Source organism: Coregonus lavaretus, assembly GCF_964263955.1.
Source record: "Coregonus lavaretus genome assembly, chromosome: 6".
Lineage (NCBI taxonomy): Eukaryota > Metazoa > Chordata > Actinopteri > Salmoniformes > Salmonidae > Coregonus > Coregonus lavaretus.
In genome coordinates this window covers 62,790,201-62,900,955 of record NC_139993.1, presented here as the reverse complement: position 1 = coordinate 62,900,955, position 110,755 = coordinate 62,790,201, and the positions used below count along the sequence as shown (strand labels likewise).

The 110,755-nt window shown below is 45.1% G+C and overlaps 2 protein-coding genes across 8 annotated transcripts in view; one reads left to right on the top strand and one right to left on the bottom strand.

Annotated features, from left to right (window-relative positions):
• Window positions 1-17,730: 17,730 nt before the first annotated feature.
• On the bottom strand, window positions 17,731-86,340 carry rxrgb (retinoid X receptor, gamma b). 7 transcript variants are annotated; one of them, XM_084164238.1, is made up of 9 exons: window positions 86,034-86,340; window positions 40,734-40,963; window positions 30,994-31,129; window positions 30,522-30,707; window positions 27,829-27,989; window positions 26,800-26,929; window positions 19,773-19,997; window positions 18,711-18,816; window positions 17,731-18,253 (listed from the first exon to the last, which is right to left on the bottom strand). In XM_084164238.1, the coding sequence occupies exons 1-9, from the start codon at window positions 86,227-86,229 to the stop codon at window positions 18,106-18,108; spliced, it is 1,518 nt and encodes a 505-aa protein (XP_084020364.1). In that variant the 5' UTR covers window positions 86,230-86,340; the 3' UTR covers window positions 17,731-18,105. The 7 variants fall into 7 exon arrangements, with proteins under 7 accessions (XP_084020364.1, XP_084020365.1, XP_084020366.1 ...); XM_084164239.1 differs by having other exon boundaries at window positions 30,528-30,707; window positions 86,034-86,339; XM_084164240.1 differs by lacking the exon at window positions 86,034-86,340 and adding an exon at window positions 67,940-68,120.
• A 5,720-nt stretch (window positions 86,341-92,060) lies between these two features.
• The window catches only part of atf6 (activating transcription factor 6), a 71,429-nt gene continuing 52,734 nt past the window's right edge, over window positions 92,061-110,755 (top strand). The window contains exons 1-6 of the mRNA XM_084163916.1: window positions 92,061-92,290; window positions 95,602-95,678; window positions 100,881-100,947; window positions 101,099-101,196; window positions 101,938-102,070; window positions 102,273-102,482. Of these exons, the coding sequence (XP_084020042.1) occupies window positions 92,194-92,290; window positions 95,602-95,678; window positions 100,881-100,947; window positions 101,099-101,196; window positions 101,938-102,070; window positions 102,273-102,482 (682 nt within the window). The 5' untranslated portion in view covers window positions 92,061-92,193. The remainder of the gene's footprint in view (window positions 92,291-95,601; window positions 95,679-100,880; window positions 100,948-101,098; window positions 101,197-101,937; window positions 102,071-102,272; window positions 102,483-110,755) is intronic.

The window sequence follows — 110,755 nt, the reverse complement described above, 5'->3', positions numbered from 1 at the left end:
CAAGCGCTGTGAAATGGTTATATTTCCAGCTTCAACAATGCAGCAATATCTAGCAATACAATACACACATAATCCAAACGTTATGAACAAGAAATTAAGACATATCAGAAGGAGCAATGTCAGAGTCCGAAATATAAATATATATGTAAACCTATGTGAACGGTGTGTATCGACAGCATATGAATACTGGAATACACCCGCAGAAATAGAAATCAAATAGGTTAAATTAAAAAACATTTAAAAAACATTTGACATTACCAGGATGTTCTTATATTCTTGTCGATATTTTAGAATCTATTTCCTGATATTTTCCATTCTAATCTCTTCTGGATTTATGGAAATAATGCCCTGGTCGAGTGGGACGAAGAAGACCGGAGAAAACTTTCCCAGCCTACTCGAGCGTTTCCAATTCCTCTTCTTAGTGCTGCTCCTCGTTATTGAGCATTTATCTATCAATTCACCTATTAGTCCGAGACAGAGAGAAATAGAGAGAAATAGAGAGAGAGAGAGAGAGAGAGAGAGAGAGAGAGAGAGAGAGAGAGAGAGAGAGAGAGAGAGAGAGAGAGAGAGAGAGAGAGAGAGAGAGAGAGACAGAGAGACAGAGAGAGAGACAGAGCGAGAGATGTGTCCAAGCAAGCACCTGCACATTGTTAGTGTTCGCTCTCTCTCCATCACTTTTCCTTCTACCCCCATCTCCGTCTCCATGGGCACCCTGGCAAGTTCCTCACGGTATGTTATTTGAAGTTAATACCAGCACACCTCATATAGCTTAAAGGGTATACATTACTTACTTTCATTAATAATAAAACGCCTAATGCTTATGTGAAACTAGAATTTAAGGATACTTTTGCAAAACGGAATATAAAATAACAACTATTTAATTATAACCTCACCTATGTATTAAGCTTATTCAGGACATTGTATTCATTACGGTAACACAATTGTTATCTATAATTCTATTTGATAATGAACATTGAACCTATAAGCCTAAAGCTGTTCAATATTGTCCTTTCAGGCCTACTTTTCCATATGAAAATATTTCTCAAAACATGGTGGCACGTATGTCTTGCATTTTGCCTCTTGTTTAAGGCTACTGAATAATTTAAATATAGCGTAGGCTAAAACTTGTCTTAAGAAGTTAGGATACTATTGGATTATTTTGATGCAGCCTACAAACATTATTTATGGACTAATTTACATTATTAAGCAGGTTATTTTTATTTTCATTCCATGTAATCGCTATTCTCGGGAAAAGAAAACGAAACAATAATGGTAAAAAATAATAACTACATTTGTTACTTGGGCCAAAGGGGTCACATGGAAACTATCGCATATTTCCATTCTACTACAATGTGAGTATCCGATACTCAGTGTCGACAATAAAATCGTCCAAAAACGAAGCTGGAGAAATGTAGAGAAATGCCTGAATTCGATAGTTAGCCTAGAGGCAACGCTCACCGGTGGCCCGGCCGGGTGTATCACCTGCCAGCCATCCCAGAGTCCCACGGGTGGAGGTGGGACCAGGACCACGGAATCGTTCCCAGTCACATCTCACCCACGTTCATCTTAATTAGGATGATTCTGTTCTTTATACTTTCCTCTGCTCTTTGCACTGGATATTAGTTTATATTGGACGCCTTCCTCCATCATTGAAATACAACACAGCTTCTCCATCTGAGAACTCTCGTGGGGCATTTAAGCCCTGAACAGTGCCTGACAGGCAGCCCCGTCTCCCAGGACGCGTTCAGCCCCCAAGACCAGAGACAATCGCATGCAAGGAACAACGAGCCGTCGAGACACATTCAAACAGAGCCAGAAAGCTGAAGCCTAGAGGAAACAAGGTAATATAGCTAGCATCTTTCAAAATTAAGGCAACTTTATGCTGCTATATCACTGATATTATATCAGACTGATTTGTTGTAGATAATACATATTTTTCTGTTTGTTAGCTAGCTTGCTAGCAGGGCTGCTTGGCAAGCTCACTTGGCTAGCTAGTCTTGTGATCTAGTTAGCTAGGTCGTCTTGTTAGCTAGTAAGTTAGCTAGTTATATATGCTAGTTGTTAGCTTGCATAACTGATATGTGTATAATTATAAGGGACACTTCATGTTTTGTGGATAATATTTAAATTTATAATAATAATAAATAATAATATGCCATTTAGCAGACGCTTTTATCCAAAGCGACTTACAGTCATGCGTGCATACATTTTTTTTTTTTTTTGTGTGTATGGGTGGTCCCGGGGATCGAACCCACTACCTTGGCGTTACAAGCGCCGTGCTCTACCAGCTGAGCTACTGAGCTACTGACAGGCTGATCAGATTAGCTTTCAGCCTCAGAGGCTGATAAGTCAAGATGCTGCCTTGTAGGCTGTTTCATGAGAAAAGCTCCTTGCAGGCATATTAGCAGTCAACGTGCCTTATAGGCTGATGCATATGATCCAGTGGGTGAGCTCTATTCCTGCCTGGCTGATCAGATTCAATAGCAGCCTCAGAAGGTGATAAGTCAGCATGCTGCCTTGTAGGCTGTTTCATTAGCACATATTTTGTCTCTCTATATGAATGGAGTCAAGACTGTTACCTGACCTTAAATGTAGCAATTCTTCAATCAATGATTGGATGTACTACTTTGTTTCACTGATGTTTCTGTCTTTGTCTTATAGATGTGTGACGGTTGACTGTGACATTAAAGAAAAGAAGGTAATCAAATCAGTCTTCAAACAGTGTTGCTTTGCTGGTTCCATGTAGCCTACTACAAGTAAGTACCATGAAACTAACAGCCTCCTTTCAAAATTAAGCATCACAATGATTAGTTTAAATATTTACATATGAACATGCTTGCCAGGCTAATCTCCAGGCTAATTGGTTTACATAAGACTACAGTGGTTGCAATTTGGAAGCAATTGAAAAAGTCATTTATAAAAAATAAAGTAGGCATAACAAGAAATAGTAAGAAGCAGCGGAAGGCTGCTGAGGGGAGGACGGCTCATGATAATGGCTGGAATGGAGTCAATGGTATCAAACACATGAACACCATATGTGTTTGATGCCATTCCACTGACTCCATTCCAGACATTATCATGACCCGTCCTCACCTCAGCAGCCTCCGCTGGTAGGAAGGGTATAAGATCCTAACTGAAATGTCATTTTCACTCAAAGGCTGTACACTGTTGGCTAATAAGACAAGACCGGGTCAATCTTAGGGATCCATCAGCAGGGAATGCTGTGGTAAGAGGAATGGTGTCTCTGAGGCATAACAATACAGTAAGTCACGCATCTGATATTGTGTAACATAATATTGTTTCAACTTAACTCCTTAGTCCTAATGGAAACATATGGGAGCCCTGCCACATAATGCTGATTTTATGAGGTCGGAGAAATGTTTACCTCTCTCAAATTCACAGTCAAAGTAGCCTCGCGTGACCCGTCCTGCACTCAGGTAATTTCAGGATGGTCTTATGAGGCTTTAGTCATAGGTCTAGACTGGAGAAATTCCCCAATGAGGAAACAGATACAGATGTGATTGTGACAAGCATGACTAATTCAGCAGAGGACCATATGTCAAAGTGGTGCATAAAATACACGATAAGTGATTTGAGCAGTTTATTTGATAGTGCTGATTAAAAGCCCTCATTGGAAGTTTATTCAGCTGTTAAACATGTGCACCAACTTGTCTAAGGAAGTTACATAGCAGTATGTATAAAGGAGAACATTAAGAGGCTCCAGAACTACAGGAAATGTATTGAGTTGTCCAGCATTCAGTCGTATTGAGTTGTCCAGCATTCAGTCGTATTGAGTTGTCCAGCATTCAGTCGTATTGAGTTGTCCAGCATTCAGTCGTATTGAGTTGTCCAGCATTCAGTCGTATTGAGTTGTCCAGCATTCAGTCGTATTGAGTTGTCAAGCATTCAGTCCATTTAGGCTTTGTCAGTGCTGTGCTGATGCTCCAATGTCAATCAGCATGAGGGACAGATCACATGGGTGGATGTTTCAGTAGACCGTCGATTTCCCCCAAGTAATACAATGTTATTGTCCAACAATACAATGTTATTATCCAGAGAAGGCACATTTACCTGTAGATGGACAACAAGTTATTAAACTCTATTCCATATCACTCTCCATGTTTTCTAGGTGGTAAACGTTCTGCCTGAGGGGGAGTGTCATAAGCGTCAGTGAATGCGGTGGGCGAAGTCAAACGCAGGACACAGAGCTTACTGGAAACGTACTTTACTCGAAAGTAACCAGAGTACAAACAACCTCCAAAACAGGGAGGAAAATAACCCGCACCATAAACTACTGCCGATGACGAAAACAATCACACACAACACACAATGAAAGACAGAGGGTTATATAGGGAATACAATGCAACACAATAGGGAACAGGTGTACACAATTAAGACCAAACAAGTCAAACACAGAAACATAGATCGGTAGCAGCTAGTACTCCGGGGACGACGAACGCCGAAGCCTGCCCGAGCAAGGAGGAGAGGCAGCCTCGGCTGAATCCGTGACAGTACCCACCCCCATGACGTGCGGCACCAGCCGTGCGCCGACCCCGGCCTCGGGGACGGCCAGGAGGACGCGGAGCAGGGTGAGTCAGATGATTCTGATGGAACTCCCTCAACATGGAGGGATCTAGGATGTCCCTCCTAGGGACCCAGCACCGTTCCTCCGGACCGTACCCCTCCCACTCCACGAGATACTGCAGGCCCCCCACCCGACGCCTTGAATCCAAGATGGAACGGACTGAGTACGCCGGAGCCCCCTCGATGTCCAGTGGGGGCGGAGGAACCTCTCGTACCTCAGACTCCTGGAGTGGACCAGCTACTACCGGCCTGAGGAGAGACACATGGAACGAGGGGTTAATATGGTAATTAATGGGAAGTTGTAACCTATAACAAACCTTGTTCAATCTCCTCAGGACTTTAAATGGCCCCACAAACCTCCGACCCAGCTTCCGGCAGGGCAGGCGAAGGGGCAGGTTTCGGGTCGAGAGCCGGACCCGATCTCCCGGTGCATACACCGGAGCCTCACTGTGGTGGCGATCGGCGCTCGCCTTTTGTCGCCTGATAGCTCGCTGCAGGTGGACATGCGCAGCGTTCCAGGTCTCTTCCGAGCGCCGAAACCACTCGTCCACCGCAGGAGCTTCGATCTGGCTCTGATGCCAAGGTGCCAGGACCGGCTGATAACCTAACACACACTGAAAAGGCGTAAGGTTAGTTGAGGAGTGGCGAAGTGAGTTTTGGGCTATCTCTGCCCAGGGGATATATCCCGACCACTCCCCCTGCTGGTCCTGGCAATAGGACCTCAGAAACCTACCCACATCCTGGTTCACTCTCTCCACCTGCCCATTACTCTCGGGGTGAAACCCTGAGGTAAGGCTAATCGAGACCCCCAGACGTTCCATAAACACCCTCCAGACTCTAGAGGTGAACTGGGGACCCCGATCAGACAGTATATCCTCAGGTACCCCGTAGTGCCGGAAGACGTGTGTAAACAGGGCATCAGCAGTTTGTAGGGCTGTAGGGAGACCTGGCATAGGAATGAGACGGCAGGCCTTCGAAAACCGATCCACAACGACCAAGATCGTAGTGTTCCCCTGTGAGGGGGGAAGGTCCGTGACAAAGTTCACCGATAGATGAGACCACGGCCGTTGTGGAACGGGTAGGGGTTGTAATTTCCCTCTGGGCAGGTGTCTAGGCGCCTTACACTGGGCACACACCGAGCAGGAGGAAACATAAACCCTCACGTCCTTAGCTAAAGTGGGCCACCAGTACTTCCCACTAAGGCAGTGCACTGTCCGACCGATACCAGGATGACCAGAGGAGGGTGACGTGTGAGCCCAATATATCAATCGATCACGAACCTCGAGCGGCACGTACTTCCGACCCTCTGGACACTGGGGGGGGGGAGTAGGATCGGTACGTAACGCCCGCTCAATGTCCGCATCAACTTCCCACACCACCGGTGCCACCAGACAAGACTCCGGAAGTATGGGAGTGGGCTCAATGGACCTCTCCTCTGTGTCATATAGTCGGGACAGGGCGTCTGCCTTAGCGTTCTGGGAACCTGGTCTGTAGGTGAGCGTAAACACAAATCGAGTGAAAAACATAGCCCACCTTGCCTGACGAGGGTTCAGCCTCCTTGCCGCCCGGATGTACTCCAGGTTACGATGGTCAGTCAAAATGAGAAAAGGGTGTTTAGCCCCCTCAAGCCAATGCCTCCACACCTTCAGGGCTTGAACCACAGCTAACAGCTCCCTGTTCCCCACATCATAATTGTGCTGGGATGAAAGCACAGGGACAGAGTTTTGGTGGCATACCCGAGCGCTGAGACAGTACAGCACCGATCCCAGCCTCGGACGCATCCACCTCAACCTGGAATGCCAAAGAGGGATCCGGATGTGCCAGCACCGGAGCCGAGGTAAACAGGTCCTTCAGATGCCTAAAAGCCCTGTCCGCCTCAGCCGACCACTGCAGACGCACCGGCCCTACCTTTAGCAGGGAGGTAATGGGAGCTGCTACCTGCCCAAAGCCCCGGATAAACCTCCGGTAGTAATTGGCAAAACCCAAGAACCGCTGCACCTCCTTCACCGTGGTTGGAGTCTGCCAATTGCGCACGGCCGAAACGTGGTCAATCTCCATCTCCACACCTGACGCGGACAACCGGTGTCCCAGGAAGGAGATGGACTCTTGGAAGAACAGACATTTCTCGGCCTTCACATACAGGTCATGCTCCAACAGTCTACCAAGCACCCGACGAACCAGGGACACATGCTCGGCTCGTGTAGCGGAGTATATTAGAATGTCATCAATATACACCACTACCCCCTGTCCATGCAAATCCCGGAAAATCTCATCCACAAACGATTGGAAGACTGAAGGAGCATTCATCAAACCGTATGGCATGACGAGGTACTCATAGTGGCCCGAGGTGGTACTAAATGCTGTCTTCCACTCATCTCCCTCCCTAATACGCACCAGGTTGTACGCGCTCCTGAGATCCAATTTTGTGAAGAATCACGCCCCGTGTAATGACTCCGTCATACTAGCAATCAGAGGGAGTGAATAGCTGTATTTGATTGTGATCTGATTGAGACCACGGTAGTCAATGCACAGGCGTAAACCACCATCCTTCTTCTTCACAAAAAAGAAACTCGATGACGCAGGGGAAGTGGACGGCCGTATGTATCCCTGTCTCAGAGATTCGGTGACATATGTCTCCATAGCCGCCGTTTCCTCCTGAGACAGAGGATACACATGACTTTGAGGAAGTGCAGCGCCTACTTGGAGGTTTATCGCACAATCCCCCTGTCGATGGGGTGGTAATTGAGTCGCCTTCTTTTTACAGAAGGCGAGAGCCAAATCGGCATATTCAGGCAGAATGTGCATGGTGGGAACTTGGTTCGGACTTTCCACCGTCGTTGCCCCTACAGAAACACCTACACACCTCCCCAAGCACTGATCAGACCATCCCTCGAGAGCCCTCTGTTGCCATGAAATGTTGGGGTCATGAGAAGTTAACCAGGGAAGCCCCAACACCACGGGAAACGCAGGAGACAATCTAATCTAATTACAGTGGGGAAAAAAAGTATTTAGTCAGCCACCAATTGTGCAAGTTCTCCCACTTAAAAATATGAGAGGCCTGTAATTTTCATCATAGGTACACGTCAACTATGACAGACAAATTGAGAAAAAAAATCCAGAAAATCACATTGTAGGATTTTTAATGAATTTATTTGCAAATTATGGTGGAAAATAAGTATTTGGTCACCTACAAACAAGCAAGATTTCTGGCTCTCACAGACCTGTAACTTCTTCTTTAAGAGGCTCCTCTGTCCTCCACTCGTTACCTGTATTAATGGCACCTGTTTGAACTTGTTATCAGTATAAAATACACCTGTCCACAACCTCAAACAGTCACACTCCAAACTCCACTATGGCCAAGACCAAACAGCCGTCAAAGGACACCAGAAACAAAATTGTAGACCTGCACCAGGCTGGGAAGACTGAATCTGCAATAGGTAAGCAGCTTGGTTTGAAGAAATCAACTGTGGGAGCAATTATTAGGAAATGGAAGACATACAAGACCACTGATAATCTCCCTCGATCTGGGGCTCCACGTAAGATCTCACCCCGTGGGGTCAAAATGATCACAAGAACGGTGAGCAAAAATCCCAGAACCACACAGGGGGACCTAGTGAATGACCTGTAGAGAGCTGGGACCAAAGTAACAAAGCCTACCATCAGTAACACACTACGCCGCCAGGGACTCAAATCCTGCAGTGCCAGACGTGTCCCCCTGCTTAAGCCAGTACATGTCCAGGCCCGTCTGAAGTTTGCTAGAGTGCATTTGGATGATCCAGAAGAGGATTGGGAGAATGTCAGATGAAACCAAAATATAACTTTTTGGTAAAAACTCAACTCGTCGTGTTTGGAGGACAAAGAATGCTGAGTTGCATCCAAAGAACACCATACCTACTGTGAAGCATGGGGGTGGAAACATCATGCTTTGGTGCTGTTTTTCTGCAAAGGGACCAGGACGACTGATCCGTGTAAAGGAAAGAATGAATGGGGCCATGTATCGTGGGATTTTGAGTGTAAACCTCATTCCATCAGCAAGGGCATTGAAGATGAAACGTGGCTGGGTCTTTCAGCATGACAATGATCCCAAACACACCGCCCGGGCAACGAAGGAGTGGCTTCGTAAGAAGCATTTCAAGGTCCTGGAGTGGCCTAGCCAGTCTCCAGATCTCAACCCCATAGAACATCTTTGGAGGGAGTTGAAAGTCTGTGTTGCCCAGCAACAGCCCCAAAACATCACTGATCTAGAGGAGATCTGTATGGAGGAATGGGCCAAAATACCAGCAACAGTGTGTGAAAACCTTGTGAAGACTTACAGAAAACGTTTGACCTGTGTCATTGCCAACAAAGGGTATATAACAAAGTATTGAGAAACTTTTGTTATTGACCAAATACTTATTTTCCACCATAATTTGCAAATAAATTCATTCAAAATCCTACAATGTGATTTTCTGGATATTTTTTCCTCATTTTGTCTGTCATAGTTGACGTGTACCTATGATGAAAATTACAGGCCTCTCTCATCTTTTTACGTGGGAGAACTTGCACAATTGGTGGCTGACTAAATACTTTTTCCCCCCACTGTATCTCCTCATGGCCCTCCTGCGTTTTCATCCTGAGAGGCGCTGTGACCTCCCTAATCAACCCTGACCCCAAGGGGCGACTATCTAGGGCATGGATAGGGAAGGGCACATCAACTGGAACAATAGGAATCCCTAACTTATAGGTAAACTGACGATCGATAAAATTCCCAGATGCGCCTCAATCGACTAGCGCCTTATGCTGGGAATGAGGAGAAACCTCGGGAAACACAACATTAATACACATTTGCGCAACAGGGAGCTCTGGGTGAGTTGGGTGCCTACTCACCTGGAATGGCTCATCAGTGCGTCGCCCACTGCCTCGATTCCTAGGAGACCCTCCCCAGCACCGACCAGCAGTGTGTCCTCTGCGGCCACAGTTGGTGCAGGGGACGGCCCCTCTCCTGGTCTCCCTCATACCAGCACCTCCAAGCTCCATAGGGGTCGGCTCGGAAGTACTGGGGGTTGGAATGGACGGCCCCGGATCCGGACGTCCGCGGGTAGCCAACAGGGTATCCAGGCGAATCGACATGTCCACCAGTTGGTCCAGGCTTAGGTTGGTGTCCCTGCAGGCCAATTCCCGACGCACGTCCTCCCTCAAGCTACATCGGTAGTGGTCGATGAGGGCCCTCTCATTCCATCCCGCGTTGGCAGCCAGCATCCGGAAGTCCAGTGCGAACTCCTGCGCGCTCCTCCTCCCCTGTCTGAGGTGGAATAGACGCTCACCCGCCACTTCTGGTGGATGATCGAATACCGCCCTAAAGCGGCGGGTGAACTCCGCATAGTTGACAGTAGCGGCGTCTATTCCCCCCCCCACTCGGCGTTGGCCCACTCCAGCGCCTTGCCGGACAGACAGGAGATGAGGGCGGACACGCTCTCGTATCCCGAGGGTACCGGGTCGATGGTTGCCAGGTAGAGTTCGACCTGGAGCAGGAAACCCTGACACCCGGCAGCTGTGCCATCATAAGCGCTCGGGAGCGAGAGCCGAGTCCCACTGGACCCCGGAGGTGAAACGATGGGTATCGATGATGGTGGTGGTGTTATCGGAGGAGGTGTAGGCAGACCTCCTCTCTCCCATCGCTCCATGGTGCTCACTACACGGTCCATGGCGGTGCCGAGAGCCTGGATCATATTTTTACATTTTTACATTTTAGTAATTTAGCAGACGCTCTTATCCAGAGCGACTTACAGTTAGTGAATACATATTTATTTTTATTTTTATACTGGCCCCCCCGTGGGAATCGAACCCACAACCCTGGCGTTGCAAACGCCATGCTCTATCAACTGAGCTACATCCCTGCCGGCCATTCCCTCCCCTACCCTGGACGACGCTGGGCCAATTGTGCGCCGCCCATGAGTCTCCCGGTCGCGGCCGGCTGCGACAGAGCCTGGATTCGAACCAGGATCTCTAGTGGCACAGTTAGCACTGCGATGCGGCGCCTTAGACCACTGCGCCACTCAGGAGGCAAGGCCGCTTGTTGTTGCACGCGTTCTTCCATTGATCCTGCTGGCACCGCTGCTCCTGCTGACTCCATGTTACTGGTGTGTGATTCTGTCATAAGCGTCAGTGAATTGCGGTGGGCGAAGTCAAACGCAGGACACAGAGCTTACTGGAAACGTACTTTACTCGAAAGTAACCAGAGTACAAACAACCTCCAAAACAGGGAGGAAAATAACCCGCACCATAAACTACTGCCGATGACAAAAACAATCACACACAACACACAATGAAAGACAGAGGGTTATATAGGGAATACAATGCAACATAATAGGGAACAGGTGTACACAATTAAGACCAAACAAGTCAAACACAGAAACATAGATCGGTAGCAGCTAGTACTCCGGGGACGACGAACCCCCGAATCATGCCCGAGCAAGGAGGAGGGGCAGCCTCGGCTGAATCCGTGACAGGGAGGGGCCTGAGGGGGAGCAGAGGGGTGAGAGGTAAACGTTCTGCCTTTTGGGGGAGGGGTCCAGAATGAGAGCAGAGGGGTAAACGTTCTGCCCTTTGGGGGAGGGGTCCAGAATGGGAGCAGAGGGGTAAACGTTCTGCCTTTTGGGGGAGGGGTCCAGAATGAGAGCAGAGGGGTAAACGTTCTGCCCTTTGGGGGAGGGGTCCAGAATGGGAGCAGAGGGGTAAACGTTCTGCCTTTTGGGGGAGGGGTCCAGAATGGGAGCAGAGGGGTAAACGTTCTGCCTTTTGGGGGAGGGGTCCAGAATGAGAGCAGAGGGGTAAACGTTCTGCCCTTTGGGGGAGGGGTCCAGAATGAGAGCAGAGGGGTAAACGTTCTGCCCTTTGGGGGAGGGGTCCAGAATGGGAGCAGAGGGGTAAACGTTCTGCCCTTTGGGGGAGGGGTCCAGAATGGGAGCAGAGGGGTAAACGTTCTGCCCTTTGGGGGAGGGGTCCAGAATGAGAGCAGAGGGGTAAACGTTCTGCCCTTTGGGGGAGGGGTCCAGAATGAGAGCAGAGGGGTGAGTGACCCCTTCAGACTAGCGGAACTTGACTTTTGGCAGGACCCATAAATGGATAAACAATTTGACATTTATTTGTGTTAAAGTTGATGTGTTTCCATTCTTGTTCATATTTGGCATTTCATCCACTAGAACGCGAAGGCGGAGTCTGTGGAGGAAGAGGAAGAGGAAGAGGAAAGCCACTTCTCCAGTCTGCACAGGTCTGCCAATGACATTACTTCCCGTCTGGCACCCTGCAGCGCCCCAGTCGAGGGGGGGGGAGGGGACAAGGCAGGCGGTAGAGAAGGGGGAACGACTAGTCACCCTGAGAGAGCAGAGAAGACTCAGAGGGTAGGTATCCGCTTCTTTAGACAAGATGCTGGAAAACAACTGCATTAGGGCAGAGGGTTTTTATATCCGTTTTATACAGAGCAGAGCAGTTGTATTTTTAAGTGAACATGGCCGGCAATGGTTTTTGACCATTTATTTTCCATTAAACGAAATACAGATAATAAGGACAATGACGAGACAACCATAAAAAAAAACGGACCATTTTGTGAGGTGAAGAAACCTCTCTTTCTAGAAGCATGAAAACAATCTATTAGAATCCTATCCTATCCCGTAACACCCCTTATGTCCTGTTGTGCTTCTCTTCAGGTTTATGTCCTAGCCCCAAACCAGACACCTTGAGGACTTCCTGCTTTAGCTGTGGGGAGATCAATGTCCTAGCCCCAAACCCAGACCACCCTGAGGACTTCCTGCTTTAGCTGTGGGGAGATCAATGTCCTAGCCCCAAACCAGACACCTTGAGGACTTCCTGCTTTAGCTGTGGGGAGATCAATGTCCTAGCCCCAAACCCAGACCACCCTGAGGACTTCCTGCTTTAGCTGTGGGGAGATCAATGTCCTAGCCCCAAACCCAGACCACCCTGAGGACTTCCTGCTTTAGCTGTGGGGAGATCAATGTCCTAGTCCCAAACCAGACCACCCTGAGGACTTCCTGCTTTAGCTGTGTGGAGATCAATGTCCTAGTCCCAAACCAGACCACCCTGAGGACTTCCTGCTTTAGCTGTGTGGAGATCAATGTCCTAGTCCCAAACCGGACCACCCTGAGGACTTCCTGCTTTAGCTGTGGGGAGATCAATGTCCTAGTCCCAAACCAGACCACCCTGAGGACTTCCTGCTTTAGCTGTGGGGAGATCAATGTCCTAGCCCCAAACCAGACCACCCTGAGGACTTCCTGCTTTAGCTGTGGGGAGATCAATGTCCTAGCCCCAAACCACACCACCCTGAGGACTTCCTGCTTTAGCTGTGGGGAGATCAATGTCCTAGCCCCAAACCAGACCACCCTGAGGACTTCCTGCTTTAGCTGTGGGGAGATCAGTTCTCTTACCAAGACTACAAAGGATTCCCCCTGTTTACATTTGTCTCCTGGTGAACTGGGTTGCACTTTATTATTATTATTTAAGCACTGTTGTTTGTTTTTTGCTATTCCAACACACTGGTTCTTGTGTACACGTTGGTGTTATTTCTCCTACCGGCTTGTGTTCTGATAGAAGCACTGTGGAGGCAACGTTGAATTAGACCTGTGACAATAAATGCACTGTTGAAGATTATGGCTCGTCTCGTCTTACTATGTTCTCCTATTAAGGACACGACAGACCAACACCAACGTCGACCTTGCACAGCGGTTACACAGCCTCAGACCACAGAACATTGGCAGTCATTTTCTGTTAATTTCCCAACGATTCTACATGTTGAATGGCCACAGTTCGTCGACACCCAGCAGGTGATCTACTGCACACGGCTGACGTTCCTGTTTGTCTGTGGTCCTCTGTAGCTCAGCTGGTAGAGCACGGCGCTTGTAACGCCAAGGTAGTGGGTTCGATCCCCGGGACCACCCCATACACAAAAAAAATGTATGCACGCATGACTGTAAGTCGCTTTGGATAAAAGCGTCTGCTAAATGGCATATTATTATTATTATTATTACACACCAGTTATAGTTAGATGTGTTCTATATGATGTCCCACGGTGGTGACTTCATAGATGTACAGCTGCAGACTCTGAACATTCAGGTCACTCACCACAGCACACAATAGGGCTGTGTTTACACAGGCAGCCTAATTCTGATCTTTTGCCCACTTTTTGGTCTTTTGACCAATCAGATCTTTTGCCAATAATTGGGCAAAAAATATATATTGGGCTGCCTGTGTAAACACTGCCTAAGTACATGAAAAATGTACACTAATCCGGCACAATGAAGGGTACAATAAAAGGGTGCTAGCGAAGGGTGCTAGCGAAGGGTGTCCATGAACAGAACATTCAGTTGTTTTTTTTGTATAGCACACGTGCGGGACGTCGCCATGCCTCTATAAATGACATGTCTGAATCTGGTCCCAAGTAAATAACTGTCAAAGACAATGGTGAGTATAAGTGGGGGTATTTCCATGTGCTCTGAGCAGATATTTAGCGCATGATAATCATGAATGAGATGAGGCCCCTTTAGGACCATCTTGTATGTGAGGCTGATTACTATCTGATTCATCAAAACAAGAGCAACAATATTTGCAAAGTACAAATTAATTGTTTTCAGTAATATCAAATTACTTATTTCCAGTTGAAGTACAGCAGCTCAACGAAAAAAAGACAGTGGACTAGAAGCTTCACAGGAGACTGAAAGAAAGCTGGGGTATGTTAAAGTGAAACAACATGCAGAATAGAATGAGAATGTACAACGTGGACAAACCATCTATTATTCAATAGGGTGGCATCATATAAGTTACTCTATGCATTACATTTCTATCTGCAACATTCTGAAAGATGCTTGAAGAAGAGCATACTCCCTACAGTAGTACATTGTGCTTGTTCTATAATAATAATAATAATAATAATAATATGCCATTTAGCAGACGCTTTTATCCAAAGCGACTTACAGTCATGAGGGACGACTTAAGCTAGGCTTTTCACAAATGATTTAATCTACAAAACACCTCAACTCCCAAACACCTGGGCAAGAACTGATCCATGTCATACAAAGGTTAAGACATCTGAGAGGTGCCTAGCTCAGAAGGAGCACCATCAACACGCAGATTTACATTTTAGTATTACGGTTCAGGATCAGTATGGGTTGCTATGGCATCCTTCTACTAGTACGTAAACAATCAGGCAATGAGTATGTCCATCTGAAACGACACTCTATTCCCACTACTTCTGGCCAGGACTAGCAGTGTACTATAGAGGGAATAGAGTCATTTTAAGACACACACCCTTTATGTGATACGTTTGTTCCATGATATAAACAGTGAAATATAAAAAAGAAGTGTCTTGTGATAGAAAGGGTTGGCAAATTAATTCCAAACGAACCGATAACTCGTCCTTCCCATTCACAATTGGAGACATCAGATTTCTTCATCAACATCATCCCTTAATCAACAATGGACTGGACTGGACTGGACTGATTCAAGTAAAATAAACCAGTCCTTCTTAAGAAATTAAGACAAAATCTAAATTTGCAGGAGCTGAAAGAAATCTGAACCCCAGGTTGAGCACTGTAGATGAGCTCTGGCTTTGGGTATGGAGTGACTGAAGGGACAAAATGCACACAGTTACACCCAGGAAGAGAGATATGGGACATACAGATCATACACTGCAAAACCTCAATAATACTACACTATCTTCTTTTCATTAAAGACCCTATAGAGGGATTAAGAATGACACAGTATGCAATAGTTTAATATGCATGCAGTCTGTCCATTCTAATCTTCATAAAGGACGTGGGAAACCAATCTCGCACACAAACGCAACAGCGTAGAACAGAGCAGTGAGACATACAATGAAAGGGAGAAGGGAAATAGATACCATAGTCTCGTAAAGTGTATTGATTGTAAAGAACATCGAGGTTTCCATCCTCTGGACACAGTGCGTCTGTTAGGAGAAACATTCAAATAAAAAAGGAAAAGGGTTAGGTTGAGCCCAGAGAGAGGTTGAGCCCAGAGAGAGGTTGAGCCCAGAGAGAGGTTGAGCCCAGAGAAAGGGGTTGAGGAGGGGCTATAGGTGGGCTTTCCTTCTGAGGGGCCTGCAGCATGTTTAGGTTGGGCAGGTTGCCTGTGCAGACTGGGCTGCCTGCGTTGTCTGTGTTGTTGTCTGTGCCTCTATGGCAGCCGCTGGGCTCACAGCACACTGGCTGTCTGTTGCTGGCCACTACAGTCATGCTGCCTAGAGACCTGGCTAGTCTGGAGTGGCAAAGGGAGCTGGCAGAGAGGAGGGAAGGGGTTAATTGTCAACAAGGAACCATGAATGGTAGAATCCTGATTTATGAGCGTCTGAGGCTGCTATTGAATCTGATCAGCCAGGCAGGAATAGAGCTCACCCACTGGATCATATGCATCAGCCTATAAGGCACTTTGACTGCAAGGAGATTTGCTCATGAAACAGCCTACAAGGCAGCATCTAAACATATCAGCTTCTGAGGCTGCTACTGAATCTGATCAAGCTCTGAGGCTGAAAGCTAATCTGATCAGCCTGTCAGGAATGGAGCTCTGTACATTTAAATATTATCCACAAAACATGAAGTGTCCCTTATAATTATAAGCATATCAGTTACGCAAGATAACAACTATCATAGATAACTAGCTAGCTTGCTAGCTAACAAGACTGCCTAGCTAACTAACCAGCTAGCTCACAAGACTACCTAGCTAGCTAGCTCACAAGACCAGCTAGCCAAGTGAGCTTGTTGGCAGCCCTGGCAGCAAGCTAGCTAACAAACACAAAAAGATTGCTCATCTACAACAAATCAGTCTGATATAATATCAGTGATTTATCAGTATAAAGTTGCCTTAATTTTGAAAGATGCTAGCTATATTACCTTGTTTCCTCTAGGCTTCAGCTTTCTGGCTCTGTTTGAATGTGGCTCGACGGCTCGTTGTTCCTTGCATGCGATTGTCTCTGGTCTTGGGGGCTGAACGCGTCCTGGGAGACGGGGCTGCCTGTCAGGCGCTGTTCAGGGCTTAAATGCCCCACGAGCGCTGAGAACTCCATAGAGTAGAGCTACTCACCACCTCTAGTGGCTCATTGAGGAAACAAGACATTCAGGCGCAGTAGTGTACTCCCGATGGTCCATGAAAGGTATCACCTGGATAGGCTATTAGCCTACCTGGGTAAACCTACATTTATTGATCTAAAAACACATAGTCAGATCCAAAATTATTAGTACCCTTGATAAAGATTAGCAAAAAAAAACTGGTATAAAATAAATACAAAGCTAATTGACCACAAAATCAATATTTTGCAATGGCCATCTCAGTCTCTGGACTTGAGCCCCATTGAAAACCTGTGGTTTGAATTGAAGAGGGCAGTCAATAAGCGCAGGCTAAGGATATCAATGATCTGGACAGATTCTGTATGGAGGAATGGTCTAAGATCCCTCCCAATGTGTTCTCCAATCTCATAAAACATTTTAGAAAAAGGCTCAGTGCCGTTATCCTCGTAAGGGTAGGGTGCTGGAGTATTGAAAACAGGGGTGCCAATAATTTTGACCCCCGTCTTTTATAGATTTTTTTGTATTACTTGTTAAACAAAATCTATTTTGCTGAGAAATTGTATCAGTATAAAATAATATATTATATAAACAGGTGCAGTTAATACAGGTAATGAGTGGAGAACAGGAGGGCTTCTTAAAGAAAAACTAACAGGTCTGTGAGAGCCGGAATTCTTACTGGTTGGTAGGTGATCAAATACTTATGTCATGCAATAAAATGCAAATTAATTACTTAAAAATCATACAATGTGATTTTCTGGATTTTTGTTTTAGATTCCGTCTCTCACAGTTGAAGTGTACCTATGATAAAAATTACAGACCTCTACATGCTTTGTAAGTAGGAAAACCTGCAAAATCGGCAGTGTATCAAATACTTGTTCTCCCCACTGTATATATTTTTTGCATACAATATGGCTCAGTATGAGTGTTATCTATTTGATAGTCTTTTTTGCTCATCTTTATCAAGGGTGCCAATAATGTTGGACCTGACTCTACATGAATATGTGATATACAACACCGCTAAGTCTGTTTAATCATTAAGGCATGAGAAACATCATAAACAAAACTATTCAAAAAATCATAATTTTAAATAATTTTATTCTGGAAGAATTCTAAAATGCATTTGGGATGGTTTCGGTTTTATACAATTCATCTTTGAATAAAATATTATTTTCAATATTGCTTTGGGTTGCTTTTAAAATGGATACCTGAAATTATATATTTAGAAAAAAAATATTTTAACAATTTTATTATAATGTGTTTTAACCGTGTATTTTTTACACCCCACTCCACTCCCTTAAACCGGCCCTCCTCATACCCCCAAAAAATACAAATTGTTGACATTAATAATAATTTGTGCTTTGTACAAAATATGTCTGTTTTACAACTTGAATCAAGTTTCATCTTCATATCAATTACATTGTGGGAGTATATACAGAGGGAAGTGGGACTCGTGTCATGTGATTTGGTGTGGCGCTTCGAGCATCTCCATGAGGAAGGTGTCTATGGGTGTGTCTCCTATCAGCTTGAAGAAGAACAGGTGCTCCAGACACTTGAGGCCTATGGAGCGCAGGGCGGGGAGACGCAGCAACAGTTTAGCAAACCTAGGAGGAGGGAGGGTCACAAGAAACAAAAGATTAAACCTGGCTATGACCATGTCATAATACTCGTTCATTGTTCATTGTCCTCTTCTCAAGGAATGTCTCACTTTCCTGTGAGAGTGCCCAATAGGTGTTCACAATATTAAAGGAAAACAATTTATTTAAAAGAAATGGTCAATTCCAATAGGAGACTAAGGCAGTGATCAGATTGTATTGGGATGTGTCTGGTCTGTAGCAGCGTTGGGGTCAATTCTAATTGAAGTCAGTAAATTTAGGAAGTGATTTGAATTTGAAAAAGTTTGACATAAATAGCTTCTCCTTTTACAGCTTATTGAGAAGTCATTGAAAATAGATGCCCCCTTTTTAATTATTTAATTAGAATGTCAGTTTACTTCTTGAATTGACTGACTTCAATTCGAATTGACCCCAACCCTGTCTGTATGAGCTGTGAATACTGTACCTGCCGGGCTGGTCTGGGTACTTGGCTTTGGTGTAGGACTCCAGCGAGGCGTAGACCTTCTCCCTCAGCCCTTCTACCTCTGGTGGATTCGACAGGCCTTTTGCATCTGCAACAACAGAACATTTACAGTCAGTCTGATGCCTTTATAAATTCACCTTCGCCCAGAAACGGACTGGCCATAGGGCAGTTCGGGCAAATGCCAGATGGGCTGGTCCATGTTTAGACCAATGGGCCGGTCTAAATTTTGATTTTTTGCACAGAATTATCATTATTTGGCTAATAATGAGGGCCTCTAGTAAAAACGGACTAGTTACACAAAGTCCTAGTCACTCACACCAGAACATTAAGATACAGTCATGCTGCCCGATGACCCATCACACCGACACCAACATTCCAATGACCCATAGTAATCTATTGTGGCCTCCTTTATCATGGTCACGTCCGCTAACATGAAGACTGCCCGGCAACAGGCCACAAGGTCATGTCCAACCATCTCTGACTGCAACAATACATCAACAACCACATTCCTTCCCTCATACGCCACACAGAGAACACAGAAAAAGGAAGTCATTTAAATAACAAACCAGTATCATAACTGTTGGTGTAATTAATCAGACAGAGGCGTAATGCCTATAGGTGGCACAGGGGCACGTGCCCCCTCACATTATAAAAATATATATTTTATTTCGTTTTTCCGTTTTTTTTCTCTGCAATACTACTAGCGACTTAGAAGTGTTATGAAGTTGGCTTTAGCCCAGATAGGGTCCTAACCTCCCAACCTCATCACTAGCTACCAAGACGCCATTTCAGGCTATCAGTCAAGTTAGAGTAACTTGTCTAACTATCTTTGCTGACATGCCTAATGGGTATAGATATGCAGAAAAATAGACATATTTCTGACATAGAATTAATTATATCGATGGCTCTATATTGCAGGAAAAAGCTGTATCAGGCGTTTGAAAAAATTCTAAATTCTCCAACTTAGCCATCCTCACGTACTTTGTGCCCCCTCAGATTTCTTGGGGTGCTTGATGCCCCTGCAAGCAGGTATGACCCACTGACCTGGGTTGAAGAGGACGATGGCTCGAAGGCAGCCCAGCTCTGTCTTGTCCATCTTCATGTCTTTCATCTTTGACACCAACTCTGTCAAGACTCTGTCAAAGATGGAGCCCACTCCGGCACTGTGGGCACTGCTTCTCTGGACGTGGAGGCCCGTGGCCAATAGGATTCCGTCTTTTACCGTGACAGAGCGGTGTGAGAAAGACGCGATGAGGAGCTCGTTCCAGCCTGAACATAGACAGATAAACACACAGGGATCGTTACTTGGCAACCAACGTCACTGCATGAATGCTAGTGTTTATCTACTGTTCTCTCTTTATTTCTCTATCTCATCTCACCCTCTAGCTTCATATCGCTCTTTCTCTATCCCTCCCACTTCTCTATCCCTCCCACTTCTCTATCCCTCCGACTCTATCTTCAAATATCTCCTTTTCTCTTCATGTATCTTTCTCTCTCTCTCTTTTGGTTTCCTATCAGGCTATTAAAACCTCTTCAGCTCATTAGTGATGCGGTGTGATATTTCCTCTCCCACGTTTAGGGTCAGTGTTTGAAATATCCCACCAGCAGAGGTCAGAGTTGGGGTGTTTTTGAAAGAGTCATTGCTGGGAATCTGTTCATTGCAGATATGGCTCTGGAAACTGGGAAACTGGTTTATGCAACGACCAGGTCAGGTTGAATTTGGTTCTAGGATGCAACATCAATATGAGAGAAAAATACGAGGCAGAATCCTGATGAGACTACGTTGGCGAGCAAATAAACTGCCTCTACCCTCTGTTCTGTTGGTGAACATGTACATATTACCTCAACTACCTCAACTAGCCGGTGCCCCCGCACATTGACTCTGCAACGGTACCCCCCTGTATATATAGCCTCCCTACTGTCACTTTATTTTACTTCTGCTCTTTTTTTTCTCAACACTTTTTTTGTTGTTGTTTTATTTTTACTTTTTTTGTTTAAAATAAATGCACTGTTGGTTAAGGGCTGTAAGTAAGCATTTCACTGTAATGTCTGCACCTATTGTATTCGGCGCATGTGACCAATACAATTTGATTTGATGATTTGATTTGAACGTACAGTCACTAGAGAACAAACTGGATGAGCTCCGTTGGAGACTATCCTATCAACGGGACCTGAAGAACTGTAAAATTCTATGTTTCATGGAGTCGTGGCTGAACAATGACATGGATAATAAACATCTCGCTGGTTTTTCCATGCATTGTCAAGACCGGTCGGCAGCCTCGGGTAAGATGAGGGGAGGAGGGGTGCGTCTCTTTGTTAACAACAGCTGGTGTGCAATCTCTAATGTTACGGAAGTCTCAAGTTTTTGCTCGCTTGAGTTCGAATACCTCATGATAAGCTGCAGACCATACTATTTACCAAGAGAGTTTTCATCTATATTTTTCGTAGCTGTCTATTTACCAGCACAAACCGATGCTGGCACTAAGACCACATTTTAATGCAGGGAAACTGAAATCTGTTTTACCTCATTTTTACAAGCATGTCACCTGTGCAACTAGAGGCGACAAAACTCTAGAAAACCTTTACTCCACACACAGAAAACCTTTACTCCACACACAGAAAACCTTTACTCCACACACAGAAAACCTTTAATCCACACACAGAAAACCTTTACTCCACACACAGAAAACCTTTACTCCACACACAGAAAACCTTTACTCCACACACAGAAAACCTTTACTCCACACACAGAAAACCTTTGGCAAATCTGACCATAACTCTATCCTCCTGATTTCTGCTTACAAGCAAAAACTGAAACAGGAAGTGGCCCGACGAAGCGGATGCTAAGCTACAAGACTGTTTTGCTAGCACAGACTGGAATATGTTCCGGGATTCATCCGATAGCATTGAGGAGTTTACCCCATCAGTCACCGGCTTCATTAATAAGTGCATCGACAACTTCGTCCCCACAGTGACCGTACGTACATATCCCAACCCAGAAGCCATGGATTACAAGCAACATCTGCACTGAGCTAAAGGCTAGAGCTGCCGCATTCAAGGAGCGGGACACTAATCGAGACGCTTATAAGAAATCCCGCTACGACCTCCGACGAGCCATCAAACAGGACAAGGATCGAATCCTACTATGACGGCTCTGATGCTCGTCGGATGTGGCAGGGCTTGCAAACTCAGCTGCGAACTGTCCAGTGACGCGAGCCTACCAGATGAGCAAAATGCCTTCTATACTCGCTTCGAGGCAAGCAACACTGAACCATGCATGAGAGCACCAGCTGTTCCAGACGACTGTGTGATCTCGATCTCCGTAGCCGATGTGAGTAAGATCTTTAAACAGGTCAACATTCACAAGGCCGCAGGGCCAGACGGATTACCAGGATACATACTCAGAGCATGGGAAGTGTCTTCACTGACATGTTCAACCTCTCCTTGACCCTGTCTGTAATACCTACATGTTTCAAGCAGACCAACATAGTCCCTGTGCCCAAGAACACCAAGGTAACCTGTCTAAATGACTACCACCCAGTAGCACTCATATCTGTAGCCATGAAAGGCTTTAAAAAGCTGGTCATGGCTAAAATCAATACTATCATCCCAGACACCCTGGACTCACTCCAATTCGCATACCGCCCCAACAGATCCACAGATGACGCAATCTCTATTGCACTCCACACTGCCCTCTCCCACCTGAACAAGAGGAACACCTATATGAGAATGGTGTTCATCGACTACAGCTCAGCATTCCACACCATACTCTTCGACTCTTCCCCCTCAGGAGGCTGAAAAGATTTGGTATGCGCCCACAGATCCTCAAGAAGTTCCACAGCTGCACCATTGAGAGCATATTGATTGGCTACATCACCGCTTGGTACGGCAACTGCTTGGCATCTGACCGCAAGGCGCTACAGAGGGTAGTGCGTACGGCCCAGTACATCACTGGGGCAGAGCTCCCTGCCATCCAGGACCTATATACAAGGCGGTGTCAGAGGAAGGCCCTAAAGATTGTCAAATACTTCAGTACATCACTGGGGCCGAGCTCCCTGCCATCCAGGACCTATATACAAGGCGGTGTCAGAGGAAGGCCCTAAAGATTGTCAAATACTTCAGTACATCACTGGGGCCGAGCTCCCTGCCATCCAGGACCTATATACAAGGCGGTGTCAGAGGAAGGCCCTAAAGATTGTCAAAGACTCCAGCCACCCAAGTCATGGACTGTTCTCTCTGCTACCGCATGGCAAGCAGTACCGATGCACCAACTCTGAAACCAACAGGACCCTGAACAGCTTCTACCCCCAAGCCATAATACTGCTAAATACACTTAACACAAATATAAACGCAACATGCAACAACTTCAAAGATTTTATGAGTTACAGTTCATATAAGGAAATCAGTCAATTGAAATAAATTAATTAGGCCCTAATCTATGGATCTCACATGACTGGGAATACAGATATGCATCTGTTGGTCACAGATACCTTTTTTAAAAAAGGTAGGGGTGTGGATCAGAAAACTAGTCAAAACTAGTTGTTCCCAGCACAAGGTGCACCTGTGTAATGTCATACTGTTTAATCAGCTTCTTGATATGCCACACCTGTCAGGTGGATGGATTATCTTGGCAAAGGAGAAATGCTCACTAACAGGGATGTAAACAAATTTGTGCAAATATTTAAGAGAAATAAGCTGTTTGTGCATATGGAACATTTCTGGGATATTTTGTTTCAGCTCATGAAACATGGGACCAACACTTTACATGTTGTGTTTTATATTTTTGTTCAGTGTATAAAGATTAGCTGGCTAATCACTAGCACGTGGGCTTGAGAGGTTGTTGATGAGACCTGTGTTAATTTCCTATAGCCTAATAAGAAGTTAGTCATTATTAGTGAATGTGCATGTTGCGTTTGTACTTTTGTTCAGTATGGTTAACCAAATAGCTACCTGGACTATCTGCATTGACCCTTTTTCACTAACTCTATTGACTCATCACATATGCTGCTGCTACTGTTTATTATCTATCCTGTTGCCTAGTCACTTTACCCCTACCTATACAGTGCCTTGCAAAGGTATTCATCCCCCTTGGCATTTTTCCTATTTTGTTGCATTACAACCTGTAATTTAAATGGATTTTTATTTGGATTTAATGTAATGGACATACACAAAATAGTCCAAATTGGTGAAGTGAAATGAAAAAAATAACTTGTTTCAAAAAATTCTAAAAAATAAATAACTGAAAAGTGGTGCGTGCATATGTATTCACCCCCTTCGCTATGAAGCCCCTAAATAAGATCTGGTGCAACCAATTACCTTCATAAGTCACATAATTAGTTAAATAAAGTCCACCTGTGTAAAATCTAAGTGTCACATGATCTCAGTATATATACACCTGTTCTGAAAGGCCCCAGAGTCTGCAACATCACTAAGCAAGGGACACCACCAAGCAATGAAGACCATGAAGACCAAGGAGCTCTCCAAACTGGTCAGGGACAAAGTTGTGGAGAAGTACAGATCAGAGTTGGGTTATTTAAAAATATCAGAAACTTTGAACATCCCACGGAGCACCATTAAATCCATTATTTAAAAAATTGAAAGAATATGGCACCACTACAAACCTGCCAAGAGAGGGCTGCCCACCAAAACTCACGGACCAGGCAAGGAGGGCATCAATCAGAGAGGCAACAAAGAGATCAAAGATAAATCTGAAGGAGCTGCAGAGCTCCACAGCGGAGATTGGAGTATCTGTCCATAGGACCACTTTAAGCCGTACACTCCACAGAGCTGGGCTTTACAGAAGAGTGGCCAGAAAAAAGCCATTGCTTAAAGAAAAAAATAAGCAAACACATGTGGTGTTCGCCAAAAAGCATGTGGGAGACTCCCCAAACATATGGAAGAAGGTACTCTGGTCAGATGAGACTAAAATTGAGTTTTTTGGCCATCAAGGAAAACGCTATGTCTGGCGCAAACCCAACACCTCTCATCACCGCGAGAACACCATCCCCACAGTGAAGCATGGTGGTGGCAGCATCATGCTGTGGGGATGTTTTTCATCGGCAGGGACTGGGAAACTGGTCAGAATTGAAGGAATGATGGATGGTGCTAAATACAGGGAAATTCTTGAGGGAAACCTGTTTCAGTCTTCCAGAGATTTGAGACTGGGATGGAGGTTCACCTTCCAGCAGGACAATGACCCTAAGCATACTGCTAAAGCAACACTCAAGTGGTTTAAGGGGAAACATTGAAATGTCTTGGAATAGCCTAGTCAAAGCCCAGACCTCAATCCGATTGAGAATCTGTGGTATGACTTAAAGATTGCTGTACACCAGCGGAACCCATCCAACTTGAAGGATGGGCAAAAATCCCAGTGGCTAGATGTGCCAAGCTTATAGAGACATACCCCAAGAGACTTGCATCTGTAATTGCTGCAAAAGGTGGCTCTACAAAGTATTGACTTTGGGGGGGTGAATAGTTATGCACACTCAAGTTTTCTGTTTTTTTGTCTTATTTCTTGTTTGTTTCACAAAAAATGTTGTTGCATCTTCAAAGTGGTAGGCATGTTGTGTAAATCAAATGATACAAACCCCCCCAAAATAAATTTTAATTCCAGGTTGTAAGGCAACAAAATAGGAAAAATGCCAAGGGGGTGAATACTTTCGCAAGCCACTGTATGTACATACACTATATATACAAATGTATGTGGACACGCCTTCAAATGAATGGATTCTGCTATTTCAGCCACACCCGTTGCTGACAGGTGTGTAAAATCGAGCACACAGCCATGCAATCTCCATAGACAAACATTGGCAGTAGAATGGCCTTACTGAAGAGCTCAGTGACTTTCAACGTGGCACCGTCATAGGATGCCACCTTTCCAACAAGTCAGTTTGTCAAATTACTGCCATGCTAAAGCTGCCCCGGTCAACTGTAAGTGCTGTTATTGTGAAGTGGAAATGTCAAGCTCACAGAACGGGAACGCAGAGTGCTAAAAATCGTCTGTCCTGAGTTCCAAACTGCCTCTGGAAGCAACGTCAGCACAAGAACTGTTCATCGGGAGCTTCATGAAATGTGTTTCCATGGCTGAGCAGCCGCACACAAGCCTAAGATCACCATGCGCAATGCCAAGCGTTGGCTGGAGTGGTGTAAAGCTCGCCGCCATTGGACTCTGGAGCAGTGGAAACGCGTTCTCTGGAGTGATGAATCACACTTTACCAGTTTGGGGAAGGCCCTTTCCTGTTTCAGCATGACAATGCCCCTGTGCACAAAGCGAGGTCCATACAGAAATGGTTTGTCGAGATCGGTGTGGAAGAACTTGACTGGCCTGTACAGAGCCCTGACCTCAACCCCATCTAACACCTTTGGGATGAATTAGAATGCCGACTGCGAGCAAGGCCTAATCGCCAAACATCAGTGCCCGACCTCACTAATGCGCTCGTGGCTGAATGGAAGCAAGTCCCTGCAGCAATGTTCCAACATCTAGTGGAAAGCCTTCCCAGAAGAGTGGAGGCTGTTATAGCAGCAAAGGGGGGACCAACTTCATATTAATGCCCATGATTTTGGAATGAGATGTTCGACGAGCACTTGTCCACATACTTTTGATCATGTAGTGTATCTACCTCAATTACCTCGTACCACTGCACATCGACTCAGTACTAGTATCCCGTGGTCCTCTGTAGCTCAATTGGTAGAGCATGGCGCTTGTAACGCCAGGGTAGTGGGTTCGATCCCCGGGACCACCCATATGTAAAAATGTATGCAGCTTTATGCGCACATGACTGTAAGTCGCTTTGGATAAAAGCGTCTGCTAAATGGCATATTATTATATATAGCCAAGTTATCGTTTATTCCTCGTGTTATGATTTTTTCTATAATTTTTCAATTTTTCTCTCTGCATTATAAGTAAGCATTTCACTGTTAGTTGTTTACAATGCATGTGACAAATAAAACTGGATTTGATTCGATGATTTAGCTATGACCAGAGCGAAACAAACGGTCCGATTTTCTACCCCTCTAACCAAAATGTGCACTCAGGCTTCTGTCTGAGTCCTTATAAGTAGATGTGCTGTACCTGCCCGTAGTAGAATAACCTGGTCGTCTAAGGGCAGCTCTGAGAAGTGAGGGATCCTCTTAGCCCACTCCACCAGGGTGAACAGCTGTTTGTCTGCTGCCTGGCAGATGTTGGTGACCGGGTCGTTTGTCTGGACAGAAGATACAGACAGAGAGTGTAAGATAAGATAAGATAAGATAAGTAAGATACAACATATCTGAATCATATTCCAGCTTATCCATTAACATTAAATGGATATCGTTTACAGGAGGGAGATGCTCTCTCGTTTACAGGAGGGAGATGCTCTCTCGTTTACAGGAGGGAGATGCTCTCTCGTTTACAGGAGGGAGATGCTCTCTCGTTTACAGGAGGGAGATGCTCTCTCATTTACAGGTGCTCTTTCCATGTTCAATAGCTCTGTGTCTATGCTTTATGTCAGTGGTTCTTCATCCTGGTCCTGGGACCCAAAGGGATGCACATTGTAGTTGTTGCCCTAGCACTACACACCCGATTCCACTAGTCAAATGTTTGATGATGAGTTGATTAGTGGTATCAGAAAAACTAAAATGTGTCCCCAGGACCAGGATTAAAGGCCCAGTGCGGTATATATATCTCCACACTATAAGGTTGGACTAATACTATGAAATGGTGAAAATTGTGATAATGCCCTTTTAGTGTAAGAGCTGTTTGAAAAGACCGGCTTAAATTTCCGGCTGTTTTGGTGAGATGGAGTTTTGGCCTGCCTGGTGACATCACCAGGCGGTAAATTAGTTAATAGACCAATAAGAAAGCGAGTTCCAAACCTCTCTGCCAATAACAGCTAGTTTTCAGTTTTCCTCTCCCCGCTTAGACCACTCCCAGAGAGTCCTAGCAAAATTCTTGCTTGAGAAATAGCTCTTTGCTAAGAAGGTTTTTTTTGTTGCTTTTTGACCATTTTAATTTAAAACAATCACAGTAAAGGTACTTAATTGTTACCCAGAAATGATTTGATAATGAGATAAAAACACCTGCATTGGACCTTTAAGAAACACTGCCCTATGTCATCCTTACCGAGTTGCCAGGGCCTTCGTCTGAAGATGTCTCTGTCTTGGGTTCCACGGCAAGCTCTGCGTCCAGAATCTTATCGACGGGCATCTCCTCATTAAAACTACTGGTGGACTCCACCTCATTCTCCCCCGGCTCCCTCCCCCGCTGCCTCTCCTCCTGCACCGCTGCATGGGGTCACAGGGCAAAGGTTAGAGGTTTCTGTATATGAACTTCACAGATCACACACATCCACAAAGCATGACACACGTGGTGCCAAAACACACCAGGCAATCCACAACAATCTACCAGACGTTCCACAACCATTCCAAATGGACACAGAAAATTGAAACATATTGAACACATTTGCCACATATGCACTTACAGCACAACACACAGTAGACAGTAGATACTCAGCCTATTGAGTCCACTGGTCCCACTCACACAGAACTACCCTACGCCTTGATCTCTTTCTCACCTCTCTCTCCAGATGAAATCCTGCGACTAGTGAGGTCTGGCCGCCCGACAAGTTACCCGCTCAACCACATCCCCTCCTCCCTTCTCCAGACCATCTCTGGAGACCTTCTCCCATTCCTCACTTCCCTCATCAACTCATCACTGACCACTGGCTGTGTCCCCTCTAACTTCAAAATGGCAGAGTCACTTCCCTCCTCAAGAGAACCAACACTTGACTCATCTGATGTCAAAAACTATAGACCTGTATCCCTTCTTTATTTTCTTTCCAAAACACTTGAACACTCTGATTAACTTTTTCATTATCTCTCTCAGAACGATTTTCTTGACCCTAACCAGTCAGGCTTCAAGATGGGTCACTCAACTGAGACTGCTCTTCTCTGTGTTTCAGAGGCTCTCCGCACCGCCAAAGCTGACTCTCTCTCCTCTGTTCTCATTTGGTTTTTCGCCCCCTCAGGCTCGTGCGGTGGACGAGATCTTCGTGGGCTATACTCAGCCTTGTCTCAGGGTAGTAAGTTGGTGGTCTGTTGATATCCCTCTAGTGGTGTTGGGGCTGTGCTTTGGCAAAGTGGGTGGGGTTATATCCTGCCTGGTTGGCCCTGTCCGGGGGTATCATCGGACGGGGCCACAGTGTCTCCCGACCCACCCCTGTCTCAGCCAGCAGTATCTATGCTGCAATAGTCTGTGCCGGGGGGCTAGGGTCAGTCTGTCTTATCTGGTGTCCTGTGTGAATTTAAGTATGTTCCCTCTAATTCTCTCTCTCTCCCTCTCTCCCTCCCCTCCCGGAGGACCTGAGCCCTAGGATCATGCCTCAGGACTACCTGGCCTGATGACTCCTTGCTGTCCCCAGTCCACCTGGTCATGTTGCTGCTCCAGTTTAAACTTTTCTGCCTGCGGCTATGGAACCCTGACCTGTTCACCGGACGTGCTACCTTGTCCCGGACCTGCTGTTTTCGACTCTCTCTCTCTACCGCACCTGCTGTCTCGACCTCTGAATGCTCGGCTATGAAAAACCAACTGACATTTACTCCTGAGGTACTGACCTGTTGCACCCTCTACAACCACTTTGATTATTATTTGACCCTGCTTGTCATCTATGAAAGTTTGAACATCTTCAAGAACAATCTGGCCTTAATGGCCATGTACTCTTATAATCTCCACCCGGCACAGCCAGAAAAGGACTGGCCACCCCTCAGAGCCTGGTTCCTCTCTAGGTTTCTTCCTTGGTTCCTGCCTTTCTAGGGTGTTTTTCCTAGCCCCCGTGCTTCTATATCTGCATTGCTTGCTGTTTGAGGTTTTAGGCTGGGTTTCTGTATAGCACTATGTGACATCTGCTGACGTAAAAAGGTCTTTATAAATACATTTGATTGATTGATCCTCCTATATCTATCCGCTGCCTTCGACCCCGTGAACCATCAGATCCTCCTCTCCACCCTCTTAGGACTGGGCGTCTCAGGCTCTGCACATTCTTGGATTGCATCCTACCTGGCAGGTCGCTCCTACCAGGTGACGTGGAGAGGATCTGTGTCTGCACCACGTACTCTCACTACTGGTGTCCCCCAGGGCTCGGTTCTAGTCCCTCTCCTCGGCTCCGTCATATCCTCACATGGTCTCTCCTATCATTGCTATGCGGACGACACTCAACTACTTTTCTCCTTGCCCCCTTCTGACACCCAGGTGGCGACACACATCTCTGCGTGCCTGGCAGATATCTCAACTTGGATGTCGGCCCACCACCTCAACCTCGACAAGACTGAGCTGCTCTTCCTCCCGGGAAAGGCCTGCCCACTCAAAGACCTCTCCATCACGGTTGACAACTCCACATAGTCCCACCTAGCTATCTTAAGATTAATGTAGTAACTGTAAGTCGCTCTGGATAAGAGCGTCTGCTAAATGACTAACATCTTAAATGTAGACATACCACACATACCACACATACCAATGAATACCCATGCGTTACAGATCCGCCCCCGACACACTCAGAAGAGCACACAACCTCCCTCCTTCCTTCTCTCTACACGCACCCCAGTGGAGGCTGCTGAGGGGAGGACAGCTCATAATAATGTCTGGAACGGAGTCAGTGGAATGGCATCAAACACATGGAAACCATGTTTTTTGATGTGTTTGATACCATTCCATTGACTCCGTTCCAGACATTATTACGAGCCGTCCTCCCCGCAGCAGCCTCCACTGATACACACAAAACCTCCTTCCTTCTCCTCCCCTCTCTACACGCACACACTTACACACACCTTCTCTCTTCATGCCCATGGCTAGGCATTTCTGGTAGCGGCAGTACTGGCAGCGGTTGCGCTGTCGTTTGTCTATCAAGCACTCCTTGCTGTCTCGACACGTATAGGTGAGGTCTTTCCGGATGGTTCTCTTGAAGAAGCCTTTGCAGCCTTCACAACTGTACACGCCATAGTGCTTCCCTGGGTAAACAACATCCAAAACATCAACTCCACTGCTTTACCTGAGAAACTGCGCCATTAAACGTAATACCTTTCCCCCTTAATCTATGTCATAGTCCATGGTTATTGGATGATGACTGGAAAAAAAATCAGCAATGAGGTAATTCACTAAATCTAAAATAAATTGGAATAAACCTTTACAATAGTAGCAACAACAGTGAGTTGCTGCCGCCTGTATAGGGGGCCCTATTGCTGCTATAGGGGACTGGACTAGGGCACAGTGGGGAGGTGTGGCCCTATTTCTTACCTGATGATCGGTCTCCACAGATGGCACAGATGTGTTTGGACATGCCTCCAGGGCTGGTGCAGTTGTAGTTGATGTTCCCTAGATTCTGGAGACCCGGAGGAGGCTTGATGTCCTCCGAACTACTGACACTGTTCATCTGGAGCGAGGGAGGAAAGAGGAGGAGGAGCAGGGAGAGAAAGCGATGGATGGGAGAGATGGGGGAGTGGAGTGGAGGAGAAGTTGGGAAAACGTGAATGAGTCGGTTCGTCAGTCGGTCCTGTTCCTCCTTCTTTTACTTCTCTAAAATCTTCCTCTCTCCCCCTCTTCCCCTCTTCCTCTCTTCCCCTCTTCCTCTCTTCCCCTCTTCCTCTCTTTACCTCTTCAACTCTTCCCCTCTCCCTCTCTTCACCTCTTCCTCTATTCCCCTCTTCCTCTCTCCCCCTCTTCCTCTCTTCCCCTCTTCCTCTCTTCCTCTCTCCCCTCTTCCTCTCTTCACCTCTTCCCCACTTCCCCTTTTCCTTTCTTCCTCTCTTCTCTCTTCCCCTCTACCACTCTTCCCCTCTCCCTCTCTTCCTCTCTTCCCATCTTCTCCTCTTCCCCTCTTCCTCTCTTCCCCTCTTCCCCTTTTCCTCTCTTCCGCTCTTCCTCTCTTCACCTCTTCCTCTCTCCCTTTCTTCCTCTCTTCCCCTCTCCCCCTCTTCCTCTCTCCCTCTCTACCCCTCTTCCTCTCTTCACCTCTTCCTCTCTTCACCTCTTCCTCTCTTCCCCCCTTCCTCTCTTCCCCTCTTCCTCTCTTCCTCTCTTCCCCTCTTCCCCTCTTCCCCTCTTCCTATCTTCACCTTTTCCTCTCTTCTCTCTTCCCCTCTACCACTCTTCCCCTCTCCCTCTCTTCCTCTCTTCCCATCTTCTCCTCTTCCCCTCTTCCTCTCTTCCCCTCTTCCCCTCTTCCTCTCTTCACCTCTTCCCCTCTTCCCCTTTTCCTCTCTTCCTCTCTTCCCATCTTCTCCTCTTCCCCTCTTCCCCTCTTCCCCTTTTCCTCTCTTCCTCTCTTCCTCTCTTCACCTCTTCCTCTCTCCCTTTCTTCCTCTCTTCCCCTCTCCCCCTCTTCCTCTCTCCCTCTCTACCCCTCTTCCTCTCTTCCCATCTTCCTATCTTCACCTTTTCCTCTCTTCTCTCTTCCCCTCTACCACTCTTCCCCTCTCCCTCTCTTACTCTCTTCCCATCTTCTCCTCTTCCTATCTTCCTCTCTTCCCCACTTCTCCTTTTCCTCTCTTCCTCTCTTCCTCTCTTCACCTCTTCTTCTCTCCCTCTCTTCCTCTATTCCCCTCTTCCTCTCTTCCTCTCTTCCCCTCTTCCCCTCTCCCTCTCTTCCCCTCTTCCTCTCTTCCTCTCTTCACCTCTTCCTCTCTCCCCCTCTTCCTATCTTCCCCTCTTCCTCTCTTCCTCTCTTCCCCTCTCCCCCTCTACCCCTCTTCCTCTCTTCCTCTCTTCCCCTCTTCTCCTCTTCCTCTCTTCCCCTCTCCCCCTCTTCCTCTCTTCCGCTCTCCCTCTCTTCCCCTCTCCCTCTCTTCCCCTCTTCACCTCTTCCTCTCTTCACCTCTTCCCATCTTCCTCTCTTCCCCTCTCCCTCTCTTCCCCTCTTCCTCTCTTCATATCTTCACCTCTTCCTGTCTTCACCTCTTCTTCTCTTCCCCTCTTCCTATCTTCCTCTCTTCCCCTCTTCCCCTATTCCTCTCTTCCCCTCTTCCCATCTTCCCCTCTTCCTATCTTCACCTCTTCCTCTCTCCCTCTCTTCCTCTCTTCCTCTCTTCCCCTCTTCCTCTCTCCCTCTCTCCCTCTCTTCCTCTCTTCCCCTCTTCTCCTCTTCCTCTCTTCCACTCTTCCTATCTTCACCTCTTCCTCTCTCCCTCTCTTCCCCTCTTCTTCTCTTCCCCTCTCCCTCTTCCCCTCTCCCTCTCTTCCCCTCTTCACCTCTTCCTCTCTTCACCTCTTCCCATCTTCCTCTCTTCCCCTCTCCCTCTCTTCCCCTCTCCCTCTCTTCTCCTCTTCCTCTCTTCCCCTCTTCCTATCTTCACCTCTTCCTATCTCCCTCTCTTCCCCTCTTCCCCTCTTCCTCTCTTCCCCTCTTCCTCTCTTCATCTCTTCCTATCGTCACCTCTTCCTCTCTTCCCCTCTTCCCCTCTTCCTCTCTTCACCTCTTCCCCTCTTCCCATCTTCCCCTCTTCCTCTCTTCCCATCTTCCCCTCTTCACCTCTTCCTCTCTTCACCTCTTCCTCTCTTCCCATCTTCTCCTCTTCCCCTCTTCCTCTCTTCCCCTCTTCCTCTCTTCACCTCTTCCCCTCTTCCCCTTTTCCTCTCTTCCGCTCTTCCTCTCTCCCTCTCTTCCCCTCTTCCTCTCTTCCCCTCTTCCCCTCTTCCTCTCTTCCCCTCTTCCTCTCTTCACCTCTTCCTCTCTTCCCCTCTTCCTAGCTTCACCTCTTCCTCTCTCCCTCTCTTTCCCTCTTCCTCTCTTCCCCTCTTCCTATCTTCACCTCTTCCTCTCTCCCTATTTTCCCCTCTTCCTCTCTTCCCCTCTCCCTCTCTTCCCCTCTCCCTCTCTTCCCCTCTCCCTCTCTTCCCCTCTTCCCCTCTTCACCTTTTCCTCTCTTCACCTCTTCCCATCTTCCTCTCTTCCCCTCTCCCTCTCTTCCCCTCTTCATATCTTCACCTCTTCCTGTCTTCACCTCTTCTTCTCTTCCCCTCTTCCTATCTTCCTCTCTTCCCCTCTTCCCCTATTCCTCTCTTCCCCTCTTCCCATCTTCCCCTCTTCCTATCTTCACCTCTTCCTCTCTCCCTCTCTTCCCCTCTTCCTCTCTCCCTCTCTTCCTCTCTTCCCCTCTTCTCCTCTTCCTCTCTTCCCCTCTTCCTATCTTCACCTCTTCCTCTCTCCCTCTCTTCCCCTCTTCTTCTCTTCCCCTCTCCCTCTCTTCCCCTCTCCCTCTCTTCCCCTCTTCACCTCTTCCTCTCTTCACCTCTTCCCATCTTCCTCTCTTCCCCTCTCCCTCTCTTCCCCTCTCCCTCTCTTCCCCTCTCCCTCTCTTCCCCTCTTCCTCTCTTCCCCTCTTCCTCTCTTCCCCTCTTCCTCTCTTCATCTCTTCCTATCGTCACCTCTTCCTGTCTTCACCTCTTCCTCTCTTCCCCTCTTCCTATCTTCCTCTCTTCCCCTCTTCCTCTCTTCCCCTCTTCCCCTACTCCTCTCTTCCCCTCTTCCCATCTTCCCCTCTTCCCCTCTTCACCTCTTCCTCTCTTCACCTCTTCCTCTCTTCCCATCTTCTCCTCTTCCCCTCTTCCTCTCTTCCCCTCTTCCTCTCTTCACCTCTTCCCCTCTTCCCCTTTTCCTCTCTTCCGCTCTTCCTCTCTTCCTCTCTCCCTCTCTTCACCTCTTCCTCTCTCCCTCTCTTTCCCTCTTCCTCTCTTCCCCTCTTCCTATCTTCACCTCTTCCTCTCTCCCTATTTTCCCCTCTTCCTCTCTTCCCCTCTCCCTCTCTTCCCCTCTCCCTCTCTTCCCCTCTTCCCCTCTTCACCTTTTCCTCTCTTCACCTCTTCCCATCTTCCTCTCTTCCCCTCTCCCTCTCTTCCCCTCTCCCTCTCTTCCCCTCTCCCTCTCTTCCCCTCTTCCTCTCTTCATATCTTCACCTCTTCCTGTCTTCACCTCTTCTTCTCTTCCCCTCTTCCTATCTTCCTCTCTTCCCCTCTTCCCCTATTCCTCTCTCTCTCTCTTCCTCTCTTCCCCTCTTCCTCTCTTCCCCTCTCCCTCTCTTCCCCTCTTCCTCTCTTCCTCTCTTCCTCTCTTCACCTCTTCCTCTCTCCCCCTCTTCCTATCTTCACCTCTTCCTCTCTCCCTCTCTTCCCCTCTCCCTCTCTACCCCTCTCTCTCTCTTCCTCTCTTCCCCTCTTCCTCTCTTCCCCTCTTCCCCTCTCCCTCTCTTCCCCTCTTCCTCTCTTCCTCTCTTCCTCTCTTCACCTCTTCCTCTCTACCCCTCTTCCTCTCTTCCCCTCTTCCTCTCTTCCCCTCTTCCCCTCTTCCTCTCTTCACCTCTTCTCTCTTCCCCTCTTCCCATCTTCCCCTCTTCCTCTCTTCCCATCTTCCCCTCTTCACCTCTTCCTCTCTTCCCATCTTCTCCTCTTCCTCTCTTCCCCTCTTCCTCTCTTCACCTCTTCCCCTCTTCCCCTTTTCCTCTCTTCCGCTCTTCCTCTCTCCCTCTCTTCCTCTCTTCCCCTCTTCCCCTCTTCCTCTCTTCACCTCTTCCTCTCTTCACCTCTTCCTCTCTTCCCCTCTTCCTCTCTTCCCCTCTTCCCCTCTTCCTCTCTTCCTCTCTTCCCCTCTTCCTCTCTTCACCTCTTCCTCTCTTCCCCTCTTCCTAGCTTCACCTCTTCCTCTCTCCCTCTCTTTCCCTCTTCCTCTCTTCCCCTCTTCCTATCTTCACCTCTTCCTCTCTCCCTATTTTCCCCTCTTCCTCTCTTCCCCTCTCCCTCTCTTCCCCTCTCCCTCTCTTCCCCTCTCCCTCTCTTCCCCTCTTCCCCTCTTCACCTTTTCCTCTCTTCACCTCTTCCCATCTTCCTCTCTTCCCCTCTCCCTCTCTTCCCCTCTCCCTCTCTTCCCCTCTCCCTCTCTTCATATCTTCACCTCTTCCTGTCTTCACCTCTTCTTTTCTTCCCCTCTTCCTATCTTCCTCTCTTCCCCTCTTCTCCTCTTCCCATCTTCCCCTCTTCCTATCTTCACCTCTTCCTCTCTCCCTCTCTTCCTCTCTTCCCCTCTTCCTCTCTCCCTCTCTTCCTCTCTTCCCCTCTTCTCCTCTTCCTCTCTTCCCCTCTTCACCTCTTCCTCTCTCCCTCTCTTCCCCTCTTCTTCTCTTCCCCTCTCCCTCTCTTCCCCTCTCCCTCTCTTCCCCTCTTCACCTCTTCCTCTCTTCACCTCTTCCCATCTTCCTCTCTTCCCCTCTCCCTCTCTTCCCCTCTCCCTCTCTTCTCCTCTTCCTCTCTTCCCCTCTCCCTCTCTTCTCCTCTTCCTCTCTTCCCCTCTTCCTATCTTCACCTCTTCCTATCTCCCTCTCTTCCCCTCTTCCCCTCTTCCCCTCTTCCTCTCTTCCTCTCTTCCCATCTTCTCCTCTTCCCCTCTTCCTCTCTTCCCCTCTTCCTCTCTTCACCTCTTCCCCTCTTCCCCTTTTCCTCTCTTCCGCTCTTCCTCTCTTCCTCTCTCCCTCTCTTCCCCTCTTCCTCTCTTCCCCTCTTCCCCTCTTCCTCTCTTCCCCTCTTCCTCTCTTCACCTCTTCCTCTCTTCCCCTCTTCCTAGCTTCACCTCTTCCTCTCTCCCTCTCTTTCCCTCTTCCTCTCTTCCCCTCTTCCTATCTTCACCTCTTCCTCCCTCCCTATTTTCCCCTCTTCCTCTCTTCCCCTCTCCCTCTCTTCCCCTCTCCCTCTCTTCCCCTCTCCCTCTCTTCCCCTCTTCCCCTCTTCACCTTTTCCTCTCTTCACCTCTTCCCATCTTCCTCTCTTCCCCTCTCCCTCTCTTCCCCTCTCCCTCTCTTCCCCTCTCCCTCTCTTCCCCTCTTCCTCTCTTCATATCTTCACCTCTTCCTGTCTTCACCTCTTCTTCTCTTCCCCTCTTCTTATCTTCCTCTCTTCCCCTCTTCCTCTCTCCCCCTCTTCCCATCTTCACCTCTTCCTCTCTCCCTCTCTTCCTCTCTTCCCCTCTTCCTCTCTCCCTCTCTTCCTCTCTTCCACTCTTCTCCTCTTCCTCTCTTCCTTTCTTCCTATCTTCACCTCTTCCTCTCTCCCTCTCTTCCCCTCTTCTTCTCTTCCCCTCTCCCTCTCTTCCCCTCTCCCTCTCTTCCCCTCTTCACCTCTTCCTCTCTTCACCTCTTCCCATCTTCCTCTCTTCCCCTCTCCCTCTCTTCCCCTCTCCCTCTCTTCTCCTCTTCCTCTCTTCCCCTCTTCCTATCTTCACCTCTTCCTATCTCTCTCTCTTCCCCTCTTCCTATTTTCCTCTCTTCCACTCTTCTCCTCTTCCTCTCTTCCTTTCTTCCTATCTTCACCTCTTCCTCTCTCCCTCTCTTCCCCTCTTCTTCTCTTCCCCTCTCCCTCTCTTCCCCTCTCCCTCTCTTCCCCTCTTCACCTCTTCCTCTCTTCACCTCTTCCCATCTTCCTCTCTTCCCCTCTCCCTCTCTTCCCCTCTCCCTCTCTTCCCCTCTTCCCCTCTTCACCTTTTCCTCTCTTCACCTCTTCCCATCTTCCTCTCTTCCCCTCTCCCTCTCTTCCCCTCTCCCTCTCTTCCCCTCTCCCTCTCTTCCCCTCTTCCTCTCTTCATATCTTCACCTCTTCCTGTCTTCACCTCTTCTTCTCTTCCCCTCTTCCTATCTTCCTCTCTTCCCCTCTTCCTCTCTTCCCCTCTTCCCATCTTCACCTCTTCCTATCTTCACCTCTTCCTCTCTCCCTCTCTTCCTCTCTTCCCCTCTTCCTCTCTCCCTCTCTTCCTCTCTTCCCCTCTTCTCCTCTTCCTCTCTTCCCCTCTTCCTATCTTCACCTCTTCCTCTTTCCCTCTCTTCCCCTCTTCTTCTCTTCCCCTCTCCCTCTCTTCCCCTCTCCCTCTCTTCCCCTCTTCACCTCTTCCTCTCTTCACCTCTTCCCATATTCCTCTCTTCCCCTCTCCCTCTCTTCCCCTCTCCCTCTCTTCTCCTCTTCCTCTCTTCCCCTCTTCCTATCTTCACCTCTTCCTATCTCCCTCTCTTCCCCTCTTCCTCTCTTCCCCTCTTCCCCTCTTCCTCTCTTCCCCTCTTCCTCTCTTCATCTCTTCCTATCGTCACCTCTTCCTGTCTTCACCTCTTCCTCTCTTCCCCTCTTCCTATCTTCCTCTCTTCCCCTCTTCCTCTCTTCCCCTCTTCCCCTACTCCTCTCTTCCCCTCTTCCCATCTTCCCCTCTTCCTATCTTCACCTCTTCCTCTCTCCCTCTCTTCCTATCTTCCTCTCTTCCTCTCTTCCTCTCTTCCCCTCTTCCTATCTTCACCTCTTCCTCTCTCCCCCTCTTCACCTCTTCCTCTCTTCACCTCTTCCCATCTTCCTCTCTTCCCCTCTCCCTCTCTTCCCCTCTCCCTCTCTTCTCCTCTTCCTCTCTTCCCCTCTTCCTATCTTCACCTCTTCCTATCTCCCTCTCTTCCCCTCTTCCTCTCTTCCCCTCTTCCTCTCTTCCCCTCTTCCTCTCTTCATCTCTTCCTATCGTCACCTCTTCCTGTCTTCCCCTCTTCCCCTCTTCCTCTCTCCCCCTCTTCCTCTCTTCCTATCTTCCTCTCTTCCTCTCTCCCTCTCTTCCTCTCTTCCCCTCTTCCCCTCTTCCCCTCTCCCTCTCTTCTCCTCTTACTCTGTTTTACACCCACATGTGTGATATGAAAGTGGCTGAGGCTGCGATCACATGATCACATGGCTGGTCAAAGGGAGTGTCTGTGTTTCCTATGTGAGTTTTTGCCATGCAGGCTTCTAATGTTTGTTGACTGTGTGAGCGTGGGAGGAGAGCTGAGCTTTTGCGTTCACCAATCTGCACTTCTCACTTCTCACCAGCAGAGAGAAGCGTAGGGTCACACCAGCTTTAGGGCAGGCTGGGATTTTATGGGTTCAATATATTAGTTTGTCAAGACAGTTCAGTGTAAATGCTGATTAGAAGGAAATATATATACTGGTTTTAGCAAAGGTGTGTTGTAAATCCTTTCCCACAGAGTTCCTAATTACTGAACAAACGTTGTCAAAATTATATTTTTATGGGTTCCTTATCATCTTTCCGCACTTTGCACCTCTTGTCTCCTGTCGACCACTGAGTTGGCTAAAATAGATACGATAACATGTGGATTGGAAATTTGTGCGTGTATTTGAGTGAGCATATGCTTCATACATTCTTGATACAGTACATGATATACATAGATAGGGTTCAGACATGCTTTACAACTATTACTACTTGATATAAAGTATTAGTACTAGCTATAAACAGGCTAAACGCATACTTAGCTCATGCTTTGATTGGGACCTTCACCTTACATACCATATGTAATATACAGTTGAAGTCGGAAGTTTACATACACTTAGGTTGGAGTCATTAAAACTCGTTTTTCAACCACTCCACACATTTCTTGTTAACAAACTATAGTTTTGTCAAGTCGGTTAGGACATCTACTTTGTGCATGACACAAGTAATTTTTCCAACAATTGTTTACAGACAGATTATTTCACTTATAATTCACTGTATCACAATTCCAGTGGGTCAGACGTTTACATACACTAAGTTGACAGTGCCTATAAACAGCTTGGAAAATTCCAGAAAATTATGTCATGGCTTTAGAAGCTTCTGATAGGCTAATTGACATCATTTGAGTCAATTGGAGGTGTACCTGTGGATGTATTTCAAGGCCTACCTTCAAACTCAGTGCCTCTTTGCTTGACATCATGGGAAAATCAAAAGAAATCAGCCAAGACCTCAGAAAAACAATTGTAGACCTCCACAAGTCTGGTTCATCCTTGGGAGCAATTTCCAAACGCCTGAAGGTACCACGTTCATCTGTACAAACAATAGTACGCAAGTATAATCACCATGGGACCACACAGCCGTCATACCGCTCAGGAAGGAGACGCGTTCTGTCTCCTAGAGATGAATATACTTTGGTGCGAAAAGTGCAAATCAATCCCAGAACAACAGCAAAGGACCTTGTGAAGATGCTGGAGGAAACAGGTACAAAAGTATCTATATCCACAGTAAAACGAGTCCTATATCGACATAACCTGAAAGGCCGCTCAGCAAGGAAGAAGCCACTGTTCCAAAACCGCCATAAAAAAGCCAGACTACGGTTTGCAACTGCACATGGGGACAAAGATCTTACTTTTTGGAGAAATGTCCTCTGGTCTGATGAAACAAAAATAGAACTGTTTGGCCATAATGACCATCGTTATGTTTGGAGGGAAAAGGGGGTTGCTTGCAAGCCAAAGAACACCATCCCAACCATGAAGCACAGGGGGTGGCAGCATCATTCTGTGGGTACTGGTGCACTTCACAAAATAGATGGCTTCATGGGGAAGGAAAATGATGTGGATATATTGAAGCAACATCTCAAGACAGTCAGGAAGTTAAAGCTTGGTCGCAAATGGGTCTTCCAAATGGACAATGACCCCAAGCATACTTCCAAAGTTGTGGCAAAATGGCTTAAGGACAACAAAGTCAAGGTATTGGAGTGGCCATCACAAAGCCCTGACCTCAACCCTATAGAAAGTTTGTGGGCAGAACTGAAAAAGCGTGTGCGAGCAAGGAGGCCTACAAACCTGACTCAGTTACACCAGCTCTGTCAGGAGGAATGGGCCAAAATTCACCCAACTTATTGTGGGAAGCTTGTGGAAGGCTACCCGAAACGTTTGACCCAAGTAAAAACAATTTAAAGGCACTGGGAATGTGATGAAAGAAATCAAAGCTGAAATAAATAATTCTCTCTACTATTATTCTGACATTTCACGTTCTTAATTTTTACGAGGATTAAATGTCAGGAATTGTGAAAAACTGAGTTTAAATGTATTTGGCTAAGGTGTATGTAAACTTCCGACTTCAACTGTGCCTTCGGAAAGTATTCAGACCCCATGAATTTTTCCACATTTTGTTACATTACAGCCTTATTCTAAAATGGATAAAATAACAAACATTCCTCATCAATCTACACACAATACCCCATAATGACACAGCGAGATCAGGCACACACCTCTCTCATCTGTGGACTGTGGAGCGATCCGAAGTTGATCCCTGGCGTGGAGGGCGAGCCCAGGGAAGACGTGATGACGGAGTAGGGCGACGCCAGGCCATTCATGGGCGAGCCCAGGGTGCTCATTGGGGATGGGAGGGGCCTGGAGGTGCTGCTGACGGAGGGGTGTCCCACCATGCCCCCCATTGGAGGGCCATGGGAGTGGGGCATGCTCATTGGCCCTTGGGAATCTGTGGGGATGAGTCAAAGAGACAGGGTTAGAGACGGACAGAGCTGAATGCAACAATATCAAACACATTACATGCTGTAGTACCACAGCTGTTTGCCTGCTAATCCTGCTTCTGTATGCCAGAGAACAGATGTTGTGCAACTTCCTCTTTAGCCAGAAAACTATAATGGACTACAGCCCCCCCCCCCCCCTCTCCCCCAGTAATGGACTACAGCCCCCACCCCTCTCCCCGAGTAATGGACTACAGCCCCCACCCCTCTCCTTCTGTAATGGACTACAGCCCCCCCCCAGTAATGGACTACAGCCCCCACCCCTCTCCCCCAGTAATGGACTACAGCCCCCACCGCTCTCCCCCAGTAATGGACTACAGCCCCCACCCCCTCTCCCCCAGTAATGGACTACAGCCCCCACCCCCTCTCCCCCAGTAATGGACTACAGCCCCCACCCCATCTCCCCCAGTAATGGACTACAGCCCCCACCCCATCTCCCCCAGTAATGGACTACAGCCCCCACCCCATCTCCCCCAGTAATGGACTACAGCCCCCACCCCTCTCCCCCAGTAATGGACTACAGCCCCCACCCCTCTCCTTCTGTAATGTTTGGGCTCTCCCAGGAAGACAGACAGACAGACACATACTGAGGCATCTTTCCAGCTGGCCTGGCTGGATATTGTCTAAACAAAAGACTCCACTTTACAAGAGAATGATCACATGACTCATCCAGTTAGCCAGGTGTGTCTGGGAGTGATTACGGCCATCTATTGTATTTCATGAACATGTGTCCATGTCTAGACGATAGTGACCCACTCACTAGATGTGGCTCGGGGGGTGGTTATAGCATTTCTTTCACATTACCCATCACTTTAGAGTGTCTGGGTAAGCATCATCTAATAATTATAAAATATTTATAAAATATTTTTATCAGGACACTTTCATAGTCAGATTAGGATATAGGCCAAGGACTAGATAAAGTGTATTTTTACCTGGAGTTTTTCCTTATTGTAGGCTACTACCTAAACCACTTTTAGTATTGAAATCTTTGGTTGTTTACTACACTACCGTACTCACTCTGTTTAGCACATGGCCTCACATGTGAATCCTTAAAGAGATGAGTGGGGCTAAGGCTGAAGAGGGTGTGAACGATGTTGAATAGGTGTAGATAAAGAAGAACTCTCCAGTAGGTGTGTCAAAACATTCAAGGACACTTTTCTCAAAAGTGGGGTTACAAGTTTATGAACTTTTAAAGCAGAATTACATTCCCATTGTTCCTCAACTGCAGTGTATGATGTAGCATTTTGTAGCTTTGAGTCTATACTTTTATCCAATGTAAATAACACTATTTCAAATGATGCAACATAAGACCGAAACGAGGCGGTCGGTCATATATGCAGTATAACTCAGCGGCTCTCAATGGCCCCTGTGGCCCAAAACTAGCCAACTATCTCTCCAGTCTTGGGAAGATACAATATCTGGCTAGTTTTGAGCAGCAGGGACTTCCTGGGCAGGATACATCAAGCATAGCCAGCCTACCCCCGACCAAGCACAAAACTATCACTTCTTATTTGACACACAGTCAGCTAGTGAGATTCCTAAAAGAAAAGGGGTGGCCGAGGTTAGCGTGCTCTGAGGGAGGAATGTTGTGTGTGTGTGGCAAGAAGCCAGCATGGCCACCAGAGGAAGCGTAAATGGAAAGGGCTGTCTGTGGTGGTTAACGGGGCAACACTGCCTGACCTGACCCAACTCCACCGGCTGTCCCATGCAACGCTATTCTATGTAAATCACTCCACAAACGCAACGCAATTCTATGTAAATCAATCCACAAAAACGTAACGCTATTCTATGTAAATCACTCCACAAACGCGCCGGAATGTATGTTTGTGTACTTTTCACACTCACCTTCCTTAAATGAGGAACAGAACTTGTGAAAAATCATTGCAGACTGTAGTATGTTGTAGACTGACTCCAATACACAGTGAAAACAGACAGAGGAGCTCTGTTCACCTTTGACCCCTGCTGTTGCGACTCAAAGGTCACCTGTTGCCAAATCCCTCCCGACCAAGTTCAAAAGAGATCATATCAGTATCCCAGGGTTACAGAGATTATTCTGAGAAAACGCTAGCAGACAGGTACAGTTAGTGTGCTGCTGCTGCTGCCTCCCATGAATCTCAGACTGGAAAGACTACACCAGTGTATGGTGGTCTGTAATACATAACATCACAATAACCATCATTCTGAGGTGACAATGTTGTCCAGAGCTACATAATTATACAGTATAACACGTGCCTAGCTATGATCAAGTCATTTACATTTCGCATTTCTATTCCCATTACTCTATTACCTCCAAACAGAATGGATACAAACAAAATGGTGATATTTACTATGACTTGATGAGAACCGATACATGGGGAAAAAGAGATGGCTACATTCACAGAGCTACAGTAAGAACAGACAGAGATGGCTACATTCAGAGACAGCTACAGTAAGGACAGACAGAGATGGCTACATTCAGAGACAGCTACAGTAAGGACAGACAGAGATGGCTACATTCAGAGACAGCTACAGTAAGGATGGCTACATTCAGAGACAGCTACAGTAAGAACAGACAGAGATGGCTACATTCAGAGACAGCTACAGTAAGAACAGACAGAGATGGCTACATTCAGAGACAGCTACAGTAAGGATGGCTACACTCAGAGACAGCTACAGTAAGAACAGACAGAGATGGCTACATTCAGAGACAGCTACAGTAAGAACAGACAGAGATGGCTACACTCAGAGACAGCTACAGTAAGAACAGACAGAGATGGCTACATTCAGAGACAGCTACAGTAAGAACAGACAGAGATGGCTACATTCAGAGACAGCTACAGTAAGAACAGACAGAGATGGCTACATTCAGAGACAGCTACAGTAAGGACAGACAGAGATGGCTACATTCAGAGACAGCTACAGTAAGGACAGACAGAGATGGCTACATTCAGAGACAGCTACAGTAAGGACAGACAGAGATGGCTACATTCAGAGACAGCTACAGTAAGGACAGACAGAGATGGCTACATTCAGAGACAGCTACAGTAAGGATGGCTACATTCAGAGACAGCTACAGTAAGAACAGACAGAGATGGCTACATTCAGAGACAGCTACAGTAAGAACAGACAGAGATGGCTACATTCAGAGACAGCTACAGTAAGGACAGACAGAGATGGCTACATTCAGAGACAGCTACAGTAAGGACAGACAGAGATGGCTACATTCAGAGACAGCTACAGTAAGGACAGAAAGATATGGCTACATTCAGAGACAGCTACAGTAAGGATGGCTACATTCAGAGACAGCTACAGTAAGAACAGACAGATATGGCTACATTCAGAGACAGCTACAGTGAGAACATACAGATATGACTACATTCAGAGACAGCTACAGTAAGGATGGCTACATTCAGAGACAGCTACAGTAAGAACAGACAGAGATGGCTACATTCAGAGACAGCTATAGTAAGAACAGACGGAGATGGCTACATTCAGAGACAGCTACAGTAAGAACAGACAGAGATGGCTACATTCAGAGACAGCTACAGTAAGGACAGACAGAGATGGCTACATTCAGAGACAGCTACAGTAAGAACAGACAGATATGGCTACATTCAGAGACAGCTACAGTAAGGACAGACAGATATGGCTACATTCAGAGACAGCTACAGTAAGGACAGACAGATATGGATACATTCAGAGACAGCTACAGTAAGGACAGACAGATATGGCTACATTCAGAGACAGCTACAGTAAGAACAGACAGATATGGCTACATTCAGAGACAGCTACAGTAAGAACAGAGAGATGGCTACATTCAGAGACAGTTACAGTAAGAACAGACAGATATGGCTACATTCAGAGACAGCTACAGTAAGAACATACAGAGATGGCTACATTCAGAGACAGCTACAGTAAGGATGGCTACATTCATAGACAGCTACAGTAAGAACAGACAGATATGGCTACATTCAGAGACAGCTACAGTAAGAACATACAGAGATGGCTACATTCAGAGACAGCTACAGTAAGGGCAGACAGAGATGGCTACATTCAGAGACAGCTACAGTAAGAACATACAGAGATGGCTACATTCAGAGACAGCTACAGTAAGGATGGCTACATTCAGAGACAGCTACAGTAAGGACAGACGGAGATGGCTACATTCAGAGACAGCTACAGTAAGAACAGACAGAGATGGCTACATTCACTGAGCTACAGTAAGGACAGACAGAGATGGCTACATTCAGAGACAGCTACAGTAAGAACAGAGAGAGATGGCTACATTCAGAGACAGCTACAGTAAGAACAGACAGAGATGGCTACATTCAGAGTCAGCTACAGTAAGAACATATAGAGATGGCTACATTCAGAGACAGCTACAGTAAGGATGGCTACATTCAGAGACAGCTACAGTAAGAACAGACAGATATGGCTACATTCAGAGACAGCTACAGTAAGAACAGACAGAGATGGCTACATTCAGAGACAGCTACAGTAAGAACAGACAGAGATGGCTACATTCAGAGACAGCTACAGTAAGGACAGACAGAGATGGCTCCATTCAGAGACAGCTACAGTAAGGACAGACAGAGATGGCTACATTCAGAGACAGCTACAGTAAGAACAGACAGATATGGCTACATTCAGAGACAGCTACAGTAAGGACAGACAGATATGGCTACATTCAGAGACAGCTACAGTAAGGACAGACAGATATGGCTACATTCAGAGACAGCTACAGAAAGGACAGACAGATATGGCTACATTCAGAGACAGCTACAGTAAGAACAGAGAGATGGCTACATTCAGAGACAGCTACAGTAAGAACATAGAGATGGCTACATTCAGAGACAGCTACAGTAAGGATGGCTACATTCAGAGACAGCTACAGTAAGAACAGACAGATATGGCTACATTCAGAGACAGCTACAGTAAGAACATACAGAGATGGCTACATTCAGAGACAGCTACAGTAAGGACAGACAGAGATGGCTATATTCAGAGACAGCTACAGTAAGAACATACAGAGATGGCTACATTCAGAGACAGCTACAGTAAGGATGGCTACATTCAGAGACAGCTACAGTAAGGACAGACAGAGATGGCTACATTCAGAGACAGCTACAGTAAGGACAGACAGAGATGGCTACATTCAGAGACAGCTACAGTAAGGAGAGACAGAGATGGCTACATTCAGAGACAGCTACAGAAAGAACAGACAGAGATGGCTACATTCAGAGACAGCTACAGTAAAAACATACAGATATGGCTACATTCAGAGACAGCTACAGTGAGAACAGACAGAGATGGCTACATTCAGAGACAGCTACAGTAAGGACAGACAGATATGGCTACATTCAGAGACAGCTACAGTAAGGATGGCTACATTCAGAGACAGCTACAATAAGGACAGACAGATATGGCTACATTCAGAGACAGCTACAGTAAGGACAGACAGAGATGGCTACATTCAGAGACAGCTACAGTAAGAACATACAGATATGGCTACATTCAGAGACAGCTACAGTAAGGACAGACAGATATGGCTACATTCAGAGACAGCTACAGTAAGGACAGACAGAGATGGCTACATTCAGAGACAGCTACAGTAAGAACAGACAGAGATGGCTACATTCAGAGACAGCTACAGTAAGGATGGCTACATTCAGAGACAGCTACAGTAAGGACAGACAGAGATGGCTACATTCAGAGACAGCTACAGTAAGAACAGACAGATATGGCTACATTCAGATACAGCTACAGTAAGGACAGACAGAGATGGCTACATTCAGAGACAGCTACAGTAAGGACAGACAGATATGGCTACATTCAGAGACAGCTACAGTAAGTACAGACATATATGGCTACATTCAGAGACAGCTACAGTAAGAACAGACAGATATGGCTACATTCAGAGACAGCTACAGTAAGGACAGACAGATATGGCTACATTCAGAGACAGCTACAGTAAGGACAGACAGAGATGGCTACATTCAGAGACAGCTACAGTAAGGACAGACAGATATGGCTACATTCAGAGACAGCTACAGTAAGAACAGAGAGATGGCTACATTCAGAGACAGCTACAGTAAGGACAGACAGAGATGGCTACATTCAGAGACAGCTACAGTAAGGATGGCTACATTCAGAGACAGCTACATTAAGGACAGACAGAGATGGCTACATTCAGAGACAGCTACAGTAAGGACAGACAGAGATGGCTACATTCAGAGACAGCTACAGTAAGGACAGGCAGAGATGGCTACATTCAGAGACAGCTACAGAAAGAACAGACAGAGATGGCTACATTCAGAGACAGCTACAGTAAGAACAGACAGAGATGGCTACATTCAGAGACAGCTACAGTGAGAACAGACAGATATGGCTACATTCAGAGACAGCTACAGTAAGGATGGCTACATTCAGAGACAGCTACAATAAGGACAGACAGATATGACTACATTCAGAGACAGCTACAGTAAGGACAGACAGAGATGGCTACATTCAGAGACAGCTACAGTAAGAACATACAGATATGGCTACATTCAGAGACAGCTACAGTAAGAACAGACAGAGATGGCTACATTCAGAGACAGCTACAGTAAGGATGGCTACATTCAGAGACAGCTACAGTAAGGACAGACAGAGATGGCTACATTCAGAGACAGCTACAGTAAGAACAGACAGATATGGCTACATTCAGAGACAGCTACAGTAAGGACAGACAGAGATGGCTACATTCAGAGACAGCTACAGTAAGGACAGACAGATATGGCTACATTCAGAGACAGCTACAGTAAGGACAGACATATATGGCTACATTCAGAGACAGCTACAGTAAGAACAGACAGATATGGCTACATTCAGAGACAGCTACAGTAAGGACAGACAGAGATGGCTACATTCAGAGACAGCTACAGTAAGGACAGACAGATATGGCTACATTCAGAGACAGCTACAGTAAGGATGGCTACATTCAGAGACAGCTACAATAAGGACAGACAGATATGGCTACATTCAGAGACAGCTACAGTAAGGACAGACAGAGATGGTTACATTCAGAGACAGCTACAGTAAGGATGGCTACATTCAGAGACAGCTACAGTAAGGACAGACAGAGCCCCGTCTTTGCTCTCTCATAGCACACAAAATATCATGCTGGAAGTCAACATAGCATAAACCCAAACCACAAACCATTTAAATCTGTGGTAGTTAATTACAGGCTAGTGGATACACACACTAACAAACACACACATATACTAAACACTAAGAACACCTCCCCCCTCCCCTTTTGCCCTCGGAACAGCCTCAATTCGTCAGGGCATGGACTCTACAAGGTTTCGAAAGCGTTGGCTGGATGTCCTTTGAGTGGTGGACCATTCTTGATGCACAGGAAACGGTTGAGCGTGAAAAACCCAGCAGCGTTGCAGATCTTGACACAAACCGGTGCACCTGGCACCTACTACCATACCCCGTTCAAAGGCACTTACATCTTTTGTCTTGCCCATTCAACCTCTGAATGGCACACATACACAATCCATGTCTCAATTGTCTCAAGGCTTAAACATCCTTCTTTAACCTGTCTCCTCCCCTTCATCTACACTGACTGAAGTTGATTTAACAAGTGACATCAAAAAGGGATCATAGCTTTCACCTGGTCAGTCTATGTCATGGAACGAGCTGGTGTTCATAATATTTTGTCCACTCAGTGTAGACGGAGCCCTCCAGTGTGTGGTAATTCAATAAGCCAGTGGTCCACTAACTAATAATATCTACGGTCTGGAGAGCAGGCTACTGGGAGTGGGGGCATGTGTGTGTGTGTGTGTGTGTCTGTGTGTGTGTGTGTGTGCGAGTCTGTGTGTGTGTGTGTGTTGCACTGTGACAGAGTGATACAAAACATAATGCCTACTAAAGTAATCAGGAGAGCAGACTGCGAGAGTCATTAGATACTGCCAACATGTAATTAAGAAGTGGTTCACCGCTCTACTGCCAAACAACTCACTAGAACCTGGTTCACCGCCCTGAGACTCTACTGCCAAACAACTCACTAGAACCTGGTTCACCGCCCTGAGACTCTACTGCCAAACAACTCACTAGAACCTGGTTCACCGCCCTGAGACTCTACTGCCAAACAACTCACTAGAACCTGGTTCACCGCCCTGAGACTCTACTGCCAAACAACTCACTAGAACCTGGTTCACCGCCCTGAGACTCTACTGCCAAACAACTCACTAGAACCTGGTTCACCGCCCTGAGACTCTACTGCCAAACAACTCACTAGAACCTGGTTCACCGCCCTGAGACTCTACTGCCAAACAACTCACTAGAACCTGGTTCACCGCCCTGAGACTCTACTGCCAAACAACTCACTAGAACCTGGTTCACCGCCCTGAGACTCTACTGCCAAACAACTCACTAGAACCTGGTTCACCGCCCTGAGACTCTACTGCCAAACAACTCACTAGAACCACACACACACACACACACACACATAGTCAAATAACAAACAAAATCACACAGAAACATTCATATTCATTTCTTTGCTAAATTAGGTTGACGTCTGATCAATTGTGTCAGTAAATCTGAGGGGGAGGGCAGAGGGGAGGAGACAGGGTATTGTCACAGCTTCCCTCCCTATACTCACATGATTAGACACACACACACACACACAAACTAATCTCTCCCACAGGCTGAGAATATTGGATCATATAAACTCAGAAAATCCTCTGCTGTCCCGTGTCTGAGACTTAAATCAATACAGTGATGATGAGAAGCCAAAAGAGAGATATCATCATCATGTCATACTAACAATCCACATGCTACTGATGGGTTTCTAGATTACTTCCCAGTTCCAAGTTCCCCGTTTTTCTCAATAAATCTTAGCAGAATTTCCTGTGTGAGCTCAGAGACCAAATGGTTTTTAAAAAACATAATTATACATAAAAACATAGGCCTATCAGCCAGCATTCACTTTGAAAGTTGACGTCCATCCATGTCCCGAGGATGTCGGGAGATGCCTTCATAACACGCCACTAGAGGACAACGATGAGCGCTATTGCCGTCAAGTAGGCTTGGGCGTTGCTAGGGCGTTGTGGATGGTGATGGCGGGTGGGGCGTAAGCCGCGAGCTCTGGCTCCCAAGGGTCACGTGTTTCGATTCCAGAAAGTGGACGAAACATCTGAATCTGAAGTCAAAACCGTGAGATCTTGTTGGGACTATCCCTTTCTTTTCTGAACACACAATACAGATGGAGCTGGAGAGAATGAACCCTGTTGACCCCTAAACTCTGTCCTGTGGTAAACTCTCACTGGCTCACACTGTGAAAAGTTAACTCTTCACCCTCTCACTTTCCTTTTTTTTTCCTCTCTTTCTCTGTCAGGAACAGAGATTTCCCCTAACGCAGAAACTTTCAATCCAAAAGGGGGAAGTACGCAAGTTCCCCTCATCAATCTATGGACAACAAAAAATCCCACTGGACACAAACTGGCTGAATCAATGTTGTTTCAACGTAATTTGTCAACGTATTGTGACATGGAATCATATCTACATGGAAAATACATACACTGGATTTGAAAAAAAGTCATAAACTATTGTTTTGAGGGTGACATTTCAACCACAGGATTATGTCATCATTGTAAACAATTTTAAACAGACAAACCTTCTATAAAATATGTAAAACATGTACCTTTGAAACAACGTCTGATCAACGTTACTGTATATCCACTATCAGAAAAAAACCAATAGGCTGGGCAGCATCTCTGAAGAGTTGATCTATCTACAATTATTCATTTGGTTTCACATCCACGGTATTAACAAAGCCCAGCACGGCTTAACTTTGATATTTGTCACTGACTAATACCAATGTGCTATCATGAGAATCATTATTGAAAGATCTCTTAATAAACTAAATATATTTGCGAAGTCATTCCAAAAGGTAGGTTTAACAGACCAAATGAAATATACGGACTCCTAACCAACTGTGCTATTTTGTGTGTTTTTTTTGCATTGTTTGTAACTTATTTTGTACGTAATGTTGCTGCTACTGTCTCTTACGACCGAAAAGAGCTTCTGGACATCAGAACAGCGATTACTCACCTCGAACTGGACGAAGATTTTTTCTTTAATGAGTCCGACGCGAATGTGACAAATAAAATGTTATTTGATATATCATCAATGATACTATTTAGGCCTATATAGCGTTTGCAAAGTCATCAACAGCTATTGTTTCAATTCAACCCAGGGTTCAACTAAAATAAACAGGCAGGTAGCCTGGCAGTTATGAGCGTTGGGACAGTAACTGAAAGGTTACTGGTTCAAATCCCTGAGCCGACTAGGTGAAAAATCTGTCAATGTGCCCTTGAGCAAGGCACTTAACCCCAGTTTTGCTCCTGTAAATCGCTCTGGATAAGAGTGTCTACTAAATGACGTAAATATACAGTTGAAGTAGGAAGTTAACATACAGCTTGGCCAAATACATTTAAACTCAGTTTTTCACAATTCCTGACATTTAATCCTAGTAAAAAAATTCCCTGTCTTAGGTCAGTTAGGATCACCACTTTATTTTAAGAATGTGAAATGTCATTGTCCATTTGGAAGACCCATTTGCGACCAAGCTTTAACTTCCTGACTGATGTCTTGAGATGTTGCTTCAATATATCCGCATAATCTTCCTCCCTCATGATGCCATCTATTTTGTGAAGTGCACCAGTCCCTCCTGCAGCAAAGCACCCCCACAGCATGATGCTGCCACCCCCGTGCTTCACGGTTGGGATGGTGTTCTTCGGCTTGCAAGCGTTCCCCTTTTTCCTCCAAACATAACGATGGTCATTATGGCCAAACAGTTCTATTTTTGTTTCATCAGACCAGAGGACATTTCTCCAACAAGTAAGATCTTTGTCCCCATGTGCAGTTGCAAACCGTAGTCTGGCTTTTTTATGGCGGTTTTGGAGCAGTGGCTTCTTCCTTGCTGAGCGGCCTTTCAGGTTATGTCGATATAGGACTCGTTTTACTGTGGATATAGATACTTTTGTACCTGTTTCCTCCAGCATCTTCACAAGGTCCTTTGCTGTTGCTCTAGGATTGATTTGCACTTTTCGCACCAAAGTACGTTCATCTCTAGGAGACAGAACGCGTCTCCTTCCTGAGCGGTATGATGGCTGCATGGTCCTATGGTGTTTATACTTGCGTACTATTGTTTGTAAAGATGACCGTGATACCTTCAAGCGTTTGGAAATTGTTCCCAAGGATGAACCAGACTTGGAGGTCTACAATTTTTTGCTGATTTCTTTTCATTTTCCCATGATGTTAAGCAAAGAGGCACTGAGTTTGAAGGTAGGCTTTGAAATACATCCACAGGTACACCTCCAATTGACTCAAATGATGTCAATTTGTCACGACTTCCGCCGAGGCTGCCCCCCCTCCTGGTTCGGGCAGGCTTCAGCGTTCGTCGTCACCTGAATACTAGCTACTGCCGATCCCATTCTCATCACTCCACTTGTCATGTCTTGTCAATCACACACACCTGGTGCTCATTCCCCTAATTAGTATGTGTATAAGTGTTCCCTCTGTTCCCCTTGTCTTTGTGAGTGATTGTTTGTTGTGAGAGCGTGTAGCTCGGTTGAGCTATTCTTCACTGTGTTTATGCCAAGGTGGATGTTTTCCCTTGTAATAGTTTCGTTTGACGCTTGGGGCGTTTGATTTATGTAAACGGAATAAACTCTGGACTTCGGTATTTTACCTACTGCGCCTGACTCCTTCATTCACACCTTGTCACACAATTAGCCTATCAGAAGCTTCTAAAGCCATGACATAATTTTCTGGAATTTTCCATCTGTTTAAAGGCACAGTCAACTTAGTGTATGTATACTTCTGACCCACTGGAATTGTGATACGGTGAATTATAAGTGAAATAATCTGTCTGTAAACAATTGTTGGAAAAATTACTTGTGTCATGCACAAAGTAGATGCCCTAACCGACTCGCCAAAACTATAGTTTGTTAACAAGAAATGTGTGCAGTGGTTGAAAAACAAGTTTTAATGACTCCAACCTAAGTGTATGTAAACTTCCGACTTCAACTGTAGGTCTAGGATTTCAAGCTTTGGTGGATTTCAAATTTTATCATCAAGTTAATCATTAATATGTTGGATTCACGTCTCCATCTCAACCAAACACCAAAAAGTTAAAGAATAGGACTAAATCAAATCAAACTTGATTTAAAGTGCATTTAAAGTTTGATTTGATTTAGCCCCTTTCTTTAACTGTAAATTTTGGTTGAGATGGAGACATGAGTACAACCTATCAATTATTAATTTGTAGACAAACTGGATATTGAATTGTGTTTGGTTGTCAACGCAACCAAATATAAACATTTGAAGGAAATGTATCTTCTGCTTTGATAGTTCCATCTGTGCCACTGACTTAGTCTGGCTTTAATTCCAGTTTGTCTACAAATTAATAATTGATATGTTGGATTCACGTGTCAAACAATAATTGAGTCCATGCAACTTATTATGTGACTTGTTAAGCACATTTTTACTCCTGAACTTATTTAGGCTTGCCATAAGAAAGGGGTTGAAAGTATTCACACCCCTTGACTTTTTCCACATGTTGTTGTGTTACAGCCTGAATTTAAAATGGATTCAATTGAGATTTTGTGTCACTGGCCTACACACAATAACCCATAATGTCAAAGTGGAATTATGATTAAAGAAATGTTTACAAATTAATAAAAAATGAAAAGCTGAAATGTTTTGAGTCAATAAGTATTCAACCCCTTTGTTATGGCCTAAATAAGTTCAGGAGTAAAAAAATAATAATAATAAGTTACATGGACTCAATATAATAGTATTTAACGTGTTAAACAGGTAGCTTAGTGGTTAAGAGCGTTGTGCCAGTAACCGAAAGGTCGCTGGTTCTAATCCCCGAGCCGACTAGGTGAAAAATCTGTTGATGTGCCCTTAAGCAAGGCACTAAACCCTGATTGCTCCTGTAAGTGGCTCTGGATAAGAGCGTCTGCTAAAATGACAACAACAAAAAAATAATTTAACATTATTTTTTTAATGACTACCTCATCTCTGTATCCCACACATACAATTATCTGTAAGGTCCCTGAGTCGAGCAGTGAATTTCAAACGCAGATTTAACCACAAAGACCAGGAAGGTTTTCCAATGCCTCGCAAAGAAGGGCATATATTGATAGGTGGGTGAAAAATTTAAAAAAACAGACACCGAGGGCTCTATTTTGAGCTGGCGTTAAGGCGGTGCTAATGTCAAATGCACGTTAGTTTGCAATTTCGTCATGTAAAAACTGGCACACTGGTATTTCCCAGCCCTAGCGCCAGGTTCGGCAATTATATCAGCTCGCTTTCGCTCAGATGGGGGGTGGAAATATTTGAGGTGTGTCCTTAAAAACATGATCCAAAGTGCTAATTTCAGGCAGCGCTGATGGGGATATTTAAGACCAACCGAAAGCTGGTTTTAGCGGTAACGCAGTTGGTTATGGCATGAATTTTGACAGCGGAAACGCAGCCTATCCAGCCGTGACGCACACTGCCCATATGTGCATGGAACAAGACTAGCCCAATGATTTGGTGCCTGTCTACTTCATTTTTAGAAACATTTCGTTTTCTTTTATTAGAAACCAAGCATAGCCTCCCCTCCTCTCAATTAAGGCTTTTTTTGTCTGCCCAATGCATTCGCGAAGTAGTCAAGACTATCGATATAGGGTTTGGCTCCTGAGCTCTTGGAAATAAATATCACGTTTGAGAGGAGTAAAACAGTGAGCTGACATTCTCTTTTTATCTATGTATTGTAGGCAGGCCCACATTATTTTAGCCATGCATGTCCCGTTTTGGACGTGCGTAAAACCCCCTCCATGATGTAGGCTACGTGTCCATGCCCATCATGAAACGAGAGATGAGTACCTCGATGAATACCGGTAAACCTTGTATTTAGAAGTTATCTGTAACCTGTAACAATGGCTTGTTTTCCATTTCATACAGTGCATTCGGAAAGAATTCAGACCCTTTGACTTTTTCCACATTTTGTTACGTTACAGCCTTCGAACAGCCGATCGAACATCTCTGGAGAGTCCTGAAAATAGCTGTGCAGCGACGCTCCCCATCCAACCTGACAGAGCTTGAGAGGATCTGCACAGGAGAATGGGAGAAACTCCCCAAATACAGGTGTGCCAAGCTTGTAGCGTCATACCCAAGAAGACTCGAGGCTGTAATCGCTGCCAAAGGTACTTCAACAAAGTACTGAGTAAAGGGTCTGAATACTTATGTAAATGTACTATTTCCGTTTTTTATTTGTAATACATTTGCAAAAATGTGTAAAAACCTGTTTTTGCTTTGTCATTATGGGGTATTGTGTGTAGATTGATGAGGGGAAAAAATGATTTATTCAATTTTAGAATAAGGCTGTAACGTAACAAAATGTGGAAAAAGTCTAGGGGTCTGAATACTTTCCGAATGCACTGTATGTTCCAAACCCTTAGGCCTACTATAACAACAGCTTGTTCAGCAATTACTTTTTTTATCCTTTTATTGTGTATTTTTTTAAAACTTGTTATCGTTAAATTTTATTACAACCAAACTTATTAGAATGATTCACCTTCCTGGTTTTATGGTGACAACGTCCGTGGCGCGCTTGCAATGCAACGTCTGGAGATGTGTGAATGGGATCTGATCTGTAAGATGGTTCCGTTTATGTTCATAAAACATAGGCCTATTTAGGAGCAGGATAACAGTGAGTGGACATACTCCCTTCCATTTCTTTTGGGGATGTATGTAAAACTCTCCATAGTCTTGCGTTGTTTTAATATTACATGCCCACAGGGAGACATTATGGTGCATGTAGTGTGACATAGCCTATTGAGTTGTTGTTTTCTTCATAATTTGATTTGAATTATTCGTTCTCTTTTTAGGCCTTATCAATAATTAATTTAATCTTGCTTATTGACAATGTTTGGCATTCCCATGCTCAGCCATAATGCAATTTACAGTAGGCATAGCCCCTAGGCCTACCGAGTGGCACAGCGGTCTAAGGCACTGCTTCGCAGTGCTAGAGGCGTCACTACAGACCCTGGTTTGATCCCGGGCTGTATCACAACCGGCCATGATTGGGAGTCCCATAGGGCGGCGCACATTTGGCCCAGCGTCGTCCGAGTTAGGGGAGGGATTGGCCGCGGAGCTGTGCAAGTAGGCCGTCATTGTAAATAAGAATTTGCTCTTAACTGACTTGCCTAGTTAAATAAATATATCAGTGTGAATGCTATTGAAGCCATGCAATTACTTAGAACAATGTGGACTGCAAATGGGTTCAAGTTAACTTATTTAGCAAAGATAAGTCTACATTTTGTTATTTTGTTTCTGTAAGCCATTTAACAAACTATAACAGACTAATATTGGAATTGGAGTTGATTCCAAGGCAATACATAAAAGACCGTAAATACACAACTTGAAGCAACCACATATTTCACCATGGAGCACGTTCTGATTGGCCAGTGAGGTGCCAAGCCTTGACACACCCACAACTTATTTATTCATCAAAACCCAGCCCCTTCGTGCCAATGCCAGCAAATGCGCCGATAAATGTGATGTGAAAATAGCAAAAATATTTCTGACACACCCCTGAACCTATAGCGCTACCTCTTAGATTTACTATTGCCTTAGGTTAGTTAAAATAGAGCCCTGAATATCCCCTTGAGCATGGTGAAGAATATTAATTACACTTTGGATGGTGTATCAATATGCCCAGTCACAACAAATATAAAGGCGTCCTTCCTAACTCAGTTGCCGGAGAGGAAGGAAACCGCTCAGGGATTTCACCATGAGGCCAATGGTGACTTTACAACATTTACATTTTGACATTTTAGTCATTTAGCAGACACTTATCCAGAGCGACTTACAGTTAGTGAGTGCATACATTTTCATTTGTACTGGTCCCCTGGGAGAATCGAACCCACAACCCTGGCGTTGCAAGTGCCATGCTCTACCGACGGAGACAAAACAGTTACAGAGTTTAATGGCTTTGATAGGAGAAAACTGAGGATAGATCAACAACATTGTAGTTACTCCACAATACTAACCTAAATGACAGAGTGAAAAGAAGGAAGCCTGTACAGAATAACAGTATTCAAAAACATGCATCATGTTTGCAATAAGGCACTAAAGTAATACTTCAAAAAATGTGGTAAAGAAATTAACTTTATCTCCTGAATACAAAGCGTTATGTTTGGGGAAAAACCAACACACCACATCACTGAGTACCACTCTTCATATTTTCAAGCATGGTGGTGGCTGCATCATGTTATGGGTATGCTTGTCATCAGCAAGGACTAGGGAGTTTTTTAGGATAAAAAATAAACGGAATAGAGCTAAGCACAGGCAAAATCCTAAAGGAAAACCTGGTTCAGTCTGCTTTCCAACAGACACTGGGAGACAAACTCACCTTTCAGCAGGACAATAACCTAAAACACAAGGCCAAATATACACTGGAGTTACTTACCAAGGCGACATTGAATGTTCCTGAGTGGCTTAGTTACAGTTTTGACTTAAATTGGCTTGAAAATCTATGGCAAGAATTGAAAATGTCTGTCTAGCAATGATCTTTTTTACGCTGCTGCTACTTGCTGTTTATTATCTATGCATAGTCACTTTACCCCTACCTACATGTACAAATTACCTCAATTACCTCGACTAACCTGTACCCCCCGAACATTGACTCAGTACCGGTACCCCTTGTATATAGCCTCGTTATTGTTATTCTATTGTGTTACTTTTTGTAAGTAAGCATTTCACGGTAAGGTTGTATTCGGCACGTGACAAATAAAATTTGATTTGATTTGATCAAGAACCAACTTAACAGAGCTTGAATAATTTTTTAAAGAATTATGTGTAAATATTTTACAATCCAAGTGTGAAAAGCTCTTAGAGACTTACCCATAAAGACTCACAGCTGTAATCGCTGCCAAAGGTGCTTTTAAAATGTATTGACTCAGGGGTGTGAATACTTATGTAAATGAGATATTTCTGTATTTCATTTTCAATAAATTTGCAAACATTTCTAAAAACATGTTTTCACTTTGTCATTATGGGGTATCTTGTGTAGATGGGTGAGAAAAATATATATTTAATCCATTTTGAATTCAGGCTGTAACACAACAACATGTGGAATAAGTCAAGGGGTAGGAATACTACCAAAAATCAGACATATTTGGTTGTGCTTTTAGATGGTTGAATGTATAGTGATAACACATTGGGAATTAAACAACCTTCTTGCAGTCTTTTTGAGTGGGTGAATAAATGTTGAAATCTCATTGATCAACGTCCCAACCAAGTATGACCTACATTCTCCTGTTGAAATGACATGGTGTGCCCAGTGGGATGTTTCCAAAAGCATGACAAAACGAATGGGTACATATCATCATGCTCCAAATAGAGACATTGACACATTGACACTAGAACATTTCAAAAGAGGAAGAGGATCGATGGTTGGGCTGGTGCTGAGACAGACATAAAGAGAGACAGACAGAAAGAGACAGACAGACAGAAAGAGACAGACAGACAGAAAGAGACAGACATACAGAAAGAGACAGACATACAGAACGAGACAGACATACAGAAAGAGATACAGACAGACAGAGACAGACAGACAGACAGAAAGAGACAGACAGACAGAAAGAGACAGACATACAGACAGAAAGAGACAGACAGAAAGAAAGAGACAGACAGACAGAAAGAAAGAGACAGACAGAAAGAGACAGACAGAAAGAAAGAGACAGACAGACAGAAAGAAAGAGACAGAAAGAAAGAGACAGACAGACAGAAAGAAAGAGACAGACAGAAAGAGACAGACAGAAAGAAAGAGACAGACAGACAGAAAGAAAGAGACAGACAGAAAGAGACAGACAGACAGAAAGAAAGAGACAGACAGAGACAGACAGACAGAAAGAAAGAGACAGACAGAAAGAGACAGACAGAAAGAAAGAGACAGACAGATAGAAAGAGACAGACAGACAGAAAGAGAGACAGAGACAGACAGGCAGAAAGAGACAGACATACAGAAAGAGACAGACATACAGAACGAGACAGACATACAGAAAGAGATACAGACAGACAGAGACAGACAGACAGAAAGAGACAGACAGACAGAAAGAGACAGACATACAGACAGAAAGAGACAGACAGAAAGAAAGAGACAGACAGACAGAAAGAAAGAGACAGACAGATAGAAAGAGACAGACAGACAGAAAGAGAGACAGAGACAGACAGAAAGAGAGTCAGAGACAGACAGACAGAAAGAGACAGACAGACAGACAGAAAGAGAGACAGAGACAGACAGGCAGAAAGAGACAGACAGACAGACAGAAAGAGAGACAGAGACAGAAAGAGAGACAGAGACAGAAAGAGAGTCAGACAGAAAGAGACAGACAGACAGAAAGAGAGAGTCAGACAGAAAGAGACAGACAGACAGAAAGAGACAGTCAGACAAAGAGACAGTCAGACAGAAAGTGACAGACAGACAGACAGAAAGAGACAGACAGACAGAAAGAGATAACAGACAGACAGAAAGAGATAACAGATGTTTTGGTTCAGAGATAATGAAGCTCAACTCAAACAACAGGACAGGGCCAGCCAGACTCAGCCTAACGATCCCCGATCAGGCATGGAGGGGACAGACTGACCAAATGTTCGCCGCACAACAAACAAACAACAGCGGGAGAAGTAACCAGCTGACCAGTCCCCGTTCCAAACTAACATTCTCATGTGGTTACTGGTGGTGGTGAGGCAACTCCCTCTGTGGTTCATAGAAGTACTGAGTCCAGGGTATGGGGAGAAGGGGGGAGGAGGGAGATAGGAGGGGAGAGGGGTAGGAGAGGAGGGGGGAGGGGAGGGGAGGAGGGAGAAGAGGGGATGGGGAGAGGAAGAGGCAAGAGGAGGAGGAGAGGAGGAGGAGGGGAGGAGGGGTGAGGAGTAGGAGAGGAGGGGGGAGGGGAGGAGGGAGGAGGGAGAAGAGGGGATGGGGAGAGGAGTAGGCAAGAGGAGGAGGAGAGGAAGGGGGAGGGGAGGAGAGGAGAGGAGGAAAGAGGAGGAGGAGAGGAGGGAGGAGAGTAGAGGAGGGAAGAGGAGTAGGAGAGGAGGGGGGAGGGGAGGAGAGGAGAAAAGGGAAGAGGAGGAGGAGAGGAGAGGAGTGGGGAGGAGGAGAGGAGAGGAGAGGTGGGGAGAGGAGTAGGAGAGGAGGGGGGAGGGTAGGAGAGGAGAGGTGGGGAGAGGAGTAGGAGAGGAGGGGGGAGGGGAGGAGAGGAGGGGAAGAAGGGTAAGAAATCAGGCTGGCTGCATGTGCTGTTGCTGGCAAGGGAACGCCCCTGTTCTCTCTGACTTCACTGGTACGCTTCTCATTCCCATCCAACCTGCTCACATCCAGTGACCCCTTGACCTGGGTAGGATGCCCTGACCAGACCGCCCCAGTCTCAGCGTAATACACAGAGACCATTTGAATGATCATCATGATCATGGCCCAATCAGCACACTGCAGACAGCAGAGATAAGGAGAGAGAAAAACACCCAGACAGACTGACTGTTTGTGTTTACTAGTCAGATTTCTGTTTCTCATTGACTAGACATATTCACCTAAGAGCATGGGGCTTATGAAAACGGCGGTCAGAAGTATTCATCTGTCATCACAGTCATCTCATCATCTCTCAGGGTTAGTAGGATTCAGCTGTCATCACAGTCATCTCGTCATTTCTCAGGGTTAGTAGGATTCATCTGTCATCACAGTCATCTCATCATCTCTCAGGGTCAGTAGTATTCATCTGTCATCACAGTCATCTCGTCATCTCTCAGGGTTAGTAGGATTAATCTGTCACCACAGTCATCTCGTCATCTCTCAGGGTCAGTAGTATTCATCTGTCATCACAGTCATCTCGTCATCTCTCAGGGTTAGTAGGATTCATCTGTCATCACAGTCATCTCGTCATCTCTCAGGGTCAGTAGTATTCATCTGTCATCACAGTCATCTCGTCATCTCTCAGGGTTAGTAGGATTCATCTGTCATCACAGTCATCTCGTCATCTCTCAGGGTTAGTAGTATTCATCTGTCATCACAGTCATCTCGTCATCTCTCAGGGTTAGTAGGATTCATCTGTCATCACAGTCATCTCGTCATCTCTCAGGGTTAGTAGTATTCATCTGTCATCACAGTCATCTCGTCATCTCTCAGGGTTAGTAGGATTCATCTGTCATCACAGTCATCTCGTCATCTCTCAGGGTTAGTAGGATTCATCTGTCATCACAGTCATCTCGTCATCTCTCAGGGTTAGTAGGATTCATCTGTCATCACAGTCATCTCGTCATCTCTCAGGGTCAGTAGTATTCATCTGTCATCACAGTCATCTCGTCATCTCTCAGGGTTAGTAGGATTCATCTGTCATCACAGTCATCTCGTCATCTCTCAGGGTCAGTAGTATTCATCTGTCATCACAGTCATCTCGTCATCTCTCAGGGTCAGTAGTATTCATCTGTCATCACAGTCATCTCATCATCTCTCAGGGTTAGTAGGATTCATCTGTCATCACAGTCATCTCGTCATCTCTCAGGGTTAGTAGGATTCATCTGTCATCACAGTCATCTCGTCATCTCTCAGGGTTAGTAGGATTCATCTGTCAACACAGTCATCTCGTCATCTCTCAGGGTTAGTAGGATTCATCTGTCATCACAGTCATCTCGTCATCTCTCAGACTCTCAGAGTATTATAGATTTAATCACAGCAATATTAAAACAAGTTTCTAAGAGAATCCTTACTTGATATACAAACTAGATCAATGAGAGACAATCTGGTTCTTACCGGTATCCAAGAGAGAATCTGGTGCTTTTTTCTCTCCAAATCAAATCAAATCAAATGTTATTTGTCACATACACGTGTTTAGAAGATGTTATTGTGGGTGTAGCGAAATGCTTGTGCTTCTAACTCCGACAGTGCAGTAATATCTAACAAGTAATATGTAACAAGTTCACAACATAAACCCAATACACACAAATCTAAGTAAGGAATGGACAAACAATGACAGAGCGGCATGGACTAAGATACAGTATATACATATGAGATGAGTAGTGCAAGATATGTAAACATTATTAAAGTGACTAGTGTTCCATTTCTTAAAGTGGCCAGCGATTTCAGTAGGCAGCAGCAGCCTCTAATGTGCTAGTGACGGCTATTTAACAAACTGATGGCCTTGAGATAGAAGCTGTTTTTCATTCTCTTGGTCCCAGCTTTGATGCACCTGTACTGACCTCGCCTTCTGGATGATAGCAGGGTGAACAGGCAGTGGTTCGGGTGGTTGATGTCCTTGATGATCTTTTTGACCTTCCTGTGACATCGGGTGCTGTAGGTGTCCTGGAGGGCGGGTAGTTTGCCCCCGGTAATGCGTTCGGCAGACCGCACCACCCTCTGGGGGCAGCCCGTCAGGAAGTCCAGGACCCAGTTGCACAGGGCGGGGTTCAGACCCAGGGCCTCGAGCTTAATGATGATCTTGGAGGGTACTATGGTGTTGAATGCTGAGCTATAGTCAATGAACAGCATTCTTACATAGGTATTCCTCTTGTCCAGATGGGATAGGGCAGTGTGCAGTTTGATGGTGATTGCATCGTCTGTGGATCTATTGGGGCGGTAAGCAAATTGAAGTGGGTCTAGGGTGACAGGTAAGGTAGAGGTGATATGATCCTTGACTAGTCTCTCAAAGCACTTCATGATGACAGAGGTGAGTGCTACGGGGCGATAATCATTTAGTTCAGTTACCTTTGCTTTCTTGGGTACAGGAACAATGATGGCCATTTTGAAGCATGTGGGGACAGCAGACTGGGATAGGGAGAGATTGAAAATGTCCGTAAACACACCAGCCAGCTGGTCTGCGCATGCTCTGAGGACGCGGCTAGGGATGCCGTCTGGGCCAGCAGCCTTGCGGGGGTTAACATGCTTAAATGTCTTACTCACGTCGGCCACGGAGAAAGAGAGCCCACAGTCCTTGGTAGTGGGCCGCATCAGTGGCACTGTGTTATCCTCAAAGCGGGCAAAGAAGGTGTTTAGGTTGTCTTGCGGCGAGACGTCAGTGTCGGCGATGTGGCTGGTTTTGCTTTTGTAGTCCGTGATTGTCTGTAGAGCCTACCACATACGTCTCGTGTCTGAGCCGTTGAATTGCAACTCCACTTTGTCTCTATACTGATGTTTTGCCAGTTTAATTGCCTTGCGGAGTGAGTAGCTACACTGTTTGTATTCTGCCATATTCCCAGTCACCTTCCCATGGTTAAATGCGGTGGTTCGCGCTTTCAGTTTTGCGCGAATGCTGCCATCTATCCACGGTTTCTGATTAGGGTAGGTTTTAATAGTCACAGTGGGCACAACATCTCCTATACACTTCCTGATAAACTCAGTCCCTGTTTCAGTGTATTCGTCTAAATTATTTTTGCAAGCTACCCGGAACATATCCCAGTCCGCGTGATCAAAACAATCTTGAAGCGTGGATTCCGATTGGTCAGATCCAAGAGAGAATCTGGTGCTTACCGGTATCCAAGAGAGAATCTGATGCTTACCGGTATCCAAGAGAGAATCTGGTGCTTACCGGTATCCAAGAGAGAATCTGATGCTTACCGGTATTCAAGAGAGAATCTGGTGCTTACCGGTATCCAAGAGAGAATCTGATGCTTACCGGTATCCAAGAGAGAATCTGATGCTTACCGGTATCCAAGAGAGAATCTGATGCTTACCGGTATCCAAGAGAGAATCTGATGCTTACCGGTATCCTAGAGAGAATCTGACGCTTACCGGTATCCAGGGGGCCGCACTCTGACAATCAGAGAGGGGGCAGAATTCTGTGGCCCTGGCGGCACAGCATAATCCTAATGGTTTGACTGCGCAGAGGTGCCAGGGAAGAAGGGTCTCCACGGGGGGACCAGCATGTGCAAGCTAGTCGGATTGATTATTTTCTGGTATCCTTTTTTATGGTGCCAAAAGTGAAAAAAGTATTTGATTGAGGATCAAATGTGATCAGATCATCAACTTATATCCCTCCATGTAACTATGACAGACTTTCCTCGAGGACGGAATATTGGAACTTTAACCAGGGTTTATTGATTGACACTCCTTTCTTAACAATAACGAACAAATTCATAACATACTTTTTCCTTTAGAGGCCATTCAATTACATTTTCATCCCCAAAACAAAAACGTATCAGTCAACGGAGAAAAAGACTTAAGACAGAAATAAGAAAATCTAACATTACATATCAATGGAGTTGATCAACGTACAACAGAAGCAACTGAATAATCTAGACGCAAAATAAAAGGAGTTTGAGGAACTTATTCAGGAATGATCAGGTTTCATTTATCAAAAAAAAAACAGAGCAAATTGGAGGGAGAACAGCGAAAAATGTTTTTCCTAAGCGACCGAAAATAACCTACAGAAAATAGCTACAAACGATGGAGAAATCCTCATCTCACCAAAGGACATTTTGAAAATATTTAAAACAAAATGTTCTCTTGTCAAGTTCCTCCAACCTCACTTGTCGATGAGTTTTGTGATATCTTGTGAAGGCCTAATTACACAGGACGAACTATGGTTGGCAATTGATTCGTTTCAGACGGGGGAAAACACCTATCCTCGGTGGCATTCCAATAGAGATATATCAAACTTTTTATGAACTACTGAAAGATCCATTACTATCATGTTTTAATTACTCATATATAAATGGCAAATATGACACACAAAAAGAGGGACTGATCCCTCTCCTACTGAAGCAGGAACCAGGGGGGGGCAGAACAAAGACTCTGTCTCTTTAAAAAATGTGAGTCCCCTCACCCTTCAATGTTAAAGATGCAAAAATATTGGCAAAATGTATTGCTCATAGAATTAAAAAGCTCCTATCAGACATTATTCATCACGATCAGACGGGATTCTTAAAAGGAAGATATACTGGAGTAACTACTATAAATAATTGAAAACTTTTGAGAACGCAGGGAAACCAGGTATCATCTTTATAGCAGATTTTGAGAAACGTCTAGAATCTATTTATAAGTGCCTGGATTTTTTTTTTTTACTTTGGAGAATCTCTCAAAAAATGGCTAAAAGTAATGTACAACAATCCTTCTAAGAAATTTGAATTGTCAAGAGGCGTAAAACAAGGTTGCCTTCTGTCACCATACTTATTAGGGCCATTGAACTGTTAGCTATAAAAATGTTATGCTTGAGAGGGACGAGGCAAAAGGAAAGGCAATTAAGTCTAATGATAACATTAAGGGGCTAAAAATGTATGGAGACAAAAGTATCAATGTATGCCGACGATTCAAGTTTTCTCAAGTCCTCAATCTTTAACCTTGAAGGGCCTTATTGAGGACATGGATAATTTTTCCAGTTTCTCTGCACTAAAACCCAATTATGATAAGTGTACTATATTACAGATTGGGTATCTAAAAGATACACATTTTAAACTGCTATGTGGTCTCCCGATTAAATGGGCAGATGCTGAAGTTGATGCGTTTGGTGTACATATCCCGGAAAAGTTGAGTGATAGCAAAATAGATAGGATCTTGAAACCATGGAGAGGGAAATACCTGTCCATCTTTGGAAAAATTACCCTGATTAATTCTCTAGTGATGTCGCAGTTAACATATTTATTCATGGTTCTACTGACTCCAGGACAATCCTTTGTCAAATCATGTGAGAAAAAATATTTCATTTTATTTGGATTGGGCAAACCAGATAAAGTTAAAACGGGCATATTTATATAATGAACATGAGTTTCTAGGGTTAAAGGCATTAAACTTCTCTCTTGAGGCCTACTGAAATTATATCTAAATCCAACTGGTTTTCCAGCAGGATACTAAGGGGGCTTTTTGCTGTTATACAAATTAAAACCAACCATTTCCGGTGAATTGACAATTGATCCCTGTTTGAAGCCACACAGAGTTGGTTAAAATTCAAATTTCATCCTCCAGAAGAGGCAGAACAAATATTACAGCAAATAATATGGCTAAACTGATAGAGGAAAGACCAATTTTCTTGGAGAAAAAAATTACAAGGAAGGTATCGTGTTTATGAATTACATTGTAAATAAGGACGGTAAAATTACGCCACACAAGCAATTAACAAAGGTGTATGGAGATATATACTCAATACAAAAATATAACCAACTCGTCGCAGCTCTGCCACAGAAATGCACACGCACACATCCGCGCACACACTGTGTCGGTCCTCTCGGCTGAAAAATGGCTACTGACAGGACCCTGTCTCTGTCTCGCTTCTGTCTGTGTGTAAGTGGATCACGTCAACACCTCCAACACCTCGCCAACCAGAGGAAGGGAAAAACACAGAGGAAGAGGGGTGATGGAGAGATCAGAGTGACGGGCAACAGAGACAGAGAGAGAGAGGGAGAGAGATTGGAGGAGAGGAAAGAGAGGAAGAAAGAGGTGTTGAGAGATAGATGGATATGTTGAAGGGAATACTAGAAAGCGTGCAGCCGCAGAGAATGAGAGAGTTGTTACGGTGATAGCTTGGTGGTGACATCGCCTCAACTACAACCTTTGAACCCTGAACTGAGTGGGCTAGGCTTCCATACTCAGATCACAATATTTCTCTCTCTCTCTCTCTCTCTCTCTCTCTCTCTCTCTCTCTCTCTCTCTCTCTCTCTCTCTCTCTCTCTCTCTCTCTCTCTCTCTCTCTCTCTCTCTCTATCTCTCTCTCTCTCTCTCTCTCTCTCTCTCTGTGTGTGTGTGTGTGTACCTGTTTCACACATGGAATCATTTTATGACCTCTTCTTATACCATGCGCAATCATTCACGACACCATATGACTAAGAGATCACCAAAGAAGAGGTAGGCAACATCCTCCATCAATCTAAACCAAGACACAGAACAGGCCCATTCTATTCCCCCTTATAGGAGCCCCCTGGCCAAACTCGCTCTGCTTTGTAAGACTTACAGACCTCATTCTGACTTACAGTAACGGCTGTCTATAAACAATCCCCACATACCATAAAGCAATAATAATAATATTACACAATAACCACACAACATACTGCAGTACAGGAACTCATCAAATGAAAACAAAGCTCAGAACAGAAGAAAGCTTAAAGGGATGGACAGAGACATACTAATATCCATGACTTCATCTGACTCTGGGTAAGTAGAAAAAGGGCTTGATTCCCAAAACCTTTTTAAGATCATACTTTAAAGAAAAAAACAACAGCCCATAAAACAAACCTAAATACTAAAAGACAGTTTAAAGACAGTGTCTTTAACCCCTTTCGAAAAACAAACATTTCAGGACTTTGCAGTGTTGCAAACGTGTTACCACACACACCCACACACACCACACACACACACACCACACACACACCACACACACACACACCACACACACACACACACACACACACACACACACCACACACACACACACCACACACACACACACACACACCACACACACACACACACCACACACACACTCATCTAGTTTCCCTTTGCACTGCCACTGACCATCTGCCTGAATAAATTCACCTCCCTGATCCATGGTCTTTCCTATTCAGCTCCCTGATCCATGATCTTTCCTATTCAGCTCCCTGATCCATGGTCTTTACTCTTGGGAGCCTGTCTGTCAGTGTCCCAGTCCTGCGGTACTCACAGTGCACTCTTTAAAATAAAAGTGCTATCTAGAACCTAAAAGGGTTCTTTGGCTGTCCCCACTGGAGAACTCGTTCCACAGAGGGTTCTGCATGGAACCCAAAAGGGTTTTACCTGGAACCAAAAAGGGTTCTCCTATGGGGACAGCTGAAGAACCCTTTATTCTAAGAGTGTGCCTTTAACCCAGCTCCCTGCTGTCCCAGTCCTGCGGTACTCACAGTGCATATAACCCAGCTCCCTGCTGTCCCAGTCCTGCGGTACTCACAGTGCATATAACCCAGCTCCCTTCTGGGGCTTCCAGATGAGGCTGATGCCATAGGGTGCCACATGGCTCCAGAGGTGGTGGAGAGGGGTGCCAGCCGAACCACCTTGCCAAACAACAGAGCCTCCCTAGCAGCTGGAGAGAAGGACGTACTCTGACTCCTGCTCCCGCTCCGACAGGAGAGAGAGACGAGCGAACAGAGAGGGAGGGACGGAGGAAAGAGAGGGAGGGAGGGAGGGAGGGAGGGAGGGAGGGAGGGAGGGAGGGAGGCAGAGTCCACCCGCGTCGTTTATGGGATTAACCAGATTATTCTCTGATCAGTCCCAGAGGAACCGTTTCTGCCGTGGATCAACTCCTTTAGCCCCAGAGCTCTTCCCCTCTATATCTCTCTTTTCTCTTTTCTCTCTCCTCTCTTCTTTAGGCACATCCCTAAATTCCCAGGATGCTTTTTTGTAATTAGGGCAGCAGACATGCCTGTTAGCGCTGTGGTGACACACTGCACGTCGCCTGTGTGTGTGTCCCTGTCACTCCATGCCTTAGAGACAAAACAGTCCAGCATGGTGTGTGTGTGTGTGTGCATTTGTGCAGCGTGCATGTGTGTGCGTATGTATGTGTCGTCTGACAAGCCTTGCACTCCTGGAACTGTCTGTTCCTATGTATGTGCCTCAGTGCAGAAAACAGTACGGACCCAGAGCAAAATGTGTGCCCTCAAAAACAAGAACCAAGACCAAGACATTTAAAGGAACACACACTGAAAATCAACTAACAATGAATTTATCCATTAAGAAGTCTACAGTAGGGAGGTAGTTGTCACTGACAGTGACGTTAAGCTAGCATGCCTGTAGGCTCTGCTCCCTGTGGAGTAGAGGCAGGAACAGATATCATCCCACTCTATTACACCCAACAAGCCTTCAGGGAGCAGCTAAAATAACACAGACCTCTTCAAATTCATGTCGAGTTGTAAGAATAAGCGATGGCCCACATAAAGCACATCGCCCTGAAAGACATCATTAGCATTGATAAAGACGTTTTGCACATTGAGGGGTTGAGCTCCTTTAATGTGTGGTAGGGCTCGCTAAAATGTTACCTCGTTGGAGAAATGAAACCTTGAATTGAAAACAAAGCTTTCAGGGTAGTAATGATGTTTGCGAGCGTGTGTGTGTTTCCCTAAGCACTGACAGAAGAAGCTGACTCAAGTTGATCTGAGGAGGTATGAGGGGGTGGTAGTTTAGTTTTCATACCTCCCTCCATCCCTCAGGTATGAGGGGGAGGTAGTTTAGTTTTCATACCTCCCTCCATCCCTGAGGTATGAGGGGGAGGTAGTTTAGTTTTCATACCTCCCTCCATCCCTTTTCTCTAATACCGCTGGCTGGACACTGTGGACACTGTGTATTTTGGCAGGGAGGAGGACTCAAACATGTGACATATTTTGTACCCCTGTGTGTTTTCAAGGAAAATAACTGACAGACAGGGATAATAGATACCAGAGAATTTTTTTTTTTTAAGAGAGAAAAGGGACCATCAGCTGTAAAGCAATCAGTACGGTGTGTGTGTGTGTGTGTGTGTGTGTGTGTGTGTGTGTGTGTGTGTGTCTGTGTGTGAGTGTGAGTGTGAGTGTGAGTGTGAGTGTGAGTGTGAGTGTGTGTGTGTGTGTGTGTGTGTGTGTGTGTGTGTGTGTGTGTGTGTGTGTGTGTGTGTGTGTGTGTGTGTGTGTGTGTGTGTGTGTGTGAGTCTGTGTGAGTGTGTGTGTGTGTGAGTGTGATGGTGCGTGTGATGGGTGGGACTGACATGGCACTCAGAGCCCTCAAAATAGATATGTGGAGCTGCGTTCTATTCTGTGTAGAGCAGAGACGCAGAGAGGAGGGGCAGAGAGGAGGGGCAGAGAGGAGGGAAAGAGAGGAGGGGCAGAGAGGAGGGGCAGAGGCGAGAGGAGGGGCAGAGGAGAGAGGAGGGGCAGAGAGGAGGGGCAGAGAGGATGAGAGGAGGGGCAGAGAGGAGGGGCAGAGGAGAGAGGAGGGGCAGAGGAGAGAGGAGGGGCAGAGAGGAGGGGCAGAGAGGATGAGAGGAGGGGCAGAGAGGAGGGGCAGAGAGGAGGGGCAGAGGAGAGAGGAGAGGCAGAGGAGAGGGGCAGAGAGGAGGGGCAGAGGAGAGAGGAGGGGCAGAGAGGAGGGACAGAGAGGAGGGGCAGAGGAGAGAGGAGGGGCAGAGAGGAGGGGCAGAGAGGATGAGAGGAGGGGCAGAGACGAGGGGCAGAGGAGAGGGGCAGAGAGGAGGGGCAGAGGGGAGGGGCAGAGAGGAGGGGCAGAGAGGAGGGGCAGAGGAGAGAGGAGGGGCAGAGAGGAGGGGCAGAGAGGAGGGGCAGAGGAGAGAGGAGGGGCAGAGAGGAGGGGCAGAGAGGAGGGGCAGAGGAGAGAGGAGGGGCAGAGGAGAGAGGAGGGGCAGAGGAGAGAGGAGGGGCAGAGAGGAGGGGCAGAGGAGAGAGGAGGGGCAGAGAGGAGGGGCAGAGAGGAGGGGCAGAGGAGAGAGGAGGGACAGAGGAGAGAGGAGGGGCAGAGGAGAGAGGAGGGACAGAGAGGAGGGGCAGAGAGGAGGGGCAGAGGAGAGAGGAGGGGCAGAGAGGAGGGGCAGAGAGGAGGGGCAGAGAGGAGGGGCAGAGGAGAGAGGAGGGGCAGAGCAGAGAGGAGGGGCAGAGGAGAGAGGAGGGGCAGAGAGGAGGGGCAGAGAGGAGGGGCAGAGAGGAGGGGCAGAGAGGAGGGGAGGGACAGAGGAAAGAGGAGGGGCAGAGAGGAGGGGCAGAGCAGAGAGGAGGGGCAGAGCAGAGGGGAGGGGCAGAGCAGAGGGGAGGGGCAGAGCAGAGGGGAGGGGCAGAGCAGAGGGGAGGGGCAGAGGAGAGAGGCAGAGAGGAGGGGCAGAGAGGAGGGGCAGAGCAGAGAGGAGGGACAGAGGAGAGAGGAGGGGCAGAGCAGAGAGGAGGGGCAGAGCAGAGGGGAGGGGCAGAGCAGAGGGGAGGGGCAGAGCAGAGGGGAGGGGCAGAGAGGAGGGGCAGAGGAGAGAGGAGGGGCAGAGAGGAGGGGAGGGGCAGAGAGGAGGGGCAGAGCAGAGAGGAGGGGCAGAGAGGAGGGGCAGAGCAGAGAGGAGGGGCAGAGAGGAGGGGCAGAGCAGAGAGGAGGGGCAGAGCAGAGAGAAGGGGCAGAGCAGAGAGGAGGGGCAGAGGAGAGAGGAGCAGATTGGAGGGGCAGAGAAGAGGGGAGGGCAGAGAGGAGGGGAGGGGCAGAGGAGAGGGGAGGGGCAGAGAGGAGGGGAGGGGCAGAGAGGAGGGAAGGGGCAGAGGAGAGGAGAGGGGCAGAGGAGAGGGGAGGGGCAGAGAGGAGGGGAGGGGCGGAGGAGAGGGGAGGGGCAGAGGAGAGGGGAGGGGCGGAGTAGAGGGAAGGGGCAGAGGAGAGAGGAGGGGCAGAGAGGAGGGGAGGGGCAGAGAAGAGGGGAGGGGCAGAGGAGAGGGGAGGGGCAGAGAGGAGGGCAGGGGCAGAGAGGAGGGGAGGGGAAGAGGAGAGGGGAGGGTGTGTGTGTGTGTGTGTGTGTGTGTGTGCATGTGCAAAGCGTGAAAAATTTGCGGCCGTAAGCATTCACGCATGACATGTATGAGACATACATCTGTGTGTAATGTGTAATGTGTATGTTAGTGTGTAATGTGTAATGTGCATGTTAATATGTAATGTGTAATATGTATGTTAGTGTGTAATGTGTATGTTAGTATGTAATGTGTAATGTGTATGTTCGTGTGTAATGTGTAATGTGTATGTTAGTATGTAATGTGTAATATGTATGTTAGTGTGTAATGTGTAATGTGTATGTTAGTGTGTAATGTGTATGTAGTACATAATGTGTATGTTAGTGTGTAATGTGTAATGTGTATGTTAGTGTGTAATGTGTAAGTTAGTATGTAATGTGTATGTTAGTGTGTAATGTGTATGTTAGTATATATTGTGTATGTTAGTGTGTAATGTGTATGTTAGTGTGTAATGTGTATGTTAGTATGTAATGTGTATGTTAGTGTGTAATGTGTATGTTAGTGTGTAATATGTATGTTAGTATGTAATGTGTATGTTAGTGTGTAATGTGTATGTTAGTATGTAATATGTATGTTAGTATGTAATGTGTATGTTAGTGTGTAATGTGTATGTTAGTATGTAATGTGTAATGTGTATGTTAGTGTGTAATATGTATGTTAATATGTAATGTGTATGTTAGTGTGTAATGTGTATGTTAGTATGTAATGTGTAATGTGTATGTTAGTGTGTAATGTGTATGTTAGTGTGTAATGTGTATGTTAGTGTGTAATGTGTATGTTAGTATGTAATGTGTATGTTAGTGTGTAATGTGTATGTTAGTGTGTAGTGTGTATGTTAGTGTGTAGTGCGTATGTTAGTGTGTAGTGTGTATGTTAGTGTGTAGTGTGTATGTTAGTGTGTAGTGCGTATGTTAGTGTGTAGTGCGTATGTTAGTGTGTAGTGTGTATGTTAGTGTGTAGTGTGTATGTTAGTGTGTAGTGTGTATGTTAGTGTGTAGTGTGTATGTTAGTGTGTAGTGTGTATGTTAGTGTGTATGTTAGTGTGTAGTGTGTATGTTAGTGTGTAGTGCGTATGTTAGTGTGTAGTGTGTATGTTAGTGTGTAGTGTGTATGTTAGTGTGTAGTGTGTATGTTAGTGTGTAGTGTGTATGTTAGTGTGTAGTGTGTATGTTAGTGTGTAGTGTGTATGTTAGTGTGTAGTGTGTATGTTAGTGTGTAGTGTGTATGTTAGTGTGCAGTGTGTATGTTAGTGTGTAGTGTGTATGTTAGTGTGTAGTGTGTATGTTAGTGTGTAGTGTGTATGTTAGTGTGTAGTGTGTATGTTAGTGTGTAGTGTGTATGTTAGTGTGTAGTGTGTATGTTAGTTTGTAGTGTGTATGTTAGTGTGTAGTGTGTATGTTAGTGTGTAGTGTGTATGTTAGTATGTTATTCTAAGAGAAGCAAAGTCTATCTCCCACAGTAGCTGCAGCCCCAGGACTGTGAGGCTGTGATGCTGCTTGACTAAAGCAATAATTCAATCATCAACACTTTGACCTTCTTCACTAATGAGTAATTACTGACAATTAGCTGAAATAACACTCCCCTCCCACTTACCCCCACACCTCCCCCTTAAGACTCCTCTAAACACATACACAGGGTTTCCGTAGGCTTTTAGCCGATAAATAAAACTGTTGCCGGCCAAAATGACAGGGGGAAAAAAAATTCCCATTGCAAAATAATGCTTTTTACTCATTGATGGAAATATCAGTCGATGTAAATACATTTGACCATCATGCTTATTGGTCTATAGGTTAATTTGTATAATTTAGTGGAATTAAGTTGGCATGTATCTTATTTATCCAACACAACTAATCACACGCGCACAGCATACAGAGATTATTCTGAGAGGGATTTGTCCTGCTGCTCCTCAACTGGTTGCTGCTGGAGTAAAACCTGCTTTCACGGCGTAACAATTATAAATGCAATCGCGTGTTAAAAACAGTTTTGGTGCGTGATTAAAAGAAGCTACTATTTTATTTCTCAACTTGTAATTGAAGCAGGTCTCCCATTCACCATTAAAGTGCAGGCAACAGGCTATCAGCGCGTCACCCACCACTTTACAATGTGAGCTGGAGGCAGTATGCATTTTGAAAACCTGAACGTTTTATTTCAGATTATGAGGCTTGTTTTACCTTGTTTCAAAGCAGCCTTCAAGGCAAAATCCCACCATGGAAACGTGGAGGCAATTATTTTATAAAGACTTCATAGGCGGCGCGTGAGTTTCAGGCATACAATTTATCCAACCATTTCTACCGTTCTGCGCGCCATTTATGATTTTCATATGCGCATTATCATGGAACAGTTTAATTTCAATAACAACGGTTTCGTTTCTCAAAATCATCGTCACGTGGTTAGTCATAAAAATTAGAATTAAAATTATACAAATCTAAAAGTTCAAAGTCAATTAATGCGAGATCACTAGCCTCGTCATATGGACACATTGATACACCACCGGGAGACCCATGGGGCGGTGCACAATTGGCCCAGCGTCGTCCAGGGTAGCGGAGGGAATGGCCGGCAGGGATGTAGCTCAGTTGGTAGAGCATGGCGTTTGCAACGCCAGGGTTGTGGGTTCGTTTCCCACGGGGGGCCAGTATGAATAAAATAATAATAATAATAATAATAATGTATGCACTCACTAACTGTAAGTCGCTCTGGATAAGAGCGTCTGCTAAATGACTAAAATGTAAATGTGATCCATTGGCAGCTAAAGAAATGAGCACATGGAACTCACAGCCTATAGGCCAATGCAGCAGTAGGCCTATAACTACCATTGCTCTTTCACACCGAGGATTGGTGATTATTGAGGGGGAGATTGTTGGAAAGATTTTCCAAATAGCTTACTGTGAGGAACTATAGTTTGAATAAATTATCATTCGCAATGGATGTTAAAAAAACACTTTCCTACATTTCCGAACAGCAGGCCAGGTACTTCTATGCGTGCTCAGGCGCGCACGCTCCCTCGACATTATCAGAACAGAGAAAGCAGACACACGCTCCCACAACATTATCAGAACAGAGAAAGCAGACACACGCTCCCACAACATTATCAGAACAGAGAAACCAGACACAGGCTCCCTCAACATTATCAGAACAGAGAAAGCAGACACAGGCTCCCTCAACATTATCAGAACAGAGAAAGCAGACACAGGCTCCCTCAACATTATCAGAACAGAGAAAGCAGACACAGGCTCCCTCAACATTATCAGAACAGAGAAAGCAGACACAGGCTCGTTGCGTACATGGAGCATCACGTAAATTATGCTTATGAAATAAACAAAAACGTGTTTCTCACAAGTGTAGCAGGTTGTGAACTCTGCAAACAGCGTTTCCACTTCGAGAATGAGAACGGTAAATTAATGTAAATAATACATGCATTAACAGAAATGAATGTAACCAAATGACGGGGATTAACGGTACATTTACTACTGTAATGGGCAGTTGATCAAAATAAAAAAATCTATGGGCAAACAATTCACACGATGAAACAATGAATGTGCAAGAATTGGCGGGAGACAGCTGAGCCACTCTGGAGAGAGACCATATCTTCACCACACACCCCTCCACTTCTTCTTGTCTCAACATTTTAAATGATACTCAAGACACATTATTTTCACACATATTTTAGATGATTTTCACTGACAGCTGCAACTCAATAATCAGCTAGGCCTATTGCCACGCGCTCTGCCCAAATGGCGGGCTTCCCAAATAGGCAGAGGCCTACGAGCTTGTGATTTGAAACAATCCATAACAATTTTTTTTTTTTAAAGAAGCTAATGATCCTCGATTCCTCTGTGGCTAAGCCATGCTTTCTGGTGAAGCGTTTTGAATGATTTTATTTATTTATGTATAGACAGGAGTAATTATATAATTTTGGCAAAAGTATTTCCATTGACTTCCCTTTTGGACCCAGCGCTATGCCATTTCTCTCCTGGTCTATCGGTTTTCATATCAACTTTCTTTCGTTGTCCAGAAGCCAAAGGCACAATCCTAGTCATATTAGCAACCCATCCTAGTTGTTGCATCTTTAGATTCTCCCTCTTTCTACATTTCTAACAGAGATTTTCATCTCTGTCACATATGGAACCGCTATCGGGTGCGCTGTTTAGAATGGTGTTTTCCCAGGTGCTGTTTAGAATGGTGTTTTCCGCGAATTGCATTTTGGCAAATGTTTGAAAATTACGTTTTATTGGCTGCTTCATTACATGAGTTGCATGTTCTGTTAAGATGCATTACCACAATCTAAATGTGATTTTTGTCATTCTGAGCACCATGGGTGGACTCCCTAATGGGTTACGCACCCAATGCATATGCTCCGGTAAATTTCTCAAATGGCCGGTCAATTTAAATCTTCCCGGTCACGTTGTCTGGCGCCACATTTTCCTAACGGAAACCCTGGCACGCACACACACGGACACTGATGAGCGTGTAGGCACACACACATTCACACACACACACACACACACACACACACACACACACACACACACACACACACACACACACACACACACACACACACACACACACACACACACACACACACACACACACACATACAAACACAAAGTCACACATTATGCAGGAAAAGCAGAAAAACAAACACTAAAAGATAGGGCTGTGATGATAGTAGGTGAGGGTAACACCAGTTAGTAGGGCTGTGATGATAGTAGGTGAGGGTAACACCAGTTAGTAGGGCTATGATGATAGTAGGTGAGGGTGACACCAGTTAGTAGGGCTATGATGATAGCAGGTGAGGGTAACACCAGTTAGTAGGGCTGTGATGATAGTAGGTGAGGGTAACACCAGTTAGTAGGGCTGTGATGATAGTAGGTGAGGGTAACACCAGTTAGTAGGGCTGTGATGATAGTAGGTGAGGGTAACACCAGTTAGTAGGGCTGTGATGATAGCAGGTGAGGGTAACACCAGTTAGTAGGGCTGTGATGATAGCAGGTGAGGGTAACACCAGTTAGTAGGGCTGTGATGATAGCAGGTGAGGGTAACACCAGTTAGTAGGGCTGTGATGATAGCAGGTGAGGGTAACACCAGTTAGTAGGGCTATGATGATAGTAGGTGAGGGTGACACCAGTTAGTAGGGCTGTGATGATAGCAGGTGAGGGTAACACCAGTTAGTAGGGCTGTGATGATAGCAGGTGAGGGTAACACCAGTTAGTAGGGCTGTGATGATAGCAGGTGAGGGTAACACCAGTTAGTAGGGCTGTGATGATAGCAGGTGAGGGTAACACCAGTTAGTAGGGCTGTGATGATAGTAGGTGAGGGTAACACCAGTTAGTAGGGCTATGATGATAACAGGTGAGGGTAACACCAGTTAGTAGGGCTGTGATGATAGTAGGTGAGGGTGACACCAGTTAGTAGGGCTGTGATCATAGCAGGTGAGGGTAACACCAGTTAGTAGGGCTATGATGATAGTAGGTGAGGGTGACACCAGTTAGTAGGGCTGTGATGATAGTAGGTGAGGGTGACACTAGTTAGTAGGGCTGTGATCATAGCAGGTGAGGGTAACACCAGTTAGTAGGGCTGTGATGATAGTAGGTGAGGGTAACACCAGTTAGTAGGGCTGTGATGATAGCAGGTGAGGGTAACACCAGTTAGTAGGGCTGTGATGATAGCAGGTGAGGGTAACACCAGTTAGTAGGGCTGTGATGATAGCAGGTGAGGGTGACACCAGTTAGTAGGGCTGTGATCATAGCAGGTGAGGGTGACACCAGTTAGTAGGGCTGTGATGATAGTAGGTGAGGGTAACACCAGTTAGTAGGGCTATGATGATAGTAGGTGAGGGTACCACCAGTTATAGTGCTGTGATGATAGCAGGTGAGGGTAACACCAGTTAGTAGGGCTGTGATCATAGCAGGTGAGGGTAACACCAGTTAGTAGGGCTATGATGATAGTAGGTGAGGGTGACACCAGTTAGTAGGGCTGTGATCATAGCAGGTGAGGGTAACACCAGTTAGTAGGGCTGTGATGATAGTAGGTGAGGGTAACACCAGTTAGTAGGGCTGTGATGATAGTAGGTGAGGTTAACACCAGTTAGTAGGGCTGTGATGATAGTAGGTGAGGGTAACACCAGTTAGTAGGGCTGTGATGATAGTAGGTGAGGGTGACACCAGTTAGTAGGGCTGTGATGATAGTAGGTGAGGGTAACACCAGTTAGTAGGGCTGTGATGATAGCAGGTGAGGGTAACACCAGTTAGTAGGGCTGTGATGATAGCAGGTGAGGTTAACACCAGTTAGTAGGGCTGTGATGATAGTAGGTGAGGGTAACACTAGTTAGTAGGGCTGTGATGATAGCAGGTGAGGGTAACACCAGTTAGTAGGGCTGTGATGATAGTAGGTGAGGGTAACACCAGTTAGTAGGGCTGTGATGATAGCAGGTGAGGGTAACACCAGTTAGTAGGGCTGTGATGATAGTAGGTGAGGGTACCACCAGTTATAGGGCTGTGATCATAGCAGGTGAGGGTAACACCAGTTAGTAGGGCTGTGATGATAGCAGGTGAGGGTAACACCAGTTAGTAGGGCTGTGATGATAGTAGGTGAGGGTGATACCAGTTAGTAGGGCTGTGATGATAGCAGGTGAGGGTAACACCAGTTAGTAGGGCTGTGATGATAGTAGGTGAGGGTGACACCAGTTAGTAGGGCTGTGATGATAGTAGGTGAGGGTAACACCAGTTAGTAGGGCTGTGATGATAGCAGGTGAGGGTAACACCAGTTAGTAGGGCTGTGATGATAGTAGGTGAGGGTAACACCAGTTAGTAGGGCTGTGATCATAGCAGGTGAGGGTAACACCAGTTAGTAGGGCTGTGATGATAGCAGGTGAGGGTACCACCAGTTATAGGGCTGTGATGATAGCAGGTGAGGGTAACACCAGTTAGTAGGGCTGTGATGATAGTAGGTGAGGGTAACACCAGTTAGTAGGGCTGTGATCATAGCAGGTGAGGGTAACACCAGTTAGTAGGGCTGTGATGATAGCAGGTGAGGGTAACACCAGTTAGTAGGGCTGTGATGATAGTAGGTGAGGGTGACACCAGTTAGTAGGGCTGTGATGATAGCAGGTGAGGGTAACACCAGTTAGTAGGGCTGTGATGATAGCAGGTGAGGGTAACACCAGTTAGTAGGGCTGTGATGATAGTAGGTGAGGGTACCACCAGTTATAGGGCTGTGATCATAGCAGTATCGCAATAGTTTTTCCATGGCAAAAATGAAAATACGAAGCAGACTAAAACTCCTTTAAAAACCTGCTGTGTGTAAAATATTGTGTGCTATATCTTGGGAAATAAATAAATAGGACTCTGGATGACACCATAATGATGTTTGTTTCCAACATTAGGGTTGTTTTCCTAAAGAATTTCAAACCGCTTCGTATTTTGTTTCCTTGCCACAATACTAACTAGTATCGCGATACTGGTACCGTCCTGGCTCTAGTAAAAGTCAAAGTACATAAACTAAATCAAAGTGTCAAGACATCAAGCACTGCATAGCAGAAAAGACAATGTGACCAAATGGGCATGTGACCAAGCAAATGTATGGACAACTCTGCTGAGCTGACTATGAAACCAAACCAGCCTTTCAACAACAAACTCACAAGTTGACTCTCCCACTATAGAAACCCCCTGGCTGGTAATGCCAAGCCATACAGGTGTGGGTGTGCCGCCCAAACCATATTTGCACAAGGATTTTACCATTTCAGACCAACTGCAGTTCAAAACTGCCATATGCATTAGCAGACGGCACACAATAGATGTCATTATGTAGCCGGGTAATTGCCTATTGGAGTGTGTGTGAGTGAATGAGTGAGTGAGTGAGTGAGTGAGAAAGCGAGCGTGCGTGTGTGTGTGTGCGTGTGTGTGTGTGTGTGTGTGCAAGTAGAGTGGGCTTCTTGGTTACTCAAACAGAAAGCAGGGGGATCATTGACCCTTGGCAGCAGCTAAACAGAGTTCAGAGTGCTACTGTCAACCAGTCCTGGAGTGACCCCTCTCTCTCCTCTCTCTTCTCACTCTCTCTTCGCTCTCTCTTTTCTCCCTCTTCTCTCTCTCTCTTTCTTTCCCATTCCAATAATAATTGTCCTCTCTGTCTCATCCACTGTCTTTATCTCCAGGACTTCCCAGATCTGTGAGTTAAGTGCATATCGTTTCTCTGAACAGCAGCAGTAGAGTGAATGTCTGCACGTCTGTGAACCCTCAGACTGATGGGAAACCACAGAAATGCCAAAGACCAAGAACATTTATAACTTGACATAATCCACAGATGTTCTCCTAACTTTATTAAACTATGATGTGCTGCTGAGTCTGACCTCTCCCTGATTTGCTTCATAGAATTAGGAATTAGAATACTAGAATGGACATGAACCTTCTAATGATGGGATAAAGGTCAGCCATTTTGGTCAGGGAGTTGGTCAACCATTGATTTGCCAGTGCTGTGTATAATGAACTTGAAAAATGTATAAGATAGTGTCAAATAATGAACTTGAAGAATGTATCTGTACTGTATGTTTGTTAGCTAGCCAGCTTTAGAGGAATGATTATATTAATTTTTCTAATTAACTGCCAATATGCCAACCTTCCATTCAAACAATGCAGTCAACCCACAGCCATACACTGGCTGAAATCAGTTGATTATAGGACTTAGACAAGTTGTAAATGCAACAAGTACTGATATTGTATATTGTACCACTTCTATGCTCGCTTTGAGGCAAGCAACACTGAAGCATGCATGAGAGCACCAGCTGTTCCGGATGACTATGTGATCACGCTCTCCGTAGCCGATGTGAGTAAGACTTTTAAGCAGGTCAACATTCACAAGGCCGCAGGGCCAGACGGATTACCAGGACGTGTACTCCGAGCATGTGCTGACCAACTGGCAAGTGTCTTCACCGGCATTTTCAACATGTCCCTGACTGAGTCTGTAATACCAACATGTTTCAAGCAGACCACCATAGTCCCCGTGCCCAAGGACACTAAGATAACCTGCCTAAATGACTACCGACCCGTAGCACTGACGTCTGTAGCCATGAAGTGCTTTGAAAGGCTGGTCATGGCTCACATCAACACCATTATCCCAGAAACCCTAGACCCACTCCAATTTGCATACCGCCCCAACAGATCCACAGATGATGCAATCTCTATTGCACTCCACACTGCCCTTTCCCACCTGGACAAGAGGAACACTTACGTGAGAATGCTATTCATTGACTACAGCTCAGCGTTCAACACCATAGTGCCTCAAAGCTTATCACTAAGCTAAGGAGCCTGAGACTAAACACCTCCCTCTGCAACTGGATCCTGGACTTCCTGACGGGCCACCCCCAGGTGGTAAGGGTAGGTAACAACACATCTGCCACGCTGATCCTCAACACGGGGGCCCCTCAGGGGTGCGTGCTCAGTCCCCTCCTGTACTCCCTGTTCACCCGTGACTGCATGGCCAGGCACGACTCCAACACCATCATTAAGTTTGCCGACGACACAACAGTGGTAGGCCTGATCACCGACAACGATGAGACAGCCTATAGGGAGGAGGTCAGAGACCTGGCCGTGTGGTGCCAGGATAACAACCTCTCCCTCAACGTGACCAAGACAAAGGAGATGATTGTGGACTACAGGAAAAAAAAAGAGGACTGAGCACACCCCCATTCTCATCGACAGGGCTGTAGTGGAACAGGTTGAGAGCTTCAAGTTCCTTGGTGTCCACATCACCAATGAACTATCATGGTCCAAACACACCAAGACAGTCGTGAAGAGGGCACAACAAAGCCTATTCCCCCACAGGAAACTGAAAAGATTTGGCATGGGTCCTCAGATCCTCAAAAAGTTATACAGCTGCACCATCGAGAGCATCCTGACTGGTTGCATCACTGCCTGGTATGGCAACTGCTCGGCCTCCGACCGCAAGGCACTACAGAGGGTAGTGCGTACGGCCCAGTACATCACTGGGGCCAAGCTTCCTGCCATCCAGGACCTCTATACCAGGCGGTGTCAGAGGAAGGCCCTCAAAATTGTCAAAGACTCCAGCCACTCTAGTCATAGACTGTTCTCTCTGCTACCGCACGGCAAGCGGTACCGGAGCGCCAAGTCTAGGTCCAAAAGGCTTCTCAACAGCTTCTACCCCCAAGCCATAAGACTCCTGAACAGCTAATCATGGCTACCCAGACTATTTGCACTGCCCCCCCCCCCACCCCCACCCCCACCCCATCTTTTTACACTGCTGCTACTCTGTTAATTATTTATGCATAGTCACTTTAACTCTACCCACATGTACATATTACCTCAACTAGCCGGTGCCCCCGCACATTGACTCTGCACCGGTACCCCCCTGTATATATAGCCTCCCTACTGTTATTTTATTTTACTTCTGCTCTTTTTTTCTCAACACTTTTTTGTTGTTGTTTTATTTTACTTTTTATTAAGAAATAAATGCATTGTGGGTTAAGGGCTGTAAGTAAGCATTTCACGGTAATGTCTACACCTGTTGTATTCGGCGCATGTGTCAAATAAAATTTGATTTGATTTGATTTGTATCATATAACAGTACTCACAACTTTCTAAGAAAAATAATTGAGACATTTATGGTCTGTTTACATATATTTTAGAGGCTATTTACCGGTATACAGAAAATTTGTATAAAACCCGTATAAACTGTATTTGAAGAGTTTATTTCCAAAACGCTATACATCTATTTTCTTGAAGAGCATAGTCAGAACTATACATTTCGTATTCTTCCTTGCAAAACAATTGCGCACATTTAGCTCCATCATCAGAGCTATACAGCAAGTAACTGCATGATTTTCATGATCAGTAAACATCAATTGATCATGTAATTTCAGATACGTGAGGCTAGTCTCTCAATATTGGCTACCATTAATTGGATATTTGAGTGATTTAAAATAAAAGTGAACTATACCTGACAAATATGAGTGGTTTAGGTTAATTTCCCATCCTTTATGGGCTCTGCCTGTCATGCAGCAGAAGGGCGCATTTATCGATGTACTGTTAACTGATAATGTTTACTTTGCAAGCTACAGGTAGAAACTTTGTACAGTTGGCTAAACATAGTGGTAAGTAGACCTAATGTACTTTTTTTCTCCAACCAACGTAGGCCTACCTAGCGAAGTTAGCTAACATTATCCTTTTCAACATTGTTTTTAAGAACGTTTAATCACGATTGCTGCTGACAGACATGATAGACTACATTGATTGAAGGACCACGTCAAATTGGCTAGCTAGCTAATAACAGATCACGTCAATATGGCTAGTTAATAAGCTAACTTTCAGGGGATAAACTAGATTGCTACATCCAAATATTGTTTGATTTGCTTGCCATCTATATAGTGGTGATGACAGATGTTCGACTGACAACTTTACCAGGACGAGAACTTGCAGATGTCAAGCTCTTTCCAAATAGTGATGTGCCAATGATTCGTTCTTTGTGAACTACTCTTTTTACTGAATTCGAGAGTCATGATTTGTTTTTCTGAGTGACTCGTTCATTTTAGTCATTTGTATGACCTGCTAGTGCTGGCCACAATGAGTCCTACAGCAGGACTAATACATGCTCCTCCGGCTCAGCGGCTCCAGAGACGTGCTCCGACCACCAACTGTCTGTCATACGTGTGCAAGAATATAGATCATGGGCAGTATAGAGAAGAAAAATATGTGTATAATTGATTGCAATTATTGATAATTGAATGTAATCATGGACACAGCTCTGTAGAACCAAAACATACACAGCCTCTGCTCAACAAACTCGAACACCAATCGTTTGGGGGGGGGGGGGGGGGGGCTGCAGTCCGCGAACAAAATTGTTCTTATCACCCTCACGGCAGTCAAGCAACGCATTCCGCCAAGAGTCGTTCACAATCTAGTGCAGCATACACTAAGTTGACTGTGCCTTTAAACAGCTTGGAACATTCCAGAAAATGATGTCATGTCTTTAGAAGCTTCTGATAGGCTAATTGTGAGACGAGGTGTGAATGAAGGAGTCAGGCACAGGAGGTAAAATACCGAAGTCCAGAGTTTATTCCGTTTACATAAATCAAACGCCCCAAGCGTCAAACGAAACTATTACAAGGGAAAACATCCACCTTGGCATAAACACCATGAAGAGTAGCTCAACCGAGCTAACAATAGTACGCAAGTATAAACACCATGGGACTACGCAGCCATCATACCGCTCAGGAAGGAGACGCGTTCTGTCTCCTAGAGATGAACGTACTTTGGTGCGAAAAGTGCAAATCAATCCCAGAACAACAGCAAAGGACCTTGTGAAGATGCTGGAGGAAACAGGTACAAAAGTATCTATATCCACAGTAAAACAAGTCCTATATCGACATAACCTGAAATGCCACTCAGCAAGGAAGAAGCCACTGCTCCAAAAACCGCCATAAAAAAAGCCAGACTACGGTTTGCAACTGCACATGTGGAGAAAGACCGTACTTTTTGGAGAAATGTCCTCTGGTCTGATGAAAACGGCTTGTAGTTGTCAACGGTTTTAGGGGAGCTGGGGATCTCCTCGACTCCAGCAGCCAAATCGAACACTCTGCACCGTATTGTGACGTTTTATTGATAACATCCTACAGGATCTCTATGGTTTGCTCGATGCACAGATTCTCTATTACATGTTACAAATTCCAAGAGACAGTTTCATTTTGTAAACGTGATCGTCCACGGCTATGAAACGACACTATATTATAGCTATTAAATATGCTTTCCTGTACAGTAGGTTGTCCTGAACAGTGTGTCAATGTACTTACTGTACGGCTAACTGGAACGCCCCCAGTACGGCTAACTGGAACGCCCCCCGCTACAGCCTCTAAAGAACTCTGTGTCACTACAAGAGTTTATGTTCAGTACAAAATAATAAACCATAAAAAAAAATATGATAGAATTTCATGTTTCATATCATAACTCTTATGTCTGTTATTGAACATGCATAAAACAACACATTTACATTTTAGCAGACGCTCTTATCCAGAGCGACTTACAGGAGCAATTAGGGTTAAGTGCCTTGCTCAAGGGCACATCGACAGATTTTTCACCTAGTCGGGCTCGGGGATTAGAACCAGCGACCTTTCGGTCACTGGCACAACGCTCTTAACCACCAAGCTACCTGCCGCCTCCTTGTTAGGTCTATGAACTTGTTATGACAGGTGCACTGTGGGTATTATAACAATTTCAACAGACACAACGGAAGCGAACTGAGTAAGATTCTAGTCTGAGGGGATACGAGTGGTCTGTTTGTGTGCATATTCTGTCACCTGTTTGCTCACAGCCTCACCGCAGCCTCCATGCAGCCAAGCCCAGATGGCTCTCCCATTACCTGGAGACGCAACCATTCAGAGCGATGGCAGTTTCCCCCCACATACATGCTGGATATCGAGGAGGCAAGTCATGCGACAACATCCCAAAGATAGGAATAATGCTGCTTCATCATTTCTGACTTCAAAGAGACTCCAATCCCTTTAATGTGAGCCCCCCGGCTGGGGTGGTTTAAGATCCCCCGATATTTTTCACAAAAGCACTGTTGATGATTATAACATCATGCTATATTGCAGTGGCTTGGCAATGAATGTTTCATTCAGGGAGAACGTCACATGATAAATGATGCATGTAGTGTGCGACTCACTCCGTGTGTTTAAAGAAGTCCTGTGCTGCAACTTTAACCGCGCACAAATAACAAGACCGGAAGCTTCACAAAAGTCTCACAGCATGCTTGTTAGTATTCACCTCAGCATGTAATGCCTTTTACACACATCTTGCACTTTGATTTCATCAGTAGGCTCCAGACTAGGCTACAACCGATGCATAATAACAGTGTTATATGTTGCCTATTGCTCCTCAAATGTTGTTTTTGTTTGTTTTCTGTGCAGTTTCTCTTGTCTGAATAAGTTAAGAGGTATGCTGTCAAATCCTAACAAGAGGTATGTATGTGTGAACCATAACTCCAATTGGGCAGCCTCCAGTCTCCACATTGACCAGGGAGCCCCACAATACTTTTTTTTTTTTCCCACTCGGGAATGTTTTGTTGAAGATCTGGCCAGAAAAGCCCCACACTTTCGATCGGTAGTCCTACACATATCGTCCTCGATAAGGAAAACACCATTGTAAAAATTGTGTTTATGTCCAAAACAGTTAGCAAGAAATGCGGGACCACCACCATAAATTACATTAAAGTTTAAAAGCGCAATTAAAGTGTCAACCTCTGACCTCGTCTGAACAGAAGAACCGCGATCACCTGACTTTTACATTGGCCGCAGCCCTCATGTCAATAGGCACCACAGCCGGACGAGTGCTAAGTAGGCTAACTAAACAGGACCCGTTGAATGAATATCCATGGAGGGAAATATCCAGCCGAGTCCGTGGCACTAGCTCGCCCGCTGGCACTCCGAGAAAAAGACGCCATGAACCGTCTCCAAATAGCAGAACTATGCAACGGCTATCGAGGGATAAACGTAATTCAAACAGAGCAAGGAAAGATACTTACTGAGGTGTAAATAAGGGTCATTGTGCCTACTGTCCATAATGTGTGAGTTAGCGCTGCGTCGTTGTCTTATAGCCGCGGCAGCAACAGCATCCCAGTGAATTCCAGTCCCCAGCCAGAGCACTGTGCAAGGGCAGGTCAACGCGGGGCCCAGCAAGGGGGTGGCGAAAGCAGGGCTTCTCCCAATGGCAACAGTCATCGATATCAGCCCACGAACCTGACGAAACTTCTGCTCGCAGCGATACAATGTTGCCACCTAGAATGTATAAAATGTGACACAAATCATTTTCGCGGACATATACTAGCGAGAACAAATCCAATATGGCGTTCGAACATCCAGAGTCGTGGGCTTTTAAACCATGTGAAATCATGTGGATGTTTCCACATTTCCAAAAGCCTTTCTATAGGCTCTATTTGTCCACTCGTTTTCGTGTAGGCTACATTTCATCTGTGTGTCTTATGGGCTACCAAATAAAGCCTATTCATAATTTCAACAATAAAAATAATAATGATAGGCTAATCTATACCTATAGGCTATGCTTTGTAATTACTATGTTATTACATTTGGATGTATTACATTTGGATATATTTAACAATAGCAAAGATCAATGTGAAATGATTAGGCCAGTAGGCATATTTGTTTCGTGTAGTCCTTCGTTATAAATGATGTGAATACGCTGCTTACCGATTTTAATAGCCTACAATATTGTCACTTTCTGAATTTTTGTTCACACATTTTGCTTTATTTGGAATATGAATAGGCCAATGTCCTTTAGATGGGATTGTGTGTGTGTGTGTGTGTAATGTATCCTATGTGTAATCGGAACGCCTGTGTGCAATGTTTTTGTTTATGTAGGGATAGATCGTTATTTTTCTCTCTCCAGCAACCCAAAACACTCTCCACACTCAGCTGTTTACCTATTGAAAACTGCGGGTCCGGGTCTCGAGACCCCCTGGAATCCCCCCAGATCTTTCTTCAAAGTGTGGGGTCATTTAAGGGTGAGCTCGCCGTACCTCAGAAGGTTACTCAGGAGTCAACCCGCGCTGAGGCATTCACAATCTTGAACTGGGGAGCAGGCGGTGCAGACGCTCTGTCAACGCAGGTCCCTGACCACTCAGAGGGCCTTTCGCTGCCCGGTTAATGGGACGAGCACCTCGGCCCGCGGCCTTGTAACAACGAGCACAGGAGGATGCTACCCAAGATGAATGGTTTTTTCTCTCCAGTCATTGTACACTGATTAGGGCTTTTCATTTGTTACCCCTCCTCATCCCCACCCCCACCACCTCCATTAGATTACATAAATTCATTTAAGTCAAAGAGAGGCATTAAAACGGCTATTTGTCAGTTCTCTCTTTTGTGCGTTCCTAATGGCAGCATGTGGTTCAAGACATTGAGATTTTTTAAAGGGGGTTGCACATGGTTTTATGGACCACATGGAGAGGGACATTTAGGGGAGGAAATCAGATGTAAGATTTACAATCACAACACCATACCATGCTTTTATGTTGGCTAGACTGAAGTCATATAAAGTAGCCTTGTAGCCTATCTCTTAAATGGCATTTCATTTTTACGGTGGTCAATGAATGGGGTTTGTGCAAATATTCAACAGGTTTGAGTAGAAGGCCTAACGTTATTGTCAACAGTACCTCAAAGATAGGCGAAGCTGTGGGGTGTTGGACTACTGAAGCTGTGGGGTGTTGGACTACTGAAGCTGTGGGGTGTTGGACTTCTGAAGCTGTGGGGTGTTGGACTACTGAAGCTGTGGGGTGTTGGACTACTGAAGCTGTGGGGTGTTGGACTTCTGAAGCTGTGGGGTGTTGGACTACTGAAGCTGTGGGGTGTTGGACTACTGAAGCTGTGGGGTGTTGGACTACTGAAGCTGTGGGGTGTTGGACTACTGAAGCTGTGGGGTGTTGGACTTCTGAAGCTGTGGGGTGTTGGACTACTGAAGCTGTGGGGTGTTGGACTACTGAAGCTGTGGGGTGTTGGACTTCTGAAGCTGTGGGGTGTTGGACTACTGAAGCTGTGGGGTGTTGGACTACTGAAGCTGTGGGGTGTTGGACTACTGAAGCTGTGGGGTGTTGGACTACTGAAGCTGTGGGGTGTTGGACTTCTGAAGCTGTGGGGTGTTGGACTACTGAAGCTGTGGGGTGTTGGACTACTGAAGCTGTGGGGTGTTGGACTTCTGAAGCTGTGGGGTGTTGGACTACTGAAGCTGTGGGGTGTTGGACTACTGAAGCTGTGGGGGGGTGTTGGACTTCTGAAGCTGTGGGGTGTTGGACTACTGAAGCTGTGGGGTGTTGGACTACTGAAGCTGTGGGGTGTTGGACTACTGAAGCTGTGGGGTGTTGGACTACTGAAGCTGTGGGGTGTTGGACTACTGGCAAATGCATTGTTTTATTTTGCCATCATCACCTAAATTCCAAGCCACCTCCCAACACACACACACACACACACACACACACACACACACACACATGGTCAATGAAGCAACCCTTTGGACTAATCCCTTTGTATTCACAGCACCATTCCCACCAAACAATGTCCTAAAGCCTAATCCCTCACCCAACACAACAGACCTGGGCCACCTGCTAGCACAGCTCTTATAGTGGAGGACAGCAGCAGAACAGGGAAGGAGCAACACTGACCAACCGAGAGTCAGGAATGTGTTAGCCCACTGAACTAAAGCCTATGCATTAGCTTGAGGATCTTACAGTCTTCAGGTCTAAGGCAGACGTTACTCATCACATGAGCCTAGTTCACCGAACAACCTCCATTACGCATGCACAGCATATAGAACCATGCTGAAGGAAACACACACAACACACAACACACAACACACAACACAGAACAAAGAACACAGAACACAGAACACAGAACACAGAACACAGAACACAGAACACAGAACACAGAACACAGAACACAGAACACAGAATACAGAATATAGAACACAGAACACAGAACACAGAACACAGAACACAGAACACAGAAACCAGAACACAGAATACAGAACACATAATACAGAACACAGAACACAGAATACAGAACACAGAACACAGAACACAGAACACAGAACACAGAACACAGAACACAGAACACAAAACAGCCAATGCATGCATGCCTGCAAAAATACACTCTTTCCCCTCTCTCTCTGGCTGTGCTTATAGTGTGTTTAAGGGAAGTCATGGGAAACGGTTCTCTTCATCTGCTTCTGTCCTCATTAACCCATCTCCATCATGCTTTATCAAACCCCTCTGCTCCCCTCCCCCAACCACCTACGCCCCTGCTCCCCTACCCCCAACCACCTACACCCCTGCCCCCCTCCCCATACATAGGCCTGAGATGATAAATGTTCCCCCTCCCTGTGGCTGCTGGGATGAGACAATGCCATACAACAGTGACGAACATCATCCATCTCACAAACACAAAAGATGAAATGTGTCCGACCGGGATTCTGTTTGGAAGGGAGGGGTCTTTCTTTTTGCTTAGCTCTTGTCCACCTCTCTCTCTCTCTCCAAGTCCAGGGACTCTCTGCCACTCTACCCCCCCCCCCACCTCTCTCTCTCTCTCTCTCTCTCTCTCTCTCTCTCTCTCTCTCTCTCTCTCTCTCCCTCTCCCTCTCCTTGGAGTCATCTTTATCTCATTTTGTTTCCTTCCCCATGTGGTCAGTTGGCAGGGAAAGTGCTCTGGTTAGCATGCCAGGAATGAGAATTTTTTCATGAGTCTTGATGATAGAGCTGGGCTAGTATTTGTCTCGATGATAGAGCTGGGCTAGTATTAAATTCCCATATGAATCAGATCTGCTCTTTCTTTCTTTCTTTCTTTCTTTCTTTCTTTCTTTCTTTCTTTCTTTCTTTCTTTCTTTCTTTCTTTCTTTCTTTCTTTCTTTCTTTCTTTCTCCCTCTCCACCTCCATATTCTCTCCTTGAAGTTTGGCTGATGTCTTTCACCAGCATCCCTGATGGCCAGCCCCAGTGAACGGGGGTATAGGCACATGCAACATGAAATGGTTGGCTTTCCACTGGGTCTCTGGGAACAACCAAGGAGTGTAGAGTAAAATAGGGGAACAGACCTAATACAGTCAATGGCAAATCCATGAAGCTAACAAACCGGCGGTCTCAAAGGACACAATGTTGAGTCTCCTTCTTGGAACACTTTTGAAGGTTGTGAGCAGAAGCCAATCTAGGATTGTAAGGAGCTGCCCGTCGCATGCGTCCTAGTGCTGTTTATCCCACCTCATCTCCTCATCATGTACGGGTACAACTAACTAACTGTATTACGTTCACTTAGACAGCATGGGATCCTGTTGTAAATAAACAGAAAGGATTACAGGAAACCACTAACTAACTCACAGTCAAAGACCTACAGAAACCCTGCAGGTTGTCTCACGGGAAAGAAGCCACAAAAACCATGTGGGATTTTTCCTGTAGAATTCCTGTATGGGACTTGCAGGATTGCTGTAGGATTTGCACAGATGTTTTTTCTCCCAAATTAAAATTAGTTAGTCTTAACGGACTGTTATCAAGACCATAGTATATTAATGGTCTGTTATGAATTATGCAAATTACAATGTAATTACTATGTTGTGCTTTAGATATACCTACCAGTTATTATCTAATGGAAAAAACGAATCATACCTAGACATGGCAGTTTCCATAGCAATGGATGTGTCCAAAGCCCCTAATCCATTTTACACAGATGTTCCGTTTAACCGTTCTTACCTCTGGCACTACGGTAACCTGTTAATCTCCTGTTTGTTCTGGTTACCTCTGGACCTGGACCTATCATCAGGTTAAAACACTGCCCATCATACCATGCTACTCCAATCAGCTACCACTACCATTCAATGTCATTATCATTGTTTACATTTTAGTCATTTTAGCAGACGCTCTTATCCAGAGCGACTTACAGGAGCAATTAGGGTTAAGTGCCTTGTTCAAGGGCACATCGACAGGTTTTTCACCTAGTCGGCTCGGGGATTAGAACCAGCGACCTTTCGGTTACTGGCACAACGCTCTTAACCACTAAGCTACCTGCCGCCCCATTATCAGTTAGTAACACAAGACTATCAAGACTACATCAACCAACTAACAGTGTTGATTAGGTTTTAATGGTCTTGTTACTTTGTCACATAATGATCAAGTAAAGAAGGAGGTTAAATATCTTTATCCAGAGCTGTTCTTATAGAACAGAGCGGATCCGATCCGTCCAATGCGTAGGGAGGTAATCAGGAAGACCACCTCAGGTTAAGCCTTCCCTGTCCCAAGTTGCCCAGGACAGATTATTCCAGGCAGGCACTTGCTACTGATCTTTACTATGCCAATGTGAGTGACCTGCAGCTGGGGCATTTAGGAACCACTACTAGGGTCTAAGAATATACCTGGAAAGAACAGGCTTCTATTGATACCAGGGAGCAGGGCCCCGGCCCAGCTTGGACTGGCTGGCAGGTCCCCATCTGTCTGTCTGATCGATTGGAAAGGCACCTTGCTATGGAACGTAGCTGGGCTATTTGAGCTGGCTGATGGTCTCACCTTTCAAATGTGTAATACAGCATTTCCAGATATAGTCTACAGTAGACCATATCATTTTAGGGCTATTTTGTTCATTGAAACATATTTGAGGCAGCTACTGGGGTGAAACTGGTGAATAATTGTGTTTTTTGGGTGTATTTGTGTTTTTAATTTAAATGCATGAATAGAGGCCAAAAAGTCGCTAGACGATTAAATCAGAACGTCAGCTTTCTCTGCATAAATTAACCCTACTAAACCCAATGATGCCCTTCTAACCCTAAACCTACTGATGACAAAATATCTGTCCCTTCACTTTAGGAGTAATATAAAGAATTGCTTTAAATTGGGGTGACGGATATGGCTAATTGTGGGCACCCACTTGTTGAGGAAAATTATACTTTTTAGAACCTGTGCTTTGCTGCAACCTCATGGTGTATCTCGTCATTACAACCACCGAGCGATTTATATATCCTTCTCGGGAGCCGTAGATTTACAGTAAAGCAAGACGTGTATCTTTTTTTCCGTAGAACAGGAAGAACAGTTTTCTCTGAATACGATCCAGTAACATGTGCAACCGATGCTAAGCTTTTGACCTATTCGAATAAGCCATAACCTATTTCTTTACAATCGGTTACTAATGTATTCTAGGAAGTATGTCGTCCGGTTTAATGTTAGACTTCGAGAATCAAGAACAACAACTGATGAACAGTGAAACTGACACCATGTCCATCGACCAGGATGGCGAGTGGGGTAAGCAAGCGTCACTTACTGAAGGCTAACGTTAGCTAGCTACTGTAGCGTTAAAGAGAGCCACTTTTGTCTAATATTGGTTACTCCTCGGAAATGTGTTCCACAAATGTCAACATGTTGGTTATGTTTACCATAGTTATACTCGATCGAATGAATGTGTTCTTCATTTGCCAGCTTGTTGCTAACATGGTAGCTAGTTAGTTATTTAGCAAGCTGGCTAGCTAATTTACTGCCTCAAGTCAGTGACCCCAGGATGCCTAAAAAGAGAAGACGTTTTACAATCTGAATTCTTTACAATCTGAATTCTTTGTAACTATTCTCTCTGCCCTGTACGAATATATTTCGTTTATGACTTCGCTAGAAGAGATACAAAGAATTCAGATTGTAAAACGTCTCCTCTTTTTACTCATAGATATGGCTAGCCTTAGCCCAATATGTACTCTTAAGGAGCCTACCTACTGTTACACCTTAAGCACAGATAAAACAATGAGACAGATATTTGACCGGATGTATAAATGTGAAGCATCCGGTTGGCGTTTCCATTCACTACCAAATATGGTGTTGAGAGGAAGCCCAGTGGCCGGCAGGGGGAGAAGATGGAGCGAGATGGATTTTGCCCGACATTCTGCTAATTTACTCATTGATGAAACATTTGATCGCAATACAGTTTTGTGTTTCTAAAACTAAAATCTGTTACGAACAGAGTGGACTAATTTTTGTAGACTTTACCTTTGCCAAAGTTTGCAAAAAAATTTGGTTGTTTAGAAAGAGCGAATGGAGTTATTGCACACGCACACTTCACAGACCTTTGCCTAACGGAAATATGCAAATACATGCTAGAACGCGCCAATAGGCTCTTGCTAGCTCGTGCTTGTCTCTGCTCACAAGGTGTAATTTTCTCACAGTGGAAACGACAGGCTGTGGTCTATCTTGGGTTAGTTAGAAAAAATCTTCGCCTTAAGGTTCAAGAACCTTGTGTTATTTTCAGAGGTGGACTGGCTCTGGCAGCCAGAACAGCCAAATACTCAATCGAAACGTGAATCGATTCTCAATTGCGATACGGTTCTAGAAACATAAAGCCCTTTACTTTAATATCACATCAAAATAATTTCACTAATGCTAAATATACACTTACTGCACACTGTTTTAACCAGCTTTATCACAGTCGCAGCCGACAGTATTCTTCAGCGATAACACGTAGTAAATCTGTAGTCTATTGATACGTTTACATTTACATTTACGTCATTTAGCAGACGCTCTTATCCAGAGCGACTTACAAATAGGTGCATTCACCTTATAGCCAGTGGGATAACCACTTTACAAATTTTTGTATTTTTGTCTTTTTTTTAAAATCTTTTTGTTGTTGTTGATAAACTGGGTAAATGAAGATGTAGCCTAGGCCTATTCACAGTACAGGTGAATGCATATTCAATAGGAGTGCGTGCATGCATTGAGTTATTGAGCTTGTTTTAGCTGATTTCATGGGGCTACAGATTAAAAGCAATCTGTTTCCCTTCCATTTGGGACTTATTTTATTATGCTGATCAACAACATTTGCATAGAAGAAGCAATCTCTTTTATAAAAGTGTGCACCGTCTCTTTAAAGGGGCAATCAGCAGTTGCTACATCCATTTTTGGACTTATAAATTAATAATATGTATCCATTGATTCTTAAAGAATATATCTTATAAATGCCTCATGAGCTTAGTTCAACTGTCACACACCATCAGAACCCAAAATACAAGCTTGTTTTAATCCAACGGTGTAAACAAAGAAAATGTAAACAAACACTATATAGCCTCAAAACATGGTTAAAAATATTATTTTGTAAATCATGGATGGTCAGTCCTTGCATCCATAGCGCTGTCTATGAATTTGAGATCATCCCTCAGCTTTTCACTCTACCAGGGGCAAAGCTTTGATATCGTTTCAGCTTCTGATTGCTGCTTTAAGACCCATGACATTTACACACAGTCAGTCCGAGGCTCGAGCAAAGATGATCTTGACTGGTGGAGACAAAGTGAATGAATGAAGTTTTTGGTGACAATCAGCTTTGTAATCAGCAATACTTTGCGTTATTGTGTGCATATTATCACAAACAAGGTACTAGGGTAGTGAATTGGTTTTATCTTCAGCCGTAAGCTAGCAAGGAAAGTTAGCCAACAAAGCTGGAAGCTACCGGTACCTTCTTGCATTGTAAAGTGTTCTAGCCTTAAATGGACATTGTTTTGCAAACATTAATTAACAGTTTCAAAATTTCTACATGCCGTTTTGTATTATTCAAGTGTGTTAACGTCTGTGTAACATAAGTGGTGATGCAGTCTAGACTCAGTGAGTGCAGTGATTCCTCAGGACAGGCTACAGCAGGGTTCTCAATGAGTGCAGTGATTCCTCAGGACAGGCTACAGCAGGGTTCCCAATGAGTGCAGTGATTCCTCAGGACAGGCTACAGCAGGGTTCCCAATGAGTGCAGTGATTCCTCAGGACAGGCTACAGCAGGGTTCCCAATGAGTGCAGTGATTCCTCAGGACAGGCTACAGCAGGGTTCCCAATGAGTGCAGTGATTCCTCAGGACAGGCTACAGCAGGGTTCCCAATGAGTGCAGTGATTCCTCAGGACAGGCTACAGCAGGGTTCTCATGTTGCTCCGGGGGTCGCATTCTGTCTTCAACCAGGTCCGAAGGGCCACACTGAAAATGGGTTATATTTCCTCATGGTCAAAATTAGCAAAGAAATAGTCTTCTATCCATCGTTTTTGGATTTTTTTTGATGCTCTGTGACTGTCTAGCTTTCATTTTGGTGATTTTTAGCGAACTGGAAAGAAAATGTGCTATGAATGTTGGTCATTATCATTTCTACAAAGTTTTGATTTAGTTTGAGTGATTTTAAAGCTCATTCCAATTATTACAAACAGGAAAACGTAAATGGAATGTTTCCTAATTTGATTAAACAAGTGGGCCATCAGTTATGCATTAACAATGTGTAAATAATAGGTGAATAGCCATATCTATGACTAAGAGAAGACGTTTACAATCTGAATTCTTCTTTGTAGCCCCATATGGCTAAACTGTGATTAGCTGTCTGACCTGACGTTGTGGATAACTATCTGAAACATAAACTAGCCTTTGATGAAAACGGTAGTTAGTCTTTGGCGAAGGCAACTAAGTATTGTTTTCAATACCACGGGGGGCCAGTATGAAAAAATAAAATAAAAAATGTATGCACTGGATAAGAGCGTCTGCTAAATGACTAAAATGTAAAAATGTAAGGCTACTGTTGAATCAGACGTGTGTGTCTGTCTCGCTCATGCAGACATCAGCCTGTTTGACGAACTGGACAACCTTGGAGATGCAGACGAACTTCTTCAGGCCTTGGAGTGCGTCGGATATGTAAGTACAGGACAACACATGTACCCTCCAGGCAACACTGTCCCTTAAATTGGAACTGACAGCGTTTTAACTACTTTGCAGCTATGAAATAAACAGACAATCGTAATATCATAAAAAAAAATATCAAATTCCCAGTTTATGCTACAAAACCAATAGGTTCTATTTGACTATAACTTCCATGACGTACAGTAAGACATTGTTGGCAGAATAGATGGATGCAGTTCAATGCATGACTAATATAATTCACCAATAAATGTCTTGGAAGTCCAACAAATATTGCTATCAGGTTTTAAATCAAAGCTGGCCTGTTACATTGTTTGCTTCCTCCAGACATTCGGAATGCACTGTTTCAGTTTCAATTACTCAATATGTTGGGCAAAAAACAGACGAATGTAACTAAGGCTGGGAATGCCAATACAATCAAACTAGCAATGGCAATGATCACAGGTCAGTCTTAACATGGCTAATAGGCTAGCTTACACTACCAGTCAAAAGTTTGGACACCTACTCATTCAAGGGTTTTTCTTTTTTTTTAAACAATTTTTTACATTGTAGAATAATAGTGAAGACATCAAAACTATGAAATAACACATCATGTAGGAATCATGTAGTAACCAAAAAAGTGTTAAACAAATAAAAATATATTTGAGATTTGAGATTCTTCAAATAGCCACCCTTTGCCTTGATGACAACTTTGCACACTCTTTGCATTCTCTCAACCAGCTTCACCTGGAATGCTTTTCCAACAGTCTTGAAGGAGTTCCCACATATGCTGAGCACTTGTTGGCTGCTTTTCCTTCACTCTGCCGTCCGACTCATCCCAAACCATCTCAATTGGATTGAGTTCGGGGGCTTGTGGAGGCCAGGTCATTTGATGCAGCACTCCATCACTCTCCTTCTTGGTAAAATACCCCTTACACAGCCTGGAGGTGTGTTGGGTCATTGTCCTGTTGAAAAACAAATTATAGTCCCACTAAGCCCAAACGAGCTTCACGGTGGGAAATACACATACGGAGATCATCCGTTCACGCACACCGCGTCTCACAAAAACACGGCGGTTGGAACCAAAAATCTAAAATTTGGACTCATCAGACCAAAGGACACATTTCCACCGGTCTAATGTCCATTGCTCGTGTTTCTTGACCCAAGCATGTCTCTTCTTATTATTTGTGTCCTTTAGTAGTGGTTTCTTGCAGCAATTCGACCATGAAGGCCTGATTCACACAGTCCCCTCTGAACAGTTGATGTTGAGATGTGTCTGTGACTTGAACTCTGTGAAGCATTTATTTGGGCTGCAATTTCTGAGGCTGGTAACTCTACTGAACGTATCCTCTGCAGCAGAGGTAACTCTGGTTCTTCCATTCCTGTGGCGGTCCTCATGAGAGCCAGTTTCATCATAGCGCTTGATGGTTTTTGCGACTGCACTTGAAGAAACTTTCAAAGTTCTTGAAATGTTCCGTATTGACTGACCTTCGTGTCATAAAGTAATGATGGACTGTTGTTTCTCTTTGCTTATTTGAGCTGTTCTTGCCATAATATGGACCATCTTCTGTATACCCCCCCTACCTTGTCACAACACAACTGATTGGCTCAAACACATTAAGAAGGAAATAAATTCCACAAATTACCTTTTAAGAAGGCACACCTGTTAATTTAAATGCATTCCAGGTGACTACCTCATGAAGCTGGTTGAGAGAATGTCAAGAGTGTGCAAAGCTGTCATCAAGGCAAAGGGTGGCTTTTTAAAGAATCTCAAAAATAAATATATGTTTTGGTTACTACATGATTCCATATGTGTTAGTTCATAGTTTTGATGTCTTCACTATTATTCTACCATGTAAAAATAAAGAAAAACCCTTGAATGAGTAGGTGTGTCCAAACTTTTGACTGGTAGTGTATCTATTTAGTTAGCTATTTATTTAGCAAGCTAAAAAAAAATGGAGTGTACTGTTAGCTAGTTAGCTAGCTAGCTGCTGGGAGGATGTTGTCATTGGACGAGTGGGTGAGTGGCCAACCTTTTCTCCCCCATATCGTTAGAGATGCAGGTATATTGAGTTAATTCAATTCATTTGAATGTATGTTTTTTGCGCGATATTCCAAATGCCTGTATCGCAACAATGAAAGTTTTGTTAATTTTAGTTTTTATGAGCGTTTATTTCCGCTTGTTCTCATGTTGCATTTTTGGTCTCGTCTCCTTCGCTCCTCTGTGCTGTTTGCACCTTCCCATTTACACCAGAGATAATGTATATAATGACGAGATGCATGTCTCTGCCCTAACAATGGGAGTCGTTGTCCCAAAGGCGGGAAGGCAAGCTTAGGTCCAAAATAAGCCCATAGAAACGCAGTCGCCTTATTTTGGACATATTTTAACGAGAGTGAAACCTCCCGCTTCGCTTCTTCCTCTATGGTTTACACCAGGGTTCTTCAATTCCGGTCCTGGAGGTTCCGAGACACCTCTGTTTTTCATCCTCTCCTTCTAATCAGGGGCTAATTCAGACCTGGTACACCAGGTGAGTGCAATTAACTACCAGGTAGAAATAAAAAAACAGAAGTGTTTCGGCCCTCCAGGACCGGAATTGAAGAACCCTGGTTTACACACACACCAAGCCCCTCCCCCTGCCTCTCACGCCAACAAAGTTGAAAGATCACATCTTCCTCTCTGACAAGCGGTTTCAACAGCTATTTTTTATATTTTTGGGGTCCAACAGAATCGATCATATGGACACTAAAACACATTGAACCATTATTTTACTGTAATAGAGGAGATGTTTACTTTTCTAACAGTACCCATTTTATGTCTCAACTACTCAAATTGCGTGCAGAGCAGACACTGATTAAACGAGAGTATCAATGAGCATTGATTCTGGAAAATGAATGCTTAGTTTGTCGCGTGCGGCTTTGGGGTACAGCTAGCAGTATTTGATATACTAGCTGTCTAGTCTGTGTTTTATAAAGGTGGCTTATGGTAGAGAAATGAGCATTCAATTATCTGGCAACAGCTCTGGTGGACATTCCTGCAGTCAACATGCCAATTGCACGCTCCCTCAAAATTTGAGACATCTGTGGCATTGTGTTCTGTGACAAAACTGCAAATTTTAGAGTGGCCTTTTATTGTCCCCAGCACAAGGTGCACCTGTGTAATGATCATGCTGTTTAATCAGCTACTTGATATGCCACACCTGTCAGGTGGATGGATCATCTTGGCAAAGGAGAAATGCTCACTAAAAGGGATGTAAACAAATTTGTGCACAAAATGTGAGAGAAATAAGGTTTCTGTGCGTATGGAAAATTTCAGGGATATTTTGTTTCAGCTCATGAAACATGGGACCAACACTTTACATGTTGTGTTTTATATTTTTGTTCAGTGTATAAAGATTAGCTGGCTAATCACTAGCACGTGGGCTTGAGAGGTTGTTGATGAGACCTGTTGAGACCTGTGTTAATTTCCTATAGCCTAATAAGAAGTTAGTCATTATTAGTGAATGTGCATTATGCATTGTTCTAGTTAAATTTGTAACAAAAAAATTGCATTTTCATAGACAGACTTGAAAGCCAGATCTGTGATTATTGCAACAACAACAAAACAGGTTAAACTATTTTGATAAAATCATTAAATTATGAGTGGGTCTTATGGCTGTGGAAGGCTTATATCTAGCCTAGGTATAATTTCACAAGCCCTGAATTCATTAGATTATTGCTGACTGTTTGAAATGCAGTGTATTTTACCTTTAATTGTACAACAACGCTTATTTAGAGAAAACATATACAAAATTGATATATATATATATATATATATATATCGTGAATCGCCCATAGGTTTGAAAAAATCGAGATATTGCTATTGAATTTTCACTAATGCCTTACTGTACGTAATAACCAAACATTCTATGTATGAAAACCTGAAAATGACCATATTTAAATGCTCGCTTGTCAGAAAATGTACAAAGAAAAAAAAAGCATCATATTCTTCCTTTGGTTGTACAGTACCAGTCAAAAGTTTGGACACACCTACTCATTCAAGGGTTTTTCTTCAAGTGCAATCGCAAAAACCATCAAGCGCTATGATAATACTGGCTCTCATTAGGACCGCCACAGGAAAGGAAGACCCAGAGTTACGTCTGCTGCAGAGGATAAGTTCATTAGTTACCAGCCTCAGAAATTGCAGCCCAAATAAGTGCTTCACAGAGTTCAAGTAACAGACACATCTCAACATCAACTGTTCAGAGGAGACTGCGTGAATCAGGCCTTCATGGTCGAATTGCTGCAAAGAAACCACTACTAAAGGACACCAATAATAAGAAGAGACATGCTTGGGCCAAGAAACACGAGCAATGGACATAAGACCTTTGGTCTGGAGACCAAATTGGAGATTTTTGGTTCCAACCGATGTGTCTTTGTGAGACGCAGTGTAGGTGAACGGATGATCTCCGCATGTGTATTTCCCACCGTGAAGCATGGAGGAAGAGGTGTTATGGTGTGGGGGTGCTTTGCTGGTGACACTGTCTGGGATTTATTTAGAATTCAAAGCACACTTAACCAGCCCGGCTACCACAGCATTCTGCAGCGATACGCCATCCCATCTGGTTTGGGCTTAGTGGGACAATCATTTGTTTTTCAACAGGACAATGACTGAAGACTCCTCCAGGCTGTGTAAGGGCTATTTGACAAAGAAGGAGAGTGATGGAGTGCTGCATCAGATGACCTGGCCTCCACAATCCCCCGTCCTCAACCCAATTGAGATGAGTTGGACCGCAGAGTGAAGGAAAAGCAGCCAACAAGTGCTCAGCATATGTGGTAACTCCTTCAAGACTGTTGGAAAAGCATTCCAGGTGAAGCTGGTTGAGAGAATGCCAAGAGTGTGCAAAGCTGTCATCAAGGCAAAGCGTGGCTACATTGAAGAATCTCAAATATAAAATATATTTTGATTTGTTTAACACTTTTTTGGTTACTACATGATTCCATATGTGTTATTTCATAGTTTTGATGTCTTCACTATTATTCTACAATGTAGAAAATAGTAAAAAATAAAGAAAAACGTTTGACTGGTACTGTATATGAACAGATTTTAATAAGATTCCATGTTGCTAAAACACTGTCAGTTCCACTTTAGAAAATCTCAACAGACAATTTTCACAGTGAACCGTCATAATGTGAAGTACAGTGATTGGAAGTGATTACGTGTCTGCTCTGTTTCCCTCGAAGGCCCCTGACCTCGACTTTGACATCGACCTGCCTCCCTGGAGCACCGATACAGGCAGCACTTACACAGGTATTTCCTAATACCTGTCTGATCATGTCTATGGTATAATGTGATATTGTATTGGCCAAAAAAATTGTTTTTAAACATGTTGTCAGTACCAGTATTTCTCTCATGGAAATGTGAGCGTCTTGACAAGAGCTCTGTGTCCTTGTGTCTGCAGATGGCGACCTGAGTGTGGACTCTCTCTCTCCTGCCCATACCATGAGCTCTGTCCCCTCTCCTGCATCCCGAGAGGCCCAGTCACCTTACTCCGTACAAGTGAGTCACCTGTCTCTCTCTTCAGTGTGTTTCACTGTAGGTCATTTTTTTTGCGTTTATGTGTTTGATGTGCCTATTTTGTATGGCTGTGGGTATTTCCCCAGTGTGCGTCTAGGACCATCTGTGTTAGTCCCATGTGGTGCCATCACACACGTTGCTGCCTCTGCCATCTGCTCTCACAATCCACACACACACACACGCACCACACACACACACGCACTTGAGCACCTCATTAAGGAATGTCTGAAGCACCTTGTCAGACTAATTATCCACCGTCTGCCAGAGGTGTGGCCCCGCCCCCTCGTTAAAATGAGGTGATGACAACTCTGGCCAAATTAACATAATGTAGCAGGCAGTTGTTTTCACAGCGTGTCAAAAAGAGGACCTTAGATCTTCTCACCCTACACTGCACATGTTTGTTTATCCTGCCTTAATGATCAAGGACATTTGTGCCTGCATCTCAAAAGATATTTGGATGTTACCGAGGCATCAGTCTTCAAGAGCTTTGTAATTCCTTTTAGCAAGATATTCGGCAGAGGATGGGCGTCTTCCTTGGCCATACATCTATACATCGGCATTATAAAACGAAAATATTTTTGCAGTGGGGGGCCACAATTTAGCAGTGGTGGTGCGCCGCTGCTAAATGCATATGGGGGAAACGCTGGACCTTTCGGAGGTATTGTAAAACCTCATACTGTAGTCAAGCATAATGACCCCCCGTCTCTCTGCTGCCCTCTACAGGATGATCTAGCCCTATCTCCTCAGCCCCAGCCCTCTCCTGCCGTCTCTGTCTGCTCCGAGTCCAGCGGCTTCTCAGAGCCCCCCATGCCCCCGGCTAAGAGGGCCCCCAAGAGGACCAGCCAGGCCGCGCGAGGTGAGGACTCAAACCAAACATTAGTACAACCAAACAACAGAGATGTTTATTGGTTCAAATACATTCGCTTTCAATGGACCAAATACTTTGTCTCTCCAATTGTTATGAAACATACAACGCAAAGTGCCTTGAGCATCTGGGAAAAAAAGCTCCATAAAAATCGAAACGGTTATCAATTATGATCCGTCTCCCACTCTCACAGTCAAGCCAGCCCAGCCAGTGAAGAGGCCTATCCAGCCCACCCCCAAGGTGTCCATCCAGCCCAGACCAGTTCTAACAGCCGTGCCCCACCACGCTGCGGGCCCTCTCCAGACCAAGACCATCATCATCCAGCCCCTGCAGACCACCCTGCTGCCTCACCCTGCTGTGGTCAAACCTGCCCCTGTCAGTATACAGCCAGCGCCACCTATAGGTGAGTCTAAAACTGCACTCACTACACTATAATACACATTATATACTGGGTGGTTGGAGACCTGAATGCTGAAAGCCGTGTTATATGAGACAGTATACCACATGTATGACAAAACATTTATTTTTACTGTTCTCATTTATACTTGTAACCAGTTTATAATAACAATTATAAACTGGGTGGTTCGAGCCCTGAATGCTGATTGGCTGACAGCCGTGGTATACCACGGGTATGACAAAACACTTATTTTTATTGTTCTAATTACATTGGTAAACAGTTTATAATAGCAATAAGGCACCTCAGGGGTATAAAATAAACATTTAATAAAAATATAAATAAATAAAAAAGAAGTAACAAATAATTAAAGAGCAGCAGTAAAATAACAGAAGCGAGGCTATATACAGGGGGAACCGGTACCGAGTCAATGTGTTGGGGTACCGGGTAGTCGAGGTAATTGAGGTGTCATGAGGCCTCATGATGGAATGTCCTTTTCATAGGAGTCGAGGGAGACTGGCAACAATGGAGTAGGTGTCACAAGGGCACTTGTGTTGCATGACACGCTTTTATTCGGAGGTCTTGCCTGACAAGCAGGTGGTAAATAAGACGTGGTAAACAAGCCGTGGTAAACAAGCCGTGGTAAACAAGCCGTGGTAAACAAGCCGTGGTAAACAAGCCGTGGTAAATAAGCCGTGGTAAACAAGCCGTGGTAAACAAGCCGTGGTAAACAAGCCGTGGTAAACAAGCCGTGGTAAATAAGCCGTGGTAAATAAGCCGTGGTAAACAAGCCGTGGTAAACAAGCCGTGGTAAACAAGCCGTGGTAAACAAGCCGTGGTAAATAAGCCGTGGTAAATAAGCCGTGGTAAATAAGCCGTGGTAAATAAGCCGTGGTAAATAAGCCGTGGTAAATAAGCCGTGGTAAATAAGCCGTGGTAAATAAGCCGTGGTAAACAAGCCGTGGTAAACAAGCCGTGGTAAACAAGCTGTGGTAAACAAGCTGTGGTAAATAGCAAGTGAACAGTCAATGAAATGATTTTTGGAGGTGGCTAAACCATCGCAATCACATTGCCGGACATGTTATGATACCCACCTTTTACTACATCTGGTAGGTCCTGGCATCCGTTCATGACCCGAGGATCAGTCTGGCACTTCGTCTAACAGAAAAAACAGGGTCAACGATTGTCATCATACCTCAATTATAAACGTAGCTCGAGAAATAAAAGTAATCTCGTTTGGAAGCTAAATCTATTACATTTTTTACATTTACGTCATTTAGCAGACGCTCTTATCCAGAGCGACTTACAAATAGGTGCATTCACCCTATAGCCAGTGGGATAACCACTTTACAATATCTTTTTTTTTTTTTTTTTTTAGGGGGGGGGTAGAAGGATTACTTTATCCTATCCCAGGTATTCCTTAAAGAGGTGGGGTTTCAAATGTCTCCGGAAGGTGGTGAGTGACTCCGCTGTCCTGGCGTCGTGAGGGAGCTTGTTCCACCATTGGGGTGCCAGAGCAGCGAACAGTTTTGACTGGGCTGAGCGGGAACTATGCTTCCGCAGAGGAAGGGGAGCCAGCAGGCCAGAGGTGGATGAACGCAATGCCCTCGTTTGGGTGTAGGGACTGATCAGAGCCTGAAGGTACAGAGGTGCCGATCCCCTCACAGCTCCATAGGCAAGCACCATGGTCTTGTAACAGATGCGAGCTTCAACTGGAAGCCAGTGGAGTGTGCGGAGGAGCGGGGTGACGTGAGAGAACTTGGGAAGGTTGAACATCAGACGGGCTGCGGCATTCTGGATGAGTTGTAGGGGTTTAATGGCACAGGCAGGGAGCCCAGCCAACAGCGAGTTGGAGTAATCCAGACGGGATTTACAGATGTAGACTGACGGGCTCCAGATTGGATTCGATTCAGGCCGGTGACACCGTTACACTACGCAACCAACTGTGACATGTTTTGCTATGGCCCTGGGTTGGTTTAAGTTTGTTTCTGCTAGTTAGTACACTGTTGTAGTCAGACAAAAGTTGGCTAATACTACCACCGCTGCAGCCAATATTTATTTGTGCTCTAGAAGTGGGTTGCTCCTCGGAGGCTAATGTGACTGTTTAGTCTAAATTACACTCATTTAGAATGGAATGGAAGTGACTGCTTTTGATAAAAAAAACACGTTATCTGCCTTCCCAATGAAAATTAGTTTTAAAATTCAAACACTTATTTTATGGGAAAGAGATGTTGTATGTTTTCTGGACAATGCAACTCGCTGCCTTGTTGACAACATGACCGAGCGGAGCAGATTAGCTTACTGTTTGATTTGAGAAGGGCGATCCTCCCTCCCTGCGTTCTCCCGATGACGTGATGGGCCATTGTCCGGTTCAACCTCGGCCAGTGTAGTAGGGAAGCGATGTGGGCGGAGGGGAGATTTGCACGTGGCACTTGGCAAAAGGGGGCATGATCTGTTGACATAATTGTATATCCAAACCCAACCTTAATTTACTCGTTGTGACGCACTGAGGTTCCAAAACTCAGTTTTAGACTAGACTGACTTTTATCCGTCCTAAATTATCCTATTTACACTCTGTAGTCAATTATGACTCTATAATAAATGTTTCTGACTCATATTGATGCCACGTTGGTTGGTTTTTAGGGGCAATCGATCTTTAAAGCATTAGGGAGGTTTTTGGGTGAGCGTTTGGGAGGGTGTTGTGTGTGTGTTGGCCAGCAGGTGTCACCCTATCTCTACTTTCGTTGCCCCTACATTTAGGATCTGGGTTTAATCATGTGTGAGTCAGTGTTTTAGTAGTGTTTCCTTTCCTCGGCCCACCAGCCTGTGTTTCATTCAGACTGTTACCAATCTGTTCCTCTACCTGATCCTCTACCTCAGCTGAGTCTGGGCCAATACAAACAGTTATGTCACAGTCCGCCCGGGACTAAACCAACACTGTGGAATATCTGACCTCTGTAGACTTGAATGTGAATTTGAACCACAATCAAAACCTGTTTTTAGTTTGGCATTTGAATAGAACTCTCTCTCTCTAGATCAGGGCTCTCCAACCCTGTTCCTGTAGAGCTACCATCCTATAGGTTTTCACTACAACCCTAATCTAGCGCACCTGATTCTAGACAATTAGCTGGTTGATAAACTGAGTCAGGCTAGTTACAACTGGGGTTGGAGAGCCCTGATCTGCCCATCTTAATATTTTCTTTTTATTGGCCAGTCTGAGATATGGCTTTTTCTTTGCAACTCTGCCTAGAAGGTCAGCATCCCGGAGTCGCCTCTTCACTGTTGACGTTGAGACTGGTGTTTTGCGGGTACTATTTAATGAAGCTGCCAGTTGAGGACCTGTGAGGCATCTATTTCTCAAACTAGACACTCTAATGTATTTGTCCTCTTGCTCAGTTGTGCACCGGGGCCTCCCACTCCTCTTTCTATTCTGGTTAGAGCCAGTTTGCGCTGTTCTGTGAAGGGAGTAGTACACAGCGTTGTACGAGATCTTCAGTTTCTTGGCAATTTCTCGCATGGAATAGCCTTCATTTCTCAGAACAAGAATAGACTGACGAGTTTCAGAAGAAAGTTATTTGTTTTTGAGCCTGTAATCGAACCCACAATTGCTGATGCTCAAACTCAACTAGTCTCAAGAAGGCCAGTTTTATTGCTTCTTTAATCAGCACAACAGTTTTCAGCTGTGCTAACGTAATTGCAAAAGGGTTTTCTAATGATCAATTAGCCTTTTAAAATGATAAACTTGGATTAGCAAACACAACGTGCCATTGGAACACAGGACTGATGGTTGCTGATAATGGGCCTCTGTAAGCCTATGTAGATATTCCATAAAAAATCTGCCGTTTCCAGCTACAATAGCCATTTACAACATTAACAATGTCTATACTGTATTTCTGATCAATTTGATGTTATTTTAACGTTTGAATGGTAGTGTAGGTCTTAACGACCTTCGCTTTAGGCGATCTGAGGGAGCTCTACAAAACATTTTTTTTAAACACAGAAGGGGTTCGGAATGTTTCAGCCGACTCGTTGCCCTAAACGAGTACCTGAAGAAACTTTGCAACGACAGGAATGTCTCCTTTTGATTGGCTGTGGGAGCAACCAGCACTTTTTAAAAAGAGACAGGATTCACCCTAACCGCAGGGGTTCCAGGATTGTTTCCAGCAACATCACAAACTGTTTTAGAGACTGACGGACAGGTTCTGGTAGCGCTCCAGTTCTCCCTGTCAGAATAAGCAACAGAGGACATGGAAACCATATCAACTCCCGTAGAAATGGCACCATGGTCATTGTGAGTAACCTAATTTATGTTCCTCTTACTCCGCCTTCTAGTGAGTTTATACAAACTGTCATATCCTACCGTTCTGATAGATTGGAGACTGTCAGAAAACGTGGTTGTAACGTTAATAATTTGGTTGTTATTCCATTGGTTACCTCGAGGCAGATGCCCCAGGGGCAGAGTGGCCCACACTCATTGAAGATGGCGCTTTTAAATGTTAGAGCAATCACTAGTAAAACCATTCTCGTGAATGACCTCATTACTGAGCGCAAAGTTGATTGCATGTTTCCCACTGAAACTTGGCTGTCTTCAGACTGTAGTGACAGTCTTATTGAAGCTTACCCCCCGGACTACAGCTTTTCATACTCTATCAGAAAAGGGGAAAAGGGTGGGGGGACAGCCTCTATTTCTACTGGCTCTCAGCCGTAAGGACATTTCATTACGCGACTTTGGGTCTTTTCAGCATCATGCTATACTGTTTAAATGTCAGCCAACAGTGCTGGCTATAACCCTGTATAGGCCACCAAAGCACTGCCCCACTTTCTTTACTGATTTATCTGAACTATTGTCTATAGTCCTTGAGAACTATGATAAAAATCATTGTGTTGGGCGATTTTAATATTCATGTTGACAAAGAGACTGACTCCAAGGCCATTGGATTTATTAATCTTTTGAGCTCTATGGACTTTATCCAACATGCTACTGGGCCCACCCATAACCACGGACATAGTATGGACCTGGTTGTTACCAAGGGGCTTTCTGTTGACATGTCCTCTATTGTTGATGTTTCTTTATCTGATCACCACTGTGTATTTTTTACTACCTTGTTGCCCATAGCAAAGGGGAATACTGAACGCATTATTAAGAAACGCGATCTTACCTCTGAAGTTGCTACAGATTTTATTGAGTGTATGAACAAGACACATCACCTAGTCTGCCTTCCTCTTGTGATGATTTAGTTGATAACTTTAGCAAATGAAGGGCAACCATTGATGCCATAGCTCCAGTAAGGTTGAAAAAAGCCACGTCCAAACGGATGAGTGAGGAAACAAATCAATTAGAGAAAGTCAAAGTTGCAGGTCCATTATGATATTCTGAGAGAGCAACTTGGCATATACAGTGCATTCAGAATGTATGCAGACCCCTTCCCTTTTTCCAAATTTTGTTAAGTTACAGCATTATTCTAAAATGGATTAAAGAAAAAAATGTCCTCATCAATCTACACACAATACCTCCATAATGACACAACGAAAACAGGTTTTTAGAAATGTTTGCAAATGTATGGAGTATTGTGTGTAGATCTATGGAGTTTTAAAAAATTAAAACAGAAATACCTTATTTACATAAGTATTCAGACCCTTTCCTATGAGACTCGAAATTGAGCTCAGGTGCATCCTGTTTCCATTGATCATCCTTGAGAGGTTTCTACGACTTGATTGGAATCCACCTGTGGTAAATTCAATTGATTGGACATGATTTGGAAAGGCACACACCTGTCTATATAAGGTCCCACAGTTGGTAGTGCATGTCAGAGCAAAAACCAAGCCATGAGGTCGAAGGAATTGTCCGTAGAGCTCCGAGACAGGATTGTGTCGAGGCACAGATCTGGGGAAGGCTACCAAAACATTTCTGCAGCGTTGAAGGTCCCCAAGAACACAGTGTCCTTCATCATGCTTAAATGGAAGAAGTTTAGAATCACCAAGACTCTTCCTAGAGCTGGCCGCCCGGCCAAACTGAGCAATCGGGGGAGAAGGGCCTTGGTCAGGGAGGTGACCAAGAACCCAATGGTCACTCTGACAGAGCTCTAGAGTTCCTCTGTGGAGATGGGAGAACCTTTCAGAAGGACAACCATCTCTGCAGCACTCCACCAATTAGGCCTTTATGGTAGAGTGGCCAGACGGAAGACACTCCTCAGTAAAAGGCACATGACAGCCCGCTTGGAGTTTGCCAAAAGCCACCTAAAGACTCTCAGAACATGAGAAACAATATTCTCTGGTCTGATGAAACCAAGATTGAACTCTTTGGCCTGAATGCCAAGCGTCACATCTGGAGGAAACCTGGCACCATCCCTACAGTGAAGCTTGGTGGTGGCAGCATCATGCTGTGGGGATGTTTTTCAGAGGCAGTGACTGGGAGACTAGTCAGGATCAAGGGAAAGATGAACGGAGCAAAGTACAGAGAGATCCTTGATGAAAACCTGCTCCAGAGTGCTCAGAACCTCAGACTGGGGCGAAGTTTCACCTTCCAACAGGACAACGACCCTAAGCACACAGCCAAGACAATGCAGGAGTGGCTTCGGGGCAAGTCTCTGAATGTCCTTGAGTGGCCCAGCCAGAGCCCGGACTTGAACTCGATCTAACATCTCTGGAGAGACCTGAAAATAGCTGTGCAGCGACGCTCCCCATCCAACCTGACAGAACTTGAGAGGATCTGCAGAGGAGAATGGAAGAAACTCCCCAAATACAGGTGTGCCAAGCTTGTAGCGTCATACCCAAGAAGACTCGAGGCTGTAGTCGCTGCCAAAGGTGCTTCAACAAAGTACTAAGTAAAGGGTGTGAATACTTATGTAAATGTAATATTTCCGTTATTTATTTTATAATTAGCAAAAATTTATAAAAACCAGTTTTTGCTTTGTCATTATGGGGCATTGTGTGTAAATTGAATACATTTTAGAATAAGGCTGTAACGTAACAAAGTGTGGAAAAAGTCAAGGAGTCTGAATACTTTCAGAATGCACTGTCTAACACAAGGCAATTATCAATGCCAGACGGGCTCATTTTTCTAATTTGTTCACTAATAATCTGAATAATTTGAGAGTGCTCTTCTCGACCATTGATGGCCTGAGAAATCCTACCCCCGCACACCTCCTGTATGTGAACTTTCCTCCACGTCTAAATCTGATGAGTTTGCGAAATATTTGAGATAAGATAACAAACAATAGGCTGGGTATCAAGAAAGACCTGATGAGAAGTTTGATATGTGCCCTAGCCTACCACGCAAGGACACTATGGAGTTATATGTGCCCTAGCCTACCACGCAAGGACACTATGGAGTTATATGTGCCCTAGCCTACCACGCAAGGACACTATGGAGTTATATGTGCCCTAGCCTACCACGCAAGGACACTATGGAGTTATATGTGCCCTAGCCTACCACGCAAGGACACTATGGAGTTATATGTGCCCTAGCCTACCACGCAAGGACACTATGGAGTTATATGTGCCCTAGCCTACCACGCAAGGACACTATGGAGTTATATGTGCCCTAGCCTACCACGCAAGGACACTATGGAGTTATATGTGCCCTAGCCTACCACGCAAGGACACTATGGAGTTATATGTGCCCTAGCCTACCACGCAAGGACACTATGGAGTTATATGTGCCCTAGCCTACCACGCAAAGACACTATGGAGTTATATGTGCCCTAGCCTACCACGCAAGGACACTATGGAGTTATATGTGCCCTAGCCTACCACGCAAAGACACTATGGAGTTATATGTGCCCTAGCCTACCACGCAAGGACACTATGGAGTTATGTGCCCTAGCCTACCACGCAAGGACACTATGGAGTTATATGTGCCCTAGCCTACCACGCAAAGACACTATGGAGTTATATGTGCCCTAGCCTACCACGCAAAGACACTGGAGTTATATGTGCCCTAGCCTACCACGCAAAGACACTATGGAGTTATTTTCCCTGGTTGACACAGACATGCTCAGCAAAGTGATATCACAATTTAAGCCTTCTACCTGCCTTCTCGATCCTATGCCCACCACCTTCTTCAAAAAAGCTTTTAATTGCATATCTGAAGAAGTGCAAACGACTCCCTGTTCACAGGCACTTTCCCACTGCACTAAAAACAGCTATGGTGAAACCCCTTCTGAAGAAAAGTCATCTAGATTCTTCAGCTCTTAGCAATTTTCAGCCAATCTCCAACCTTAGCAAAATTCTGGAGGAATTGGTTTTCAAACAGCTAAAGTGCTAAAGTGCCAACTGTATTT

Coding starts and splice junctions, on each gene's coding strand:
- rxrgb (XM_084164238.1), bottom strand. CDS start 86,229: ATGACTGTTGCCATTGGGAGAAGCCCTGCTTTCGCCACCCCCTTGCTG. Junction 40,964..86,033: donor TGACCCTTATTTACACCTCA/GTAAGTATCTTT, acceptor TCATCCCCACAG/ATTCCCAAGGGCCAATGAGC. Junction 18,254..18,710: donor TACCCAGACCAGCCCGGCAG/GTACAGTATTCA, acceptor CCCTCCTCCTAG/GTTTGCTAAACTGTTGCTGC.